Genomic DNA, 104,759 nt, shown 5'->3' with positions numbered 1-104,759 from the left:
AAATCCATTGTCCCCTACTAATATATCATTCTTTTAGTAAATGTAAACAGATGAGCTTCTTGTTTTTGGCCACTAGGGGGCGCCCCTGTCTCGACTTTACGTTACGCCTAAACCTAGTTTATAGCTTCTTTGGTAATGCATCACTGCTGTCGTCCTCAGAGGCCTGAAAACACATGTCTAATCAATAAATGTAAACCCACAACAATGAATCTGCCACTCCCACACACACACACTCCCACACACACACACACACACTCCCACACACACACACTCCCACACACACAGCCTTGGATTAAATCCCAAACTGCGTGAAGTATATGAGAAGTGAAACACCCACTTTTGCCTCATTTGCCTCAAGTCCAGGCTTCCTCCTCGAAACTAATAACTTCCACATGGTGCCATATTTTCACTGGGTGTGGACTGACTGTTCTGTGGCTGAATAGCTCAAATGCCCCACGTGTACATCAGCAAAGGGAGGGATGGAAACACACCCAGCACATAAACACTCCCTTTACAGAGAAGATGAGCCTGTGATGTTTACTGTAGCTTACTATATGAAAACTCATCATTTTTTTTATCTTTCCCGGTGTCCCAAGTCATTATTTTTAGATCTTTATACAATATAGGACTAAATATTTAAGCTGACGCCTTTTTTTATTATTATTGTAGGCTATTTAAAATGAACACAAATCCACGACATAAATCACAGATAATGCATCCAATGAAACATCCTATACCCGTAAGACTACAGACAGAATGAAATTCGTCTATTCATTGTTATAGCAGCAGTAATAATGCACACATCTCCACTGTGCCCATGCTCCGTCTGTTAACGTACGTGAGGCGATGCCGTCAGAGTTACGCACGGAGCGAAGCAGCGCTCCTATTGGAAAGTATTTCCAGGGCTGCTGATCCCCTCCCATCCGCCTCACACACCATCCTGTCAAACAGAGGTTACACTAGCTGGGATTACGCTAGCAAAAATGTGATTTTGTACAAATCTTACAGCCATTCAAGGTGTTAGAGGCAGAGTGTGCGCTGCTACTACGACAGCCAGTGAAGAAGAGGAGCCGTGTGCGCCGGAGCTGCTGCTGTGTTTTCAAGGTTTCCTGTGGAGGTTGTTGGACGGGACAGAGGAGCATCGACTGAGGTACGTCCGAGAAGACAAGTTGCAGTTTGATTTTTTGACACATCGACTTGCTAAATTGTGAACCAGTAGGCGCGTAAAATGCTGCTTGAACCAGTGTATTCATAAATATTGTGCATGTGTTGTTGCCATAAATAACCCAGGCTGCCTCCAGATGGAGGATGTGTGGGATGTTTTCATGCAACCGTTCCAGCAATGTCTTCGATTTATTACATAAAGAAGCATTGTCAGTTGTTTTGAAGTGTGGACCTGGCCTGTTCAATCATCATCCACTGTCCTCCATCAGTGTCCCCGGTTCGTTGCCATACCTCCATCCCAGAGATGCTGCCCTGCCTGCGGAAATCGCTGCGGCCCGCCCTCGCTCTGAGAGCCGGGGCTGGGTTAACCACAGCCGGACTCAGCAGCCACCAAACCCCCGCCGTAGCGTCACCGCCCCGGTTCTCTTCAGAGCCGCCCCTCTTCATGCTGATGCAGCGGTGTCACCTGGGCACACACCCGGAGCCCGTGGAGCCCCTCAACTCCCCCCGAGGAGCCAAGGAGTTTATTTATAGCCTTCATCCGACTGAACGCACCTGTCTGCTGCGAGAACTGCACAGGTTCGAGTCCATAGCTATTGCTCAAGGTAGGTGGTGATATACAGAATACAGCATTGAGTACATTTGCAGTTTAAGATGCAGTTGAATCAAATATAAATATAGTTCTTTCAGACTTCAAAATTAAGTCTTTACAAAACATGATTGCTCTTTAGCATACAAGCATGAGGGAAACTCATTACTGGAATAATCAATAATGAATGACAATGATTTGTTATAGTAAGCATCATAAAGTCCTACTTATGTTTATTTTCTTTACTGTAGCACCATATTAGCTTTAGTTCTTGGTTACACAATTTAACAACAGTCTTCCCTGTGGACTACTGTTGTCTTTGTATCATTTAGGCTTTGGTTTGATCTCCTAAACCGTAATGGGAGTCTGATATAGTCACTATAGGTTCACTCGTTAACGCCCTGTTTTTCCAATAGACCATGTCATAGTTTTATGGATATTAGGAGCCAATTCCCATAGTGCTGTTCTCCAGCTGACCCAGACCTCTGACCTCTGTGAGCAAAGACAAGAGAATGGTCTATCAGGGATCAATAACTTATGTGACTGTCACTGTAATCATTGCACAGTATTTCTTTAGGGAGCAAAAACAATAGTATAAATCAGTAGCTAAGTCTGACTGTTGCTTTCAGATGAATTCAACAGATACTCATGTTTAAAAAAAAAAAAATTCTCCAGATGTGTGTTTATCCTTTGGAAATGGATGTTGGATTCATGTTATCACTTTACGGTGCTGCACGCAGGCTTCGGTCTCACATTTTTCATCAAAAGACATGTTAGTCAGGTGATGCTTGAAGCTGTAAATATCAGTGTCATTTCATCCTGTGGAGAAATGGTGGTGTGTCACATGGTAAACACCCAGATTCTCTTTTTAAATCCAGAAGTCATTATAACAAGATCTGTAATTTTCCATTACAAAACAAATCATCATGCCAAAGTACTAGAGACTAAGGCTGTCACACTTTACTGTCAATCTGTCTTCAATTCTTATCAAATTGCTTTTAACGATCAGTCCCGCTTTTCTGTTTACCCAGTACATTTTAGATTCCTCCCAGTACTGCATAACATGCACTTTTTGCCGTTGTTTTTATTTCAGTCTGCTGTGTGAGTGCAGGGCCGCTGAGGCAATGGTCTAGTACAAGAGGAGGAAGAGAAGCAGGTTGGAAGAAGGAAGTGGGTCGATCAATATGGAAACAGAGGAGAGGTGGAGGGAGGGACAGAAGAGAGACATGAGTAATGATGGAGAGGCTCTACAGTACACAAGGTTCTCTCTGGGAGTCTGCTGCTGCTGTCGCCCTCTGAAATTAACACCAGTAGTAAAATGCACACACAAAATGATTTATAATGGTTTACATCCCTACAAAAATGTTGAATATTGGATTTAAATGTACAAGCCTGAAGTCACTGAAAAATAGTTTTATGAAGGAAACACTTTTATTGATAAAAACATCAGATCCATCATACTGGATTAAGGATTAGGGGTTGAAACTGCTTGAAAGTTTTCAATAGAGCCTTGTTGATTGTAGTGTCTTCTGTAAATAAATATCATCTTGGGGAACACCCCACAGGTGAGCTTCAGATATCTCTGAGCCAATAATCTTTGAAGTCAAAACAATCCTTACAATCTCTAAATTCCCACTCAGGACACCATACAGCACCAGCCTGCTGAATGGTGAACATTCATCTAGTTGGCTGTGTATGTATTGGCGTGTTTGCACTGTTTCTTCTCAGTGCACAGCTCTAAATAAGAAGTGACAGCAACATGCAAATCACAGCCCAGGCTGTCAGTGTTTCTCATGAAACCAGAGTGCTATTTTAATTGCAGATATTGATTGACGGAAGCCAATAGTTATGAGTTTCACAATGTTCATACATCAACACTAGGCGTGTAATGTATATAAAATATGGAGAAGTTGTTCAGTATTGCAAAAAAAAAAAGTGCAGGTAAGCTATAATGCACAGTATGTTTGTCCTATTGCTGTTCTTTGTGTTTTCTGCACTACTGGTTTTTACAACATTTTCTCCTGAATTAATTTAAGCACGTCTCTGACATTGGGGCTAGTTGTTTGGTTTCTATTGCACATAGGCAGATTAGAAAATACTATGGGTATGATAGTTCACTCTCTATATGACCCTGCATCCTGCTGCAAGCTGACAGTATGTGAGGTGGCATCAAAGAATCGTTCACTTTCCTCCATGTACGCTTTTTCAGTCCAGTAATTCTTCTGCTGACTGATAGCATCTTAAGCAGATTGAGGAGTCGTTTTTGCCATAGTAATAAAAACTAAACATTTTAATGACAGCTTCACAATGTCATCCAACTGATATTGTGCTAGACGTTTGTTTTAGTGACTTGTTTGTGATTGTGGGTGTTAATTATTTCAAAATGAAATCCTTTTTAAATTCCGGCAGGGTCCATCCAAGAAGTGAACTATTTCCCTCACGGCACAGAGGAAATTAATTATTATTATTTTAATTAAAAAATCAGTTTGTCTCTTTCCCTATACCTTCCTCTTTCCCCATCTGTGGTGGTCAGACTGTGGGGGAATTGCCAGCAGAGCCATCATGATGAGGCGTTTCATTGAGATCCTCCATGCCCACCGATCCTGATAGTACATCATTATATTGTGTCGGATGTGGCTGATTGTATCCGGACCACATGATGCGAGTCTTCTCCTGTTAGCCACAATATTAACACTGAATGAGATAAATCCCTCATGTGCCCCTTGGTAGAGGCTTTGTCACACACTGAGACTGTAAAATAAATAATTGATTCCATCTATTTCTTCATTATTTCAGGCAGAAGGGCTTTAATGACATTGTTGCCAAAATCAGAGGATCACTTTTAAAAGTGGGTCGTGTGGAATGACAGTGTAGAGATGCTAAGGTCTTTTATTTGCCACATTCAGTCATATTCCCTCCTGGGTTTTAGGTTTTGTTTGGCATTTCTGGGTTGATATGAAGCTCAAATATTAGAGGATAAATGTGAGCAAGTGTGCTGATGTGACTATTCTGAGAGGACAGATACAGCCCTTCTCACCTCCGGGGCCTGCCTGGCTGGAGCTGGCTCACATCTTCACCTTCACACTATAAAAACCCTCAGGGATTGTCTTACCTACTGTACGTGTGTGCTGCAGATGAGCTGAATCAGTGATTGTTGGACTGGCATACTCTCTCTCTCTCTCTCTCTTTCTCTCTGACATGATGGCTGACAGGTTGATTTTTTTCTGACAGGCTTATCAACATCCATCATCTTTCTACCCTGAGGCTTCATGACCCCTGAAGCTAAACCCTTATTTTCATAAAGTTTGTTCTGGTTTGCTGAATGGGGAGGAAGCTGGATATCTCTGCTGGCACTCCTTCATACTGGATGGCCTCAGGTTTTCTTGCAGTGTGTCCATGCTGGTTGCTGCCATGTTTACCCTATCATCATAGATATGTGCCCAATATTTTAAATTACAGATTCCACCCCCCTCAAATTGACCACTTTGGGTCAGCGCCACAAGCACAACATAATCAACTTATATTATAAAATTATATATTTAGGCAAGTAACTAAGACATTTTGCACAAAGACTATGTGCTATTTGTGATGTGTATACACCATATGGCTTTAGTGTGCATCCATACAGAGTTGATTTGTCTTAAGACCGATTTGGTAAATTACTTTGGAAGAAATGTTGTTCTATGACTGAGCCTCTGAGACCTGCAGCACAGTTACAGACTGAATGTTGATGATCATCTGAGTAGTTGTCACAGGCACTGTTAAAGTAAACATGAATGTAGTGATTACAACGCAGTCATTGCATGGCAAACTAAATGCTGACTGGGCTAAGATGTCAATATTTGAAATGAGTAACTATCTACAAGTAAAACTGAAGTATACAAAATGATGAATGATTAAGATTATGAGGATATTCTCGTTAGATACAGCCAATTAAGCCCATTTTCTTCAAATAACATTTATTTTCTCCGCATAGAAAGCCAAAGCTATAATTCGTACTTCTTAATTCTTAATTGTTAAAACTGAAATGTATAAATGCTGAAGTTTGAGTTTTAGATTGACTTTAGCAGTAAGCTGTAAGATAGCACCTGAACAAGCTGCAGATTTACCTGAGGATGAAAAAGACATCAATGACATGTGGCGAGGTGCTGAACACGGTTCTGTTCACAAAGGATATGTACAAACTTTTGAAAGAACATTTTACCCAATATTTATGCATTGAAAAGTTCATGAACAATGACAAGGATACACTTCTTGACTTGAGCTTGCATTTGTATCGAGCACTGCCAGGAGTTGACGCAGGTCTATGCACCACTTCCAGGGGGAACATTCTGTATATTTGCATATAAGTAACCTTCTCACCTTACAAAATGCAGGATGTCACTGTACAGCTCTTCTTAGATGAGGCAGCTAAATGAATGAATAAGCCACCAGAGATCGTGCTGTGCCATCTGGGCCTCTTTGATCTCCAGCGTCCAGGTACAAAGTGAATCAGGACTCATGCAGTCTTCCAGGGGAGAAATGAAAAAGTGAGATGTGTGATGACATTGAAGCAATTTCCCTTCATGGCTCAGAGGATGAAGAAGTTCTGCAGAAGGGAACGCTAATGTGAGATGGAACAAAGGGACAGAAATCAGAAGAAAGACGTGCATTCTTTTGTCTGTATGACCTTTAAGTGTCCTTTGGGGCTGCAAAAATAAATTGAGGAGGCATCAACAAACACATCAAATCAAACCAGAAAAAAGTTATTCTTCATAATCTAACTCTCTTTTCGAACCCTGAAATAATTCAGGGGTTGATTAAACCCAGGAGGATCAAAGCTTTCAACCTCTTTCCTCAGGTTTGTCTATTTCATATGCAGGCTTATATTTTCTACTCCCCGTTTTGTCTTCATAGTTGTTTGTTATACAGTATTGGACTACACCTTTTTTATTGAATAGAGCGTTCAATCTCCTTAAATCATGTTTCCAGTATCGAACCGAACTGAACTGAAAAAAAGGACAAAGCAGACCACCTTTTTCATTTCACCATCCTCCCTGGGCTCCAACAGTCCTATTGTCATGCTAATACACGCACAGCTGCATAACGTCAGTCCTTGGTGATGTTAGCCCTGCTGTTCCACAAACACAGGCAGTAGTGGCTCCTGCAAGTCTACTGAAAAAACACAGGACCATTTGCAGATCTCTGTAATGATGCTGATAATTGACTCTCTAGAAATCAACAGTTCATATCATTGCCAGGTAGTAGGTTGTGTTGCTGTCCTGTGGGCGTTGTTGACATTTTACTGTTGATTTGTGTACAGAAAGAAACACACAGACAGGAATAACACAGCATGTGTATTCATCAAGAGCAGTTTGCTTCCAACGACAGAGCTGCAGCCAATAATAGCTGAACAGTATACAGACAGAATATTGCTGAGGAGATTTTGGACTTTTGTCAATTGAGTGGGTTATTAACTTATTCTGCCTGTGACCCCCCCCCCCCAAAAAAAATAGTGTGATACAATCCACTACTTAAATGTTGAAAACAATTTAAAGAGTACAGAGAGATCTCACAAACGCAAAAATGTGGAGAAATGGTGGTGTGTCACATGGTAAACACCCAGATTCTCTTTTTAAATCCAGAAGTCATTATACTATTTGGAATAAGAGCTTTAATTTTCCATTGCAAAACAAATCATCATGCCAAAGTACTAGAGACTAAGGCTGTCACACTTTACTGTCAATCTGTCTTCAATTCTTATCAAATTGCTTTTAACCATCAGTCCTGCTGTTGTGTTGCCATATAAAGGATACCTTCTATGATATGTTTTTGATCAAAAATCCATTAGTTATCCACACACCGTGGCCCAGCTTCTCTAATTTTAACTTCTCAAAGTTTATGAAACAGTTTCAACCGAGGAATTTAAAAACAAGGATGCCAATTTTTTGAAAGAAACTACTTTTCCAGCTTAAAGTCCAAACCTGACAAAGGAAAGAACATATTTTATTCGCTGTTACTAGCAAAGTAAGCCAACTAAGTTTTGCAGATCGTGTTACCTTTGCAGCCTGCAAACATCCTCCCCATACATATTCACGCTTCACACTATACAACAACACAAGAAAAACAGGTCACACTTTTGTCTTGAGTTTCCAGTTTAGTTTTGTATTTTTACTAATCTGATATCACTTCCTGTTTTATTTGGTCTTTTCCTTCTCTTGTGTTTGTTGTTACAGTTATTTCTTTCGGTCTTCAGTGTTTCCTGTTTTATTTTGTAGTTCTTCCCCCAGTGTTTCATATCTAGTTTGACATCCTGCCCTTGTGTGTGTGTGTGTGTGTGTGTGTGTGTGTGTGTGTGTGTGTGTGTGTGTGTGTGTGTGTGTGTGTGTGTGTGTGTGTGTGTGTGTGTGTGTGTGTGTGTGTGTGTGTGTGTGTGTGTGTGTGTGTGTGTGTGTGTGTGTGTGTGTTTCCCTCCAGTTTGATTGCCCTCATCAGTTTCACCTGTCTTATTAGTCACACCTGGTTTTTATTACACCATGAATTGGAATCTGCAAGCTTTTATTTTCCTTTTGACTGTTTTAATGAAATTACTTTTAAGTCTATCTGCAAGTGGGTCCTCCTCTGTGTTTTTCTTCAACCATGAGAGCTTTATAAGGTCAAAAGAGAAAATTATTCTTAGATGAAGCCTGTGTTGTATTTGCCCTTTTTTCAGGTCAGAGGACAATTATAATGCTAATGTTAGCCTACAATATGGTTCCATCCAGGACTCAACAGCATGCATGGGAAATACTACAACACGGAAGCACTGGACTATGTATTGCAAACAGTTTTTTTTTTGTAACATGTAACACTACAATATGCTGGAGATGCTGCCCAATCTATGATGTATGTAGATTTATTGCTAATAATGAAATTAGCAAGTTAGCCAGGCATTATGTTAGTGCAGAATACCCTACAGGTCCCATTTCTATAACCACTGGTTGTTGATTTTTCTGGATTTAGAAAGGCATGATAATAAGGCCCAACCTTTCAATTGATAAGTGTGAAAACTATAGTGTTTAATAGGGTCTTAACACCACTAAAAGTTAAAGTCCCAAAGTTAAGATTAATAAAAGAAAACTTAATCCAGAGGGTATGAAAGTGAGCAGAAAAACTACATATGCTTCTTATCTCCCAAACAGATGGATCCAGGCATGAATCACATTACACAGGCACGACAGACGGCCATGAAAATATTATGCACAGTGGGATGTTTGATATTCAAGGTGGGGTTTGTATGTGTGAGCCCGTCCAGTTTGTCATGAGGTCATGACCTTTAGAATAATCATGAGACAGGGATTGATGATTTTCTTTTCTTTCTTTTTTTCTTTTCTCATATAACCTTTGATGAAAACACACACTCACTTTTTTGTCACCTCTTTTTTTTATATGATTCTTCTGCTCTGTTGTGTCATATTTGTCACGTGTTGTTTCTATGTTTATCTATCCCACTCTTACTCCGTCTCCAACCCCCTCCACACTTACTTCAGATTTACCTCAGCATACTACACGTCATTCCTCCCGGTTTTCTCCTTGGTTTTATGTCCCTCAGAGGCTTCTGTAGCTGACTTTGCTGCACAGTCATGATGGCAGCTGATTTCACTGCAGACCCACATGACCAAAGTCAGCACTCTGTGGTTGATGTTAAGGTTAAAAACATTCTGCAGGCATGTTCTTACTGCAGTGTTTGTCCTCTAGGTCTTATGTGGTTAAATACTTGATAAGCTGCTTAGTTGAATAACTTTCCTAAAATAAATACATCCTGGCTTATTTTGTATCAGTCTGCCTTCCAATATTCAAGTTAGGAGAAAGAATCCAGCTAATTGTAAATCAATGGCTTGTCTGAATGGTATGCAACATGCCGCCAGTATGGTCAACATCTTTTATAATGCCAGAACCCTCTAGGAAATTGTACTGCATTGACCCTGAAAACATCCGCAAATATTTAGTAGATCCTTCCTCTCTGCATGCTGCTCATATTAGCTGAGATTAGTTTGTGGCACTGCCACACTATTACAGCATTTTTTCACTGCCTGTGCTGTTGTGTACAGTTACATGCAGTATACCTGAATTTGTGCAACAACAAACAAAGGCAAACGTTTGAATATGTTCTGTCCTCACCCCAAACAGGGATTTAAATAGGTGAATCAGTGAAAACACATGTTCATCTGTTTCTGTGTGTTCCACTGGTGAGGTGGGGTTTCTAATCAATGACTAATTGATATTAAGGAGGCCAGGTGTGAGTAATTAACTCAGATTACCTCAGAAAGAATAGAAAACAACTCAAGGCATGGCACCTACATTGTGTAGAGAATTTACTATACTATAAATAGTTTTTTGTAAAAAATATAAAATGTCACGTTGTTATTGGTCTTAGCCATTAATGCACAATTTACAGTAGCCAACAGGGTTATATCTTTTTATAGTGTTACATGCAGGGGAAGTCATTATAAACCATCCAGCTATTTCTTGCAGCCCACTACTTCATTAAAAATACTTCCCTTGTCTTCCTTGCATGGTCCTTTGTTTCTGTTGGCCGATAGATAGAGAGCGATGCTTTCTTCTTTCCTTCTGTTCTCTTGTGGTTCGTCATTAGTCAGGAGGATATTTAAAGGATTTGTGTTTTCAGTCTGTTTCTGGGTTTAGTTTCAAGCTCTCCACAGCTGCCTTAATTGGCACTGGAGGAAAAGACTGGTGTATATGTCTACCTGTCATATCCTGCCAAGTTTTTTTAAACCCCACAGGAAGGAACTTCTTTGCTGAAATTTAACTACACTGTTACGCTTCAGTTTATGTGGTGTCATGCCCCAGTGCTTTGTTTTTTCTTCTTGTTCTGTCTAGTTAGTTATGCATTTCCAAAGAAAGAGCTACTCATTATTTTCCCTGAGGGAAGAAAACGTATTTTGAGTTGTGACTTGACATTTAGAAGCCCTCCAGTAGGCATGTTATTGAAGAAAAAAGTTTCCCTTCAAAAACACTTTCATATGCAAATCATTCGCTTTTAGTTAACTTTCCCAAGTTGTATTGATGTACAGACTCAAAGAATGAATCCAAGAAAACTGGATGCAGAAATACTTAACTGACTATTAATTGCATTTTATTGAATTGTTCTTTTTCAATTAATTTCCACAAGTTTTCTCTCCAAACTCAATCACCCTAAGACAAAATCATTCAACTGTGCGTTTTCAAAAACTTGCTGCTACAAAAAAAGACCGTATCCCACTTTCTGTGTGCAGTCTGATGTCCTCTTTGTGTCATAAATCATAAAATACCAAGGTGCTGCACACTAGATAAATGACTATAGCCCTCTATTGTTTCCCTGCAGATGAACTCTTTTGATCTCACACACCAGCACACGTGCCTGCTCAATCTGAAGACACAAAATGTGTCTGTATATGAGTACACAGATTCCTACAGATTAGCATATTATTAGACATATATACAGGCTGTCTACCCTTAACACTACAGTCGTATGAAAGCACATTGCAAAAATGAGAATCTCTTTCTGTGTGAAGAGATGTGTCACTCAGAAATCAATGGAGTCTTGTGGGAAAGAAACAAGGATGTTTCTTGGTTTACATTTGCTGTATAAAGCCCAAGACACACACACACACACACACACACACACACACACACACACACACACACACACACACACACACACACACACACACACACACACACACACACACACACACACACACACACACACACACACACACACACACACACACACACACACACACACACACACACACACACACACACACACACACACACACACACAGAAACCGTAATGCACTGCTGCACGCTCCTGTGATAAAAGTTCCCCCACATCTTTTTGAGGTTTGCACCCCTTGAACACAAAAACACCTGAATCAGCAGAAAATCTCATGGCGTCTATAAATGATTAGACTGACAGATATTATTCATCATAACTTAGCAATAGCTGAGCAAGACCTTTACTTCTGGGTTCCTTCCTCCTCATTTCAGATTTTCAAATTCTGTGTTTAATTATCGATTTCATGCTGGCCCAGAAACAAGAAGCAGAAAGTTGAACAAGCCATTAATCACAGTAAACAAAGACAACATGATCCCTTTTTCATCCATGGCCACAACAAACGCCTGAGACGCCAAATGATACTTGATCAAACACACATTCATAAATGTTCAGACTGCTAAGATAGCTCTAACCACAGCGAGGAAGTTCCTGTTTTGAATCCCCATCGGACCGGGCCTGTCTGTGTGGAGTCTGTGTGTTCTCCTTGTTCATGCGTGGATTCTTTCCAGGTACTCCGGCTTCTTCCCACAGTCCAAAGACTTGCTCGTTAGGGCCATTGGTGACTGGCCGCAGGTGTGAATGTGTCTGATTGTCTGTCTCTATTGTCGCCCAATGGCAGCCGGGATCGGCTCCAGCCCCCTGCGACCCCTAATGGGAAAGCGGTATAGATAATGGATCCATGGATGGAACAATATAACTGTGCTGAACCAGACTGTTAACTTGGCTTGGGTCAAAATGCTGCCAACATTCAGCATGGTTTGTCTGTTTTCTTTGCAACTTTAGCTTTCTTTTTTAAATGACATTTGATCCACAGTATTTTGTAAGTGTTTTGGCGGTTTGCTTCAGAGAATTGGCGTCGCTGACTCTGCAGTAATTATTCAAGATCTGTGCCCAAAATGATGACATATTGGTTTTTGTGTTTATCTGTAAACGCAGTCTTGGTTAAATGCCAGAACTTGCTGTACTGGTGTTTCTGCAGGACACAAAATAAAGGAAGGCTTTAGAGGAATGAAACATGACTGCTTTGGTATTTAATCATGCTCGTGGTTAGGTACTTCTCTAAGCTCATTACATGTTATCCCCACTCCTGTCTGTTTGAAATTGAATTCTCTGGAGACTGCAGCTCTGGGAGATTTTGGGTTGCCATGCAATCAATACTTTCTCCCTCAGGAGTTCTGGGGCCAATAGGAAGCCATGTCAGCTATAACAGCTCGAATGAATGGCTACATAAACCCCTCTGGTTTGGGAATGAAAAATCTTCAAGGCATTCTGTTTCTCATAATTAGTTTTTTTTTAATTTCATTTGAGTTTGGATCAGCTGCATTTTTGCTTTGCCACATCACTTTTTAAGTGATAGGAGAATGCAGCAGTGTAGGCTTTTAATTTTGGCAACAATGATGTATTTCATTGTTTCTGTCATATCCAAATGGAACAGATTTGTGTTACAATTATTTCAGATGGATTACAGGCCTGCATTGTAGCATTGTTTGCATTATCTGCAGTGTAAGGGAACGTTTTTGAGACCAAAAATTCTATTAAAAAAATAATGATCCGTCCTTTTAATTGTTTTTAACTATGCAGACATAAAATAATATATATTATAACAGCCATCAGTTTTAGAAGAAACACAGTTGGAGCAATTAATAGCTTTAATCTTAAATGTGACCTCTTAATAAAACCAGTATTAATATACAGCCCTGAAGTTAAGACAATATGTTGTCACTTTATGTAATATAACATTAACCTTTTCAGTTTCATAGAAGGCTGTAAGTATGCATGTTTTACTTCCTATTAAACAACCTGATGTTATTCCAGTTATGTATTTCAGTTTTTTGCCTGGATGTTGGATGTTTTCCTGTTGATCCATGAAAAGGCTTGTAAGGATAAAAAAAACTTGAGTGACTACGATAAATCCAGGAGCAACTTGGATCATGATTCAATGGAAAAGAGCAGGAGGTTTTTTTTTCATACTTTCGCCAAAGTTAACAGAAATAGTTTTTTAATTTATCCAGGTTCATTTTTACTGCTCACCAGCTTCTTTGCCCTCCATTCCTTATATTATTCCATCTCTTTAAGGTTGTGATTGCACAACATAGCCATAGAGTGGCAAGAGCAGCAAATGGATTCATGTGCTGCAACACTTTTGATAAAAATAAAACTAACATATATATGTTTGTTGAACCATGGCATACTGGTTAGTGACATATAACTGTTATCTCACAGAGTATTTGTTTCAATGGTAGATGAGATTAATTGGTGCAGTAGTTTACTTCGCTCACAGAGCAGCACAGGAGAATCATTGAAAGCTCTTTAATTAAAGCCTTAATCACTCCTGAATGGGTGATGAAACAGAAAGCACTGTGTTCCTGTACTAAATTACTCACACCACCCATCTTGTGTGGGAGTTTTTTCATGTCTGCCAGCTTGTTCTTGTCTTATAGTTTGATATTTTTTGTCTCTTTAGCTGAGATGATTTTTAATACCTGTGAAATGAGATAAATGTATACAAGGTGCTGCAGTGGCTGGAGTCAATGACAGGCCTGTGTGAGAACTAATGATAAACAAAAAGTAATGTTGCTGTGCGTGCATCCCTGTGAATGTGTCAGCAGTGGGGTTTTCTGGAGCACTGATGAAAGGAATAGAATTGAGGGGAACAATTGTCTGTTGCGGTTTTGTCCGCAACATGAGATGCTGGTTGAACTGCGGACTGGAGTAATGAGCTTGAAACATGACACCGAGTCCTGAAAGAAAAGGAGGAAGTGAGGGATGGAAATAGGTGGGGAGAGCCAACAGGATGGAAAAAGCTGGCATATTTTCTGCTTTGGGTTTCTTTTTCTTTTGAACTTTGTGATATTACAGTTTGAATCTAGCATTATAAAGTGAAAAGGTTAGCCAAATAGCAATGTTTAAGTTTATGTAAAGCAATAGCAGTGTATTTAAGATTAAATATAAAGCATGTCATTTTAAAAAGCTGGTTAATTTCCAAGTCTGAACTTGGCAGAAATAGCTTTTCTCCCACAAACCATATTAGGATTTTGGCATTTTATTTCATATAAAGCAAGCTTATTGGGAGTTGTGGGGGTGGGAGTTTCACATTTTTGTTTGTAGGCATCTTTGTATGAATGCATGTGTGCCTGGGGGTTGGTAGAACTGACTGTACATGGAGATGGATGACACATCTCCACCTCCACTTGTTGTACAAAAGTGAAGCCAAAATACCCCCTTGACTGTCTCAGTATTGAAGTTCTGGCCCTTCAGGTAACAAAAACACACACTTCATCCTTCAGGTCCTCACAGTCTTCAGAAGCAGACCCTCCTGGTTTTGAAAAGTTAAATAATTCTTGTGTTAGTGTTTGTTAAGTTTTCTCTCGCTTTGCCCCATTTTCTGCTAATCCTGCGCATACAGCAGGGGCTGCATTTGTCAAGATAGATGTCAATCATTGCATCTTACATCTTTGTATAGCATGAATAAATAATTCAAATGTTACTTCAAAGAAAGCAAACACTCGACATGTATATTGATTTTCTAGTTTGACTGATGTCCTATCTGTTAACATGGAGGAGGTGGACATCATGAGCTTTACTGCAGTCAGTCAGTCAGTCAGTCAGTCAGTAGGAGGAGCTCAGAATGTTTTGGCTTCCCTTTAGGGGAGCTGTCATGTTGTCCTTTTTACTTCTATGGTTGATAACAGTGAAGACAGACTCTGCTTGGATTGAATACAACTTCCTCATCAGCATGCACAATCTGTTTCAGCCTGGTTTAGCGTGCAGTGCTGCTTTAACACCTGTAACTGATGGAGCAGACTTCACGATGTGGTCTAACATTGTTACTGACCTCAGTAAAACAAGACTAATTTCACACTTCTTGCAAAGGAAACAGTCGTGACTTCTGTCCTTAAAATCAAAGTATATTACTTGTTTTTCTTTCTCCAAGTCCCTGATTAAATCAGTGATATAGTGAGTGTTGCTTTAATGTGGCACATGCAGGCTGACACGTATTCTTTCCACCACCCTTCATTGCAGGAAAATGTCATAGCCCCTTAACTTCATATATGACCCTTAACTCAAGTGAGAAATGGGGAAAAGTTATTAATAAATCTCAGTGAAGTCACTTTATTTTCATCACTGATATGTCAAATGAATTTATCACTTTAAGTGTGGGGATAGAAAAAATAAATGTCACACACACACACACACACACACACACACACACACACTGCAGGCCTCTTCTGCAGCCTAACTGGCAGCAGACTTATCATTTGCGTCACTTTTGTGCTCATCTCTGTTTCGCTCAGGGGAGGTTCCACCAGGGGAGAAAATCTTTCCTCCTCTCTGACACCTCCTCATCACTCATGACACATTGCTGAAACGTTTTCTATCTCTCTCTCTCTCTCCCCTCTTTTCTCTCTCTTTTCTCTGTATTTAAAAGGTTGTGACTGATGGGCTGTGCCATTTAAGAGCCGTCTGACATTTATTGTGACTTTTAGCCTCCACTGAAAAGCAGACCATAGGAGATGAAGATTTTTTTATAATGTTTGGTTTTCTCTTCTTCTTTTTTAGGGCAGCTGGAGATTGCACCGCCCACTGCAGCACAGTTAAGATATGGTAAGAAGTCAAATGTTTGGTAATCTTGGTTGATATGATGTAATAAGTCTGTGTTTTCATGTGTATTTTATTGCTTTTGTTTGGAGGCTTGGTTCGGAGGAGAACAAATTAGCAAGACATTGTGGCTTATTGATGCCTAAGTTTCCATAGTGTCCTGAAAGGAAAAGAAAAAGTCTCACATATGAGCCTGACTGTTCAATTTTCCATGAGCAGATGTTGCATAAGCCTTTCCCCCTAAAGTCTCAAGTTGGTTGCCAAAGACGGAAGTAGCTCTTTATGATGCAAGACAAGGTTTGTGGATAACATACAGGCAGATATTAGTGATGATAAGCTGTTAAAAGTCACTCTATGATACAAAACACACAATATTTCACCTTTATATTATGTTCCAGGTTATGTTTAAGAGTCAATAACAACAAGCAGAACACAAGACACATCCACAGGCAGGCAGTCATTTAAGTGCTAAAAGGATATGATACACCAGCATGCACTGTGTCTGCAGCTATTTTGAACCTATTCATATTCACATATTAGCAGGTTTATTGTATAGTACTTATGTTTGCTATGACTCATTAGCTTACACTGATGAACTTCATGTATATTGTCTTGGGGCAAAAGAATATCTAGAACTGATTTGGGTCATGATTTTTAAACCTCAAGATGTAAAAATGACAAAAAAAACATTAGCATAGTGAATGTAAAATGCTGAAGTGGAACTCCAAATGACCACAACAGTTGGTTTAAGACATACTGAATAAGCACACAAAGCAAAGAGGGGAAAAGACAAATAAAAGAAACTGTGATATTAACTTTCAGACATGTTTGAAAATGTATTCCACATGAAGTTTGTTGCTCTTTGCTTTTTATGTGAGTTAGGAATGAGAATTCATTTCTTTAATTTCTATTTTTAAAGGGGCCATGAATGAAATCCCAATCATGTAACAGTGTTTTGCAGATCATTTCTCAGTCCCAATGAAAGCTCTTGCCCTCAGACATGTGTCATCCACCTGCACACACTCAGCTAAAAGTGAATGCAGGTGTACTTCACCCTGCAGAGATCGTTTTACTGACCTGACCTCAGATTTTTGTCCTCCTCTCTCCTACTGAGAGCTTGGAAAGATTGCTGGTGAACCCAAAATTGTTCAGGATACTTGTGTTTTCACTCTTTGTTTTCTCAGCATAAATTTAAACAGAGACGTCTTTATGAAAATGAACAACTACAAGGACAATATCTCTCTGAAGCTCAGTGTTACCTTGTTGTGATGAAATGCAGTCTTTCTTGCTTTTCACTTAAGAAAACATTGCCGAGTGAAACCTAACCAGCACTTAAGATTTTTCTCATGACAGAATTGTCTCAGTGTTGGATGTACTTTTTTCTTTCCTTTTCTCCTTCTCAGTGTTCAGTGGATTATGGTTACTGCAAAACCATTTCTTGACACCACTATATAAGCTTAAAAACTAATTAAATGCTTCAAGCTCTTTCTTTATGTATATTGGAGCTGAAGTTTACAGAATAAATATCTCAACCCTGCTCTTATTTGCTCGGCTCAATCAAAGGAAAATACTGTTCGTGATTTCAATTCAATCCATGGACCTCTGAATGTGTATTCCATTAATGCGGATAAAGTAGTTAAAATGTGACGTGAGCAAAATGTTAAATTAAAAATCTGCAAAGTTCTCTGTAGTTCGCTGCAGTGTAAAACAAAGAAGCAACGTTTGTCCTCATGTTGATAAAATTAGTCTGAAGATAAAAGTAAAGTGATAAGATCATAATGAAATGTACCCACTTTAACTAAACACATCCTCCAAACAGCTCTACAATGAATATTGTATTCAGAATGTACAAAAATGAAGAAATAAAAGCCAGAGAAGCCGTTTTAAATTTTCCTCCTTCTTATGTTGGATAAGAACACTCGAAAGACATTTTGTCCTCGAGGGTTTTAATGTGTTAGGCAGGTTAATGTGGTTTTAAACAGCCGAGTCCAGGACAGATAAGGAGTGATGATTGGGAAATTAAAAATTGGGGTTCTTGGTAATCCCTGTCGTGAAAGTCGATAAAAACTATGCTGGACGTGCTCTCAGTGAGAAAACACTGAGACACCGGAGGCAAACAGTATAATAATGTATATTCTTCTTATCTGAAGCAGAGTTGATGCTTTTCACTCTTGTGTGATAGATTGTGTTTTCTGCTGTGAAATATCCAAAACAAACCTCAGGATTTAGTTGTACAGCAGGTTTGCTATGAGATGGAGTTTTCTTCACAGTTCAGTCAGAGCGGCTCCTGAAGACATTAAAGTCTGTGCTGAAGACACGAGTGAGTGCGTTGTGTGCTGAGGCTCAAACAGCAAGATCGAACTATGAATCTGTACTGTAGGAGAGCAGCAGAAGAAGAAGAGGAGCTCCAGAGAAGAAATGACATCTTACTTTTTTTTCCAGTTGTGCTTTGAGCAAACACCTTAAATGACTTGAACTAGACTGAACTTCACTTGAACTTCTACTAGAAAAACATTATCCCCGGGGCAGTGGTGGGCGACATTTAAAATACTGTTTTAATAATCCATTATACACAATATCGAGTCTACAAACATTGCATCTATTTATGCAAAGTGATAAATTCATTACTGTGTGGAGAAATATATACAGTCTTATGCCGTTTTACTGGTTGGAGCTGCTTGATATTTGATTGTATTTCTGCAAAAGGCCAATATTTAACCTAAACCTTTTTCAAATAAACTAGACAAAACCCAGTTTAGGGAAAGATGTGCTGGTACATGTTTTGCAGATGGCCTTGACTGGGCTTTAGAAACAACACATCAACAAGTTGTTAGTATGGACTGATACGTTACAAATTCATCAGTCTGTAAATCTTTGCTTCATCCTCTTAACAAAGGTGGAAACAAAGTAAATCATTACACAACTGAGACAATATAATGCTTTAAATACACCAGAGAATACAAACTGTGAACTCAGCATGGCTAACATTTCATAAAAGTGGAGACTGAGATTAGAATATATTGTTAAATATATCCTCTTTAACATTAATCTAGGGAAGCTTTCCCTTCTTTCTGGTGTTTGGGATCAGATTCACTCTTGTTTGCTGTGTCGCTTCAGTTGCTGATGTTCTTATCTTTATAGCAGTATTTTTAAAAACACGCATGAATAGAAAAGTTATAATCCTCTTTTTATGTATATCAGCATCCCCCGACAGCAGCCTCACTGTATCAGTTTACCTTTGAGCTGACACCTGTTTTAAAACCTTATATTGTATGTTCTGTTTATTCTGTTACACTTCTGCTTCACCAGGCTCATGTGATCATTCTGCGTGCGTTCCTCATATATTGTTTTATTTGTTATTTCACAGTTCTGCTGCACAACGCACTCCCTTTCGTTGGATTTGGATTCCTGGACAACTGCATCATGATCCTCGCTGTAAGTGTGTCGACTTCACGCAGTTCAGACTCACAGAATTAGTCCGTGTAAAGATGATACAATGTTTGTACCCAAGGGTCTGTATGGTGGAAGCAACATGGCAGAAAGAGCGAGATTCATCTTACTGTTTAAGTCAGTCAGTATATTTCACACCAGCTCTACATCAGTGTTTAAAGTCTGTTTCTGAGAGTCCTTCTTCTTTTTCTCTTTTGTCTTTAACATCTCGTACAGTTGCAATCATTTGCTTGCCGCTGGCACACCACGCTCTTTGTGGAAGCGCTGTGAAGTATTCCACATACTAAAATTAAAACCCAGTGGAAGAGCATGCAACTATTAGCATAATTCAAAGAGTGCTTGCAAAGCAGTGTCATTTTTAACGCAGAGATGATGAATTCTTTTGGACCTCGACAAGAATCGTGGCATATTACAAGTATAGAGTGAGAAAAAATACACTGAAGAAACAAACAAGAGGGAATAAAGCTAAATAAGACGTCATTTCAAAAGGGAAAACAAGGTTGAAGCGAGTGCTGCAAAGAATGTAGAGGAGTGCTCAGGTGCTCTTCAACAACAGGGGGCAGACGTCAAATAGCTAATAAATAGTTGACTGTCCTGGTAACATACAAAGTTTGTTGTGTGGAGAGGCAAGTGTTCGTCAGGAAAATATATCGAAAAGCTTTCCCCAATAAACAATACAACAGAAGTAAGAATGAGCAGATATTTTGCAAGATCAATTGATGCTTTTGATGTGTAAAAAACAGATTCTTCAAAGGTATGCAAATCAAAAACTTCTCACACTTTGAGGATGAATTTCTCTCTGAACAGCTCTTGCTTTTTCTGAAGTAGTATTTCTAACAGTCAGTGACTGTAACAGTCTGACTGGACTCGCACATTCAGAGCATTTCCTTTTTTTCATTCAGTCTACAAAGAGAATTGAGTGCTCCCTACCAGAAGATCTCATGCTGCTCTCCATTTTGTAGCAGATAAAAGGTCCCCGACTAAAGCGGGGAAACCGTCAGCTGAAAGTCCTGAAGCTCTTTATTAACATTTCTGAAGCTTTAATGTGACGTTAGGAGGTAGGAAGCTACCACGGACCAATTTGTTGGTTGTGATTTGGTCTTTGTTTTTTATGTGCCGCAGAACAGGAACCTGCTGTAAACCAGTTTTGTAACTTGTGTAATGTTACTTTTAATCTTTTCTTGTATAATAAATGAAAATCAAGTTTTGTCCTGGTTCGTGTACAAAGCCTTACTGCAGCATTTTGGATTCAAAGAGAATGTAATGTTATTGCATCATGAACCGTCTATTTATAGTCCAGAATAAGTCGCTTGAAAACACAAAAATCGCTGAAAGGTCACAGTTGGAAAAATACATTTCTGTATTATGCAATTAAGTATATCGAGAAAGAACACATATATAGTTCATACATCATAGCCCCAAACACTACACTAGCTGGCAGTGATGTTTTGTCTTATTGAAGGACTCAGTGATTCCTGTAATGTGTGTGTGTGTGTGTGTGTGTGTGTGTATATGTGTGTTTTCCAGGGCACACAGATCGAGTTATCTATTGGAGTGATCCTCGGCATTTCAACTATGGCAGGTAAGAGCATCTCACAGTTACTGTATTATTTATAAGGGAAGGATAAACAGTTATGACAGAGATGATGCGATCCGATGTTCTTTTCTTTTTTGTTTATCTTATTGATATAAATCTACTTATAATTATATCTTATACATAGAATTCCATTTTCTGTAATGGATGTTTTTCATTATGTAAATGATGGCACAATGCTGTTAACATCCTCAATACTTTCTGCAGGCATAATTCAGACAAATCTCTTTACAAACGTCTGTACCTGTCTGTTCTCAGTTATGTTTAAATCATGTGCCTCTTTTTTTTCTTTTTTTTTTTTACATAAACTTTAAAACAGACTTCAGAGACTTAGTTTAGATTCAAAACTCTGTCGGTCTGACTCTCTGTCTTTTTCTTATTAGAGTGATCATTTGCTCAAGTCACGGAGGACTCCCAACTCTTTAAAAAGATACAGAAAGAGGCATTCTCAATATCAGTGTCAGCTGGATAAATTGTCTCATAATGAAGTTTTAATGATAAACTCACAACCTGACCCCTGCAGTGACACTGATTAGAAAAAACCAACACAGTGAAATAACATTAGAGAAAGTAAACAGAGAGAGAGTGACACAAGGTCGCCTTGATAATGATGATTTCATAAATATGATAATGAAGTTCTCAAGCAGATGAAATTAGTTTGGTAATTTTATCTTAGCTCAAAGAGGCACATTTGCATGTTGATATTATCACTCGCTCATATTGAGTGTACTTGTTCATAACACTTACATTACAGTTTATTACAAATGACAAAGAAGAGGATCACGCTGAGGTGAAAATTATACTTTGTCCCTATCTACATATTTAACGTTGGTAAAAACAACTAAAAGGACCATGTTCTGAATATGTTTCTCTTTAGTCAAATTCAAAGTCCATCTTTACCGCTGTCAGTGGGAACAATGCAACACGTTTAAGTGAAATCCAGTTTATTCAGCTGTGTCTTTTTACTTTGCTTTTTGAAGTGGTGTCCAGTAAAATGAGATGATTTTAAGTCTCTTCTGTTTCTTTGTTGTTTCTGGTGGTGATAGCAGGGTGTTTTTTGTCGTTTTAGCGAGCATCATCAAGGCCCTATAAACTGATATCACTAGTTGGAGTCTGAGCTAATGCTGCAGCAGACCTGAGGCGTTTTTCTATTCTGTGTGAAGAATTGGAGAAATGTGGAAAGAATTGACCCGCTATATATAGAAGTGATCTTTCAGGGATAAAGTGTAGATAGGCATTTAAAACCTAACCTGACTATCTTTGTGTCAAACACGATTTGACTTGATCCAAGGCTTGTAGATTTACAATTCAAATTATCATGTTGTCTTTCAAAATATGCATTTCACCTTGTTTTTCTATTCAGGCTTTTACAATAAGTGAAAAATTTGAATTTGATTAAGCCTAAGGAGATACAATATGTCAGGCCTGCTGGGATTTATAGACACGAAGGTTATAAGGTTCCTGGTGGATCACTTTTAGTTTGACTGAGCTTGTTATCTCCGAGTGGTATGATGAGCTATCCAAACCCTCGTCTGTCAGCTAACCCTAGCTGTAGAAATCCCCCTTAATTAGAGATGTAAAAAACCAGGTAGAGAACTACCACTGTTCCCCTAGTAGATCACAAACAGAAAGAGATTCAGTTCTTTCTTCGAGCACAGCTTCAACCCACTATCCATCACTTTTACTCACAGCACTTGTTTGGTTTCTTATTCCTGTGACAGTGGGAACACGAAGAGGTCTGTAAATCAAGAGGCTGCATGTATCTAACCCCGGCCACACTGATTTAGCACCATTGTCAAGTCTGCAGTCAAGTTCACCAATCACAGATTTTCTAGAGGGCAAACGTGGCTCAGCTGGCTCAGAGAAGATTGAGACTGTACTGTTCAAAGGGTCTCCAGCTGAGTTAGGCCATTAATACAATGTAAACCAAGGTAATGATGTGAAATCTCCAAATAGGATTAAATCCATTATAAATTGATTCTAAAGTGATTAACTCACCAAATCGCCTTGCTTTGCTGAGAGTTTCCTTCAAAGACAAGAACTTTTCCTAAATCTGCACATTTTTAACATTTTAACTCTATTCTTAGAATCATGTGGCAGAAATATATCTATGAAACAGCTCTCTTAACTTTTATAAAATTGAACCCTGTAGGCTGAATAAATCCCACCTGGTTGCCTTTCTTCATTTCTTTCTCTCTAGTCTCAATGTCCAAAACCAGTTTCCACACCTACCTTCCATACATAAAGCCTTTTTTCAGCTACATTACAATCACATACAGACACACATGGAGGCACACATACCGTAAATACACACCCAGGGTAACACCTGTGTGTGGGGAAGCTACACATGTGTTGTACTTGTGTGTTTAGTTGTTGCTGTCAAAACACTCCAGGTACTGTAAAGCTCTCTTCTCATACACGCCCATCAGTATGATGTATAGCTGGCAAGTGTGCCTTGCAGACAAGACCAAGAAATGATGTTAAAAAGTTTTTCCCCATTTTCTTATTCCACATAGTTTCACGGCTCATTTATCCCCCAATAGACGATTCCAGATAAAACACATGCAGACAGTATCTCTGCTTTAGCTGCAGGACTAGAAAGTTTGGGAAAGTTTGCTATGAAAGACAGAGACGTCCATCATAGAGTTATCATGAGGAAAAAAGGAACTGAAGACATTTAAATGTCTCTGTGTTGGCGGCGGATTGGTTCATTAATTTTTGTGACCAGGAAGTGAAAAATATCTTAACTTTCTCTCTTACCTTCCCTGAAAAGACCCAGCTTACTCATTGTCACCTTTTTTAAGGAATTATTTATTTTATCATATTTGAAATGATAGTTTAGGGACTATGGGTATAATATGAGGAACTGAATCACTTAGTGTTAATGGGAGAGTGATTGCACCTCTACAACCTGTGGAGATGGACTGCATCAGAAGCAGAGGGCAGTGAGTTTAATACAGACTGCTGACCTTGTCTTGCTATACATTTGAGCAGCTTGACTGCATAATTGAGTCTGATAGGCTCTCCATTACATCTGCGTCCTTGAGGGCCTGTTCATAGCTATGATGTATAATGACAGCACATCATCTAATTACATCATGTTCTCTATTTTAATCATCTTTACTTTGTTACCTTTTTTTTTTTTTTCTTTCAAACATCCTTCAATCTTTGCCCCGGAGACAATTTTCAATTAAGTAAGGGGAATAGTTTTGTTAGGAATTTCAAAAAAAGGAAAATGTTTGCTTATACTATCAGGTAATCCCAAATGTTTGTTTGACTGGGTTGGTCATCTGGTGCTCGGTCTTACTGGTATGCAGATGTGACACATGTCTTAAAGCATTTGTTTACCTTTTCTGCCCCCATTTGTGGCATCTACTTGAACTTATTGAGTGACACATGTAAGGTAGTTCAGAGTGATTTCACACTTGACATGCGTTATCCTCCACTATTACCTGAGAGACACATCTTCCCAATTTGGCGGTCTATTTAAAATGCAAGAATTCCAGTCTCTCCCTCTGCTCTGCCGATGCCTCCACTCCTGCCTGCGCTCTTACTTTCAAACCCACCTCTTCCCCAGTGTCCACCCACAGGCTCCGACCGGAGGGGGTTTAAGATATTATCTCATCACTCCTCAATTTTCTGCATATAAATGAAATCTGCACGGAGTGAAAGGCCTTGACACCAAAACACAAACGATGTTCAGCTGCGGCAAAAAACATTTAAAACCATTACTAACGTGGAAAGTCTGACTGACTCATATAGTTGTTTCATTCCAGGTTATTCTATTTAAAATATAACTCACCAGAGTTCCACCATACAAATCTTCCATGTTTAGTTCTTTATGCAAAAAGTGATGTATTGACTACAAACAAAATGGTCAAAAAGGTTTGACACAAAAGCAATTAGCAGGTTGATTTGAATTAAATAAATATGTTGACAGTTTAAACATGTGTATAAACATGTGTAAAAACTGACACACAAAAATACATGTTGTGTGAGGGGCAGCCTGAAAATTCTCAAGTTTCAAGTTCCAGTGTAAACAATCCTTTTGGTTAAAAATACCAGAATAATTTCCTTATTCAGCTCAGACCTACTTTTGTGTACTTTGGCTCTGACTAATTGGCAAAAAGAATTAGAAACTTGCACACACTCTGCCTCTCTCTCTGACATCATGAAAAGGTCAACTACAGAGCTTTTCACAGAGCAGAAAACTAAAATGTCTTATAAGGAGCCAAATATGGACAAACCAGCAGCTTATTAACATTGATGATTTGTGTCAGAAGGCAGGCCAGTCTCTGGATAACAAGGTTAGGGTGAAAGACACTCTGAAAACAACACTTCCTAGCACACTCAGACTTCTGTTATTATTCTGCAAATCTTGAGTATTATCTAAAATCCTCTGTGTTTTTTAATGTAGGTGCAGGTCATGTGGGACTGTTCACATGCTTCACTAGGGATTGTCAGAAACTTTAATTTTAACTATATTGCTACAGTAGCAGAAAGTCAGCTGAATTTGTTTTGCACCCAAGACCTCACAGATAGTGATGGAAGTTGTGTGTTAGCAGAGATGGCACACTGCTTCTTTGTTTTACCCTGAGGGAGCCTGGGCCACTGCAGCAGCTCAGTAATACTCTGAACTCAGGGTCATTGACAAGAGAAGGAGGTAATGCACAGTCATTCTTCCCTTTAGGAGAAAAGAGTAAAATCAGATTCCTCAATGCTCTATTTCCTTACTCCCCCTCCTGCAGAATTGCTCCATGTTATATCAGAATAATATTCAGGGATTGTAACACATGAGGTCTGCTCCTTGCTCTTGTTTTGATCTTGTTATGTCTACTTCTCTGATTAGCCCATTGAAATCAGAGAGCAAGTCATCATGAAAGAGAACTTTAACTGTGCATCTGCATCCTTAATAATGCCAGAATGCAAAAGCCAACTTGGTAAAGAATAACCTCTGTGTGTATTTTATTTTAATTAGGAAAGCTTGTTGGCCAGTCCCGTAACATACAGCATGGTGCTGTAATATCTTAAAGTAGGGATCAGAGGAAGGCATGTGAAGAAAATTGAAGTGCATATCTCTCTCCAGCTTTCTTGTTTAACAGGTACAGATACGTGCTTTAAGAAAGTCAAACCTCTGTAGCCTGTGAAGGACACAAGAGATTTCAAGTGACATATAGGAGCGCACCATCACCTCTAATGTCTTTGATGTACAAGCGCACCTTATTCAGTCCTCCTGTAAAGTCACGTCCTATGTAGCTCATGTTGTTTTTCTGCATTTTAATTTTGCTTGTATTTATAAATAATGAGGGAAATGCATTTGATACCCTATAAATAAGGAGCACACCGAGATTAACTTGCCTCCCAGAGGAACATGGAAAACTGTCATATATTGTGTTTGACATGATGAAAAACGTCGCAGTTTCCGCTCGAACCAATCTGTGCTCTGTGCCTTCTGGCTGTCCTCGACACAAACCTCAATTTCCAAACTCATTTTCTAATCATGTCTCTCCCTCTCCTCACAATTTTTTTGCAGCTGCTGCCCTTGGCAACCTGGTGTCTGATCTGGCAGGACTAGGGTAAGAAGCCCACACACACGTACTTATACAGACACGCATCATTTTCCATAAGGTTTCTGCAGATCATGGCAGTTTGTAGGAGGATGGAAACAGGTCAATGATTTTAAAGTTAAATCTGCATTCACTCAAGTGATGTAGTGTTGAGGAAGACCATTCCAATACCATCATTGATCTCCCATGATTTAGATAATTACAACAGTAGTGTTCCACAGTCAAATACACTGTTTTTTAATGACTTCTTAAATATGAAGGTTTACCGTCCCTTTGCATTCATTTCCTTTTCTTTAATGAAGGCCAAGTCATTAAATTAGTCGTTACTGAATTAGGCACAGTGGGCGATAAGCATGAGCAGCTACTAAAGGTTTGTGTCCTGTAGAGAGGAGACTGTGGACGTGCAAAGCATAAAAAGAGACGTTACTGTGGAAAAGAAAAACTAACTTAAATGTATGAATGTGGTTTGATTAAATCAAATCACAAAGTGTTCCTAAGTGAGCCGGATCTGCAGCCTGACTCCAATAGACTGTTTTTCAAGTGAATCAAGTGGAATTTGAAAACATATCTTTTTTAATCAAATCTCAGTGTCAAACGTGTTAGACGCCTTTTTTAGTGGATATATTTGTCTTCTGTGTGACCACATTGTGTTTTGATTGTTATTTTAGATGTGTAAATATTATTCTTTGACTGTTTAAAGTTACTTCAATACACCCATGAGGCATTGTTAATTAGGTAAATTTGAATAGTTGACTGATTCAGATAAAGAACATTTTCTGTGTACTCTGTTCTAATTTCTGTTGTCATAATCATAGTGGGAATACATTAGATTTTGTAGGTCAGGGAGTTTGTGTGGTGAATTGTTCATGAAACACCATATACATAGTATGTTCCATATTTTGGTAATAAAGGCATTAAAGCTGTCTTTAATAACCTCATAAAAACCAACCAGAATTCAAGTGTATTGTCTTGAATTTTCTCCTCCTCCACCTTTCCTCATTCTTGTTTGTTACCACTAAATTAAAGAAATTAAAAAGAGGCTGCTTCTCTTTCCGTCTTCCAACATTATGACTCAAACCAGAATCAGAACAATGACCACCATGTCTGCTCACATGTGTCACAACGCTAGCCTGCAGCTGCTCTGATCAATAACAGCACAATGACCCACCAGAAGTGGAAGCTTATTTCCTATTCAGTTTGAAAAAAAACATTGATGTTTCTCGGTTCGTTTCTAATGATTTCAGTGTGTTATGCGGTTCAGTCAGCTGATTCATGACGGCTATCCACTCCAGAGCCTCCCAGTGGCTTTAGGGACAATAACCAGCTTGATAGGCTGCTTCATAAAATGTGAAGTCATAGAGGAAGACGCCGACCTTCTGCTACCAGCAGGCTGTTGATTTCATTTTAGTGAAATTCAATGATGCAATTAGTGATTACTTTTATTCTAAATTTAAATGCATTCAGCTTCAGCAGAACTGATATAAGGTAATAAATAGATGAAGGTGTAAAAATTACAGAAATCACTCTGGTGCCATTTTACCTTGTTAGAGTGATGGATTAGCAGAGCTGTTCTGGCTTTTGTAAGTGCTCTCATGAGACACACAGGTTTGGCTCTGTGTGTGATTGTGTGTCGGTGTTTGCCACTCAATCATAATTGGATAGTGTGGCCCCTGTGACCAGTATGTCAAGGTGAGACTGGATTAGACCTGACAAGACAGGATGGGTTTTTATTTTTATTTTGATGGATGTACACTTGTGAGGATGAAGACTGTTTCTCATGCTGCAGAGTCTCTCAGGTGTTTTTCACAGCAACAAATGTGTTATTATGCTCGTTTCAAAGTGGAGAGGCTTTAATGCAAACATGCACAAGTTGTTTTCTTTAAATCTCTCTTGCAGACAGAAGGAGGCCCAGTAGACTGACTGCTAAGGCTGTTCATGAAATCTTATGGCTGAGTCAATAAAAGTCTTATTATTGTGCTTTAAAGTTTTGATAAGCAGGAGAAGGAACTATGGTTATTTTATTTCAAAAACAGAAACCTAAAGATGTACAGCACACATTCATTTCTGTGCAAGACCAGTTACTTTCATTTTTGTTGAGGTGAAAGAGAGGCACTTCCTTTTTTGAAGGATTTGCCTATAATAAACATTTCACAAAACTTTATAATTTTTCAGAGTGGTTGTTATCCAGTGTTCAGCATGTACTCTTTGCTGTCCTTTCCTCATTAAAACCAGGAACTTAAAATACCTGAATTATTAGCCTGTTCCTTTACCCAAACATTGATGTGTTTTGCTGGATGTTTCCTGTAGTTGGCTTTAATTACATTCTCACTTGGATGAGGATCAAGATCGGCAGTCTGAGTACTGATGTTCAGTTTTCATGGTTCCCTCCTGCCTTCATGAGCAAAATTAAAAGCTTGTGGGAGTGATTAAAATGCTGCTAACATCCCCACTAGAAAGCTTTTCAGTTTACAATTGCTGGAAGGTTTTATCCTTTTTTTTGTCAGCCAGAGAAATTTGAGGGAGAGCAGCCCAGTGTAGACAGTTGTGATAGAGAAACACTCTGAACAAGCAGCAGTATTGTGCTTTTTGCGATTAGAAGAGAAGCTTTAAATACAAATCTGATGCACCATTCTTCCATTCTTGTAGAGCAGATATACAGATCATTGCAGCTTTTTTCAAAACTCTTGCATTTCAACAGGTGACTTTTTTTTTTACTGGTATTTTACTACAAAAAAATCTGGCCTTCCAGCAGTCCTGACTTGTCACCAATTAAAAATGTTTGGAGTACTTTGAACCGTACAATAAGACCCCGAACTGTTGAAAATCTGAAATGTTACATTGAGCAAGAATGGTAAAACGTCCCACTTTCACATTTAGAGAAAATAGACCCCTAACACTTTGTAAGATTCTTGTTCCTAAAACCTTCACAGAGTGAAAAAGGGATGCATCAGAGGGGTAAACAGGACCCTTCCCCAACTCTTTTTAAAAGTGTTGCAGGCATCAAATTCAAAATGTGCAAATCATTTTCTATAAACACTGATATTTCTCAGTTTAGATATGTCATACGTTGTTTTTCTACTATTTTCAATTACATTTTGGCTTTCAATGTTTTGCAAACTATCACATTCTTTTTATTTACCGATTATATATTCAACGTTCTAATTATTTAGGAATTAGGGTTGTGTCCTTAAAACTGGAACATGTCAATCAGTTACTATTTTAAGATTGCTATAGATAATTTGTGGTCCTGAAAAAGATTACAATCATAGTATAAGCTTATTAATCCACAAGACCTGCAGAGAAGCTGGTACATCAAGGGAAGTCTTGTTTCCTCAGACATGTAATCGAACAGCACAAATAGATGTAGCTGTCACTGGAGCATGCTCCTCCAGAGGCTCTTTGGTCAATATTGTAGTGATAATGTCACACTGATTGTTTACAAATCCTCCCACTGCACACCCGTTTTCCTCCACTTAAAGACAGTGACTGAACTGTGCTGCCATGACTCACATACGTAACGTTTCCCATATGAGTGTGTGTGGGTTTTGTTTTTTCTCTGTCCAGATATCCACATCTGAGTCAGTGTGCGTATATTTCGTGTGTAAGGATTCATGCCTGGGTGAATGTGCAAGATTTTCCTCTGAGTGTTTTGACAGATAAAGGAAAGCAGATTATCCTCTGTGGAGTCCATAATTTAGTTCATGAGTCATTCTGACCGTTCAGCCTGCTGGTACTGCTTTTTAGTCTGTTCTGTCATTTATATTCCTCATAGACTCAAAGCTTCAGTAGCTTTCTGGGGCACAAAAAGCATCGAGAGAAGTATTGTTGCGTTCAGCCAAGTGAGAAATATAGGACAAAAAGTTTGAGAATCAAATAAGTGAGCTGTAAGGGATGAAAATGGCATCTCAGATTTCCTTTTAGACAAAACTTTGTATGTAACCCTGTGATGTCATGTCTGCATTTCTACCTGACACATGCTTTATTGCATGCTGGAAGACGTGAAACAGAATAAGAAGAAGTGAAACATATTGTACGACCTTGTATTCTTAAAGCAGATCAAGGAAAAGGATGACTGATAGTTCTAGTTTTTTATATTTTCCTGAGTTTCAGGATTAAACAATAGGGAGTCTTTTATTGACCCCCTCAGGGGATATCTAGTTTGGCTTGGCTTCCTCTAAGCAGGTTCAAAGCTCAGTGTCTGTAACAAAGAATAGAGGGGAGTCAGTGTTTTGCAAAAGGAAACCTCAGTAGGGTGGATACTTGTTATAATGATGGCATAATCCTACTTTATCCTGCCAAGATATATTTTTTATAATAACACTCTAACCGCCTAATTTCAGACACTGTTTTTACCATCTGCTTCAGCTTACTTGCCATTTTAGCATTTGTTTTCCTTTCATGGCTAATCTTTCCCTCTAGGTTCTGCATCACAGAGTCCTTGATTTCACCACTAATAAGAGATCAGCTACGACTTTTCACTTTTTAACCCCCGTGTAACAGATTGTTTTAGCCAAAATGTTGATAATGCTAAGAGATTACTTGTTTATTTTCTCCAAGAAACAAACTTAATATATGATTTTTCATAGGTTTAGCTTCATAAGATGTACATTTCCAGATGGATTTAGTGGATTGAGTTTTGCTTGCATCAGGTGTAGTTCTGTAGCCTTCAGCCTGCTTCACACAGTCAGTCTCTTCAGTTTAGTCCAATGAGTCGAGAAAGTATCGGGGGCCTCTCGCGGCTTTCAGTAAATTTCATCATGTCAGTGTACGATTCCTGCAGGTACTTTATGTTTCGATGCTGCAGACAGGATTTCTGCTGTTGCAAGTTTGTGAAATGGGATGAATGTGACGTGCTGTTGTATGGAGGAGGCAAATCAAACAAAACAAAACAATGTACTTAAATTTATCTCAATTTGATTTTAATTTAATAAGCAGAGCAGCAATAGTGTGCTCCAGTCATCAAACATGAAACTCACTTCTGCCCCCTGTTGCCTTAAATGTAAGAAAATAGAATAGTTCTAGGCTGTGCAACAATAAGGATTTGCCGTGTTGTGTGTATGGGCCTAATGTTCATGTTGTATTTAGTTAAAAAAAAAAAAAAAAAAAAAAAAAAAAAGGTTAAATGATTTAAACATTTCCAGAAAGTTTCTTTTCATAGAAATGTTCAACTTTATCTTTATCTGCTTCAACCTGATGAAATCCTTATTGGCACACACACACACACACACACACACACACACACACACACACACACACACACACACACACACACACACACACACACACACACACACACACACACTTGCTTCCTCTGCTTCTCTCCTTATCTTTCTCTACTTACGTCTTATCTCTCCCCTGACTCGACAGCTCCAGCTGCAGCTCATTTGTGTGTGCAGTGAACTGAGGATCCATTAGTGCCACCGGCTGAACCCCACCTGAGAAAAAAAATATATTGACTGAATTTCTTTTACGCACACTGAAACTCCTTGACTGTATGACACTGTAATGTATTTTTGCTCACGTTACAGTCAGGTGCGGTAGCTGTTTTCTCAGTTTCCAGCATTTGTGACTGCAAGAAGTTCTATTTTTACATAATTGATGGATTATAGACAAACAACATCAGGAGCCCCAAGAACCCAGATTGGTTAAATAGTTGTTGTTGTTTTTATTTTAATTCATTATTAACTTTTTTTTTCATTATTTTTTTAATTACAAGGACCAACAAATTAACATAATGCACACACAACAAATAACAACAACAACATACTGACACATTACAACAAAACAAACAAAGATTAACAACAGCATTTTTTGAGTCTATATTTCTCGATGAAGGGGACATGGGTTTGAATCCAACCTTGGCCCTTTGCTGTATGTCTACTCGGACTCTCTCCTCCCTTTCTATCTCTCTTTAGCTGTCTTATATAAAGAATTAAAAATATACTGTTGTACACATTCATTAAGTCCTAATTCCTCTTATAATCAAATCAGACATATTTAACTACAAATATGACAAAGTTATACGTTATTTTGTTGCTATTTTTCTCTTGTTCTCTTGTTAGCTCTCTGGTTTAGTTTTGTAATTGAACACTAATAAACAGTCTCTAATCATAGCTTATTTATTAATCTACTAGATCCACATAAGCCTTTGTCTAGCTCTATAAATGCGGGTGATGGGAGATGATGCCCACAGCTTTAGTACTGAAGAAAACAAACACGTTTTTGTGTTACTGATGAGTACATCTTTCTATCATCTCTCTATCAATCATAACTCTGTAGCAGTCTGTTTTTGCTCTGCCATCTGTGTAAATCACACAAAGGGTCCTGAATAGAATTTAATTAAGTAATTTACACGCACTTTACTCTCTCTCTCTCTCTCGCTGTGTTTTATTAGTGCTGATATTTGACATCCTGCTGGTTCATGACAGATGGCAGAAACACGGAAACAGACTCTCATCTGCTGATTTGTTTTGTTTTTGTTTTCTATTACTTTGATCATTTACATTGTCTCACCGACTGTTGCTCTAGTCAGTTGTTAAATGAATCATGACTTGTGATGCTGGGAAACATTTACAGGAGGCCATTATGAGAGAAAAAGGGAACAAAGCAAACATGAATAAGTTATTCTAAATTCAGTCTATATAAAAATTACAAGCCAAAGCTTTGATAAACACATTTTTATTATGCCTCTGAGTGTTTGAACAACTTTTGTTTCAGAGATTTATTTCTTTTTTTTTATGTTAATTGAACAAAATCTCAAGTTCATTGTCTACATTGTGTATATTTTGCATTCTAAACCTACATGACCTTTACTCACATATCAAGTCTTTTCTGTTTTTGACTGATTCAACTGTCCATGTTTCTGACCTTTATGACTACCAAGTGCCGCCGCACTCCTTTAACTGGATTCAACCTCGTGAAAGGTCATAAGCAAAGCAAAAGAAAAAATGGTTTACTTAAAAAAGTCAAGGGATGCTTCATCTTCTGTTTCTCAAAAGAACCTTTAAAGGTAGCAGTTTTTAATCATTGCAGCTTTATAACAGTCTATGTCTTTTTTTTCCTGCTTGTCTACTCTTCTCTTTAGGCTGGCAGGTTACGTGGAGGCTTTGGCATCTCGGCTGGGAATGCAGATTCCTGACTTAAGCCCGAAACAGGCTGACATGTGGCAGACCAGAGTCAGCTGTCACTCGGTTGGTGGCATCTCATGAAACGCACTAAATCACCCTAAAACCCACAAATCTCAACCAAAGCTCAACTCTTAATTGTCCGTGTCACTCGTCTTGTGTTTCAGAACCTTGACCCTTGTGTCTATGCCCAGCAGTGCACGCAAAGATAGAAATAAAATCTCTTCAATACATATACAATTAAATACACCTGTATCAGAGAGCATCTGAGGGATTGTGTGTGATGCATCATAAACATGAAGCCAGGCCTCAGAAAACATCTCTGAGATGTGCCCTTCCCATAAAAGTCATAGTGAAGAAAAATTAGACCTGACTGATTTGTTAATACGCTCTGACTGCTCAAGTGTGAAATGTAATTACCTGTAATCAGGCTGAGTTGTGAGTCCAGTATTGAAAGGCTCTTGGGTGATGGTGAATGGCCATGCCAACTGTTCAGGCGTGTCAGGGAATACCTGTTTTTCCTTTCACGCAAACACACATACAGAAAAAAAATGAGCTTTACAAGAAATCAATATCTGGAGTCAACTGTTGCCTGTTCAATCTTCCATTGATGAAGCATCCTTGTTTTTATTTTTAGTGAATTTGCCCAAAACTGATTTTAATACTCAAGTTAAACCGAGTAAGCTTGTCCACTTAACTGTCAGAGGATTTCTAGCAGGAATCAGGGCTGACATTCTGTTTTTTTTCTTTTAGTATGGATTATTCAAAACAATGGCTCTATCTATTTTGTCACTCGTGTTTTCTTACTTCCCTTTCCTTCTGTTTAGGGTAAAGCCATCGGTGTTGGCATCGGTTGTATCCTGGGCATGTTCCCTCTTCTGTTCTTCAAGGACGATGACGAGAAGAAAAAGGCCAAGAAGGAGGCGAAGGAGAAAACAGAAACACCAGCTGCTCCAACAGAGAGCAGCCAAAACTGAAGCTAACCATCTCACCTGAGACAAGTACTATTTTCACTCCCTTAGAATACTTTTATCTGAGACTGATTTGGCACGTGTCTGGTAGACTGGAGCATACAGTATGGAAATGTCACTGAACCTTCGAAGGTATTCTGACCGAGATTTTAGATATTATCTGATTGTAGACTTTGAAATGAAGCACAGGGACCTGAAAGTCTCATGAAGGAAGAGACGGCTGACTGGACTGCTGCTACTCTACTCTAACTATTGCACCGTAACCTCACTTTGTTTCAACTGACTGACAACGGCTGAAAGTGATGTATCTAAAACACTTTTCAGTGGCCTCTGTCTCTCCTCCGCTCCCAGTCTGTACGTTATACATACATATATATCACACATATAGGTAAGTGATGATTTAAGGGCTCCCTGAAATGTCACAACAAACTTTGCAGCCAATACAAGAAAAAAAATCTACATTTTTAAAGAACAAAATCTGCACACTTACTCACATGGCATTGTTATGGTTTCTTTCCATTGTCATTAGTTCTTATAGATTACATAAATGAAGGCTGAATGGAGAGGCTTGCTAACGGCTTGCTTCATCAGTGTTTAACCCTGTTTAAAAACCTTGTTTCCTTATCGTTTTTTTGCATTGAAAGGTGCACGCATGCCTGCATTTTGAGGATGCCAGAGTCTTAAAAGTCTTACAAGCCTGCCTAACCTACACTCTATGACAAGCATTCAGTATCTTTCATTTAAAAATGCATGCTGTTACAGTACATTTGTTACACCTGCTAGCTGCCTCTTTTTTTTTTTTTTTTTGTTATGTTTATGTGGTTTTATTTGAATTATTGACTGTTTGTGATCAAGTTTGCTTTTGTAAAAAATAAAATGTTTCCCAAGTGTACTGGATGGAGCCAGCTAGGTGCAAAAATCAACCTCTAAAAGAACAGTGTTGCTTTCCAAGAATTGAGCAGTGAGGGAGAGATCCATGTAGAGGCAGAGGGAGAAGGGACAGAGAGAGAGAGAGAGAGAGAGAGAGAGAGAAAAGAAAGAGGGGGACAGAAACAGAAAGAGAGAATGAGAGACAAGCAGAGAAGAAAGAGAGACACAGAAAAAGACACAAGAAAGAAAGAGAGAGAGAGAAAGTGTGGCAGCTAGGAAGCACTGTCACTAAACATACGCCCTCTCTAGCTCCAATTTGATTTGATTATTCTCCTCTAGTCCTGCACAAACTAAGCTTCAGCTGAACTACAACACACGCCTTCCTCATGAGTAGTTACAACCTGTAGATTAGTCTGGAAATACTCACAACCACGCACAAGAGAGGCAGAACTTAACCAGGTGCTGAATAACATTTTTGTTAGCATACTTTCAATTCTGTTGAAAATCTATTTCTGCATTTTAATACTTTCACACAGCTTAATTACACATTCCTATTTAAACACTCTATATAATATCCTCTCTGCTCTACTGCCCTCTGCTGGCGGACATTCAGAGAACTGTGGCAGCTTCTACCCTTTACTTTTAAACCCTTCTGGTTCTGCATCAATTTATTTTTTGCCTATTAACATTCAAACCCCCTTGCTGTCTGGCTGCTAATCTTCTCTTATTCCTGATTTGTTGATTGTTCTTTAAATCATTGTTCTTCTGCAGCATTTTTGGTTGATTACCCGACCATCAATCCCAGTCTTAACTCAGCTTCTCTTAATATGTTTAATTATTCTTGAAGAGCTGTGTTTGTTACCTCTTTGGCAGAGTTATCTCATCTCAATAGCTCAATTAAAATATTATTTTAAATCTGTTTAGAAGTTGAAATGAAAAAGAGAGGTCATGTGTTGCTCGCTGAAATGTCCTCACAGAAAATGTATTTATTCTGTTTTAATATTCACACTAATATTTATGTATTTTCTCACTTTCTTTATCTCAAAGAACAATGTCCAACACACATATTTGTCGGCACAAAAGACTTATGTGGGTACATTTTTAACATTGTTTTCAACTTGAATGACGTTTGAGACTAAAACTAAACTCACTCAACCTGCTCTCCAAACTTGAAACTATATAAAGACTTACCTGTATGAGATCGATATAATGTGGATACCAGTGACCCTGAAGTAAGATACAATTTAGACACTGTACAAAGAGATGAACATAGTTATGTAGAAAGGATTTCTGATTGCTTGATTCCCTGCATGCACTGCAAATAAAACAAATGTTATTGTACATGTTTACTTTGTAAGGCTAACAAAAAAAAAAAAAACTTGAGTATGTTCTGAATAATGTATTGAAGGATAACATGAATCCCTGCAGGTTACAACACACGAGTTAAAATGTAAAAGATTATTGAAATAAAAAAAAAATCTATTTTATGGCTGAGTTATCCATAACAAAGCACAAATAATTGTATGTTTCCTTTATTCACAGCCAGTCATTTACTTAAATGACTCCAGGTAGGAATTGTCTGTTTTCTTGAAGCCTTGCAGACAGTAACAGAGCCCCCTGCTGGAATGTAAACAGGCTGTGATCCAGTGTGAAGATTTCAATAGTTTGTGAGGTGGAGGCTTCAAAGAAGAATGAATGAAGAAATTCTGATGGGCATAATGTGATGATTTCTTGTTATAGTAAATATTTCTGCACATTAGTTTCTTTTTGGGTTGTATTATCTGTGAAGACTAATAGTAATATGTCCATTACTGGAGTCTGGATGACTGTTTTCTTCTTACTGATCTGAAGGGAAACATACTCCAGCATGTTTCTTTGTCCCATTCTCCTTGTTCACACTGGTTGCCATTAGTTGTCTGCACACACAAACATGTCGTAGTATATTTGTGTCTGCGGGGAACAGACAGGTGACAGAGAGGCAGTCACTTTGAGATTATCATCAGAGATTAAACATCTTGGGACGGGAGTCGCCCAGAGAGAGTTTGTGAAACTGAGAGAGAGTTAAGTGTAACACAAAAACACAGGAAACAATTCACTGGCATGTGTTGGTCTAAATAAAAGTTTATACTTTCTCATTATTATTATTCCTTATATTACAAAAAAAGTGATAATAAAAACCAACATTTGAAAAAATCAAAATGTATTTCACAAAAGCTTTATTTGTCACTCAAATGGTTTTGTATGACACATTCATTCCTCCAAAAAAAAACAAGTTAAATTGAGCAATAACATGACATGCATACACACACAGTCTGTACTTTTTATAACACATATAGCTGCAAAGAAAAAACATGCACAGAGTATCAGTTTTAAGTTATTCAACGAGCTGCTCAATCTGACATTTGACTTAATATGAGCCTTTCATCACTTATTCTCCTGCACCAAACACACAAAATGCAGACAGACAGAAACATATTGTTTAGAACAACAAACTCACAGGTGACGGCAAGTTTCATTTAAGTTCTTAGTATAACAATCAGCGTTAAGCGCTTTTTCTGACATCTAAATGTTTTATAACTGCCAGTTGAGTTTCCTCTTGCAAAGAAATGAGTCTACAGGTCCCCAGAGCCCTCATTACTGATGCTTCATTAACTGTAAGAGAGGTCCTTACTTACTTCAGTTAAATATCAAAATCTTCAACATCATGTAAACCCCTTGTCTGTGAACTGGAGCCCTGTTACTACAAAGCTAAAATAGTATAGAAAAATAAAAACGTGTTATTGGCATTCAATTTTTTTCTCCTTGTATACACATGCAGTACTGTATGGTTTTTAGAATTAGTCGATGTATAAAATGGGCCAGGGCAATCAAACCCAAAATACATCCTGTTGTGAAAAAGTTATTAAATTCTTAAGCAGCTATTTCAATTCATTTAGTTTTAGAATGAAATAAACATCCTGGAAAGAAATTGCATTTACCTTGGACAAGCCACATAATGATGAAGAAGTCATTATTTTATTCACCAGTCATTGTTATAGAACCAAAAACATTTTCTAGTGTTGGAAAGTATTAAGCATTGTTAGCAAACCTTATTAAAACCAAATTGCAGATAAAGCTAAAAGCCTTAAGGAGATCTCATTAACGACTACTCTACTGTGCCCCGTTTCAAACTATTAACGCTCCAAATCCTTTGAGTGATTCATTCTTGATAAGAGAAAAACATTTTCATTTTAAAATAGAATTGATCTTTTTGTGTTCATCGTGCATCGCTCATCCCTAACTGTATAGCATCCCCCTCTGATTCAACATCTTTGATTGTGCAAAAGTGAAAGCTATTACAGAGAAGTTCTGAAATTGTAATAAGAGTGTAAAAATAGACTTTCTGTTTGTGGTTGGTTATGAGGTTGAAGAGGGATTTTCTGCAGTGTTGCAGGTTCAGTCAGTCCCAACTTGCCTACCTTCATAACTAAATTCAGCAGAGTTCAGACAGTACAGACAACCAGCAGATGTCTCTGTTACATCAACCTGCAGCTACTGTCAAGCTGGTAAATCAGGACTTTTCACGTGTGCTTTCCTAAGAAGGACCACAGAAAGAACACAGCACCGTGCTCCCAAAGAGAGGAAACACATTTGATAAATTCCTATATTTTTAATCATATTTCCCAGTGTTTGAGTGTGCGGCGGTCTCCTCCCAAAAAGAGCAACTCCAGTTTCATTGCAGTTTTTGTTCAGTGACCTTACACCATGATAACAGGTATCCAGCACCGTTCTCATGGTAAGTATTAATACATTAAAACTAAGTCAGCATTAAATCAGCTCACGCTTCTGCACTGTGAGAAGTGGAACGACTACAGTCATTAAATTATCAACAAGCATCAAGTCTTAGCATCAATGTGTGCTCATACCGCACCATTTCATCACTTCTTACCTTTGTAATATAGAAAAAGAAAAAGCCAAAGCTTGTAATATTTTACTGTTAATTATTTTTTTAAGTGTCTTGGCCTTTTCTTTATATCAACGTGGTGTAGCTAAAGTTATGGATAATAAATAGACAGTTAAATAAAGCGTTAACTCGTTCTACAAAACAGTAGAGCCTCCTCACCTGGAGGAGAAGCTATTCTGCATTACACCGGAGAGTTTGAGAGCTGCATGGTCTACGTGATATGTCAAAGTGACTTTCAAAATGGTCGGAACAAACTCATAATTGTATAAAATGTCGAGAAGCTCCTCAGTTTTTATGACACAGTCCACCCACACTCAGTGTCAGTGACATAAGATAGTGGGCCTTAAGACGGGGTAAACCATCACCCTCACACACATCATATGAACCCGGGCTCTCTCTCCTCTTGGCCCGCTCTTTTGTTATGGCCACACAAGAGCTGCCTTTGTATGCCATCATACTGTGACCAAGTACAAGCGTGCCTAAGAGAGAGAGAGAGAGTATGTGCATATTTGTTTCCCCAGTGTCTTTCAGTTCATGCATGAGTTTGTGTGAGCCCGTGTGTGTCCTGGTATTTGTGCCGCTGTTCATGAGCTCCCCCGCTCTCCCACTGTGCTGGCAAAGACCCGGCCAGTTGGTAAAACGGCGCAGATAAAGGACAAGAAAGAAAGTGAGCCTCCTTTTTCTCTCTTCACACTGTTGCATTGTTGTTGGAGCAGGCAGGCAGGCTGGTGGTGGGATGGGTGGGGAGGGAGGGAGGGAGGGAGGGAGCGGGAAAGTTGAGAGAGGCCAACGTCCTGACGGTGGTTCCAAAGATGTGCCTGCTTGTTGAGCTTATGTTTGATGTAATGTCTTAATCCTATAGTCAGCAGCAAAGGTTCATATCCTGAATCCTACTCTAAGTTCTTTTTCTCCTAACTTCACACTTTAAATGGTCCCGACAAAATAAATAACAGAATATTTTCCTGTTTTCAGTTGGCAGAATGCTCTTACAGGATCAACACCGTGGACTCAGAGTCAGCAGCAGAACGTGGAATGGAGATTCTTAGTCTACTTTGTTGTTGTTGATGGAGTGAACAGGCTGGCATTCGGCTGGGCATGAAGACGAGAGGGAGGAGGAGGAGGAGGAAGAACGTGTTTTGGTGGTAGAGAGTTCCTCGGGTTTGTGTTTCCCATGCAGGGCGATTGCAGCCAGAATGCTGATGATGTGCACGTGGAAGTACATAGACCTGAAAAACAGGGGAGGTAGCTTTGTCATTAATGTGCTCTAAGTGAATGTGTTATCCAGTAGCAAAATATGCAATGACAAAGTAGAGCAGGGCCAAAAACATATTTTGTCAAAATCTATAAATTGGAAAACTACTAAGTTCTACACATGGAAGGAATTCTTGGCTCCTTTGCTCTTTTTGAACTGAATACATTTCGTGAGCCAGAAAGGGGGAACTGTTCGCAAAGTAGCTTTTATTTTAAAATGTGGTAATGGTACTAAAAGAATGCAAATTCAATGTTACTTTTTATCAGTCACACTAGAAATAAGATAGAAAACTCAAGAAGTAGTGATCCTCTGTTTGTTGCGAATAAAATGGTTTAGAAGACCTGAATAAAACCATCTGTCCATCCAAGGATGTAGAATATAGTTTACTTGTGCAGGAGAGGAGGAGCATGTTCAAAACTTTCTGTCACTACAGATGTTTATTCAATAAAAATAAGTGACCTTCAGACGTGTAAATGATGACATTAACAGTATATGAGGTGGATGTCCACTTGAATGCTGCAAGTAATGTGTTTACAATGAAGAGGAAGGCTCATTATGACAGTTACATACCGGTAATATACCAAAGTCGGCTCGATTGCAAGGAGCAGAAAAGGCATGACCGTGTAGCAGATGGCCAGCTGGGTGGCTGCCCAAGTTAGGACATCGTAACCCAGCTTCAAGCCTCTGAAGCCCAGGAAGTAATGGCGAACAGACTTCCTGACCTGGTCAGAAGAGAAAGACAAACCGAGGGGTGGATCAGAGGAAACGATTTAACACATACAGAAACAGCAAATTTAAGCTAGACTGCTACAAAGGTAATTAGCAAATAAACAAATTTGCAGTTCTAATAAAAAGTTGTCGATAAAAATTTTAAGATACAATTGAACCACAATTAAAAGTATTTGTTTAAACTTTCAGGGGGGGTAGAGCACTCACAGTTCGTGCTGCCATTGTGATGGGGATGGCAGTGAGAAAGGTGAAATAGTACCCTGGATAAACACCGTGCCACAGGGCGGACAGTAAGAAGGTTAGTGCCAGCCTGTGCTTCGGGGCTCTGTCATAACACACCCTGAGGAGAGAAGTGGAATCAAACATATTAAAATGTTGTCCAACTGTGAGTGCTTGCGGTCTGCAGTTCAAAATTGAAGCACCCACGTTTTGAGCCAAACTCCTGTCCGAATGTTCCAGTTGTCTATAAAGGTCTTGAAGCTGGTTGCGGTCTGAAAACAGTTACGAACAAATCAGTGTTTGTGCTAAAATCTTTTTTCATTGTCATCCTTTGTATAACATGATTTAGCATATCAAATAAATGGAGTATAGAGACCCTATGTTGTGTTTTTAATCACGTGAAATATTTATAGTACCTCAATCCCCAAGATGTTGACGTTGCATATGAGGTTCCAAGATGGCTTTCCATTTACATCCATTCCCAAGAAACCATAACCTGCAGCGTTGTTCACCGCATCAGCTGACAAGCCACAGGGAAAAATCACATGACTTCCATGGCAATAACAATGCTGCTTATGTGTTCAGTCATAGCTGACAATTAGCTAATTACACTGACACACACACACACACACACACACACTTCTCACCCAGCGTCCAGGCGAAGTAGAATTTGGGCCTTGCTGCTTGTATGGAGAAGAAGGCGTAGGTAAGTCTGGTGAGGAAGGGGGCGTGGTTTACAAAATCGGGGTCAACGTTGTAAGCTATAGGCAAGGCCCGAGTCAGAGTGAGGAAGGAGAGCATGCAGCCACTGCAAACTAGCAATTTCTGACAGACAGCGAGCTGCAGAGAGAACAGATGGTCGATGAGCAGAGTCACACTAGACATGTTGACCAATGGGCTGTCCAAGTCAAGTCAACAACCAACACAGCAGCTGACTAGACTTCAAAAACAGATGCAAGTAATGTAACAATCCCCGGCTCAGCAAAAGGACGCTGTAGGTGAGGGATCATTTAAGTCTATTCCGTTCATTAAGGATATTCAATGCATTCAAGCTATTTTACAAGTAGTCTGTTTTTTTGGTGGAATGGTTTGTCACCAAAATACATTTCTCACAGAAACTATGAAACCTCAATATTGTTTATTTTGCTCAACTCGACTGAGCCTATTGAAGATAGCATAGAGAATTTAAAATTCTAGCGCTAACCTTTTCTTTCAATACACAAAACGAAAGCACATAAATCACCTGATATATCAAAAGCGGTCTAGAAGACAGACATTTTCGAAACCTTTGGAAGAGAAGTTCCAGGTTATCCTGTGACATTAAGTCCATCAAGTTCTTTGACTTACCAGAGGCGAAGGGTCCGGTATTTTATCAAAGCCATTTTGCCCATTACAAGTCTCAGAGTGCCGCCTGAGCCTTCTGCTGATGTGTCTGCCCTCTATGAAGTCGATGTAGTCGCTATAATCATTGCAGGGTCCCACCAAAACACTCAGGAAGTTAAGATTGTAACTCAGGTACTCGATGAAAGAAGGCCTCACACTGCAGAGAATCAAAATATGATAACAGTGTTCATTTCATGTGCATAGCAACAATGTGTGTTTATGTCTTTTAATTTGAGGGCAAATAGAATAGCATGCCATTTATTTCATTAGATCTGTTTTATTGTTTGAATAAAAATGACTTTTCAACATTTAACTTTAGGATAATCCAAACTCTAAAAATGACTGCAAGAGTTGGATTAAACAAGTTTTATACTGTTATAAGCAACAAGTATGTGGAGTTCAGAACTAATTATAAACTGAACACAGTGCTTAGGTACTAAAAATTAGAGATGGACTGATATGGGATTTTAAGACCTGCAACAACATAAAGGGAAATAATTAGTTGATAACGGATATCTGATTTAAAAAAATCATGTTTCTATGTCATTTGAGCACTGATGCAAAGGTATTTAGAAGAACACTATCTTACATTTTTAACCAATCTGGGTGCAGACCAACACCTTCACTGCTCTGCTAAATGTGCAGCAGTGATAAGAGAATGTGATGAAAAGCAATTTCAAATTTCTTCAAGCAATTTACTCCTGCAATCATTGTTCTGATTTTTTTTGTTTTTAATCAAATGGGCACAAACTAGAAACTATGTTGGCCAGTTTGGATATAGTTTTGATCAGCCAATATTGACTCGTCATGTCTGCTACACAAATAGATCAGTTAGGCTAAACAGGAGATCACAAGGAAATGTACCGTCTCAACTTAACCTACAATCATGAGACAATCACCAAATGTAATGTTTCTGCAGGGTTATCACACAAGAGCAAACAAACATCACATGATGTTTTAAAAAAACATTTTTAAATATATTTCAAGATAGCGTGCATGGTTTACTGATAAATGTGGTTTTGTAGATGCACATGCATACAAATGAAAAGTGTTCCATGCAAAATAATGTGTCGTTTCCAATTTCCAAGCATGCATTTGCTACATGAATAAGCTTTTCACCATGATTTCATCGCCTTCTGAATGTCCTTTGTGTCTAAAGGAAAGGAGACAGTTGTTTATTTTTCCGTAAGGGTGTCGATTAAGATGCAACCCTCAGTGCACACAAACCTACACATATACAGTACACATATACAGTACACATATACAGTACACATATACAGTACACATATACAGTACACATATACAGTACACATCACTGACAGAGGTTAGATTCATATTAACACGTACTCGTTCATTGTAGAGTATGTGCACCTTCAAGGTCAAATCAGAAAAAACTCAATAGGGGGAAAAAATACCATCAGACACCTCCATCAAATCGAAGAGTTCAGGGCTCTTGCTTGTCTACAAAAAAGTCTATCCCCGAACTCTTCACATTATAAAAACATAAGTTTGTGAACTGAAGCTAAACTTACCTTATAGACAGAAGCCTCTGCTCCGGGGTCAGCTCTTCAGGTTTCTTACACAAACCTGAAAAATCAAAAGGGTGAAGATGTCAGTCAGTAGTTTGCAAAGTCTGTTTTTACTTATTTTCTAACTAATCTAACTAATGTTATGATGGCTGAATTCCATTTATCTGCTTCAGACAGTCATTGCTGATGTAACAAGAGCATATGTGAGAGCATGCATCTTACTACATACTTTTAGTTTAACGTATCTGTATGCATTTAGGTGTGTCTATATGTATTTGTGTGCATCCTCTCTGCTTTACCATCATGGAGCTGGAAAGCCAGTGATGTGATCTTCTGGGTTACTATCATCAGAGGTCTGAGCAGAAAACACAGAAGAAGAAGAAGAACTTCTGTTTCAATTCAATCGCCACAGAAAATGCAGATATATCTCATACATGCAATGAACCAAACATACAGTCAGGTTGTGAGTAGTGATGATCATATAGAAATCAAATTAATCTGATGTTTTAGCCTCACAAAGACAGCCTGATATCAGTAAGCAATTTTTGACAAAGTCTCTAGTATAGTATGAATCATGCTTTGAAATGCTCTACAAGTCTGAATTATGGAAAAAAAACAAAAAAAAAACAGTAACCAGCATGTTCATCTTATCCTACTTTTACCCTATACTCAGGATGTTTTAGTAAAAGACAGCCCCCTTTTTTTAGTAATTTATGATATGACTGAGTTAAAACAAAGCACGTCCCAACTTAGCAAATGCCCACTGTGCTTCTGTCTGAGGGGGCTGAATTGATTTTCTCCCATGAATCACTTCTTTCTTTTCCAGCAGTGCCATGTGAGGTCACTTATTAATCCAATGCTGTTCATAAAATTAAGAAAGTTTCACTCAATCATTGTCTCGTTGAAGACCAGTATAGCCAGATCTTCATCTTTTATAACTCACAATAATAAAAGAAGAAATACCACTCCACACCACACCTATTATAGCTTTTCAAAGTGCTTGTTAGCTGGCCGATGTAGAGCAGGTCAGGTACAGTATGTCTAGATGGACTAGTTTTACACCATCTCTACTAGTTTCATTCACAGATACAGAGACCTCTCTGTCACAAGAATGTGAGTGTGTGTGCAAAAAGACACACATAAGCTACATCCCTCTCTCTCTCTCTCTCTCTCTCTCTCTGTCCCAGACACACTCTCTCACACTGGTTCCTGTGTGAGAGTGGGCTGCATTGTGTGCACAGCATGGAAATCCGAGGCAGAGAGGTGCTGGCCGAGCGGCTGGCAGTGCCAGCTCAATGAGAGTTGGCAGTTGGCTGTAGAGAAACATTTTCATGGTGCCAGCCTGTGTGTGCAACACTGCACTACTGCAGCCTACAGACTCGGCTTTTCCATGTACACTTTAACATTGGTACTGTCTGTACTCGGGATTTGAAATCCAGTCCAATTTCACTTCATCTGTAATTCTGCCAATTTCACAACAGATCGACTTATGGAAATCCCTGCTGACATACGGGAGAACAGCATGCAAACTGTAGAGAGAAGCTCAGTATTAAATGTTTTTGGCATCCTCCAGCAGGGGAAGCAAAACAACATGTCAAGTTAAAAAAAGGAACTACATAATAATACAAAAGATTATAACTCAAATACAGTAATAGCTTTGGGCTAGCAAAAATAAAAGGACACTGAATCAAAGACGCCATGGAGCATTTCTGTTGCTTTTGGTTCCCTGACTAAAATCTTATTTAAGTAGTTTATGCGTCTAATCTGAACATTTAAAGAAGTGGGTTTATAATTCAATATAACAGCCTGCCCAGAGCTGACTCACAGTGCTGGCCGATCATCACCAAAGTCATGCGACGTGCAAGTGAGGCTGCCAGCAAATTCATCCACATCAGAACTGGGCAAAAGAGTTGTTGAATATAAGAGCCAACAAGGTCAAATGTCGTCTTACACAGAACAACAACAACACACACACAAACACAGAAAAAAAGAAAAGTTACTTGCTTTATTCACAGCAAAACCCTAAGACCTCAGGAATTACTCCAACAACATGCTTCAGTCTGGAGATTCTTAAGTTTGGGCCACTGTACACAAAATTAGAATCAACAACTCATCAATGTGAAGTAGCTACGGATTCACTGGAATTTAAAAAAAAAAAAAAATTGGTTGATGAAATCTTTCATTTATAAATAAAAGATGTACAATGAACGAAAGCCGAGTCAATGCTGCTTTGATTGTTATATCACAATCCCCTCCTGCTTCCAAAGGTCCTTGCTTTCCAGTTTGAGAGTGTGTAAACATACTGAAGAGAAAACTACCAACTCTGTTTGAAGTCAATTTAAAACAACCAAAATCACAGTTTAGAAGATGAAGCAAGTACCTCGACTGATTCTACCTTTCCGGCTAATTTAAACACAATGTAACAAACCCACCTGTTGACTGATCATCAGTGGTGATGTATTTACACAAGGCTGGATGATAACATATGAATGGCTCTTACACTGAGGATGACGAATGTGCCGCCAACCAAAAGGGTGTGGGGCAAAGACAGGAAATGAGGGGAGAGACGAGAGTGGATATGTTTTTCATCCTACCCAGAGAAGTCAGTGGACAGGATCCCATAGTTAAAGATGAAGACTCTGCTCACTTGGCATGCTGTCAAGTAGCCCATAGCTGTCACCATGGTATACCTGCATGTGAAGGGGGGAACAGTGAATCAATGAATATATCCTCCTTATGTAATACCAACTGTAAATACAACAATGCAGGACTGTCAAATATAGACGCTTCTTTGAGCATATTTACCATGATCTGTCTTTGATTATGTGTTTTAAAAGTGATTTTGACCTTTCGATACTTTTTTATTATCTTAGATGTTTATATGACATGAACGCTAGAACAATTCAACGTATGGCTCTGTTGCGTTGAAATGGTACTATTCTTTCTGCATTACCATTTCTTGACACACAGTTCAGCTCAGATGCTCAGTTCATGGACGTTCAGTGTAGGTGATCAAACTTTTTTTTTTTTGCTGTGGCTTAGTGGTAGTCAGTAGTCTCTAAAACAGGAATGTTTGGGGTTCGACCCCCAGTTCCTGCAGTAACATGTCGAAGTGTCCTTGGGCAAGACCCTGAGCCCCAAATTGGTTAAGGTTAAGGTTTCTTTATTAGTACCGAGAAAGGTCAACTTTTTGTGCAGAGAGGTGATTCAGCGTTACAATACATACATACACATAATGATACACATAATGACATACACAATAAATGTTAAAAAGACCAGACAACATTAAAACAAACTTGGTGGCAGCAGAGTTGTATTTGGTTTGGAGCCAACTGTCTGTTGTGAAAGAAGGTTTTCTAAGAATGAAATGTATATGTCTGACATTTAAGAGTCAAGGTGATGTCTTCTTCCTTGCCTTATAGAGATGTACCAAAGTAGCCAAGAATTTGTAGGATGTACCTTCTCGCAGAATATAAGCAAGTCTGAAACTTTGTCAGTACTTTGTCGGTTCGTGATTGTTAACAAATTGTGTTCTGTTACAACTGTCTGACCTCGGCCGATTAAACTGCGTTATAATCCACAGTCTGTTTCACGATTTCATCATTGAATTTATACAGCAGCAACAACCCCGACCCAACACATGGTTAAAGTGCATCATCTTGTGCTAGCTTTGTTAAGCAGTGATATAGTATTGCGGCTGCATCTGTGAATGTGTGTGAATAACATTAGTTAATACTGATGGCTACTTTACATCGCAACCTCTGCCGTCTGTGTGTGTACGTGGTGTCAATGGATGAATGTGACCTGCGGAGTAAAAAAGTGTCTTGAGTAGTCAACAGACTCGAAGAGTGCTACACAAGCTCATGTCCATTTACCATTTTGCATTAACATTCAAATATAAAACTAGATATGCTACGCTTATATATTTCCTTAAAAATGTGAATTTATCATGTACTGCTAAACTTGTTGATTTGTCAGGGTCACGGAATCTGTTACATAAATAATCTGGTTTCTTTTTTAACCAATGTGTGGCTTTAAAATAAAAAAAAATGAACATGTAATTAGATTGGATTTAGAACATGGGTTGAAAAATACTCAAAGAAATAGGCTGTATCCTGATTTGGAAAATAGCTACTGCTTAGTAGCATATGAATGCAGATCGCACATTAACTTCCAATGAAATTGAATTATGAAACTGTTAAACTTAAGGATCACCACAACAAATTCCTGAAAGTATTCACATCATAACAAAGCAGAGTGACATTTTTCTATTGGTTCACCAGATTGTCCTGAGGTGGCTTTTTTCTTTTAAATAACCTTGTTTAACCCTGTGCCATCAAGAGGTGTATGTAATGTGGTATGCAAGTTATCAACGTAATTGACACTGTAACTGTGTTTAGCTTCCACTTGCACAAAATATACCTACAGGCTAATTCCTTCACATGTGAATACCAGAGCAACCTAACCAAACCTTGTTTTCATTCCTCCATTCATGAAAATTGAAAACACCCTCGAGACAAGACACATACTGAATGTTGAGATGTACTCAAAGAGCTACACAAGTGCACATGACTGAGAAAAGGCGAATAAAAATGCACAAAAAAAACATAACCATGTTGTCTGCATTAGATCTAGCCGACTGGTCCGGCTGCCTTTCACCTGACGTGTTCATGTCAACAAAAGTTAATCAGTTCAGACCACGTTACAGGAAGATAGTGGGGCAGGGAGCACTGCACTGCAGTCACAGTTGGAATGTGTGGGTGGGAGTAAGTGAATGGCTAAACTCAAAAGGAAACTATAAATCTTCCAAAAACTACTTTACTAATACAAATTAACGACATACATATCAGTGACTTTATCTAGATTATGTCCCTTCAACAACCACATGTCTATGTTGCACATAGTTTCAGGGTTGATCTTGTGTGGCAAGTTTGACTTGAAGACAACAGTTACCAGTATTGCACAATAGCACCTGGAAATGAGATGCTGCTGTTGTCACAGTTCTGTCATCTATCTGTCAGCATGACTCAAACAGTCACGTCTGGTCTTGGCTGGTCTACAAATAAGGTTTCTGCAAGGTTATTAATAATGGAATACAACAACATTTTGTCCATCTGAAACAACCCAGCCATTCAGACAGACAATTACAAAGGACAGAAGCGTAAACTTAGAGTTGGTTAAATTTTTTTCTTACACTGACATTGCCAAAAATTCCAACACACTGTTCTTATTCTTCTTACCTGTGTACATTGTTGATGTCAGCTTGAATGATAATCAAGTAGCTTGCAACCACCACTGTCAGGATGTGAGCCGAGTACCTGCACATAAGGATAGATGCTATCAGAACGTGTGCATCTTTGTAATTATTGAAATAACACACTGCTAATTATTTAAATTGTAAGTTGGCTGTATGTCTGTGATAGGATGCATTTAGGGGTCATTGTAGCCTTGACATGTTCCCCCTTAAACTTGTTATTTGTGGATCAAATGCCAACACAACATAACTGGAGTATATCTTTATTCTGTCTTTGCCAACACTGTCATACTTTCTCTATAAGCCTGTGGTGCTGCTGACATTTAGCCCTTTTGTTTTGAATGAAAAGTAGAGAAAATCCAAGTGAAGAGAGAAGAAAAAAGGAGAAGAGCAGCATCAAACTGTGAACAGTGAGATTAAGAATGTGTGAGCCTGCCGCTGACAGATTCATGCAGTACCATCCAAAGCAGAAGATGAGAAAGGCAATGCCGAGGAGAGTGGCCACAGCGTGCCGGACCAGGGGATTGGCATGGCCGGGACTGAGGTAGAGACGAAACCAGAAGGCAGCAATCAGGGCAAACAGCTGGCATGCCAAAAAATTCACCTGTTTGGGATAGAGTGATAGAGTGGAGTTAAGACGGGCATTTACAAAACGTTACCACTAAATATTTCCTTCAACTTTTTGTTGACATGGTCAGAACAGTGATCATTTTCAATGTATTTTAAAAGGGGTAGTGGGTGGTGGTGGTGTAGGCCCTACTGGAGTGCATTATTTTGAAATCTGTTCCTAATATTTTGCTGTCTGCATTAACACACAAGTGTGGAGTATAATATTAGGATCACTTTGATAGCATATGAGATGAGATGAGATATCTTTATTGTCACTGTACAAGTACAACGAAATATTGTTGGAGCAAGCCTGTAGATGCCTAATATCAGAAAACATACAAATATACAAATACTAAAGCCAAATATTCAAATAAGAAATACAATTAAATAATACGATATAGTATACAATATACAATTAATTTGCAGGTGACAGGTATAGAATAAATAGTTGTGCAGGATTCAAGTACAAGTAAAATAACTGGCTGTGGCTAATTTAATATAACTCTGAAAAGTCTTTAGTTTTGATGCCATTTCGGAGTGGTGTGCTAAAAAAGCATTTTATTGAAATAACAACTGCATGATATCAATGTGAAAGTAGAGACAGAGACACAGATCATCATGATACACAGCACTCATTTCAGGAGAGCATAAGTTGAGCAATACTGACTTTGAAGAATTACTGTCGGCTAGTGTTTGATTGGCTCGTACCTGATCAAGAGGAAACCTCAGGAATTCACTGACAGGCAGGAGCCATCTGGATCCAGTGGTAGTAAACGTGGTGTCGCCCATCCTAACTTTTCTGTACCGACGCCTCGGTGTTTCCGCTTCTCTTTCTCCTTTCCGTTTTTAATCAAATGTCTCTCTATTTCACATGACTTTATTACATTGTTGTGTGAAGTGAATCCGCGACTTGTCAAACCAGTCTAAAGTGTGACAGTCCAAGTATTAAACTACTCCCCCCTCGACTGTAGGCAACTACCTCCTCCTCCTCCTCCTCCTCCTCCTCCTCCTCCTCCTCAGTCAAGTCACACAGAGACAGATAGAAGATGAAAAGCTTCTCCGGTCAACGCTGCCAAAATAAAAGCCTCACCGGGGAAAGTTCAAAATGAAGTTAAAAAACATTTTTCTACTAAAACGACAAAATAAATTAAACCAGGAAAAATGATGCATTATCGTCGTGTTTCCCCCAATTGTATCCTACTTATAGAGCTGCCACTATAAAGAGTAATTTTTCAATATTTATTATGCAAATGTTGATTTTGTGAATAGCTACATATAGGCTAACTCATTTTGATATAGAAGTAGATTTAGCTATTGTAAGGCATTGTATTAGCCTATGGGGAAAAAAGTTACTGAGCTATTACCCTTTACTTCCGGTTTTAAATATGAGTTTACAAAATGGGACGATAAAAAATGTCTTTAAAGGACAACTAGTGAAAACAAATATTATAATGAATACTGATCAAGACAGTGTAAACAGAGAGTGTTTGAATAGGTGATTGAAGGCATCACTTTGTAAAGATCTGGAGATGATTGGCACTGTCATCCTGATTCAATACAATCCACTTTATTTAGGCTATATCCCCAAAGAAAGCAGTCTATTTAAGTTTAACTAAGTGTTAAATGCTAGATAAAAAGCAGAATTAAAAGACAGCAGGATTTAAAACACACAACATTAAAGAAAGAACAATGAAAAGTAAATAAAATATATAATAATAATAATAATAATAATGATATAATTTAATACTCAAGTGCAGGTCTACAAAGTAAATCTGAATTGTACTTAAGAACAAAATTTGATTTGCTTTAGTGTTTTTTTGGGCTTTCCATGAATCTGTCATGTTTGATCAGGTCACATGCCAATACATTTCACAAAAAAAACGTAGCTCACATTTGATAAACATGGAGTTACATGTAGAGTCCAAGAAGCTGTGAATAATAAAAAATACAAAACTGCGTAAGTGTATAAATTAAAATTAAATGATCATATAAAAAATTAGTGGAGCGTATTTCGTTTTTTGGGAGGGGGTTGTATGAAATCACCTGGGTCTATTTCATTCTACATGTTATGGCAACTTGTGCATCAGTGATCTGCAGCCACATCAACCTTTAGTCTTAGTGGAAACATTGTTTTAGGGTATGATACTTGTATTCTCTGCTCTCATTGTTAACTTCACAACAGATCAAATAAAAGAGGTACATGTCTGAGGTTTTAAATAACGAGAGGGCGCAGTTGATTTCTTTGTTGTTAGAGGTTTTCTCTTCGGCACAGTTGGTGACTTGCGCCTCTCAGCGTCCTGTCAGGGAACCTGCAAGGCGTGACTGATGACGTCACCTGTTTACATCTGCCAATGAACACGTGGCGCACAGAATCCTGACCTCTTATTGGTCAATACTCGAGACGTCTGGGTGGACACTATTCCCCCAAGGGCCAATAGCGTGTAACATGTAAATTCCGTTTAAAAATTTCCCGGGAAATCTGAGTTTCGCGGGAGGGCTCTTGAGCGCGTAAACCGTATCCCTTCATTCATCAGGCCGTTTCCTGAAGCCATTTCTAGACGAGGGAGACGAGAGTTGCGCTACTTTTTAATCCGTTGCATCTGCCTAAATGCACCATCTTCAGGACAAATACTACACAAAAGTCGATGAATCAGACTCTCATCTTCACTTCTGTCTGATTATTTTTGTATCCACTGCGACGGATTAGCAGCCATAAGGGCTTGAAAGTACGGAGACAAGAAAGGGGTTACCCCGAGTACGCAAGATGAGAAGAGGGATCTCTTCGGCTCCGGACAAAGTGATTTTAGCGGGGGTCGGGGGCTCTCCTCTGGACAATAATATAATCTTAACTACTCTGTCGGATCGTTTAAACCCTGGTCAACCTAACGCTACCTTCTTTCAAATAATTACCACCCCACCACCTTGCAACGTAACACAGACATCAAATGTGTGTTTATCTGAACCTCAGATAAACAACATTTACACAACTCCGCAACAAGCTGCAGCAAACGGAGCAGGACAACGGCCCGCTCTCGGAAGACCGCCGGTAATAACCCACACGTCTCGTTTTTAACACATATACTTCAACTAGCCTGATGTTAGCTTGCTATGCTAGCCGAGCTTGTTGTTCGGGCTGCTAATGTTAGCTGCTTAGCCAGCGAGGTGGCTAACTAACTACCGCTAGCTAAGTTACCCCAAGTGGTTTAGTGAAGTGGTTTTGTTGGCTGCAGGGAGTCTAACTCTGAGTTTAAGTTAGTTTTTTGTGCACTTAAACGCAGACCTGTCATCTTACGTCGTGCTATGCTAACTTCATGGTGCTTTTGAGTCCCCCTTGCAGCCAGATGGAAATATTGGTAAGATGAGTAAGGTTAGCGTTGGCCTAGTGGCTGCTGTTTGTGTCTTAATTTTGGGGGGTTGGGGGATTGTTGGGCTAGTTGGCTCTTTAGTTAGCGCACATGTAGCTTTTCTTTTAAGCAACGAGTGGTTAAACTTGCAAACTTATGTTCATATTAGTGTCAAGAGGTTTGCTTCAGTTCGACACAACTCGAGTGATATTTCTCTCAGTCGTCTCTGCACATGCAACTTGGATGAAGCTTGAAATGTGTTAGCTCTCAAGGCTAGCAACAGTATTTGGATGGTACAAATGACTCCTCGTCGACATCCTCGACCTTATTTTTTTTGTGTTTCATGCCCCTGTTATTGTAAATAAAAGTGTTAAGGTTATGGGGCTTTTCATGCCATGGAAAGTGAAACTTGACTTTTGCTTTAGTGCTGACTTGCACGTTTCCTGTACTCTGAATCTTGCACAAACCACACTAAAGTCGTCACAGGAACATTCAGGGTGTTGGTTTTTCTCTGGCTATTTATCTTTTATGAACTAAAGCAGCCCCACAATCCAAGGCTGAAGCCACGAGCATGTAGGGGGGTTGGGGGAGATGTCTGCTGATATAAAATGGCTGACATTTTGACTGTCAACAGAGGGCATATTATTTTCTTCTTCAACTTGGGCTAAATGAAGTGAACACCTTTTTTAAAAGATGGTTATAATTGTGCACGAAATACTAAATGTCATGATAGTTTGTTGAATTATTCCCTCTCAAGAGGTTTGAGAGGGAAATGCAGTGGACCATCACCCTGGTCCTGGTGTGTTACTCCAAGAAACTACAACTGGGTGGGCTCAAGCCCCTCCTGAAGTCCAAGGTTCCACTGATTGAAGAGACTGCAAACTACCAGACCATCATGACCATTAACACTTACTGGGACTTGAATGAGGATTCAACTGGGTTATGCATAAAGCTTTCAGATTGAGGCTATAGAAACCAAAAACATGTTCCAAAAGTGGTTAAGAAGAAATGCTTCCTCAATTTTTAAACCAATAGTTAACACATACGCCTCACAAGAACTACATTAGTACAACTGATTTTGACAGGCAGTCATTGTCAATCTAATCACTGAAGGAAAGGGGGGATGGTATTGACATTTCAAATGCAGCATTATTTTAGACAATAAGCTCCTAAAAGTAGTTTTCAGAAAGATGTTGTTGATGGGGTTTGATTAATAAATGCACAGAATGTTCTGAAGGCGTCATGTACCTACTCGGTTCATTTTGTTATGGAGATATCTGGTGCCTATAAACAGGCCTGTATTAGTTTAATTTGGCATAACTATGTAATGTGATCAAAGCATTGGGTGTGAGTCACTTTTAAGCAATGTGGGTTTGGTTTGCCCCGGCCAGTGAGTTAAGAAATGTCAGCCACTGGTTTTGTGCCACATCATTAGATTGGCATTTTCTTTCCATGTGATATTGGACTTCAACTGAAGGGACTCTTATCTCTTGAACTTTATGACACAATATCAACTCCTTTATAAAAACTGAAATGGAAAAACAACTCGAGAATGATTTCCTCACCAAACTAATGCCTGAGGAGTTCAACATTAAAATGTACAAAGTAGCACACAGTTATTACACTTTCAACAGATTTGACATATAATTTGCGTTATACTTTAGATCACAGGAGATAACAGACACTGGAAAACTATGATAGAAGTAATGATGCATTCATAATCGCATATCGGTGGATCTGGCTTTGAAGTTGGGATTCTTTGAAAGCAATGTTAACGCCTATATTTGTTGTCAACTGTATTGTATTAACTGTATTACTTGTCTTAGGCAAAAAGGCGCTTGGCGCTCGATGATTCAGACCACCAGTACCAATCAGAACCAACCAGGACACCAAGAGGCAGAGGAAGTGCTGGGGTGACCAATGGGGCGAGGATAAAGACACCTAGAAGTAAGGAACTCTCCTTCACCCTCCATATACACTAAAGTCTGTTTGATTATGTAAAAAAAAAAGACATGTTCAGTGTTCTCATTCAGTTTAAAACAGTGGACATTGTTCTGGTCCAGACATAATCAAGTAGGACAACCATTCAGTTCTCACTTTTAAGTGGAAGGTTTAACTCTGCTCTTAAAACAACATAGAAATTTAACACTCATTTAAAATAAGTAAATCGTAAAATCCAGTGAATAGTTATTCGAACCTTAATACCTATTTTTTCATCCAAAAAGTTGGCTGCATCTTATACACCGGTGCGACTAATGTATCAGTATAAAATGCTGTCTTTACTGTGGGTGCCGCCACCACCATCCAGTGTTTCCCACAGGATTTCATGAGGCTATGGTGGGGGGACACCAAACCCTCTTGGGGGGGTCCGGGGGCATGCACCTCCGGGAGAAAAATGTTTGCATTTTAAAGTTAAATGCATAAATCTTGTGCTCTTGCAGAGCACTTAGCTAAATGAATGTAAATAAAAAGTGAATTTGCGGTATACAGTTCCTTCTCCTCTTTCAGTTATGATTATCGTTCCTCTCCAGCCTCTAGCAGATGATCAATTTTACTTTTTGTTTCTTGTCCGTCCACTTGCATGCGCAATGGCACGTTCCAGACTCTCGCTCGCCCGTATAACTCTCTCTCTCCCTCTCAAGTGAGGTCCATGGACCCACCTTTATCTTTAAATGCATGTTTTTGACAGAATGAGGAAGAGAAAGTCTTGAAAAAAAGGTCTGATCTAATGCTAAGACTTATAAGTAAACTTAAAGTGCAGTTTTTCAAGACAACAGGTGAGCAGCTGAGCGGTGCAGTTTTAACGGGGTAAACTGTACTTTAAATGTTCTTATGCGGGCCGCCACAGTCTAGTTAATTAATGGGAAACACTGCCATCACATACTGTGCACGACTTGACTTGTTTGGAAATTCTTCCACATTCATTGTGTATTGCAAACTGATTAAACACTGTGCTGGGAAAGATAGCGACACAGACCAGGCTGGCTGTGCTGCTTTAAACATCTTTTCTCGGTCACAAGCTCATAATCATGCATTTCCAGAAAACAGGGTTATATTGATCCGTAAATAAACCTTTTCGAGTGCTCTTTTGATTGAATATATTTAAATTACAGAGTGACCAGCGGAGTCAGGCAGAGCACTCACAAGCTTATCTCACAACATTCACTGCAGACTGAGAGCTCAACTGCTGTACTGTAGCTAGTAGTAGTGCAGAAAAAGGGACTGTACTAAAAGAGCGACACAGCTGTACAGAAAACAGCACGTTGTCGACTTCGGTGAACACAATTAAAATTGTGCCGCAGGAAGACAGTTTAAACTTTTTTTCTGTTTGAGAGACCTTCAAAAACAGAATGCATCTCATACATCAGTGTGACTTATATTCCAGATTTCACAATATTATATTTAGTAATACTTGTGCTTTATATTCTTCCTGTATTAGTTGTGTCAAAAACAGATTTATCATCTGATTTGGCTTTTTTTCACACAATACAAAACTTACTTCCCCATTCTGCCTGATTAATTTATTTATACAGTTGTGACAACACAAAAAACAAAACTAAATGACCCCGCATTATCGTGCCAGATGGCCCCTGACTCACTATTTAGTCCTTTCAGTTCTATGCTGCATGGTCTTCAGAAATATGACTGGAACTGAAAAAAGAATCAGAATTTATTCATAAGTTATTTATTCTTTTGCAGTTTAATATGTTGGAGATACCTGAGAGACAATTTTGGACCCTGCTAGCTTGAGATCACCCTTTTATGTAAATCACAAATTTACAGCTGGTCATAATTGTTCGATTTACTTCCAGTATTTCCTGATTTGGAAAAAGAACGACAGTGACTCAGCTTTAGTTCCTCAGCACTGCAGCTTTTAATGTTTCCAATACAAAGACACCACACAAACTTTCTGAAATGAGCACAAAACTGACCAGAGAGAGTATTTATTTCTGGTTCTGCAGCAAGTTCGAGTGAGCTGATCGGAGAACGCAGGATACTATCTGGAGAATTCACCTAGAGCCAATAGCAGTCGGAGTGACGTTTATATACTGTGACTGCTGCATGGTGCTTAGTATATACATGTGACCGCTACGATCTCCGTGCATGAAATTAAACAAATGCATTATGTTTTCTGTTGGTCAGTATGTTGTTCTTCGCTCTTTTGTTAATAGTGTGATTTCGCTGAACTACACGTAGCATTGATATAAAGTCAAATATTGTCATTATAGCGTTGTATAGCAGACTCAGCTTCTTCGTCCGCTACTTCTGCGTCGTTTTTAACATCCTGTCTTACCTCAGGAGACTCGCGCACCCCCTCCCGTCTGACAGGGAGGAGCAGTCCTCCTGAAATGATCTAGATGATTTTAGGAATACAGATGTGAGAACGGCTTTATTTTTTTAAATCTTTTTTGTATTTAATTGTTAAATATACTACCAGTGAAGATTCTGAAATTATTATAAAAAAAAAAAAATCAGGTTTACAGGACAGTGTCTTTTGCTGCATGAATCATTATTAACAGGACAGCATCTCTCTCCCTCTCTGTAGCCCTTTTCAGACTGCGTAACAGCCGTCATCTTGTCTTTGTACATTCAAATTGATTCCTCAACAGCTTAGAATTTGTGTCCCAGTCTGAATTAGCATTGCATTACGGAGTTGTGGAAGTACAGCACATTGAAAGCTCCACATACAGACACAGTCAGATAAGTTCTAACACAAAGTGCTACACTGCCCCGCTTGCTCATCTATCTCGCCCTGTAACGCCTCTGTTACTAACTCTGAAGACAGTATAGAGGGGTAGAGGGGGGATCACTTTGTCTCTCTCGCTCTCTCTCTCTCTCTTCGTTCCCCCATTATGCCTCTGCAAATTGTCAAAACTTTTGCCTAATCCCTCCTTTAACCAAACATGAGATTCCAGTAAAACAAACAAGAGGTCAATTCTTAAATGCATCAGCATGTGTCACATATTTAATCTAATTCTGGATGTTTGAATTTGTGTATTTCTTGACATTTTAGTGCACAGGGTCTGAAATTAACGTTTTGACTCACCGGCCAAGGTGGCAGGTAGATGAAAAATTTCACTGGCCAAACACATTTTTTACCCGCCAAATTAACAAATTGTGTTTTTGTGTCCTATACACATCTGTTACAGTACATTTAATTGAGAAGGGATTATGGTCTGTTTAATCAATAACAGATTTAAGTCACGGATTCGATCATTTTATCAGATCGGGAAATTGAGAATTTGTAAAAAATATATCTGCTATATATATATATATATATATTTTTTTTTAAATGTATTATTTGTAGGCAGTAGGTCTCAGTGTGCCCTGCGATGCTCACAGTCATGACAGCAGAGAGAGTAGAGACAAGTAGCTGCAGCAACATCTAACGCGCTTCATACTTGTAGCATAGTTTTTATGACTTTTTGATAAAACATTTACCCGCCCTGTGGCGGATAGCCCTCTGAAAAGTACTCGCTAAAAACGGAAAATCTACCCGCATTTGGCACTTGGCGGGTGTTCATTTTGGACCCTGCAAGTGCATAAACAAAAGAAAAGAAAATCATGTGTCAACTACATATGAACTATCCATATGCTTCTTTTATGAAAAGCTAATATAGTGCAGTACCCAGTAACTGAAGTCCACATGTGCAAATGAACAGTTCTTTCACATATTTTCTCCCTCTCGAATGCATTTAAAGAAAACACTAACATATTGTTCAGTAAATAAATCTTGTGCTCTTTTGATTTAAATAGTCCTATATTAAAGTTAAAGAGTGACCAGCGGAGTCGGGCAGCACGAATCAGGGGGCTATAAATACTTGCCAACTTTCCCTGTAGGCTGAGAGCTAAACTACCGTACTGTCGCTAGTAGGAGTGCAAACGCCACAAAGCGAAAAGAGATGGTATTAAAAGAGCAACACAGCTGCTCGCAAACTGCACGTTGTGGACTTTGCCTACATGCCGATTTATATTGTGTTCAGCAGACAGTTTAAACCTTTTTTTCTTTCTGGGAAACCTCCAAAAACCGATTGGTCTTATATACTGGTGCGACTTATATTCAAGATTTTACGGTAGTTAACTGTGATGATTTAAACTGGGGTAGTGCATAATAGTGTAACCCATTAGCTGCTGTCCCTAGTTTAGTCTTTGAGACCATCCCTTTAAAAGGGACCTTTTTAAACAAGGCTCACCGTGTCCTACTACTTGTTGACTTACACTAAACTAAGTGATAAAGTCTGCAGGACATGCATCATGCATGATCCTCACATGTAGTCACAGTTTCAAGCAGCACTGGAACAAGGTGCTACTGAGAGAGAATACACTCTTGTACTCTCAAAAAGCAGAAGCATCACATGCAAACTATGCATGCTCAGTGGTCTATTCCTCCTGTGCTCTAGTGACGGGCTATGCTAATGTGATATCAAACTGAATCTCCTTTTTTAGAATTGTAAAAAAAAACAAGATACTGGCATGTTTTCTTCTTCCAATCAAGTAACAGAAAAGTTACAGCCTTAACTGGTCACGTTAGTTTTTTCACAATATATATGTTTAAACCATTGATTGACAGCCCTTTGATGTTATTGCATGAATTTCAATGGTCCTATTCTGTATTTAATCATTGCTCTGCTTGCATCATAGCGCCAAAGTCTCCACCAGAGAAAACGCGGTACGACACTTCCCTGGGCCTGTTAACAAAGAAGTTTGTGGAACTCCTCGCTCAGTCTTCAGATGGCGTTCTGGACCTCAATCTTGCCGCTGAAACCTTGCAGGTAATTTCACATTCAAAGTAGTTGAATAGAAAATATAAAGAAGCAACCTAATAATAAAATACATTTCTTTAACACTGTAAGTGATGCTGACAAAACTGTTGAACTATTCTTAATACTGGCAACATTGGGGGGGGCATCATGAATGTCTATAACAGTTCAAAGCTTTGATACCGATGTTTGGGATTATTCCCCCTCTCCGCCCCCAACATTTAAATCAACCAACAAATAAAACCAATGAAACTTATATCCTCCACCCTCAGGTACAGAAAAGGCGGCTGTATGACATCACCAATGTGCTAGAAGGTATTCACCTCATCAAGAAGAAATCAAAGAACAACATTCAATGGATGTAAGTGGTTCTTCTCTCTACATATCTGGTTTTTCATCTTGTTACAGAGAACGTTTATTATTCCTGGTGACCCAAGCATCTGTTAAAACTAGTCTTTGTATTTTTAAGTTTCTTCATGAAAGGATGAATTAAACACTGACATGTTCGGTTTCTCATGGTTTTCCTACTTCTCCAGTACTTAGTATCCCTCTCTTGTTTTTCAATGAGGGCACCGAACAGAGCAGACAAATGTCCATAGTTCGAGCTAGTTCCTGCACAAGTAAGGAGCAACTATGTTGGTTTCTCATGTTAAAACACCAAGGTTGCATATCTGTGTTTGTTGGGAGTCAAAAGTCTTTGTGTGTCTCTCTCAGGTTGGTGTTAAATAAATGTTGTGGTTTTAAAAGTTTTTGTTCAGCAAACAAACTGATAGTATAGAGTGAGAGAGACGATTAACTGAGATGAGCACTCTGACCTATGAAGAATCTCTGATGCTCCTGGAAACATGTCAACACTGCAGATACACTTGTGCCTTAAATTTAACGGCGGATGTTTGCTGCAGTGTCATTCTCAGATTTGTCTGTAGTTAGTGACGCTGCAATCCGATGTCCATTTCTGCGGCAGAATGTTTATTTTCTACGTCTTATTTCTGGTTTGTGGCTTTGATTCAGTGCTGGTAACCTTTGAGCTGCGCTGCTCATTTGTATACATTTTCATTCATGAGGTGCTTTGCATTGACTGTTTATGGTTGAATTTGGGCGTGTAGAGGGTGGCTTATGGGGGCTGAATCACATGCGGAACATGTCTATCGTTCTATAAAGGGAGCATTGCATGCCGGTGTGTGTATGAATGGTTTTATAAATCTGAATATTTTGGGGCGAATGTCATTTCTGAGTTTTAGCTGCACGTACACTTTTATTACAGGTTCTACGCTCTGTTTTATAAATGAGACTCCTGAGCTGTTTAAATGTTTCTTTATAGGTTTATGAGATATACAACATTTCAAATTGAAGGCCTGGTTTTCCTTTTCTGGGGTGAAAATGATTCAGATAACTCTACAGATACAATGGTTTTTTTGGGGCTTTTTGTGCCTTTAATGGATAGAGAGGACAGTGGATAGAGTCGGAAATCAGGGAGAGAGAGAGTGGGGAATGACATGCGGGAAGGAGGCCACAGGCAGGAGGCGAACCCGGGCCGCCTGCTTGAGACGACAGCCTCCATACATGGGACGCGCGCACTAACCACTGCGCCACCAGCACCCCAGATACAATGTTTTAATTCATCTTTCCTTCTGTATTGCAGTGATTAGAAGCCCATTAGTGCCATACAGGGGTTATTTTAGGTTACAAGTACAATCCCATCTTTTATTCACAATAATATCTGCCTTAATGTATGACAAGCAATGGTACATAAATCTGTTATGAACAAAAACCAACAAAAATTGCATGTAGCTAAAGTGATTTTATTTTTCAAATGACTGCACCAAATAACAAACAATCATCAGGGTTGAGTGAAACATGTGGAAGCAGAAAACCTGAGTTATACTGAGCTGCAGCGCGGCATGACAGAAGTTAATGTTTATGACGATTCTTTTGGAAATTAAGCGGGGTACAGACTACAAGCTAATCCGGCCGATTTTTGCCCAATTTTTATTTCCTCAGTGGGACGTGGCAGTCTCAAGTTTGGAAATGGCCGGCTTGGCTTCTGAGAATTGTGATATCTAACTCAAAATCAACTTTCCTTGTCTTTGATCTTTGATTTTATACACCAATATAATAAAAATAATGCTTCTTTCTTTAATACTATATCACATTATACTGAAATTGACATAAAAGACCAACATTTACCATCACATCAATCATTTCAATGTATCATATTTCTTTCTTATTTACAGTATTCCTAGAATATTCATATTTATTACAATTTATACAAGGTAAACAATATTCACAAGTATTTGAAAAAAATCAAGAGAAAAATGTAAAATGAGGTAAGGCAGACTTGAACATTTTGAATGTTTATATTTGCCTAGGTAAGCCACTGGATGTGTTAACGCTTGTAATGTAACAGTTAGGTTATTTCTATCTTACTGGCAGCATGAGTGAAAGAACAAGCCTAATGTTAGATTCTTTTAAACGTTTGCACAGTAAATATTGATTAATTAGCAGACCACTTTAGCAGCACTATGCTAATATAAACAAGGTCGTAGTTAGCAATTCTTTAGTTGTCAGCTAATAAAGGACTAGATGGTTTTTCTCATGCCTGCATTGATGATAAAGTATCGCTTCAGGAGCCAGGGGTTTCTTCTCCAGAGCTGTGTCTGAATAGTATTGGTTTTATTTCACTCTCACTCACAGGGGCTGCAGTCTGTTGGAGGTAGAGGGAGCACTGAGCCAGAGACAGATACTGACAGCAGAGGTTTCTGCACTGGGAGAAGAAGAGCACAGACTCGAACAACTCATCCAGAAATGCAGCCTGGACATGAGGCATGTGAGCGACTTGCAAAGCAACCAGAAATATCCTTTTGATGTGAGCTGACATGTAATATAAAAGTTAAAATGATTCTTCAGTTACTTCTTTTGACTGAATTTTCATAATTCTTTTGGCTAAAAAAAAATAATGAATGGCAGTGGTGGAAAAACGTTAGTGTGGTGCTTTGTATTGACTAAAATGAAAACACTCACCAAAGGCTCATCAATAAATGTCTTGCTATTTTTGCCTCACTATTTCCACTTACTAACAAGCTAACAATCTCTGATAAGTGAGAAAAGCAAGAGCCAGTCCCTTACTGAGCTCTCCTTTCTCATTCATCATCCATGTCTATAGAAGTGACAAAAGGAAAATGGAAACAGGGCATATGGGTTAAAACAGCTTGTTGTGTTTCTTGCAGCTCCCAACACTCAAATAGGAAACGATTGAATCAAGCTGATTTTGTTGCTGACGCTCACTCACTTCAATATATTGGTGTATAAAACTTTGAATGGCTTATTTAGCTTGTAACACTAGTATGTGTAAGTGTGTGGTACTGAAATCACCTCTGCATTTTTAAGGTTTGTACAAAGCTTCCTTATCTTTTTGTAAGTATGACATTTACTGACATTGAAGTGCTCTTTCCTTAACCCTTTGTTCTCCACATATGCCTATGTAACATACCAAGACATCAAACAGCTGGGCAATCTCAGAGATCAGACTGTTATTGTTGTGAAAGCGCCCACAGACACCAAACTTGAAGTACCAGACCCAGACGAGGTATGTGTTCATGCACAAAAAAAACACACAAGCCAGGGTTTCATCGTTGTTGTGATGACACTTCTTATTGGACTGTGATGTGTGTAAATGTGGGTAAATTATCTTGCCAAGAGCCCATTAGTATGGAAACCAAATGTTGGTACAGGACCTTCTAGTCTGGAATGATATGAATAGTGTTTTTATGTTTGATGCACATTAAATTTAAATTTTCTTTAAATTCCCAACTTGTTGCTCAAAATACACATGAACAAGCAAACTTAAACTTGCAAGTTTCTGCTAATCTGATTGGCTGCCTCATGAATTGTTACACTACTTCTTATGACACCAGCTTTGGGCATCAGAAATAGTTAGTCTTTCTTGTAAAGCTTCAATAGATCCTAATTATCCCTCAAATCAAGTGTAATCCTGTTGAAATTCTGATGTTTCTCCCCTGTCCAGAGTTTATCCATCCACCTGACCAGCACCAAGGGTCCTATAGAAGTCCTGCTGTGCCCTGATGATGAGAACGACTGCAAGAGTCCTGTAAAACACAGCAACATGGACATCAACGGGAACTCGCCTTTCCTCAAAGTCATTCAAGGTTTGTATGAGTAACTCCCACACACAGCAGCATTATTGACTGTTACTGGAATGTGTAACATAAGGCTATTTCAGAGGAAAACAAACCATCATTGATGAGTATGAAAGGTGCAACAAACATTTCAACATGGCTACTTTTTTGGCCTACGAAGTCATGATAGGTAGGAACTTCCTTGGTTATGGTGAGTTAGTAAGTAACTCCACTTTTCTTTCTTTTTTCCTTCACAGACACTGGCTGCACAACCACTTCTCCCAGTCCCTCGCTGGCTCCACCTCCTCCTTCCGCCGCCGTCTCCGTCACTACTCTCTCCCCCCTCTCATCCCCTTACACCAGTCTTCTACAGCAGACAGAGGATCAGATGCCTTCGGCTCTCGGACCGTTCTTAAACCTTGGCCCCCCTCTTCTGGACCAAGACGACTACCTTTTAGGTTTGGGAGACGACCAGGGAATCAGCGACCTGTTTGACGCCTGTGACTTTGATAAAATGCCCTCTCTTGGCCTGGATGATCTCCTGTGCAGCTAGCATTAGGTAATAGAAACTTCAAATTATGAGCATGGGAGAGAGAGATGGGGAAAAAGTCTGGGTTTTGATGCCTGTCACTGTAGATGGTGGGCGCCAATTCTTAATAAATGGAAAAGAAACAGAGGGCTTTTTCGGTCCCAGTGGGACTAAAATCCAGGTTTTTTCAAGGTGTGCGAGATAAACAGTTTTGCATGACTTCACACCAAGACACCACTGGTCAGTGCTAACACGTATCTAATTGTCTTTGTCTCAGGCTACGTTAGGCCCCTGGTGTAGCTTGGGACATCTTAAAGCCTTTGACGTCTGTGTTGGAAAGTATCAATGGTGAGGGGAAGGATATCCACCTGTTTGAGAGATTAACTAAGAAGCAACTTAGAGGAAAACGACCCCACAACACCTGGCATCACCTGGTTATTTGGTAAAGTGAAAATGCACCCGAGATGCACAGATAAGATTCCCCAAAGCCCTCCGTAAAATGGCAGGGTTTTTTATTGTTAGAATCTGAGAGGATCCTGTTGCATTCTTAAGTATTTTCAGCTGTCCAAGTGAGTTCAGTTGCCTATCCTTCAACATCTCCTAGGAAATGAGATGTGTTGATGCTGACTGTTTTGGGGGCTGAAGGATTCCTTTCTATTTGCATCTTTTCAATCTGCACATGACGGCTCTTTCAGCTGGCTGTTCGATGGGCATTCTGTGTGTCCAAAGTGTAGAGACATTTAGAAATCAGAAGGAGTGTAAGAAGGAAACGGGTAAATATGGGTGCACACCATTATTTAAGACTACAAATGAAAGGTAAGAAAGGATGCGCCTCCACAAACACTTGTCAAGCTAGTCGTGCTATCTGGCCTCATGTTCAAAACATTAGAAAATATTTTGTACATTTAAGCACTGTTTAGACATATTGTGCATCATAGAAGTTCAAGTACTGTTTTAAGTGCACATGATGTAATTATCTATTTTAAAGAACACAGTTTGGTATGGTGTTTTAAATGTACAAAACATAGTTACCTTATGGCTGGTAATTAGTTTGATCCCCGTGCACACAGTTTCTCTCTTTGCTGTATCTTCTATATTTTTAAAGAGTGCAACAGGTTAAACTGTAAAGGGACCTGTTGTTAACCTATTCACCTATCATTATCAACCAGTTATCTACTGGTTAAGTTTGCAATTTCATATTAATTACCCTTAAAAAAATAAAAAGTTAAATTAATTTTTAAAAGCCCCAACATAGAGAAAGTGCCAACAGCACAGAAAAAAAGTCATTATGCCTCTTACTTTAACTCTTACTGGAAATATTTATCAATACCTTGTGAATTCAGGACCCACACTTTTTCTTGATTTTCCCTGTCTATTCAATCTTCATCGGCCAATAGCTGCCATCACCAGACTTCCCCTAATGCCTCAACACTTTGAAGTGCTATTCATAAAAAAAAAAACTTTGAACCACTGATGACTGCACCGACTGCTTGGTGTGCACTAAAAGAAGTATAGGAGACAAGATCAGAGCATATTTTTCTTTTTAAGGTTGACTAAACGTTGAATTTTTATAGATTTTAAAAACTGTAGAACTAACGATAGATATCACAGTCATCCAAACAACAGGGGGCCCCATGTTGGCAACTAATTTATACTTCAGCATGTAATGAAGGGCTTTTTTTCTTTTTCTAGGTAATAAAAAAAATGAATTTAAAAAAAGGGTAAAAAAAGAAAAATGTATGTTTTCTGAAAAAATCAGTGCAACCAAGCTATGTTGCATACAATGCCTGTGAAAACTGTCATCAACTCAGGCGACTGAGACAACTCAACTCGGTGTCTTAATAGTGTTTGATCAGGACAGGACAGCTAGAGAACCTGCAAACTAAGCTGTGGGGGGGTGTGATATCTTTCTCTAGGTTTATCAAACATCACTTCTTTTCACCTCTGATAGCTTCTGTTCGATTACATCCCTGATAACAAAACACAAACATCTTGTATGAAACCCTGGCTTTTAAACTAGAGACGCCTGCTCCTGCAGGTGGTATTGCTGCTGTTAATGTTGACCCCCACCCAGCTTGATTGATGTGCGCTTGAGTAAGTCCGTGTGCAGAGTGTGAGAGATATGTCAAAAGATCCAGCTTGCTAAAGAGTAAGCCTGCCATGTGTAAATTGATGTACAGTTTTCTAAAAATTTTCAGTGCACAAGGTACTGTAGGCTACCTCCCACTAAATGTTGGACAATAGTTATAGGGCATAAATGCCTTAGAGTGTGTGTGTGTGTGCGTTTGTGTGAATCTCTGAATTCCCTTTTGTCATAGAAAAAAAATTAATCTTATATTATTTCAATGTGATGTTGGATTTTACATCGCACTTTTCTTTACTGATATGTGCAAGATTTCACTCATGCCCTGAAGTATAAAAGAGTTTGCCTTTGCTCTTCAAACAGTGTCATGCATCTTGAATAAGAACATTTTGGTTGCACAATTGTTGGAAAGAGAAGTGTACAAATTGAATGCAAATTTGTTTGTTTATTCAACCTGTTTCATAAGTTATTTAGTTTTTTTCTTTTGTCAGTGTTATTTGATAAAATACAGAGCATTGCTTTGATGCAAAATTGAAAGACGCATGCAGTCAATATTTCATCGGCATCTTATCTGCTTATTCCTGGTGTTTCTGGACATGAGATATTTTTCGATCTCTAAAATCACAGCTGAACCAGGATCAGTGACTGGACTCCTCTGCTGTTTTGTGTAGGAGGCTTTGCTTCTGTGACACTGTGTGTCCGTTTTATGTTGATTTAAGGGAGTCTGTTAAACTTTTTTTTTTTCTTCATTTTTGGTTCCCTTGCTTTGAGAGTATTCAAACATAATTTTGACTTTGCAACAATCCAAGCCCAATACAATAACTGAAATTCACCCATTGACTTGATTAAAGCTCACATCATAAGTAGAAAGAATTGAATTATTTGGACAGATATTTTGTGACTCAAAGAACAATTGTCCTATTTATACAAGTTTGCTTTATGTGTATTTATCAAAGATTTAAGCCTGATATATTTTCCATTTGGTTCACTTGCCACAGTTTGGTGGACTAACCTTTAATATTCGATTTTCTGCCATCCTATCTCAAGCACTCAGAATCTGGTCACAAAGTTTATCCACTTTTACATAATGGAAACCAAATGTTTTGAAATATTATCCCTTAGAAGAGAATTTAATGAAAATTCAACCAATTCAATCGCTAGCAACATTACATTCTGAAGATGTTTTAAGAGTGACACTCATGTTTGATTCTTAAGTGGGATTAGAATTTACAGAAAGTTATCACTAGGCTAAATGTGATATTGATGTAGTCTTCCTGCTCTTTTTCTATGCTTATTCTTAAGCTGTTACCAAATACAATGTACTGATCTGTAAAGGTTGTGTAAAAGGTAAACTATTTGGAAGGAGGGAATTGAAAAACAAATTATGATACTGCTGCCTGTTTCCACTGAGGACTGTACAAAATTGCTGTTATTAGACATTACCCTCTTTTTTGGAGTTTGAATACATGAGTGAAAGTATCATTGTGCTGTTGAATGTTTAAGGTGAACTAATGTGATGAATTTTGATGTGTGTTATTCAGTTATACATTTTTCTTTAACATCTGTTAAATGAGGAATTTTCTGTCGGGGGAGGGGTGGGTGGTCAATGGATCTGTTTTTGTACTATGGGTGTTTGTAATTGAAATTTGAATAAAGGCAATATAAATATAGCTTTTTTTTATTTATATCTTTACATGCAACAATGCACTGCAGTGATAAATAACTACAGCAAAACATTTTGGACATAACATTTAAGAAAAGTGCTGTGGGCTTCATTCACCAATATCTTAGTGAGGGGGAAAATGATCAGAAAAGGGCACGTTCGCTGGTCTCGGACTTGTTTGCTCCTTTTTTTTGGGTTAAGATGAATGCTTATGCCCTATAGTTGAAAGCTTGTGCTCATTGGTCCTTATTAAGACAGGTACAGCTGCTGCCATTCCCTATGTAGGGCATAATACTGCAGATGTACACAGAAATTAAAAAACGGTCAGCAATGTTTAAACTAAAATATTGACAGTGGAGCTAAGGATGCAAGGAGGGGGCTCATAGGAAATGTGATTATTTTTGCAACATCTTTGCACCCAGGTCCTCATCAACTGTCCCATGTCTGATATCAGATGTAGGCTACTGGATAAACAAAACTGAATAGTCCACATGCACACAGGTAGTTTAAACACTGGCCACAGTTTCTGAGACACTTGAGGGTGAAAAATATCCTTAAAAAAACATACGTATGGATAGAAACCTGTATATATTTATAAATTATGATTTCCTTTACTGAAACCAATTGTAAGCTATACGTGATCACACTATAATATAGCGCCTCGAGATCAATACAGTTTAAAAAAAAAAATATATTTTGCAAAACCACTTAAATGTGCTCTTAAATTGGTCGATTCTGTTTTAACCATAGACTGTAAATATTACTGCAAACATATGGCATGATAACCTTTATAACTGTGTATGGGGAAAATTCTTACTAAGAACTGTTTGTGACTGCTAAACAATTAATTTATAGGTATAGAGAAAATGTGTGATAGGCTTTGAATATTCACATTCTTCTTACCGCCCAAACTCTACTATACGGTCATATTCGCTACGTCGCTCTGTACGTCTAGTTTGTCCCTCTTCACTTACCGTAACTACGCACAAGTATGGCGGCTTGAGAGTTTTAGTAACTGTTTTGATGGTGTAAACAACCATATTGTTCCATTTATTAAACGTATTTCCCTCGGAACTTCTTTTTATCTTGACTTAAAACAACATTGCAACCCAGGTAAGATATTTACACAACAACTTTCAGGGCTCGCCCCTCCAAAATAAGGGACACGTGGGTAGGAGCTAGCTAACGAGGCTAGCCAAGCTAATAGCTAGCTTTCCTATGTCACACTAAAAATATCTTCAGGTTGCTAGTGTTCAACCAGTTTAAGCATTAAAGGTGTTTCAAATATCTGACAATCAGCGCATGCATATGCGGCAAGTCGCATGTATGAAATGTTTGTATTCAATAGTAAGAAAGTGACTACTGGCGACTGGGTTGCTTTTTATTATTGGTCGCAGCTTTTTAAAATGTAATATAAAAGCAGTAGCTAAGACATGTTGTGGTAAGTCTTTATTTTACGGTTTATGAATAAGAAAGCTCCTGTGGCCTTTAGTGAGTCTTATTCACTGTTGTCATGGTAACAGTTGATAACACGTCAACGCCACATGTTAAATGTCTGAGCTGCTGTTTCTTGACTAGTTGACTCTTGTCTCTCCAGTAATCACATTTTTAACACACGTTTTGTAGCTAAAATGCCTCTTTATCAAAGCATCAATAAAAAATAAATGAAGTGTAACAATAAAATGCAGTTTCAAACTACACTAAAAACTGTAAGAATGATCAAGAACCATGGCAGAGTTGATCTGAGGAGCTTTAAGGTCTAATTAACTAAGGTGTGTGTCACAGGTGCTCAGCTCTTATCATCATGATTATGTCAACCTCTTTTATCAAGGAGGTAATAATGACCTCTGCAGTTCAGGTGTGATTTTTAAGACGGGGATAGTGTTTGAATTAAGCATAATGTTTTTTGACAATTCTGACATAAACATCCAAACACACCATCATAAATGAGGTTTCAGCCTTTATGTGTTCAAGAAGATATACAATCAGAAACCATTCCCATTGGCTAGAAAACAAGCTGTTAGCACATTACTAACAGAGAAAACTATGATGGTGCTATCTATTGTTATTGGGGGAAAACATCTTTACCTTGGTTGCATAATCAGTAGTTTGTTATAATGAAGGCTGTTATTCATCTAGATTTAAAGAAATTGCATTTCATATTATTTTAAATTGTACATGTTTTATTTAATACACTGCTGTGCTTTATGTAGTGATAGAATAAAACTGTTTTGTGGTCAATTTTTGTTTAGCTTTATGTGTTTCCAGATTACAGGGTCCAATAGAATAATGTTGCACTGATCCATTCTTTCTCACTTCCAGAGCATCATGCCTTCAGCCTGTGACTCGCTGATTGAAGACATCGAGGATATGGTGTCTTCAAACGACCCCACTCCTCATGAGAGACAGTCTGCTAGAAAGAGTATTATACCGAGGTCCAGAAAGAAAAAAGATCTTCCAAGCACTGAGGAGCTCCAAGTTGACAGGTTTGTCAAAGGTTTGATTTAGGGGTACAGAAGTTGATGACGTCAGTTTTTGAGATATTGGCTCTCTTTACAGAATGTCTTAGGCTGATTATGGGTCGATATAATCTAAAAATATGGCTCTTCACATACTGCCAGTTGAAGGCGGATTACTTACACCACTGTTACGTTTGTCATGCTAAGTGTACCACGTAAAGGCACAATGGTGTGATGAAGTGATATCACCCAGATGTGCCATTGCAGGTAGAAACAGAGGCGTAATGGGGGGAAGACGTTGGTGAAGTGTAACTCTGGAGCCAGCAAGGCAGATCGGTGCCATGTGTGAGTGTGTGTGAAAGTGAAGCTCTCGCTGTGTGTTCACATGCAGGGCCTCTTGTGCTTCCGCAACACCATACTGCAATGTGAACTTGCACACTGCGACACCAACATTAGGCCATTAGGGATGCAATGTGTCAGCTGTGGAATTGCAATTTTTTGAGGGCTATAGTTAGTCAGTTAGAACTTATAAAAATAGTTTACCTGAGTCAAGAAAGCTGCAATTTTTTATAATCAGTATGTTCTTAACTCAGGTTTTTTAGTTCATCAGTTGGACTTTGGTACATCTGGGGGATATCTAACAATGATATAAGTGTTTTCCTTAATCAAATTTTTAAAAGATAAAAAAAATGTGAAAAGAATTCCCTTGTTTATAAAAATAATCGATAGTTACTTTTAGTTTAGTCTGTCTTTAAGACTCAACTAAAACATAATGTTCAGGACTGAATGTCAACTCATGTCATCCTGCGTGATCAGGGCTACTTTAAGGTGCCAAAAGTATCAAAGCTGTACAATCTCCGTTTGTTTTATGTTTCATTGTAGAGACAGTCCTAAGTGTACTAGAAAAACCGAAACAAACAGATTTATAACCCAAAGTCTCTTAATCTTAGCCAGGAGATTGAGAGAGGCTAGCCCTTTTACATACTGCAATTTCACAACACTGCCGTAACGCAACTCTGCCATAATTTAGCCTTAAGACATTCATATTGATTCTGGAACGGCTTAAAATTTGGGGTCCACATCTGTGCATTCAAATTGCGTTACAGCGCTGTGGATTTGTGAGAGAGCACGGCACAGCGAAAGCTACACATAAATACACAGTCAGACATGCACACACATCTCGCCCCTGTAACGCTGCTGATACTTCCTAGGTAAAGACGGTTACAGAGGAGGGATCAGTTTTTCCCACCATTATGCCTCCGCAACATTCAAATTGAAGGCGAACTTCACAGCGACATAAATATGGCGCCTTGAAATAGTCTGACTAGCGCTAATTTAATATTGCTTTTTGCCTCCTCGAGGGTGAGAAAAAAGAGTGAGCAGAGTTAGTGATATTAAATGGAGTAAATTAAACAACATATTTTTGAATTGTGTCATGTCGATTACATTCAGAAGCACAAAATACACAGCCAGAGTCTTACTAGACCCTACTGCAATGCTGTCTTTTTTAATTTGTTTAGTTGAGAAATCAATCAAATACAGACCACTGTAAAAAAAAAAAGGAAAACCGAGGAATGTCCTTATCACAGTAAAATAAAAATGAAATTAGCGAAAACAAGCAGAGAGCAGGGTATCTACAGATACTGACAGCGCCACACACTTCTGTGGTTTGTAAGATGATTGAGGGGTATCATTCTTGTTATAGTTTATGTGTATTGTATTTCTTTTTCCAGAAACTCCTACATTTTACTCTACTGACTTCATTTTTAACATAATTAAAAGTATCTTGGTCTGTGTTATTAGACTTGTGTTCTTTTTTGTTTTGGTATAGCCAGAGGTAACAAGTGTCATTCTTATACTTATATGTTACACGCTACAAGCAAGCCACAGCAGCAGACTCAGTTTCCTTCTTTGGTCTTCATAAGAGTTTGGTTTACAGTTTTACCACCAGGCTAATGTAAAGAGGTTAGGTGTGAAAGCACCCTCACACTCAGTGTTAAGGCATGTGGTGACAGTGAATGGGTTAATGTTGGAAAGTCCTTGTCTGAAAAGGCTTTATTAAGCTTTGATGTTGGATAATGAAATAACACATGTGTATATTGATATTATACAACTACATATTGGATAACAAGACAAATCTCATTTTTTGATTTTTTTTTTTTAGTTTTATCCCTGGCACACAAAAAATCTGGATGAAGACGTGGGGCTGCAGTCATAACAATTCGGACGGAGAGTACATGGCCGGACAGCTGGCTGCCAGTGGATACAAGATGACTGGTAAGACATTTTGATATTAATGAATAGTGGTTGCTTTTATCAACTCCATTAATGGAGATCAGTGAATTACTTTCTCTACATAACAATACAAAAAGGTTAATACTCATACAGTTGAATTCAAATATATGGATTGAAGATAGGATGATGCCTATTTATTTAAGGTGTTTATAAACCTGATGTCAATATTATGATTATACACAAGGGGGCAGTATTGCTGTATGTAATTCCAGTGAAGGACATTGGGTTTTTTTTTTTAAGAAAGCATCTCTGGTTGTGTACTGCCCTCATCAAACTTGATAAAACAGTTGATATTTGAAATACAAAAAGGGCTCTGCTCCTTTTTGCTATAGAACTTTTGGCAGAGAAAATCAGACAGTTGTCACAATAGGTAAAGAAAAATATAAACAAAATGTATTTGCGGATGATCTTTAGTTGTACTTAACTAATTTCAAAAATGCTATACAGCCTTTGCTAAATTTTATCTCAGAATATTCACTGGTCTCAGGTTATATGGGATGGATGTAGGTCAGTTGGTCGTGTCTTAACAGGGTCGGGCCACATGTCTGATGTGTTCTTGGGCAAGACACTTAACCCCGAATTGCTCCGGCTGCTTCGTCAGCGGAGTGTGAATGTGTAGTAATGGGAGAAATTAGTTCACAAATGAGTCACTTTACATACGTAGCAGCTTCTGCCATCAGTGTGTCAATGAGTGTGGATAGGTAGGTGCAACCTGCGGTATAAAAGCCCTATAAAGGCTTTATATGCGATTTTTCACACTTGTATATAATAGAAATTAAGTATATCCTCAGGAGACAAGAAAACAATACAAGCTCAAGCCCATTTACCATTTATAAAATGAATATGGGAAAACAGAAATAATGGCAATAGGGAAATCCAAAAACACAGTACCTACCTCACAACAAGCATTAAGGTGGACCACTAGTATCTAATATTAAGGATGTGTCGTTAAAGAAAATAAGTATAACATACTGTATATAAAGATCATTATATTCCATTGCTCATTAACATGAAATCTGACAAGACTACATGGTTTAAATTTCCATTCAATTTCTATCAATTTATTCAAAATGATGTAGCATCCTAAATGTATTTTTCTGTTCTTGACAGTACTGATAACCCCACCAAAGATTGTCTTTAAAAAAGTTTATTCTGTCATACTAGATTTTATATGGTGAAAGATAAACCCTAGAATTGAAAGGTTTTGGACATATCGCTTTCTGAAAGAGGATTTAACCTCCTGGATTTACAGTAATATAACGTTGTCACTCTAGCACTCTACACCATTCTGTCAAAACTACTTTGGAACAACAAAGGGTTCTGGTTGAAAATGCTCAGGTCTGTCCTCAAAATCTTTCCTTGTGTATATTTTCAAAACAAGAAAAAAAACTTGATTTTTGAAACGGTTTACTTTATGGTTAGAAACCTAACAGCGTCTTGAGAGGGAAAATGAAGAGTATTCTTAGTGAATCAATATCAATTCAAAATAGGATTTGGTTCACAGTAAATCAGCAAGTAACTCCTTAAGGTTAGAAAACATCTTGGTTTGGGTTGAATTACTGCTTGGATAAGATTAGGGGAGCTTCTAATCTTTTGTTTACCAGTCAATTCTAAAATTGAATGTGGAGCTGAATCCCAGATCAAAGCAGGTTTAGGGCCTCTGGGTATTTGTTTGGTGTTTGAATGTTGTGTCAAATGTTTGTATCTTTGTATCTTGTGTTAATTTTTAGGTTGCAAATGGAGCCGCTGTGTGGCAAGACAAATTTCAGACTACATCTGACAATAAAGTACTATCAATCAATATCAATCAATCATCTTCTTCATGGTTAGGTTTCGTTGTCATTGGTTAAAACTTTGTATCCAGATTGAGGGATTCTTAAGAAAAGATCCCGTAGTCAGATTACAGACTGTTTGAAAAAATCATGACTATGTTGATTCTACCTTTCATCTTACATTTTGCATATCTTTTGCATTGAGGCCAGATGTATATAATGATCTTCAGTACTGTCCTTGATGAGCGATCAAGTGTGTGTATGTCTGTGTGTATGCCTTTGTGCACTGATGAGATAGACCAACACACACAAAGCATGTCTGTGTTGGTGTGTTTTTATGTTTGTATCTCCATGTTTATTCCAATCAGTTGTGAAGAAAAAATGAAAAAAATAGAATAACAGGTTTCTTTAGGATAAGATGCACAGCACCCTCACATACACAGAACAGTATGAGGGCTTGTGTCTTGCTCTATGCAGTGGCTCTTTTGTGCGTTTGGTATATAGAGAGACAGACGGGAGAAAAGGTAGAGTAAATAATAACCCTTCAGGCGTTTCTTGAGGAAATGGGGTTCCAAAGCCTGAAAAGATATTAATCACACACTTCAAACATGCAGATTTACTCGCACTCAAACACACACACACACACGCAGAAGACCCTATTTACTTATGAACACAGGCCAACAGTTTGCTTATCTGGCAGTTTAGACCCTTGATCTTTGCATGTGCTTCACCTTTCATTGTTATCAACAGTTTTTCTCTGTCCCTTGAGCTTGTCACAAACACAACCTTTATTTCACACATCATCTTCTCTTCTCTCAGACAACCTCTTGTCACAGTAGAAATTTCATTGTAAAATAATCTGCTAAGGTTTAAGATTTACTCTGACTCGAAAATGTTGATTACATTTGCTTCTCTATTTTTTTTCTGCGTAAAATAGGACCTTTCAGAGACTACACAGGTTTTTTGTTTCATTGGATTTAAGCTCAGAAGTATTGATTGGAACATCTCATCACAGAAGATTTCACTCCTTTCATGTTTATTTCACAACACATACAAATGTTCAGTTCACTTCTGTTAGCGTATTCTGTTTTGGCTTTGTTTGTAGTTTGTTTTCTTTAAAGTTATACACTTGTTGTGGTTGCCATTTTGAAAGAAACCTAGCAGTAAAACAGGGCAGGAGGTGAAATAATTTCTTAAATGGCCAAAAGAAAATGTTTCACTGTGGTTGTAGTTCAGTTGTTTTGATAGCTTTTTGGTTACCTTTGCATATATTTTGTATGAGTACATTCATTTGCAAGAGGGTGGGATCGTGTTTCATGTTCTGGAACATTGTGTTGGTGCTTGTCTTGTGTGTGTTGTTGTGTGTGTATTTACCTATAATGTCCTCAAACCTATACCATAACACATATTGTATTCCCATCGTCATGGTTGGCTACACATCCTTCCTCGAACATGTGGCTGTGTACTTTACAATAAGGCTGTCAAAATGTTCGATGCTTTTTAATACCATGTTCACTATGTGTAAATAACACACAACTGATTTAAAAACAAGCATTCATGAGTATTGAAGAGTAATGAAAAATACAGATCTGCTGTCATATATTCAACCCGGAGCTGTTGGGGAAAAAAAAAAGAAAGAGAGAGAGCGGTGATGGTCAAGAGACATAGACATTCTAATGGAAACAAAACAGAGGAACAGAGAAAGAAGACGTTATTTACTGATTTGTTCACACAGTGGTTACTCTCAGGATACTACTGTAGCAGAGGGTCAGAAAACAGAGTAGAAACAAAGCAATAATTACTGATCCCTTTTACTTAGTACTTCTTCAAACTACTTGATTAGGTTTGGAGAAAAGATCGTGGTTTGCCTTAAAATAAAAATCCTTGTGACGTTATAGAAGTAAATAATGAGTAAAATAATATAGATGATGTTAGTGACATAAAGTGATGTCATGTCTACCAGCCCTGGCAGACGTTGCTTCTCTTTCCACTATTCCACATGTCTTCTTTCTTTGCTTGCTTCATAAATACTATGACCACTAGATGTCGCAGTTTGAACATAAATTAAAAATGGGGTATGAAAAGCTATTGCATACTTATAACAGTTTTTTAGTAAAGACAGTCTCTGTTTTCCTCACCAGGACCGGTTCCTTCTATGACAGCACACTTATCACATCCCCACTCTGACAATTGTTAAGATGTAAGAGCCTTCACAGGGATAATGTAAAAAAAAGAAGTAACGTGTATGTTTAGTTTCTGCATGTGTTCTTCAGGTTATATCTTGGCAAAAAGGCACTCCTCTGTTATTTTCCACCTCATTTCAGGATTTTTACCCTGCTTTGTAGCTCAGCAATGTTTTGATCCTTTACCGAATAATCTTCAGATTCCGCTCCCTCAAATCTCTCTCTCTCTCTCCTCCAGACTTGTCTTTTTCTCTCTCTCATTCCTCTCTTTACAAAGTATTCTAAAGGTCAGTGTCTTGCTGCTTAAGCTGAAGGATTAGATTGGTTTCTGTCTCACTCTTCCTTACTTTTTATCCATGCCTTTTACCTTTGTTTGCTTCCCTGTCTCTTCGTCTGTCCCTTTTCCCTGCAAATCTGTGTTTTTCTTTCTTCCCCCTCCTTCATGGGGCGTGACATGAGTATCTTCACTCATTGTTTTTCATTCTGAAAGCAGAAATTGCCTGTCATGGCCAGATTCAGGGGGAGATTACACTCAGAACAGCGGTGGTTGTTTTGATGCAATGTCGTTGTCTCAAGTGCCATGAAATTGTTGGGAGTGTGTTGTGGAGAGTGGAATAGTCTGGCATGAGAAGGACTGCGTTTTTGAAATCGGCATCCTCAAGTATGTAGTGTCTAGTCTTTGGCCAAATAGAACACCAGGACTTTGAGTAAGTTAAACATTATAATTTGTGAGTCCTTCTCCAAAAGCCTGTCGAAAATGATGAGCTCATGTGGTAGAAAGACTGGTACCTCTTTAGTTTTTGATACCCGCAGTGTAGATCTGCAGAGTTTAATGAAAGAGTTTAGACACACAGACATAGCCCACACTTCTCTAAAACATGACATCATTTTCTCTCCTTCCTCCCTCTCGTCTTTCCTGCCGCTTTTCTCTCAATCACATCCCCTGCCCTCCCCTGTCCTCCTTACATCCCCCTCTAGAACTCTTTCTTTCTCTCTTAAACTATGACATCACCTGGTGAGACGTAGTAGCAGTTCTTATGTTTGCCTCTAGGTGGCAGCATATCCTCATTGGAGGAGCTTTTTGTTCAAAGTGCTCATCTCTCCACTATAAGGATGAGGTCATCCCTCTGAAACACATGCTCTGTTTTTTCATTCATAGTTTTAAAAGTTGTAACTTTCAGTCCTTGAAGGTCGCTTGAATGTGATTTTATGTTATAATTTATGTTCATAAATGAGACAGCTTTTTGTAAACGCTGTTTTTAACTTGGAGACCATTAACTCCTTTGGAGTTAGGAGCACCTTGGCAATTATATCCAAGAATTTAATATTTCACATGAGCTCTTTTTCATCATCAAATGTTTATATGCATGGTGCTGTCGAGCATTAAGGAGATATCAAAGCTCCCAGATCATTAGTTCCTTCATACCTAAAATATATATAAAAAATATCTGGCATTTTTGATAACTCTGATTCCACATGCTTCTCCTCTCGAGCTTCGGTTGTAGATTTTTGTGTGTTGAATGTATGTACTTCAATAATTTGTGTCACTTGTCTCTGCTCCATTTATTGTCCCCACACTTGTCATGCTGCCTGTCCATGCTGCGGCCGGCTCATCCTGAGTTGCTGCTCCTCTGTACAACCAAAGAGGGCACTGTTTACCCATGATTGTACACAGTCACACATTTGAGCAGCAGAGCAATGTGCCAAAATGTGACTTCATAGACAGGCTTGTATGCTCACACATGGCCCTGCTTACACACGCACACACACACTCACTCACACACACACACACACACACACACACACACACACACACACACACACACACACACACACACACACACACACACTTCATGGAAAGGCACACCAGGATATTTTGATTGTTTTTGGCTGCTCTCCTCCCCTCCCCTCCACCATCTCCTCACAGCCAGCAAGCCGCACACACAGCACTTCAGTTATGATTTTACATACCGGTTAGGCAAAATTGCTCCCTGGTACACACTGTCAGCCAAATCAGGCTCTCTCAGTTCCTGGTTAGGACACAGACGGTTGGAGGATATGAATAACAAAGAGAGGGTGTGAGCTGTTTTGACAAAATGATATGAGGACTCTAGTGATCAGAAGGTATTACAGGTGTTGCTGTGAGCGGAAAGGGCAAGAAACGTCTAATGCAATGTAACTTTCCTGTGCCTTTTTAGAGAATAAATAGTCTTAAAAGTATGATTGATATCAAATGCATCATTGGCTTTCAAATAAAGCTAAATAGATGAGCAGGAATTGTGTTGTATTGTGTTTCTATTTGAAATAAAGCACACATAGCTGAATGCATAATATAGACATATTGTCTTTCTACTGGCACATAGGGTATTTGACATTTTAACTTAATGAATTTGCTCTCTTAGTATTATTTAAAAGTATCTATCTTTTAGACAGTATTTAAAAAATAAGGCTGAAACAATAACAGACCCTTTCTTTCTGAACTTCTACCCTATTCGTGCTACAAGTGTCTCTGCAGCACTGATATTGTATTACATCACTGTTGAGAGTATTCCCACTCTGAGTGTGTGTACCTCGCATACGTGCCGTCTCATTCATAAAATGGAGTGTGTGAGCGTTCTCTGATTGGCTGTGTGTGTGCTACGCAGCATTACACGCCGCAATGATATATCCAATGAAAACCCACAATCTTCTCTCGGACTCCACCTCTCACATATACACACACACACACACACACACACAGACATCAGCACACAGAACGCTTACACACATTTGCTGTTCTCACACAGTCTAAGACATGGTAGGAATTCATATCGTACAGGAAAAGTGTGTGAGAGACAGCCGTCATTCAGCAGGATTATGCATATCACCTGGTGTGCATATGCGCGTGACAAAGACACTGTATGTCTACCCCATCTCAAAACTGTGTGTTAGACAGTTCCACTCTCTGGATTGAGAGAAGGTAAAGGATAACGAAAGAGTGAAGGCGAAATAAGGAAATTGAGGGAATGAGCCAGGGGGAGGAGGGTGCAGCGATGAAGGGCACAGCCAACAGAGACGGATGCATTTGAAGCCAAAATCAACCAAAGCAATGGTCGGAAAAAGGGAGGCAAACAGTGATACGTTGCCATGGAAAACAGAATAGACTCTGGCCAATCTGCAGAAAGGGAAATAAGCAATAGATAGATGAAGGAATAACAGAAAGGAGTGAGGTAGAGAGAAAGGAAGGAATAATTTTTAGGATGGACGGTTTAAAGATGATGTAAGTGAAGGGAAAAAAAGGAGCATTAAAAATAAGGTGGTAATGGGAGATTCCTTTTTCGCATTGAAGAAATATATTGTCTTGAAGCTAACTTTTTGTTTAACTTTTTGATGATCCATTTTAAAATGTCAGGACAGGAAATGCTCATCAGCCCAAACTGATTACTTCTCATTTCTTCCTTCTAATTTCTTACAGACGGTCCACTAAACAAAGACTTCTCACGTACAAAATGACAGAAAAGTCTTGCGTTTAGAATGCTGATTCTAGTAAATGTTTGATATTGTTGATTAAAAACTGACATGATTCATCAATCATCAGAGTATAAATATAACTTATTTTGAGTAATTGTTGCAGTTCAAGAAATTGGACTTGAACTAAATGGAATTTTAAGAACATAAGCACGTGTTACTACTAATTCAAGATGTCATCACTGCATGCACGCGTGAGATGAATATATTAAACTGTAGGCCTGTAACAGTATTTGTATTTATACCGAGCTGTCATGGTTCTGTGCATGCGGTCATACAACAAATACGTCTGAGTGGATAAAGAGCGCACATGGCAGTACTCACCCCAATCCAGGTGACGGTTTCTTACCCCTCTTAATGTTTCATACACTTCAGGCTGTACTGACGTTCACAGGTAGTTCTAAATAACACTATGGAACAAACTGTAACCTGTACTTCAATCAGTTCAAAATACATGAGACAAACTTAGAAATATGTATCTGGGAGTTTTTGTTGTTTTTTTCCTGTTGAACTGAACTCGTACCGGACCTTGACCCCAAAACTGAGGTACATACCAAAACGTGACCCCTGTGAACCTTTACATCCCTATGAAACAACAAACCAACACATTTAGAACACACATTTGGCAGGTAGAAAGGCTGTTATTATGTAAATAAGGATTACGTAAATATTGACAACCCATCATGAGCGTTAAAAGAATCTTTGCATATGTAAGGTGTCATTTAGCTAAACAGACAAAAACAAAACATTAAATCACACCCCACACACACACACACACACACACATTTTCTCTAAAGTCCTACACATACTACAAATAGACCTGAGAGTCTGGGCAGTCAAGTGTAACCATTTAGGGGCCATGAGATTAAAGTGATCACAAGCACACAGTGCGCGTGCATGGGACTGCATGTGTCCGTGTGTGTGTGTGATCGTGTGTGTGTGTTTTGGTGATCCTACAAGGTGACCCATGTGTAGGCAGCACCCAGTTACCTTTTTGAGCCCATAGGATTAGGCACACCAGCCTTTCCAGCCGTAAGATTCCCTTGAAGGAGCTATGGAAAGTGGAAGAAGGAAAACGGGATGGCTTGAGGAAAAAACAGATCAAAGCTCAATCTAATCCCTTTATTACTCTGAGGAAAATACTTTTTTAACAGCATCTCAAATGATCTGACAAGAGCAACCATGGCAACAACACATTCAGGGAGTCAAAAACCATCAAATTAGCCGTAGGGATCTGTATTGCCATCTTCTTCCAACAAAACAAACTGCAAAACTACCAATTGACTCAGGTAAATGGGTAAATATGTCGTTTTAAACCAGTATGACCTGTGTTGGTTGTCTAAGGTCTTAACACAGATCCAGAACAAGTTATAATAGAGACTACAGAAGTAACCGGGTAACAAGGATTATTCTTCCCCAGTACTAATTTCTCCAAGGATAGAAAGATCTTTCTTACTGCCGCAAGCTCTTTCCATGCAGTAGTTGAGGTTCAGAGCAAGGACAGAGAATTACAGTTGACCCGAAAAAGAGAGACCACTTCTTGTTCCTAAGAGAAATAACAAAAAACAGAAAAAATTGATTCCCCAGAGGATGGTGATATCTCACCTTTGTTTCTGGACCAGAAAGAAACGGTGAGGGGAGGAATAAAATGAAAGCAAGAATCACTCTTTCAGTCCTCCCTGTGCCCATTCATTTGTTCACCTGCTCTTTCATTTCTCTGATGAAGAAAGCTAGAGATAAATGAAGGAAGAAGTTAGATAGTGATTCCTTTCTGCTTCCCTCTAGAGGAAGATAGTGTATTCCCTATTCCCAGCAGAAGCCAGCCAGCCAGCCAGCCAGTCAACCCCCTGTTATCCTAGGAATACCACAGGGATTGGGAATACCCTGAAGGGATATAATGGGAATATCATGGAGGGGATGTGAGTAATGGGATAAGGCAAGAGCCGAGGGAAAGGCTGGGGGAGCTGGAGGGGACGGAGGAAGGGAGAGTCAAGGAAACCAGGGAGGATCGTAGGTTGTCTGGAAGGGGGATGAGGTGTGAAGCCAGGTTTTGCTCACATTCCAAGTCTTGAGCCTTAAATCCTAGCAGAGAGATGACACTTTCTGCCAGCAGCGATGGCGTACGTGCAAAAAATAAAAGCTAATGGCCTTCAGATTGGTACTTCAAATCTCTGATCAAAATGTCCACTCAGAGGAGATTTAAGTTTCATGCTTTGCCTTTCCTTCAACAAGTTGCATCAGGTGTCATTTAACAAGGCATTTAACCCCCAGCATCTCAAGTCGAGCTGCTCAGTGGGTAACAAGACTAGCCTGTGGATTTGTTGGGCAGCCCCCAGTTGTGTTCATGTATCCCACCTTCCTCTGCCCCTTTCTTACCAATTCTTCTCTAATGATTGCAATAATATAAAACCTGAAACAAAGATACCATTTATTTATGCATCAATTGCAAAATACTTTAATATAATTAAAATGTGTGGGCTAAGACAGCGTATTGCCTATTCATAACAAACCTGACAGTGAAAAGAATGACATGATCATAAATCAAAAGCCTACATGGTTGATGTTGCAACAAAGGTCTTGATGGGATCTTGTTTTTTAATTGTCCATTCAGAATTGGCTGCAGATCAGTTGTGATGCCATGTAATTTGGTCAGAAGTCATTGGTCGTTGTTTCACTTATTTCAACTCCAGTCAGTTGCATACAATGTGAGCTTGGGCATTTGAATCGTTCACGAGGTTCTTCACTTTCATTTTGGAGAAGGTGCATTTTGAATAAGAAGGGACAAGCTTCCTCATACCCAGGGGATTATAGAATCCACAGTGCACTCTAAACGCTTGCCTTCAATGAAGACAGGACAACTGCTCCATTTAAAAAGTGCAGGCCGGACGTTAGTATGTTGGACACAGCCATACATTACCAAAGCTAAGTGACTGACAAGCAGGGACAGACACACACCCTCTGGAGCATCAAACAAACAGGCAGAGCTTCACCAAACTTTAACCTGACTCAGAGGTCTTATCCCCAAAAGTAATTTGAAACAACTGGACAGATATGCCGGGCAGATAATGATTTTACATTTTTAAGACTTACAAATAGGCTTTCAACAGAGAACCATAGACAGACAGAAAGTCACAAAGTTTTATAGACAGTCTCTTCATGGGATTTATTTACCATGGTAAAAAAAAAGATTACCGGGCCCAGCACTTACCTTTTTAAAGCGGGAGCCATGCTGGCAGCCAGTCATCAGATAACATTTGCTCAAACTGAAAATATGGTTGCTTATTTAAAGTAATAATGATCCTATGCCATTAAAAAATGGCTAAAAAAGAGAAAGTTTGTTTTAAGCGTTGTAACATTTCTTTGTCATTTGTGTTCTATCCGATACTTCACTGAAATTCAATCTACTTGTTTTCTAGGCCAGTGGTTCCCAAAGTTGGGTTCAGGTCTCTTTGAGGGGGGTCCCAAAACACTGAGAGGGGAGGTTGCAATATTACTTTCAAAAACATTTTTTTTTTTTAAATTGTCATATCTTACCCATTATTTTGAAAATACAAACAAAACGTAGTTCAAGAGATTTACGTGTGTTCTGCTTCTAGCGTTTCTGATTAGGCTGTTGAGTTATTTTGTGCTGTTCTAATGCCACTATTTGGATAGGCCTCATAGCGTGACAGGCTGTGTGCAACATTAAATGTTTTAACCACCTCCAGGGACAATGGGGGTCCCCAGTTGTTAGCACCATTATTTTTGGGGTCACGGGCTGAAAAGTTTTGGAAACCCCTATTCAAGGCATGACACCTTGTGGGCAAATCTGTCTCAAGAATTCCCTCATTTTACCTTGATAGATAGATAGATAGATAGATAGATAGATAGATAGATAGACTCTGATGTAAAGTCTTTGTTAACATCCTTCAACATGCTATTAAGAGCCAAAAGGTTGCACTGATAGTTCCCCTGAAAGATATACGAAGGAACAAACTGTGATACTTCGGGTCCTGGAGGACAAACTGTGTGTCTTTCTCATTATTTGACAGAACAAACTGCCCTAATACCAAAACGTCAATGTTTTCATGCAATTATACTTCCTGATGTGTTCATTGAAGTGATGTCAGAGCTCACTTAGCTTTCCACTCTTAGAGGACAAACAGTCCAATACTATGTCAGACTCCTTGTCAGTAAATCTAAAAACACCAAAGTACGACGATCTATATTCTTTGACATTTGACAACTAATTGTCGCCTTCTCTTTTTTTGAATAATTAGCTTGTCTGTTATTTTACAAGCTGAAAGAGACTTTAGTCTTTCTCACTTCTAATTTGTCCTCTCCTCTTTGTTTCCCCTGTCATCTAGACTCAGCAAGGAAAACAAATGTAATTTCCCTCATGAAGAGGAAATGAAAGCTTGAAAGACATTAGTAATTAATGTGGCATGCATGCTGTTAGTGTGGGCGGAGAAAGTGTGTGGGTGACATATGAATGAAAAGCAAAGAAATTGAGAGTTAGCCATTCAAGGGCATGCAGTAAATGACTTTCATGACTTTCAAGGTCCCCCTTGGAGGTGTTTCTTCTTTCCCCTTTTTGTGTGGTTTTGGAAGATAACCTCTGCTTTCTGTCTGAGTGTCCAATGTTCAGCCATTAGTGCCATTACTCACTGACCAGCAGGGGTGACCTGCATCGTTTTGTGTGCATCTTCATATGAGGCCACCTGCTGAAATAAAAGCTCTGGCTACCTGACTGTCAGCATAAAGAGAAAAGAGGGAGCATGAGTGTTTGTGAGTTGGTTGAATTTAAGAGTTTTGTGTGGCCTTGTGGTAGGTTCCCCTAACCCCCTAGCCATCTCAGGAAACGTATCACACTGTCAGACATTTAAAAAAAGGCAAAGAGAATACAGAGGAAGGCTAAAGAATTCAGAGTTTCTCACAAGTGTTTAAATGCACGGCAGTGTGTGTGTGCACTTTTGTCCTTTTGTGATGAATTAATTCTACATGTGTCTCAGTCTGATCCCCCCTTCATATATATATAAATGAATCGGCTCTATGCTAGATTTCCATGTGAGAGCACAGATATTAGATTAAGTGGATTTAAAAGCCGCGGATGATTTGAGCAGTGGGTTTAATTTGAATCATCATTGGTCAAAGTAACCTTGATCACCAAGCAGAAAAGATGACTTGACTGGAAGCATCAGCAGCAGGACATTGTGAATGAATAAAAGTACGCGTTTGGCCACCCGCAGGCTCTAGGCCTATTGGCTTGTCCGCTGTCTACTCTGCAAGGCAAGGATTAGACATGTATTTGTTGAGCTCTGTTTCCCTTAGATTGGCAATAACTTATAACCACTTTCTATCTCGTCCACAACTTTAAATTTATATTTTTACGACAGTATTTGTTTTGCTTTCTTTCATTGAGCCTCTCACTCTGTTAACCTTGTTCTCCCCTCTCATCAAGTCATAAGAAGCAGTGTTAGAACTATACTGACAGATTCTAAATAGGCCTGTGCGATATGAAACTAAAATGTTTTCTGTAACTCAGATTTTTGAAGTCTTTTTTGCCACTGTACTACATTTCAACATGTACCTCCTGAATCCAAAATAAACCCAGAAAGCATCCGCACTAAATTGGCAACAATTAATCTGAGGGCTAGAATAAGTGGCGTACTTACAATTCAAAGTGTTTTGCTGTGTTTGTTATTTACTCTGCTCCCAGGAACAGTGTTTGGCTTGGGTGCATTTCAAGCTAAAATAAACTAATAAGGTCAACAAAAGGAAAAGTTATTAATCATTTTACTGGAACTTTCAATCATTTTTTCTGTTTCTGTCTCTCTCATTAGCATTCCATAAACTCTCAGTTGTTGGATCAAACACTCAGGCACACGGATACATGCACATACCGGAGTGTGTGAAGTTTATTGATAATCCGAGGCTTTCCACATGGCAGGCAGATGGCTCTTCTAATCTCCCAGACAGACACTGCCTTTTGATATCTGATCTGATCTGATGATTTCTCTCTGTGTGTGGGTGTGTACCCGTGTGTGGTTACCAAGGATGAACTTGACAAATCTGTCCTCAGAAGGCCCATGCTAACTCTCGTGTGTGTTGGTTTGCTTCTGTGTGTATGACTCTTGAGCCTTTTACTGTGTGTAAGTTATTTTACGCTTGTGGTTTGATGGTGTCCGTTCTTGTATCATAATGAGACTGGGAGCAATGGCTGACGAAGACTGTTATGAATTGCCTATATACTAATGTGTCAGTCAAGCTTTGGTGTCATGAGTTTAAATGATTAAAAAGTGTGAATATTTGTCATTTTTTTAAAACTGTACTGTAAACTGATTCAGGATGTGAAAAGGGAGAGAGAATGTGAAGTCTGTGAAATAACTAATTTAATAATTGATGATGTGTACGTGTTTTAACTTTCTACCTTGTTTAACTTTACTGCAATTTTTACTTTAGTTCCTTTACATTTATTGTACTGTAGTCATCTTTTCTTCTGATGTACCGTAAAATCGCACTTTTAATACCCATTTTTTCGTCTTAAAAGTTGGCTGCATTTTATACACCGGTGTGACCAATATACCAGGATAAAATGCTGACGTACACCATCATTACAGCGGCTGCAGCAGCCCCTATCACTGCGACCTGATGTGATTAAAAATACACCCCCATTCATTGTGTTTTGAAAGCTGATTGCACGCTGTGCTTGGAAAGACAGCGACACAGACCAGGCTGGCTGCGTGACCAGCCTGGTCACATCTTTTCTCCTACACAAGGTCAAAATCATGCATTTACACAGAACGGTGGGAAATTGTTTGATTAAAAGACTCCTATATTTAAGTTAAAGAGTGACCAGCGGAGCGGGGGCGTGCAACTCACAAGTTAGGAGTCTGTGCTTAGCAACTTTCCCTGCAGGCTGAGAGTTCAACTACTGTAGCTAGTAGGAGTGCAAACCACTGAACGTGAAAACAAATGGAACTAAAAAGCGGCACAGCTGTATAGATACTGCAACTTTGTAGACGCCGCTGAACACAATAGAAATCGTCATGCAGGACGGCAGTTTAAACTTGATTTTCTGTCTGAAAGACCTTCAAAACAGGGTGCGTCTTATATACCAGTGCGACCTATATTCCGGATTGTACGGTATCTAAAGCCCTTTCCAAGCTAAAATCCTTCAATAACTCCCCCATTGGGCCTGTTATTATTCCAGCTAAGGTTTTTTTTTTTAATGAACCAACTGTACTGTATTCCAGCAGCAGCATTGTTTGGTAAATAAAAGTCACAACAACCCTTTACTGTCTGTTATTTGACAGTTGAGCTTTCCTCTCCTCAGTGGCTGACGACATCCTAGACCTCTTTGTCTCCCCAATCCGCAGACAATGTTTCGGTTTCAGTAGATTAACTGCCTCTGGTGGGTTGCTCACATGCAATGTTTTCAAATCGTCACACCCCTGTCCTTTCTTCTACTCTCCATCATTTATTTTACGCACCGTGTGCCTGTTGTTATTTTTTTGCATAGTTTAAGTCTATTGTCTTAAATCTACTGAATCTACTGTCTTGATTCAGGGGCATACTGTTGCTGGTGATTGACCAGGAAAAATCAAATCCCACTCCATGGAAATAAGTGTTGAGGTAATTTTAGCATTAAAATTTGTAAATCCCAGCTCAACTTTGAAACAGCTCGACTGCGAAACACATGCAGAAAAGGTTGATTTATACCAATAATCAAACTATAGGAGCTCCTGATGTTGCAATGCTCTCAGAGTGAGGGAATGACTGTTGGCAAAGAGAGATTAAAAATCAATATTATGTAAATAATGTTTTTTCATGGTGCTAAAAAACAGGTTATTGTGTTGTTTTGCAGAAAGATTACCAGCCTCTTGAAATGCTAAAGCAACTTCACCCATGCTATGTTAACTCCATGTGTCACAGCAGAAGGTACACTGATGCACTGCTGTCTGACTACCTGTCTCAGTGTATTGAAATTACAATGAGCATACTAGCAGCATGACTGTCTCAGCTTGATTTAGCTTCACTGACCTGATATCTGATTAAAGAGATTCTGTTGTGTGTAGGAGCTGAATTAGCATATAAAAAGACAGTGACAGGACATCAGATAATTCTGATGCCATCTGTTTTCAACAGAATTTGTTAGAAGAAGTGTGAGTGTGTGCGTGTGTTCCTGTTTGTGTGCATGTCAGTGTGCAATCCTCACATCCCTGCTTTCTGCAATTGTTGTTGCTAATTTTTTAAGGCTAGTTATAATTTGTATTAGCACCGCATATGTTACTGCATTTTGCCCTATTATTTCCAATTTTTGTCTTAGGGAAAAGCAATCACACTATTAACACTGACTCTAAACAAAGCCATCAATTATTTACAATGAAAAACACTTTAAATTGTTCTATTTTGTAATGATTTATTAATTTGGTGGAACATTCTATGGGATTTGACTTCATGTCCGCCCCACCAAGCTAATGTATTCATGCACACACATTGGAGACACACATACAAGCAAGCATGTGCAAGTGAACACACAGACGTAAAGGAGCACACAGATGCCGTAGGCAGCTTTTATGCTTTCAACAGTTACACAGATGGATTATCCACCGAGATGCCTATCTCAAGTTCTGTAAAATCAGATTTAATAAATGCTGCAATTTTCTTGTTTAATAATTAGCTGGTTAAAGCAGCAAGATTGTTGTGTATTGTCAGTAAGGCTCAGCAGTTTATAAATAGTGTAGTTATCCTAAGCTGCATTGACAGAGTGACAGGAAGAAAACATAGAGAGGGTGTGTAATACACTCGTTGGTATGTCTATCTGGTGCAATCAAATGAATTAGAAAAAACTTGAAGTTTAATCTGAGCCCTTTTTGGTTTCCTTGTGTTGTAGATCCTTTTTTTCTCTGTCTTTGAATTTACCAATCACAACTGTTGTATTCAATGATCTCACAGGTCAACATTTGTGTAAATGCACCAAAAATACATTTCTAAATAGGCAGCTAGAGGTGAGACGGCTAGCAGCCATGGGCGGAAAGCTAATGTTAGCCTACATGACTAGCATCAGACATTAGTCAAAATGTAAATAATTTTAATAAGTGTTTAGATATTTTGAGTTGTGTGTCTCTGTCCTTATTATTTCACTGAGGCCACGTTTCTAAAAAAAAGGTCAAATCAATTTGATACAAATAAAAGTCAAATCTTGAAGTATTTTTAGTTGTTTCAAATGTGAAGGAGCCCAGGGACAAGAGACTTTGTCTAACCTTATAAAGGTAACCAAAGAGGGCGGGGCTTGACAAAGGGTCAATTGAACAAGGTGTTCACTAAGGTTATCATGCGTTGTTTGTGCACAATGTGTTTTCTTCAGCTTATTTTGCTATATCTAATTATTGCCTCCATCTTTTTATGAGAAAGCTAGATCAAAAGGTCTGTGTATGCCTTTAAAAAAATGTCCCCTAATGATTAATATTTCTGATATCTACGAGACGTTCCTGTTTAAAATGTGTCTGAATGTTTTTTTCTTTTTGGTATTTTTTTGTATCGTTTTGTTTTTTTATACTTTTTTTCTATATGACTTCCTTCCATCCAAAATTCAGATGGTATCTCTTAATCTTGCCGTCTTTGTCTTTCACCTTCTATGATATCCGTCTCTGTCTACACATTGATCCTCTAATCAGCAGTCAGCAGTGTCTGAGGTTTACTTTTGAAATTACATGCCATGCCTCCCATTCTCCCTTTCTCCTTGTCTTCTCCACTCATCTAATGTCATGTACATTTTTCTTCTGGCTTCCTTTTCGCTGCTCTCTCTCTACAGCTTTCGTCTATGTGTGTAGTTGGAGAGTGTATGAAGGTACAGTATGAGAGTCTGGGGAAGGCAACATGAGCTGGCTTCAAACCCTCAACATCATAAGGACATGTTATGTGCCTCTGCCTTCAAAGCCACAAGGAAACCCCCTATGTTCTGTATCTGAGAAATAAAAGTGCTCTGCATCTGGGCTATTTGCATATCATTTGCATATGAACCCCAACTGGCTGTTTTTGGAATGCCAAGAGGCTAAATTCAGTATTTATTACCAGGGCCCATAACTAGTTTTCACTTTTCTGTGGCATTTGCATCTGATTTGCATGTCCCACAGCTTGGATCTGGGAATAAGGGGCCAGATGACCTAAATTGTTTCAATTCCACAAAGAAATACAAAAAGCAGAGGAAAGTCTAATTATTACTATTAATCGAATTAGGACACTTTACATGTGGAGCGTAAATATGCGAAGGGGTTATTAGCTGCAAGAGCAAGTTGAGACAACTAGCTTTTAATGCTAACTGCTTATGCACATAGTGAAATTGTGTTCGTGTCTGTGGTTGTGTATCGGGAGCTTGAGCTGTTGGCTCCATGTCCCACACTACATCATCACTTCCCCTCCCTGTATTGATCAAAGAGCTCATTTATGTCTGTAGTGTTGAGCAAGTTCCTTAAACACAGTGCTCAAAAAAATTGAAGGAACTATTGATCATTACAGTATAACACCAAGTCAGTTGAACTTTAGTGATACCCTCATGATCAATAAGAGTCTGTTTCTGACAGTTTGGTCAGGTACATGCACACTAGTAGCCTGCTGGAGGTCATTTTGTAAGGCTATGACAGTGATCCACCTGTTCCCAGCTCGCTCAAAGGAACAGATACTGGTTCTACTGCTGGGTTGATGCCCTTCTACAGCTGCTGGTCTCCTGGTATCTCCTCCACGCTCTTGAGACTGTGCTGTGAGACACATGACGCACACATGGATGTGCCATCCTGGAAATAGACTACCTGTGCAATCTGATTTGGCTGCAGTCTCCACCTTATGCTACCAGATGTTACAAGGACACTAATGGAACACAAAACCAGAGAAGAATCAGTCAGGAAGAAGGTCTGTGGCCATCACATGCAAAAAAAAAAAAAATCCCTTCTTGTTTTTGCCTCTACATAGCATTTTTATTTGCATCAAAGCTGGTGAAACTGATTCACAATCACGTATACTTCCTAAATGGACAGAGTGATATCCCTGGTGTTAACCTGTGACGATAAGGTGTTCATATTAATGTTTTTGAGCTGTGTACATTAAAAGTTTACAGACCTTGTCAGTCATATCATTTTCAAAATGTTCACAAGGAATCAGAGTGACTGACAGTTGCTATACAGACCTCTTTCATCCTATCTCAATCCACATTGCATTTATTTTACACACTGATACTTCCACATGTTAAACTCTGCTGGATATCTTTATTAGAAACTGCTTAAACTTAAAACAAAGAAAATATCGACTGTGAAGTGCAAGACCATGCCCATATGTCCACCTCTGTTCATCTGCAAATTAAAATGTCTGTCTCTAGTCTGAACAAGCTCCCTGATAACATTTATGTTCATATCAGTGCATCTGGCAGTCATGATCTTTAAAGAAGTCCTGCTTGGTCTTTGCTGCCTGCTCATGTGTTGGATGGTGGATAAGGTTCCTAAGGTAGAGTCAAAGAAATGCTTCTTATTGCCTGGCATGCGGTTGTCAGATGAACATTAACTATGTCTCCTACTGTGTTTTGAAATGCTCTCACGTCCACCATGCTCTGCTGTCTTCAATTTCAAATGTTTTGAATGAAATTAGCTCTCCAAAAGGTTTATGTTTAGTATATCACAGTTTTTTCTTTATATGGATGATTGTGACATGAAAGAGAAAAGCTCTGTAAAGGTGGACGCACACTCAGAGCAGGACTCAACATTATAACTGGCCCGCTGGCCCGGATGAATGATTGACAGAGTCCTCGGGCCAGTTAAAATACTGCCTTAAAAAAAATAGACTGTAACACGTTCTCAATTTCAAAGCGCTATCATGTCATACTGGTGTTTTTTCAGTCATTATTTTAAAAATGTCACGCTAATAACTGCTACAGCATCAACGTATCAAGTCGACAGCTTCACTGATGTCACTCCAGCGAGTGCGCTCGCTACTCTTGAATTGTACACTCACACACAGATTTTAGCGCAGCTTTTCTCTGATAAAAAACACGTTTGGTAAAACGGTTTTAAAACCATCAGATACAGACAAAACCTGATCTTAAATCAGCATTCAAAGGAAACAAATCACCGGAAGAGTCGAGAGTGATAGCAGGGCATGACGAAAACAGAAGGGAGAAAAGTTTCAGCCACAGTGACAGACAGCTGGAGGAGCTGGAACACGCTGCAGCTACATTTCCCCTTAAAGTTAAAGACTAGATCCTGGTAAAGATAAAAGTTATTCACAAAGCATCTTAGCCCTTAAGAGAGCTCCTGAAGTAAAGATCTAAGGATGAAGAGTTTCTCACAAAGAAGAAAGAAGGAGAGAAAGGTCATCATAACAATTCCAGCTCTATCACAGCCTCATATTAATATCAATCAAATTAAGTAATTTAACAAACCATGAACAATGGTCGGGCCAGTGAGCTTTGAAAACTAGCCTGGAGGACCAGTCGCAAATTTAACTTAATGTCAACCCCTGCAGAGCAATTGGCACCTTCAGGGAACTGGACAGCGCCATGTTTCTGACAGACACCTGCTGTAGTTAAGGGGAAAGCTATTTCTTAAAACAGGGCTTGCCTGCTAAAACAAAGCCTTTTGATCTGTCTGAGTAAACTTCCAGTGAGTTTGTTGACCGATCATGGATGTTTTGTGACCCTTAAGGTTTCTGTTTGTATTACCTTGGATGACCTGATTTTCTAGACTTGCGCCTGCTCCAAGGCCAGCTGATGCACAGGCTATAATTAAAAGTTGGTTGTAACTTTTAATCTCTAAATCTGATGTAATTTTACACTCAGGAGTGTTTGTTTCCAAAACATGCATTATGTCAACAGTTGACTGGCACTGGTTTGGTTTTGCAGCATACGACCTTGAGTTTATGACTATCAATCATAAAGGTGGTAACAACCAGGCACAGCATGACAAATATAACCCTGAAACTCTTAAGATTTTGTACCTAGGCCACATCAATCAGTCCTGTACAAAAATACAACTTAGACCCTTAGTAAAAAATAATCTTTAAGGCCCCAAAGAGGTCAAGCTTTGAAAACTAAGACCAATGTCTCAACTGTGTTTGTATCAACTCTCTTAATGTGGGGGTCCATGTTTGTGACGTAGTATTGTAAAGAATAAGATCAGTAAAAATGATTGTGTGTTTTGTATTATGTCTGTAATATGCGGGTATTGGTCCAGGTTAGTTTTATGAGCAGGTGTTGTAATAGTCATAAAACACAGTACACTAAGTCATAAAACACAGTACACTAAGTCATAAAACACAGTACACTAAGTCATAAAACACAGTACACTAAGTCATAAAACACAGTACACTAAGCTACCACCTCAGCAAGCTCAAAGCTCCCTCTGCCACAGCTCACATTCATTGTTTTATTTTGGCCCAGGACAGGTGAGCTTTTACATACAGGTGGCTCACACTTTTTTCTCGACCTTTCTTTCTCTCTTTCTTTGTCTATCTTCCAGGTGACAGGCTGGGGAACTTAAATGAACACACACACACACACATTCTTTTGTGTACAGTAAATTGGTGCTTGTTCTTCCCATGGCCTATTTTTTTTAAAAATAAAGCATGTACACACCCACACAGACAGACACACACACACACACACACACACACACACACACACACACACACACACACTTAGAGAGGCACACACCTCATTGAATATAAACTGCCATCTCCTATGGCAAACAGCAAATATAATCACATTTGTAATGTCAGAGAAATAGTGCGTCAATATTTGCCTAGTCTGTTACTGTTTTGAAATGGGGAACTGACTGTGGTTACCATGGTGTGCATGATTTTGACAGTTGGTTTGAGGCACGGAAAGATACGCTGTCTCTCACACATGTATGTACACACACACACACACACACACACCTCAGTCAGACAAAGATGTTTATTTAAAGACACTTTCAGTGTCGGCCAGTTCTTGTTTTCAGTGAGATGAATGATTGTAAGTTAAGCCCCTTGTAAATGGTATAGCTAAAATTATTATTCATAGTTTGAAGAACTGACAAGTGACTAATAGATAGTGTCTAAAAATATTTTCCCTATAGTTTTTGTCCTTACATGCAAAAAATATAATATAAACATACGTGTTTGAACTTCCTTTAGCCTCTGAATCATGTTTTAGATGTTTCAGTCTCTGTTGGTGTTTTCCATAATATGTGCAGCTTGTGTAGTTTTTACCCAAATACATCAGCACCTTCTTTAGTGTGAACCTCAAACTACAAGCTTACACATTCAATCAACACCCTCTATGAGACAGAATTCATTACAGAGCTGTTGAACTACATATTTGATGTTGCACAGGTGTTTGTGGTGTGTTTCCCACCCAATGTATATATTGATAAGTTTAATAGTATTTATCTTTTGAAGAGTAAACAGATTTCACCTACCTGAGCACTTGTGATGTTAATCCTGTTTATAGAGATAATGATGATTGAATTGGTTTTCTTTCATGCAATAACCTAGTTGGTCTTCCTAAATCCTGTTTTGGTAGGCACTTAACATATAGTGTACTGTTAAAGAAGAGTCTTGTTGGCAGGCCTGCACGATGCGACTAAAATATGCATTGTGTATCCAATTGTTCCAAATTGTGACGATATTATACAATAAATAAACACACGTTTGTTACATGTCTTTCTTATAGAAGAAAAAAAAGAAGTGTGGTACTTTATCAAGTGCAGTTTAATTGTGTGTTCTCAGGTAGTCTTTAATTGTCTTCGATAAGTGCGCAATGTCCTATTGTGATGTTAAATGAGGCCTGGAATGCCAATCAGAGACAAAGATGACTACTGTATATGAGTGTGAACATATCAATCTATGTATTACTCTCCCGAAAGCTGTAGCATACATCTTATATGCTTTTCTGACGTATACTTGTGTTTGGTCCAAAAACTGTTTTTGAAGAGTCTGAGTGCTGCTTTCATTGCTATAGACCGCCTGTTCTGCAATGCTTAGTGCCTGCTTCAGAAACTTGGATAAAGCTGAATAATCTACACACAGACGTACAGACGGGCTAAACTGTGTGATTAACTTGAAATGGATCTTTTTCTGTGTCTGTGTCAGTTCTGACTTTACTTCCAGCCTGACCCAATGCTAGCCTCATATGTGGACAGTCAAATCAGGTTGATAATAAGAAGGCAATTACACCGGCCTCCATATAGAAATTGTAAGAGTCTGCCATGTTTCACTCTGTGGTATGTGGTAAAAGTGAAATCATTGGAATATTTCTCTGTCCGTCAGTAACCTTTAAGACACCTCTTTCTCCCGGATACACTGACTTTTGTGCCCTTGACTCTAATAATCTCTCTCTGAATGTGTGAAATATCTTTTATGCCTGCACTGATGATCATAATGGTTTTCTGTCTGAGCTGCAGACTTGTGATTGGCCCCAATTACTGCATGAACCTTCGGCTTCAAATCATTCTATCTATGCAAGGTGAGACGTATGAAGGGAAAAAATCTATTTAGGCTGGTTTCCATCCCCTGTACTGACCTCCATAAATCTCATTTAATGCACTTTTAAAATCATAGGGAATTCACTTCCACGTGTTTATCATTACTTTCATCTGTTGTACATTTTTTCCATACACAACCCATATGTGCCCCATAAGATTTAAAAGTCCTCTTATCTTCTACAGCAGTGATTGCTTCGAAACCAAACAGCTCAACATTATTTATTTCTGCCGTTGACACGCACACCTCAGATAGTTCCTTCTTGCTTTAATTACAGAACTGTCACTCTGGGTTTTACAATAAATTGCCTTCATCTAGTAGATTAGTCTGACTAGAACATCTGAAAAAGGTTCCTGAAATCCTACTCACTTTAAGTAGATAATTGACTGATTATTATATAGTCCGTTCACAAGTTGGTTCCACAGTTTTTGTGTGAGAGAGCGACCCTGTCTGGAACCAGGTGCACCCACTGTGTCCCTGAGATCAGATGTAAGGGAGACAGATAGACTCCAGCCTCCTGCACCGTAGAAGCAAACTTCTGCCATCTAAATTAGCGCTTGGCTTGCTTCACAGCATTCATCATTCCTGCTCCACTTTCAGAAGACCTCGCCTGCCATCTTTCACTTCGATACCCCACCTTATTTTTTTTAATGCTCAGTCTTTTCTTTGCTTGTTCTCTTTGTCTCTGTTTCTTAGCATTTGTGTAATGTTTTCCTATTCTGCTCCTTCACTTATTTTCCCTAAGCCCTCCCGCTCCCAACCTTTTAGTTTGAATCACTTTAAAATCTCTTTCTCAGTTTCTTTTGATTCCTTCACTCCCCCTCATCCCTATTTTCACACCCTTTCTTTCTCTATCTGCCAGGTTGAGTCTACCTCTCCAAAATTTAAGGACTCAGAGATATCCCCAGTGAATAGATGTTCCTAAGATGTTGTCAAACTGTTGGCATGAGCGCTATAGTGGACCCCTACTGTGCCTTTAGTTGGCATACCCTTCCTGCTTCTAAGTACACACATCAGAACTTTCACACACACTGTCTGTCCCTGCAAAAAGACAGAAGATTATACATAGACTACGAGAACTGTTGCTGTCAATTTTTACATGGGAAAGATCCCGTCAAGGCCCCCAGTGAGTCTGACAGGACAGCGTTCTGGTGTTATCAAGGGGGGGGGAAGTGAGAGAAAGATGGAATCTGAAAGAGACCTGTAAAAAATGACAGCTTATATGATATCTATGCTAATGTGGATACATTTGAAGTTAGATCATTTTCTCCTTTTAGCTTCGCTAATATCCATATTGAACTGTCATATTCCACTTCCAAAAGCTTACAACAGAGCTTTTGAAAAGACTTCAGAATTTAGACATTTTAATACTGCAATCTCAAAGAGAACTGTCGTTTTTTCCACTTGTCTTTAAGGTCACTTGTTTGGATGTCAGTATTACTGATCTACCAAAGTCAGTGCTGTCCAACGTGTCTTTTACATACCGTATGCGGTCAGATCACTGCCTCTGTTAAAATAAGAGTGCATTGGTGAAGAGAACATGTATTTCAAGACAAACATTTTCAATGACAAAAAGCCTCATTTTCTTTTACATTTTATTTAACAATAGTGTGGAATGACGGTTTCTGTGTGAGATGTCCTATTTGACTTCTTAACAACATTTTCAGATTTTTCCTTTTTCTGCTGTCTTCAACTCTCCATTCAGTTATTTCTTTATCACCAGTAAACTTGTGTCTTTTTATAAGCCTTCATTTCTCAGTTCTTTTGTGTATTTTCTTCTCTTTGTGTAGCATTGCTACATTTTTATTTAGCTTTTAAACTTGATTTTTTTAGTCTATTCTCTAATCCTGATTGCTTGACATTTACAAACCTTTACTTCATGACGAATGGCATCTTTTTGGACTGCTCTTGATATCATCTGAGGATTTTGCAAAGCTAAAACTGACAATCTTTGTAACAAAAAACAATTGACTAGAAGTATGACATAGCCCGGGGCTCTTTTACTACCATTGTTAAGAGCTCTGCAATCTTTTGGTTTTCTATTAAGTTGTAGATGGAAGTCTGTGATAATTCCTTTTTTTCCAGAGATAAAGTTAGCATAGTGATTAGCCTTTTAGTAATGCTTAGAAAACAAAACAAGAGGATAAGTATCTTTTAACACATCATGTTTCCTCTAAACCAGGTCCATGACATCATATTTTATAACCTTCCTCTGTCTATGTGCATGTCAACAGCTAAAATAATAAAAAAAGAGAGAAAAAAAAAACACCAGGGTAAGCAGGAACAAGGCAGATAAATGTCACCTCAAGCTGTAATACTAGGTCACAGAGACATCCAGTTCTCTACCCATGTTGCTCTGTAGTTGCATCATAAGATTAACAGCAGATGACGATCCAAGATGTTGTTTTTTATTGTGTTTTCTGTTTGTGTAGTCTTTCTGTCTCGAGCTCTAATATAAGGTATTTTTAATTGTGTCAAGTGCTGCTACTGATGTCAAGTAGATTAGAGACTAATCTAGTCTGTAGCTTTTCAAAGAACCCCCTTATTTGTTTGAGAGAATGACTGTGTAAATCACTGTCAGGTCACATCCTGAAATGTCTCGGTTTGTCTGACAGACGGTCCAGTTTTTAAAAATAATTTATGACAAAGAAAAGCATCAAATTCTCACAACAGAGGCAACAGACCGTGTTGATTTGATAATTGATTGTTTTATCAAATAATTGTTTGTCTTTTTTTCATGTGCTCCTCATGTTGAAATGTCTAAATATATAAGTTGCTTTGCTACAATCATAGCCTGATTTAGAAAAGTGTGTGTTTGTGTTTGTATGTAGCCAGCCAGTGTCCCTCTAATGACAGTTGATTGCATTATCATCCACGGCTGAGTGGTTGCTCACCCTGCAAGGCGGATAGACCAACCGCCAAAACCCCAAGGTGTGTGTGTGTGTGTGTGTGTGTGTGTGTGTGTGTGTGTGTGTGTGTGTGTGTGTGTGTGTGTGTGTGTGTGTGTGTGTGTGTGTGTGTGTGTGTGTGTGTGTGTGTGTGTGTGTGTGTGTGTGTGTGTGTGTGAGCAATGCACGTATGTGACTGTGTTCCTGTGCAAGTGCTCACTTGTTAAATGTGATTGGAGGTGAAGCTCGTAAGTCCTCGAAGGCCCATTCACAATTTGGCTCGTCAGTGAGGCAAACCAACAGATGCACGCACAATATACACACAGATGTACTAACAGACACACACACACACACACACTCCCAGAGGAGAGGAAACCTTTTAGACAGAAATGTTGTCAGCTGGGAATCTGACTTGTTGTCCCAATCAGACATGCCCAGCTTGTCACACCTCCCACACCCACTCTCACACACATTGCTTTGGGAATACGAATGTGTGTCTGCACATGCGTGAGTTAAGCCGTTACATTTTGGGAAGTTTTAGTGCCCTATGTGACTCATCATAATACAATGGTGTTGGGATAATACATTCTGAAATTGCACATTTATTTGTTTGAGGTGGTTATGTTTTATTTCATACGTTTGTGTATACAGTCCACACAGATATTCATTCATACAGATTGATATTAAGACAATTTTTTTTTTTTAATCTTGTATATTGACCTAAAGCAACGCAGATCTGATAGAACTTTTTTTTTTCATCCTTTACTTATTTTTGAGTTTGAGCATTGAAACAAGATTTTTAGCTTAGTTAACAGTGTCATTGAGCCCTGGCCTTGATTTGATTGACTTGATGTTCCCTATGTCAGGCAGTTCTGCAATACTACACTGTGAGATAAGAAGTAAAGATTGTTACAGAATTGAATGAATGTATTAACATCTTACTATTTTTACTTTACATTTTTATTGATATTTTTTAGTCATATTCATATTGAGAAGCTGCTGTAAAATATATTTACAACTGTAGCTGCTCTGACAAGCTTGGCAAGGGAGCTCGAGTGAAGGGTTATTGCTGTCTTCATCTTCAATGCTAGGAAAACCATGTTGAGGAAATTTTCCACCCTGTAAAAAAATAATAATCTGATAGCAGTGTTAATGGGTTAACCATTTTAAAATAAAAGGTATAGGGTGATGATATTCAATTTTTTTCAGCATCTGCCATGTAGAAGTAGTGGTGGGCGATATAACGATCTTAGATCGTGAAGGATTTTAACATGCTGACGGTCTGCCAAAACAGAGAGATCGTAGAACCGGGCTTATGTATTTATTCTATCATGCTGCAGTTTATGCTCCGACACAGACGTGTCTCCTCCTCTTTTGCTCCGCAGCAGTGAAAACAAAACTTAAAAGTGAAGTCCGCAGAAACAACTCCATCCCGATTATATGCAGCTGTTCTGATATTTCTCCAAACCAAAATGCCGTGATCAACAGTTAACTTATATGCATAGTTTGCACTGTTAAGATTACATCTCAGATAGCGACACAAGAAACCGTTTAACGATCCGGAGAGACGTTAACAGTCTGTAGAGAGTCAGGCAGAGCGGAGCTCAGACAGTCAGTGATGAGAGATATAACCCCGGTGTTTGAAATGTTGCTGTCGGTGTTTTCTGCTCTCTCAGTTTTTAAAAGTTACTATCAAGCTTCTGCACCCGAAGCTCACCTGTTGTGATTACTGAATTTATAGAGTTTACTAAACAACGTTACAGTGCAGCAGCAGCAGCCAGGTGAGAGTGAGTAACCATGGTGACTGTCTGTCTGTCAATCAACAATCTCCCGCCCCCTCTATGAATTAAACTCTTCTGTCAGTAAAACTTACTTTGATCATGTGTCACAGAATGAATGAACACATTCTGTATTATGTTTGATTATATATAAACTAAACTAAAGTTAGTCCAATGATTTCATAAAAAACAACAAAAGCTACAGAGCCCGTATGAAGCTTTAGCTGTAGGAACTCTGCAGGGCTAAAATAGAACAGAAACACAAGAACTTTAAATGAATGCATCACTGCGTGAAAATGTTCCTGATGAACATAAAAAGAGGATACATAACTAAATCATAATTTCAAAGTGGTGAGGAAAACCTTCAAATTGTTCATAAATATTGATCAAACTGAGGGAAAGACATTTCTGTTGCTAAAGATGTTCTGGGTGAGAGACCTCCAGACCTCCTACAAAGATGTTTTTCAAATAGATTAAACTTGTCAGTGCAGTTTTTGTGCATTTACAAACATTATACAGGGAAATAAGTTTGGTTGAACTGGTCAGTAACTTACACATTTATCTAAAGATCAGTATGAAAAAAATCGTGATTAAAATCGTGATCGGGATTTTGCCAAAAAATAATTGTGATATGATATTTTTCCCATATCGCCCACCTCTATGTAGAAGTATTGACAAACCTCTAAATACAGCTACAATTGATTGATTGATAGGGTTAATGCAAAAGTATGATCAGTGTATACCTGAACACCAGGTGACAAGTGAAACAAAAACCACTGTTGCAAGCCTACTTATCACTAGATACAACTAAATCCTACTGACTGATCCTTTAAGACAAAGAGTTATCTCTAACATTGTCCGTCCAACATAGCCAAAAGGAATTTGTGTGGATCATGTCTTAAGCAATCTCCCTTTGCTGACAGGCTTGAGATCTTACAATGTGACTTTATTGTGGTGCACCCCAGGGTGAGAGGGTCACTGCCCCACCCTGCCTTCCAGTCCACCTGTCCTCCCAGTCAGCCAGCCTTGCATCCAGCTGTCCGGTCAGCCAATCAGCCAGTAAGGCCAGACAGGCCTTGTTAGCTCAGTCAAGTGTATCCATTCACCCCAAAGCCACCGCTTTGCCCCAGTATGCTTACCCCTATAAACCGCCTCCTCTCGGTATCCCAAGGTCATCATGTCCTGTGTGTTTTTTGTGTGTGTGTAAGATGAGGGATGGGGTGGCAGTGGAGGGGGCTGATATGTTTGAGGTGGAGGGTGTAATGGATGGAGGGTAGAAGACAGAAATAACAAGGGAGAGAAGTGTAAGTGTGTGTGCATGCATGGGTTTGTGCACATTGGAGTGCGTGTGGGTGTGTGTGTGTGTGGGATGGGATGGGATGGAAAGTGGGTCATGGTGTGGTCTTTGTGTGAAGCACCAGGAGCATCATATTGACCCCTAGGGCTGCTGTCTGCCGCTCCTCTCTCTTACTGCACACACACTCACAGATACATATACACACCCAGACATCTCTGCCTTTTGCCCTCGTATATCATCGACTAGGGCTAAAGACTAGAGGGAAATCAGAGACACACGGATCTGTTTCTCTGGTCTGGAAAATGTGCACGTCTCAATCGCTCAGATACTTTGTTTAAGTCTACAGCTGGGAAATGACTGAATGAACTTGGAGAAAGGGGCCAAAAACTTTTGGAAATTTGATCTGAATTTGATTGAGAACCAGTGTGCTGAAGAGACAGCAATTACAAACAACCATTTCCATTGTGTTTTGTGGCCTTGCTGTTCTGTACAGTTAAATACAGTTTGTCGTTATGCCAAACTCTTGTGGAAGTCCCCACAAAAGACTAATATTACTTACAAGGTGTATGTAAAGTTGGCAGGGGAATGTCAAAGAAAGTTTGGAAACTTGTTAAGTAGGGCTGGTTGAAATAAATATGATACTGTAGCTACAGTAATAGCAGTGAAAGGAGGGTTACATATGATGTATATCTAACATCCTGCAGAGACTGAAAGGAGGCTGTATGAAAGGTTTATGGTGTTTGGAAAGCAGTGTCTCCAGAGCTCTTTTTTCCTACATAAATTGTAGTATCTGACTGCAGTGAACTTCCCTGAACTGCCTGAAAAATCCCAAGCAGGATGCTTTATAATCAGGGAGAACAAAAAATGCAAATTACTTTCCTGGCAGGGAGAAAACAAATCTGTTTGCAGAGTAATCACCATAGGAGCTCCATAGTGGTAAAAAGCAAGATCCCAGCTTAATTCTGCAATCATACCAAGACAAAGTCTTTAATTATTTAGATCATAGTGCCAATTACTGTAAGAGCTGTGTAACTGTATGCCTTAGCAAATTAGCCTTATATTTATAGAATGTTTTTTCGACATATCGCCTTATTGCAGAGGTCGAGTCAGAGCAGAGGAACATACTGTAATTGTTGTAATTATGTATGCAAAATCCCAGAGATAAATCATAATCCATCTTTATCTGCCTATGAGATACTATGAAATATTACTTATGGTTTGGTCAACGTACACATTTTTAAGTCAGCTGAGGTAAACGTGAGAGGGATTTAATAGAACATCTGAGGTCACTTTTGGGGTTAGGTGGTGCCGTAGAAATCAGATAAGAAGTTTTCTATTTAGAGAAAGTTATGGGAAAGAAGAGAAAGAGTTGGAGACTGGAGATTTCAAATGAGAGGGAAGCTGGTTGAAAGGAGTAAAAGTGAGTGTTACAGAGTGTGGTGGTTGAATAAAACAGGGTTGGGGAGGGGGGATATAGACTTTAGGTTATATGATGAAAGTGAAAAGGAGAAGAGATTAAAGAGAAAAGTTGTGTCAGGAGAAAGGAGGGAGTAGAAAGAATGATGGTACTTTTAGAATGTTTTGGTAAAATATTAATATCAAAGAGACAAATCTGAAAACATGATTTCCCGTACTTTGAAATGTTCTTTTTATTAGTTGGCTAAATCGCTGTGCACTGTAGAGAGAATAATATTTTAGTGCTTCTTACTTTGGGCTTTGCTCTCAGTGTGTAATTAATATCAAACTATTAACACAAAACAGACCAGATATTTAGTTGTTTTATGTGTTTGCTGCAATTCTCATCAGTTAATGTGTGTACATTACTTACCCCCCTTATTTCTACACACTAATGCTGTACGACCTACTTCCCAAACACCCACCTGTTAACTTTCCCCTCTTACCTGGAGATATTCATGGCCCACACTCTGTACAG

The 104,759-nt window shown here is 38.8% G+C and overlaps 4 protein-coding genes across 4 annotated transcripts; 3 read left to right on the top strand and 1 right to left on the bottom strand.

Moving 5' to 3' along the window:
* The first annotated feature begins 908 nt into the window (after positions 1 to 908).
* Positions 909 to 37,246, top strand: LOC109984426 (transmembrane protein 65). The gene is made up of 8 exons (XM_020634573.3): positions 909 to 1,150; positions 1,434 to 1,769; positions 16,113 to 16,157; positions 19,519 to 19,586; positions 21,129 to 21,183; positions 26,729 to 26,771; positions 33,847 to 33,952; positions 34,714 to 37,246. Exons 2-8 carry the CDS (start codon positions 1,469 to 1,471, stop codon positions 34,861 to 34,863), a joined length of 768 nt encoding a protein of 255 aa, XP_020490229.1. The 5' UTR covers positions 909 to 1,150; positions 1,434 to 1,468; the 3' UTR covers positions 34,864 to 37,246.
* A 682-nt stretch (positions 37,247 to 37,928) lies between these two features.
* mboat1 (membrane bound O-acyltransferase domain containing 1) lies at positions 37,929 to 51,610 on the bottom strand. Its single transcript, XM_020634585.3, has 13 exons — positions 51,354 to 51,610; positions 50,495 to 50,640; positions 50,023 to 50,100; positions 47,377 to 47,472; positions 45,082 to 45,137; positions 44,786 to 44,840; positions 43,218 to 43,410; positions 42,518 to 42,710; positions 42,287 to 42,390; positions 42,078 to 42,142; positions 41,859 to 41,991; positions 41,493 to 41,644; positions 37,929 to 40,896 (listed from the first exon to the last, which is right to left on the bottom strand). Exons 1-13 carry the CDS (start codon positions 51,432 to 51,434, stop codon positions 40,713 to 40,715), a joined length of 1,536 nt encoding a protein of 511 aa, XP_020490241.2. The 5' UTR covers positions 51,435 to 51,610; the 3' UTR covers positions 37,929 to 40,712.
* A 1,561-nt stretch (positions 51,611 to 53,171) lies between these two features.
* On the top strand, positions 53,172 to 69,168 carry LOC109984435 (transcription factor E2F3). Its single transcript, XM_065958090.1, has 8 exons — positions 53,172 to 53,691; positions 55,816 to 55,936; positions 60,632 to 60,762; positions 61,023 to 61,111; positions 63,445 to 63,607; positions 64,226 to 64,336; positions 64,775 to 64,916; positions 65,144 to 69,168. The coding sequence occupies exons 1-8, from the start codon at positions 53,410 to 53,412 to the stop codon at positions 65,437 to 65,439; spliced, it is 1,335 nt and encodes a 444-aa protein (XP_065814162.1). The 5' UTR covers positions 53,172 to 53,409; the 3' UTR covers positions 65,440 to 69,168.
* A 948-nt stretch (positions 69,169 to 70,116) lies between these two features.
* LOC136179779 (threonylcarbamoyladenosine tRNA methylthiotransferase-like) lies at positions 70,117 to 88,861 on the top strand. Its single transcript, XM_065957694.1, has 4 exons — positions 70,117 to 70,274; positions 71,484 to 71,647; positions 73,785 to 73,897; positions 87,200 to 88,861. Exons 2-4 carry the CDS (start codon positions 71,490 to 71,492, stop codon positions 87,364 to 87,366), a joined length of 438 nt encoding a protein of 145 aa, XP_065813766.1. The 5' UTR covers positions 70,117 to 70,274; positions 71,484 to 71,489; the 3' UTR covers positions 87,367 to 88,861.
* The last annotated feature ends 15,898 nt before the right edge of the window (positions 88,862 to 104,759 follow it).

Source organism: Labrus bergylta, chromosome 8 (genome assembly GCF_963930695.1).
Source record: "Labrus bergylta chromosome 8, fLabBer1.1, whole genome shotgun sequence".
Classification (NCBI taxonomy): domain Eukaryota; kingdom Metazoa; phylum Chordata; class Actinopteri; order Labriformes; family Labridae; genus Labrus; species Labrus bergylta.
This window is presented reverse-complemented; position numbering and strand designations above follow the sequence as displayed.

Coding starts and splice junctions, on each gene's coding strand:
- mboat1 (XM_020634585.3), bottom strand. CDS start 51,434: ATGGGCGACACCACGTTTACTACCACTGGATCCAGATGGCTCCTGCCT. Junction 47,473..50,022: donor GACATCAACAATGTACACAG/GTAAGAAGAATA, acceptor CTTCACATGCAG/GTATACCATGGTGACAGCTA. Junction 42,711..43,217: donor TACCGGACCCTTCGCCTCTG/GTAAGTCAAAGA, acceptor TTCTCTCTGCAG/CTCGCTGTCTGTCAGAAATT.
- LOC109984435 (XM_065958090.1), top strand. CDS start 53,410: ATGAGAAGAGGGATCTCTTCGGCTCCGGACAAAGTGATTTTAGCGGGG. Junction 53,692..55,815: donor CCGCTCTCGGAAGACCGCCG/GTAATAACCCAC, acceptor TACTTGTCTTAG/GCAAAAAGGCGCTTGGCGCT. Junction 63,608..64,225: donor TGCAAAGCAACCAGAAATAT/CCTTTTGATGTG, acceptor TTCTCCACATAT/GCCTATGTAACATACCAAGA.
- LOC109984426 (XM_020634573.3), top strand. CDS start 1,469: ATGCTGCCCTGCCTGCGGAAATCGCTGCGGCCCGCCCTCGCTCTGAGA. Junction 1,770..16,112: donor GTCCATAGCTATTGCTCAAG/GTAGGTGGTGAT, acceptor CTTCTTTTTTAG/GGCAGCTGGAGATTGCACCG. Junction 19,587..21,128: donor ACTGCATCATGATCCTCGCT/GTAAGTGTGTCG, acceptor TGTGTTTTCCAG/GGCACACAGATCGAGTTATC.
- LOC136179779 (XM_065957694.1), top strand. CDS start 71,490: ATGCCTTCAGCCTGTGACTCGCTGATTGAAGACATCGAGGATATGGTG. Junction 71,648..73,784: donor GAGGAGCTCCAAGTTGACAG/GTTTGTCAAAGG, acceptor TTTTTTTTTTAG/TTTTATCCCTGGCACACAAA. Junction 73,898..87,199: donor CAGTGGATACAAGATGACTG/GTAAGACATTTT, acceptor CTCTCTCATTAG/CATTCCATAAACTCTCAGTT.